Source organism: Saccostrea cucullata, unplaced genomic scaffold (assembly GCF_032062105.1).
Source record: "Saccostrea cucullata isolate Sc308-1 unplaced genomic scaffold, CSIRO_AGI_Scuc_v1 ctg3071, whole genome shotgun sequence".
Classification (NCBI taxonomy): Eukaryota; Metazoa; Mollusca; class Bivalvia; order Ostreida; family Ostreidae; genus Saccostrea; species Saccostrea cuccullata.
Genome location: NW_026925717.1, coordinates 1 through 104808, shown reverse-complemented (window position 1 = coordinate 104808; position 104808 = coordinate 1). Strand labels below are relative to the sequence as shown.

At 35.0% G+C, this 104808-nt stretch overlaps 2 protein-coding genes across 4 annotated transcripts; one reads left to right on the top strand and one right to left on the bottom strand.

The window, feature by feature from the left end:
• Positions 1-2776: 2776 nt before the first annotated feature.
• Positions 2777-84342, bottom strand: LOC134269645 (uncharacterized). 2 transcript variants are annotated; one of them, XM_062751848.1, is made up of 16 exons: positions 84293-84342; positions 77283-77378; positions 74595-75643; positions 69560-69787; positions 63756-63968; positions 62921-62963; positions 62697-62776; positions 59399-59629; positions 57618-57851; positions 56411-56489; positions 55187-55263; positions 52773-53009; positions 51755-51988; positions 51559-51616; positions 48858-49481; positions 2777-3423 (listed from the first exon to the last, which is right to left on the bottom strand). In XM_062751848.1, exons 1-16 carry the CDS (start codon positions 84318-84320, stop codon positions 3152-3154), a joined length of 3783 nt encoding a protein of 1260 aa, XP_062607832.1. In that variant the 5' UTR covers positions 84321-84342; the 3' UTR covers positions 2777-3151. The 2 variants fall into 2 exon arrangements, with proteins under 2 accessions (XP_062607832.1, XP_062607833.1); XM_062751849.1 differs by lacking the exons at positions 51755-51988; positions 52773-53009; positions 55187-55263; positions 56411-56489.
• Positions 84343-84660: 318 nt separating this feature from the next.
• LOC134269644 (uncharacterized) lies at positions 84661-99578 on the top strand. Of its 2 annotated transcripts, XM_062751846.1 has the most exons (7): positions 84661-84769; positions 92176-92245; positions 92657-92746; positions 94486-94550; positions 95110-95296; positions 96150-96301; positions 96981-99578. In XM_062751846.1, exons 1-7 carry the CDS (start codon positions 84665-84667, stop codon positions 99528-99530), a joined length of 3219 nt encoding a protein of 1072 aa, XP_062607830.1. In that variant the 5' UTR covers positions 84661-84664; the 3' UTR covers positions 99531-99578. The 2 variants fall into 2 exon arrangements, with proteins under 2 accessions (XP_062607830.1, XP_062607831.1); XM_062751847.1 differs by lacking the exons at positions 84661-84769; positions 92176-92245; positions 92657-92746; ... (1 more) ...; positions 95110-95296; positions 96150-96301 and adding an exon at positions 96408-96455.
• Positions 99579-104808: the final 5230 nt, after the last annotated feature.

The window sequence follows — 104808 nt, the reverse complement described above, 5'->3', positions numbered from 1 at the left end:
ACATTTATTGACTATGATCTCAACCAGGTGATGCATTTGCCAAATCCTCTAACCAAAAAAATTTTTGCTTTCAATGGCAGCCTTAAATGGTCTAGGCATACAGATTGGTTCCTTGATCTGACAAAATGCATGCTGTCCTAAAACACTGTAAATAACTGCATATATTACTTGTATAACACACTGTCTTGAGTAATTACCAGTATACGAATATGCACAGTAACTAATATTACTAAAACATTACATGTAATAAAAGTATGACAAAATTATACTTATTCGCAGATATAAATTTGTGGATGTAGCTAGGGTACCCAAAATATCATGAATATTGAGCCACCTAAAAACTTAAATGATTCCACATAATTACAGAAATGTTGAGGATTAACTGAAATCTCTCAACTGAAAAGCAATATGCCCTCCCAACAAAATTTTACCAGGCCATCGTTGAAAATTTGTTTTATGTACAGTGTACTCCAACCCACATTTTTCAAGGTGAGTGGGTTGGTAGGAATGATTTTTTTTTGCCTTACACTATTGAACACACTGATAACTAACTGTTATAAACAAGAGGCCCAAAGGCCTTATAGGTCACCTGAGTATCATGTAACAACTTTCCAAAATTTGAATATGGTTCATGTTTTAAACCATAAGCCATGAAATTCACAATTTTGAAAGAGACACCATTGCTTATCATCATGCGCGGATCTAGAGGAGGGTCTGAGGGGGCGGGGTGTCAGGATTCCCCCCCCCCTGGAATTTGCAAGTTATTAAATTAATATACTAAAGCAAGAAAAAAGCTACCTTGGGCCCCCCTAGGAAAATGCAGACCCCCCCCTCCCCTTGGTTAACACAAATTTGTGTTAAATTGGTATGAAAAATCAAAGGTTTGAAGCATTAGAAGTCATTGACTACATCCCCCCTCCCCCTGAAGTAGGTCTTTGAAGTTTGGGCGAGTTAACTTTTTTTTCTTTTGCTTGTCAAGAAATTTCTGGATTGGATTTTTTTTTTGGACTGGGGTGGACCCCACTCCCCCTGGAAAAAAAATTCTGGATCTGTGCCTGATCATAATTATAAACAGCATGCTTACTTTATTTACTTAATACCCAGAGGTAGATTGGAGTACTAAAGAGAAAATGTATATCCACTTTATAACCAGTTGTGTACCCCACCCCAAAGGAACCACTGACCCTTGGGCCACATATTTCAAAATTCTGGAAATTAATTTTCATTTCATCATCAATGGTTGATTAATACCAAAGAGCAGATTTCAAAGCATCAAATTATTTTCAGACTATGTACCCCCCCCCCCCCCATACCCCTGACCCAGGGGGCATGAAATTAATCATTTTGCTAGATGCACCTTTCTTCATCATAAATATGCATACTTGGATCTTTGGCATAATACTCAGTACCCAGGAGCAAAGGAAAAAGATTTTCAAAGAATTCATGTATTTTCACTATATAATCAAAAGCCCTCTCCCCCTCTGACACCAAATGGCAAAATCCTTGACACAGGGGCCATGAAATTCACAAATTGGGTTGAGGCACTCTTGCTTATTATAATTATATACCAAGTTAGTTTAATATTTAATACCCAGAAGCAGAGAAGAAGATTTTCAAAGAATTGATTCATTTTCACTATATAATCAATCCCCACCCTAACACCAGAACCCCTGACCTGGGGCCATTAAATTCATAAATTTGGTTGAGGCACTCTTGCTCATCAAACTATGTACTTAGTTAATTTAATACCCAGAAGAGAGAAGCAAATTTTCAAAGAATTAGTGTATTTTCACTATATAATCAATAGAGCCCTGCCATAACACCAGAACCCCTGACCCAGGGGCCATGAAATTCACAATTTTGGAAGACGTATTCTTCATCATTATTATATACTTACTTAGTTTATTTAATAACCAGGAGCATAGAAGAAGATTTTCAAAGAAATGAAGCATTGAGGACCATAAAATTCATAATTTTTGTTCCCCTTCACCCATAGATGCTGTATACCAAATTTGGTTGAAATTGGTTCAGAGGTTTAAGAGAAGAAGCTGAAAATGGTCAAATTTTAACACACGACGGATGACAGACAGAAACGGATAGCAATAGGTCACAATGTTTTCATTATACACTGGAAAGCTAGACATCAAAAAGCAACTTGGAGAAATTATATACCTTAAATAAATTAGCTTTAAATGTCTATGGAAATCCCATTCAAAGTACTGAAAAAAGACAATTCTGACAGGTCATCCAAGTACATCAAACAAATTTTTCAATGCCCCTGTAAACGAAGAATGTCCGCCTGCCTGCAAAAAGTTTAACCTTGCCCATAACTTTTGAGTGGGTGGGACTATGGCTTTCATATTTCACAGATGTATTCTTTGTGACAAGACCTTTCTTTGGGTACCACCAAATTTGACCTCTTGACCTTGGAGTTCGACTACTTTTACAAAATATACCACACTTTTACTTTGTCCATAACTTTTCAAAGGCTGGTGCTTGGATTTTCATACTTCTCATATGTATTCTTTGTGACAAGACCTTTCATTGATTTCCAACAATTTTGACGTTGACCTTGGTAGATTGACCTACTTTTAAAAAACTTTACCTTAGCCATAATTTTTAAAGTTAAGGGCTTGGGCTTTCATACTTCACATATGTAATCCTTGTGATAAGAAATTTCTGGGATTTTAATATACCGTGACTCTTTTACCTTGACCTAGGATTTGACCTTCTTTGAAAAAACTTAAACCTTGGTCACAACTTTTGAATGGTTTAAGTTAAGGCTTTCATACTTTACATATGTAATCCTTCTAACCAGACCTTTCTTTAGAAACCAACAACTTTGACCCTTTGAATTTGACCTAGGAGTTTGACCTACTTTTCAAAATACTTTATCCTTGGCCATAACTTTTGAACAGGTGGTGCTAGGGCTTTCATATTTTTTTCACAATTATTTCTTGTGTCAGAGTAGGCTTCACTTTGAAAACCAACATATTTGATTTGCATTTGAGAAAGTGTATAACCTTTGCCATTCTTTCTATATTGGGGCATCAAACACATCTTGTTTTATTGTTGGCCCCAGCATTATTGTTTTTTGAATATAATATTGAAATATATAATATCTGAGTTCAATTATACACTGATCAAGGATCTAAATTCTGTATGAGATCAGATATTCAGGATAGCAAGCTTTGTTATCATACAAAATAAATTCTCTGAAATTCCAGCCACCATCCACAACAATAGAGTCGAAAAATAGGGAACTATGGGTAACATCAGTGCACCTGTCCTTGTAGCAGCGCTGGCAGGGTGGTCGAGTGTAGCTGTGCTTAGTCGTTGTGTCAGTCCTGACAAATATCTCCCCCAGACAAGCTCTCACTAACAACATCTGTTTCTCCTGTAAATCCCTGTTATGTATTGGATCTAAGTTTTTTTTAAAGAAAAAAATAATTAAAATTATATATAATTATAAATTCTTGAATGGTAAATTGTCATGCAAGCTAATTATCGATAATACAAAGTATCTACTGATGAATTCCATATCTGGTTAATATTAACTATCAGCAACAAATTTACCCAAATGAAAACTAGAAATATGTCAATAGGACATGAACGCCCCACCAAGGTTATACATGTATCAGTAATGCAACATGAAAATTTGAATCTGTGTATGAAATTTCAGAATATCTTGAATAGTGATGCAATTGAATTGCTTACATCAGTATGTATCAGCATATGAAGTTTAACACTAATTTAAGAAAGGGGAGGTCAAGGTAAAAAAATGTTGATGCAGTTGAAAAGCTCTCATTAGTATGTATCAGCATACAAAGTTGAAAAAATATTAGTATGTATCAGCATACAAAGTTGAAAAAATATTTAAAACTGACTTAATCACAATTTAAAAGTATAAAACAGATCACCAACACTTCGTGAGAATGCAGCAGTAAATTAATTTTGTTGACCAGTTTCGACCTGTGACGGTCGTCATCAGAACAATCAAGCATGTAAATTTATCTACAAAAGTAAAAAATGCGGATGACGTTGCTATATACACAAAAAAAATGCGGATGACGGTCAACAAAATAAATTTACTGCTGCATTCTCACGAAGTGTTAGTGATCTGTTTTATACTTTTAAGTTTATAACTTTAGTTACAGACCCTATTGAATACCTTTCGGTATCCACACGTGAGAATCTTCCGCAATTTTAACCTCAAGGTATTGGTCTCCAGCTTTTCTTTGTTTTGTATTCTACATTGTTACTGGGACCCCTGCATACCATAAGGTATCCACCATTCCGAACTGCGCTATACATTATGGCCACCTACTCCATTCCAAAGTTACAAGAATCAATTAACCAGAAAGTGAATGAATCTCTTAAGGTAGACATCAGTAACCCCAAAAAAAGATTCCGCAATGCTTCACAATCCAATACGGATATAGAATATTCAGAAACAACAAACAAATCTCAACAAGAAACAGCAGGGAAAGAAACCTCTATTGCAACATCCGATACAATGGGATCTTCCGAGAAACCAAAAATATCAGAAGAAAATGTTGCCATTTTTAGGACACTCCGGAAACTTCATATCAAACTCCAAAGAACTAAAAACCATGCTGCATACCTGAATAAATGCCAACAACTGGACCTTATACCAAAAACACTAAGAGCCAAAATTATTCCACAAATTCCAGACAGTAATGCTTTATTTCTCCTAAACTGGGAGGAAGCACACCTTAATTTTAGCTGCAGCCTCATCCGCTTACTTTATGAATATTGGAATACGAGAATTAATACGATTAATACACAGATACTTGATTTAAAATCCCAGCTTAAAATCAAAGAAAACACTAATGAATGGAACATATAAACGATCTATTAACTGCAATCCCAAACTTTATGAAGAAGAAGGAAGCCGATAAGGAATCAACAAAAGCATTCAAGGACGATAAAAATCCCAGTAATTATTAACTACACCCCCCCCTCCTTATGTAATGGACGAATTGTAGCGAGGATCTACATATACCTTCACGTTTCGCCTGAACGAATTTCATCATAAAACTACAATGAACTCTTGAACATTCTATAGAAATTATCTTTGTTTATATTAATACATGTTTTAATTATTTTAATGTAATTTTACCAACAATTATTGTCCTCCATAAAATAGGACTATTCAAAAGTAGAAATTTATGAAACCAAACTACATTTTATGTTATCCAAACATTTATAGGAAATATAATCTAATGTCCACTTGTATAATTTTAGCCCTCTATATATACATGTACAAATCCTCCGTATTTTTTCCATTGTGACGTCACAGTCTACCGAAACAGCTTGATGATACAACAGAAGAATAACAATCCACACAATTTATGGACAATTTTATTAATCATAAAACAATTATGTTACAGACCCTGAGACGTGCTACTACCCCACACGCTCGCTGCACGAACGGTGCACGAACGCTACACGGTTTGCACGAAACGCTGCACGGTTTACACGAAACGCTACACGGTTTGCACGAAACGCTACACGGTTTACACGAAACGCTTTGCACGAAAGGCTGCACGGTTTACACGAAAGGCTGCACGAAACGCTTTGTACACGTTTCTCACACGCTTTGTACACGATTCTCGCACGTTTTGGCCTCGGTTTAGATTTTCTACTCGGAATATCTCGGGCATTATTACGGTTCTACCATTAATCTAATGGAAATCTTTCACATACTAGCCACATTTAGCAGCTGTTTAAATTAAATATCTGTACACCAGTATTATATAAACCGATAGAAATATTTAATACTCTGACAGTTGTAATTAATTAATAAATAATTGTCATTTCGTATTAATTCATTTATTTATTTATCGAACTGTTTAAAAACGAAATGCCGATATCATGAATGACTGTTTAATAAAATGCAAGTTTTATATATTAGTCATGCATTTCAATGTAATATTTTTATGAGTATAATTTAATGAATTAAACACAAATTCGATTTCTTACTGCATGAATATGAACTCATTGATTTTAAATAAATAATATTGATTATATTGTGTTTGATTTCCGGAGGCAGGTTATTTTTCTTGATTTTGATCTAGTAATAAAATTTGCCTATATAGTCTACTAACGATTATTGATACATTTTTAAAGAATTTTTTTTATCTTACGTAAGCATTATCCATAGGAGGTAAACCGGTAAAAGGGGGGGGGGGGGTTAAATGTGATGTCTTAATCTAGTTTTATTCTCTCTCTCTCTTTTTAACATGAAGCTTATCAAATAACATCAGTATACCCATCATACTGTAAAATCCTTCGTTTCAAAACCCGACTAAACGTATGTATATATGTGTACATTAATTAATAGTCGCGACATTTGACTACACATTGTACATACAAATGAATGTAGATCGATCTTTACACGGCCTTCAAATATATTACAAGAAAACTGAAATATCTTATGATGAAATAAAATGTACGTGATTTATAAAACAAATAATATGCAATTATTCATGATTTACTCCTAAGCTTTCTTACATGATATTCATGAAAAGACTACCAAATCAGTTCTGTTTATTTTGCTGTTTACGGCTAGAAATTCGGATTTACAAATAAAAGATGAAATCCGCTGATTTATAAGTTGTACCCATTAAATATTTATAAAACCATTTTATGTCAAAAACAATAAAATCCAGTCGTAATTTTCAGGTGTCATTAAGCCGTGAACTCAACATATATATATAACAAAACAGGTTTTCAGTTGCCATGCACTCGGAGCCCGTGATCGCTGTTGTAAATGACCTTGATCACAGTTGAAAGGCGTAAAGAAGATTCCAATACATTTTAAGGGGTTGTATCTGCGCACATATTTAACAAAGGATTTAAAATAGAATAGAAAATTAAGCATTTATTTAAACTAACATTAGATTGAAAGTTACAACAAAAATGAAAGACTGTACTAGTAATTTAATTTAACACCCCCCCCCCCCCCCGTTTCTAAACATGTGGTCGTCAGTGCATGTGAATAAAAATTATAAAATCCATTTATTTGACAATAATGAGCAACAAATTTTATTTATGAAAGCTATTAAATGACATATCGTTTCAAATCTTTCTTTCACGTACTTTAAATGTAAAGACAAGAGCGGAGTCCTGATATATTTTTTTTTTAAATTAAAAAAATAATAATACCGGTATTTCTTTCTTTATTTGAGAAAAAAAATATTTTGAGAAATCATGATCGCGTTGATAGTATATAGAATTCAATGCCCTTAAAAATGTTGTACATAGTTGATTAATATTTGAACACATTTTCTATAGAAGGAAAAGAAAACAAATAAATAATTATATATTATATACATTACCGTGTAATTTCATTTTGTTGTTCCTTTTTTTGTTTTTACTCCTAAAATATCACAATAATACATGTAATTAATTCAATAATAAAACTAATACAATTTGACGTCCTAACCCATCGACAGCCAATTTTAAAATGAAATGACTTCCGAATGAATCTTACACGATTCTTGCACGAAAATCACACGTTTCTCACACGGTTCTTACACGAAAGTCGCACGTTTCTCACACGCTTTTCGCACGCTCGCTACACGGTTTGCACGAAACGCTTTGGAGCTTACACGAAACGCTGCACGGTTTACACGAAACGCTACACGGTTTGCACGAAACGCTGCACGGTTTACACGAAACGCTACACGGTTTGCACGAAACGGAAAGCGCACGAAAGTCACACGCTTTTTGGGGGTAGTAGCACGTCTCAGGGTCTGTATTTACTGACTAAATCTTAAGTCAGAAAATTTTTAAAGGAAATGTAAATTAATTATATCTTGTATAAAGTACCATAGTTAAGCAAGTATGTACAAAACACTCCGCATTTTATTTTGTATATAGTAACGTCATCCGCATTTTTTGTGTATATAGCAACGTCATCCGCATTTTTTACTTTATTTTTTTTCAAAAGATAAATTTACATGCTTGATTGTTCAGATGACAACCGTCACAGGTTGTAACCGGTCAACAAAATAAATTTACTGCTGCATTCTCACGAAGTGTTGGTGATCTGTTTTATACTTTTAAGTTTATAACTTTAGTTACAGACCCTATTGAATACCTTTCGGTATCCACACGTGAGAATCTTCCGCAATTTTAACCTCAAGGTGTTGGTCTCCAGCTTTTCTTTGTTTTTTAATTACAATTTGATAAAAGTGAGGTCAAGGTCAAATAAAAGGTCAAGGTCAAAAATGTTGATGCAGATGAATCGCTTACATCAGTATGTATCAGCATATGAAGTTTGACACTAATTTAAGAAGTGAGGTCAAGCTAAAAGGAAAGGTCAAGGTCAAATGTTGATGTAGTTGAATAACTCTCATCAGTATGGATCAACATATGAAGTTTGATAAATAATATCTTGAATGGTATCTTTAAAACTGAGCTAAACAATCGTTTAAGAAAAGTGAGGTCAAAGGTCAAAGAAAGGTCAGGTAAAAAAATGTTATTGCAATTGAATAGCACTCATCAGTATGTATCAGCATATGAAGATTGATTACACTATCTTAAATGGAATCTTAAAAACTGAGCTAAACACTCATTTAAGAAAAGTGAGGTCAAGGTCAAAGGAAAGGTCAAGGTCAAAAACACGGATGCAGTTGAATAGCTCTCATCAGTTTGTATCAGCCTATGAAGTTTGATAATGCTTTTGTATGGTATCTTTAAAACTGAGCTAAACACTCATTTAAGAAAAGTGAGGTCAAGGTCAAATGAAAGGTCAAGATAAAAAATGTTGATGCAGTTGAATAGCTCTCATCAGTATGTATCAGCATATGAAGTTTGATAACACTATCTTGAATGGTATATTTAAAACTGAGCTAAACACTCATTTAAGGAAAGTGAGGTCAAGGTCAAAGGAAAGGTCAAGGTAAAAAAAAAATGTTGATGCAGTTGCATAGTTCTCATCAATATCTATCATTCTATGAAGTTTGATGAAAATATCTTGGGTAGTTTCTTTGAAACTGAGCTAATTGCAAAGTGTGACAGAAGGACAGACGGAAGGACAGCTAGACACCCTTACAGAAAAACTTATAAGTGTTTTATAATCCACTTATTAGCAATTTATAAGTCACTTATAAATGTTGAAATTTACTTATAAGTGTACTATAAGTCAAAGTAAGTATAGGGGAACAGATTTCGTTAATACTTCACTTATAAGTAAAGATGAGCTACATATCAGTGAATAAACATTTGAGATTCACTTACGAAATATCTCACACAAGTGTCAACTTCTTAGACACTACTATTTACAAAGGATCAAGATTCTTAGATAGCCAGCGATTAGACATTCGCTTGTATATCAAACCTACTAACAGCTTCCAATACTTGCACAGGCAAAGTACTCGTAGCCCATCAGTTTTCAAGGGCCTAATTAAAGGAGAATGTACCAGACATCTGAGAAATACTAGTGATCAAGCTGTACTGGAACTTATCTTTAGAGATTTCAAAACTCATCTCGAAAAAAGAGGTTATAAACATTCAGAAATTGAACCTATTATGCAAGAAACTATTTCTGCAAATAGAATGGATCTTCTTAAAAAATCAAAGAAGAAAAACAACAAAAAGGCTGTACCAAACATTTTGGTCACCAAGTTTAACCCATGTATAAAGGGGTTAAGGAAACGACTTATGAAATATTGGAGTTACATACTTGATGATGAAGTATGCAAAGAATTATTCACAACACCCCCTATGGTGGCATACAGCAAACACAAGAATATAGGCGATCTTATCATTAGATCCAAATTAAAATCAAATGAAGTTCAAAGAAATTGATTGGTTTATGCATACGGTAGACCCCTGATGATGGCAGGCCGTATCACAATTATAAAATGACATGTGCTATTAATACTGCCGAAACACTCTTAATTAATTTAACAAATGAGCAACTGACCAAATGCTTCATTAAGAGTGTCGGGTTCTGATAAGTTTAAGACATGTCTGGTTGTTAAGATGCCGTCGTTTTTTTGCACTTATGATTCGGGACAATGTCCAAAACGGCATCCGCCCTTGTATCGCCTTCCTTGAACGCGATCGGCATTTCTGAATTTATTGGGACTTACTTTCACTCACGAAGTTCATTTGGTCACATATATCTATCTCCCAATTTAACACTGCTGAGACAAATGGTTACTTTGTGCTTCCCATAAAATTTACACAGGAAATCTCTGTAACCAAAGACCTCTCCATTGTGAGTCATATCTGTGTAATTTCTGTTAGAACAGAAAAATTCCCAAAAAGGTGGGCTTTTGACAGAGATATAAAGCCAATATAATAAGGAAAGTTCATTACAAACAATTATGCTACAAAGATTCAACAAATTATCATTAAAGAAGTCTGAAAGCAAAACAAAAACAAAAATGGAAGAGCAATTTCCATGTAACCAAGAAGCGGTTTATCTTCAAGAAGATAATGACTTGAACTTGACTTTGAAGCTGAATGAGGATAGTACTGATAACGGATTTGAAATTCAGGACGAAATTGAACCATCAGTAGCAACCATTCATCAATTGATGCGAGAAAGACAGGAACACGCAAAGAAGAAAGAAAGTATAAAATATGCAATGAGAACTGGCGTATATCCTAGTTGGCTCTCTCTAAAATTCCAGTGCCAACTAAATTTACCAAATCCAGAAGACAACGAAGACTTTGCAAAATTCTGGAAGGGTACTATGAAACTTGAACGCCAGAGAACACTTAAAAACTTAACAGACTACTTTGAAACTCGCATTGAAAAGAAAAATAAGGAAATTAACAACGTTAGGAGCAGTACTTTCCAAAAATTGGGAACTAAAACAAAGGTCAGTGCGGACGCAAAAGGGAATTAGATAGATTAATCAAAAAGGCACAAAGTGAACACACTAAGGCCTTGGAACTTTTCTGGGATAATCTACACACAGGACAGTCATCTTCATTTCGAGACACACCTAGACACGAACCTGCAACTTACAGGCGACCTAGGGGACAAGACACATTTCGTGGAACGAGACGTCGAAGTTACAAGCCTTATTGAAAGTGTGAGCGTTACCAGAGTTTTTTATATAAACTATGCTCAATATCTGATTACTTTACTGTTAAATCCACGAACGACATTATTTATGGCAATTGTGTGAATTTTCACGTTCAGAGAAAAATAGGATTTTTATTGAACATCAAAATATACAACTATTGTATGGACTTAATTGAACTTTTTCATGTCTTTATTTTGTCACATTCATTTGGCTTGTTCACACTGTTTTTTAACACGATTAAAAATGTGTATCTGCTCCACCAATCATATTTGTTTTAGACACTGAAGGCGTGTCTAAGCTTATACACATGCGCTACAAACAAATTGGCATTGATGATAATTCTTACTCATACATGCTCTGTCCATCTTGCAAGCAAAATGGGTAGACGTTTTAAAAGAGAACAGAAAACTAAAAAGGCTCTTTTACGAGTACGATCTATTTCTGCTCGTAACTTGCAGAAAAAAATGGTCTTTTACGAGTACGATCTATCTCTGCTCGTAACTTGCAGCTGTTTAATTTAAGGAAAATGGGAATCCAAGTTTTAAACTTGTCAAAACATTGTTTGACACGTGCTGAACAATCTCTTCTTAGTAAAGGACTAAAATTTATACCAAGTCCTAAGTCTTACAATGCCAAAAACATTGTACTAAGAGATTTTGATGAATTTGCACGAAAATTAAGGTGCAAATATTTGTTCAGCAATTCCGATGACAACTTATTGCATCCTTTTAGACAACGCTCAGGTTACAAACCACAGCACACATGTGATGCATTAGAAAAGTATATCGATAAGACTAAACTCGAATTAACATCAATGCCAATCAAACGTTTTGAAGCCAATCTCACTAAACATGAGAGGGAAGCCTAATGTCTCATTAAAAAGAAATTAAAAAGGCAGACAAAAGCAACACAGTTGTTGTAATGGACAGAGATCAATATATCTCAGAAGGCATGAGACAACTCGATTCTGCCTATTATGTCCAAGTAGAAAAACCTGATTTAGAAGCTCTACATCAGAGCATCCAGTCTAAAGCTTTTGAGATGTATCAAAACCAAACTTTAGACAAGGAAACTTATCGGTTTTTAAGCACAAATAAGAATGTCAATTTGAAATGCGGGAGTCTGTATTTGCTCCCTAAAATACATAAAACTAGTTTTAATTGTAACGGGGACCGTTAAAGATGTTCCCCAAACGCTTCCCAACTCCCTTCTTGATCCATTTTCCTGTAAGACTTTTTAAAAAAATATGCTCAGTATCAAAGGATTTCATCAAAGAATTATCAAAACTACAATGATATCATCTATATTCCATTTAATGTATTGCACGCGAACGCACTTGCATGCACATAACTCATTCTTCAATACTGGTGAATTTTTAAAATATATTTCTTTTCTGCTTTATTTTCCAATAAATAATGTGTAAGTAGATATATTGATATTGATATGATTTGATACTTGTGTAAGGATATAGTATAAATAGTTCTAAGAATGTGAGTTGAGGAATAAAATAATATTGGTCATTGTTGTATTGCATTTAGGGGGTTTCAATCACAGAAATGTGACATAATTTTCTAATAGGCATAAAGATGTTGTTTTATTTAAAAGTAAAATCATTTGGGATGATATATGTGTACATTGTCTAAGCATATAAATGAAATAATATATTTATTTTGTCAAACATGCTAAAATTATCCTAATTATTTTTTTCTGAACAAAAAATTTATGGATTATGTTTGTAACGCATTGTGTCCCTATACATTAAAATTTTTTACACCTCTCTACAAACATTAAATAATTTGTCAAGTACAATTTCTGTGTTTAATTAATGAGTACGTGTGATAAATTATTTTTAACAATATGCTTCATGAACATAACTCAGTTCTTTTTATAATTTTAAAATGATCTTTGATTGTAAAATGTTTGGTGTCTTGACCGTTACGAACATAATAGCTTTCAGTATGATTGCTAAAATAACAGCCAATGAATCATAAGCTTGCCTCAGGAAGTCCGTAGCATTGGTATAATTATTAATTGAAAACGAAAGTTAAAAGGTGGCGCAGCTGTCTGCTAGTAAACATGGTGATGCTCATTGTGTCCACGTGGAAAAAAGAAGTTACGTACATAATAGATTTGGTAAGTATATTCATATTGTATCAGTTTGAGTGAATGTTTAACACATAAATACAGTCATTGTATCTTTATACAATGTAGCTATTAATCAGAAACTAAAATATGTCGCTTATGACCATACAAAATGCATATATCTGTCCGAGTCGAGTACTTTCTGTTTAACATTTGACTTTTGATTCGCGTCTTTTGTTACGAACATAAGTGCCTTTACATTATTTGAATAATCTATTAATGATAAAGTTACACTGTACTATATTTTATTCTATATTTGTTAGTTTTGTTCTGTTCTTATCAAAGGATGAATACTTATTGAATATTTTTCTTAAATATTGACATATCGTTTATGTACTACGTTCGTAAAGGAGACACGAAAAGTGGAAGAAGTGACATAATTTGTGCTTTATTTGCCTTGTTTCTGGTTTTATCAAGGATATATAATAAATATAATTAAACAGCATATGTATTGATTACATCACGGTGTATTTTGTTTTATTTTTTTTTTCTTTCAGATTTACAAGAAATGACTGAATTAATTATGTTCGTAACAATGACACAAAGATCCACAAGACTCAAAATAGAAGACCTAGGATATTTAGCAATTCAACTGACAATTTACTTGTCTGTATTAATTCTCTTTGAAAGCTAGTCTATTATTAAGCTTTGAAATGAAATATTTAAAGTATTAAAGACAAGTGTTCGATTGTCTTGTTATTTTTATGTTCTTTTTTAAAGCCTGATTCGTAGTTTGGTGTCCATGTTACTTACATAATTTTTCCTTTTTTGAAACTAGAAATAAAAATTGTGACTTTTTAAATAAATTCCATTTCATATATCATTAAACATGATTTCATCATACCTTATTGATTATATTATTTTTATATTTTAACAAGTTGTTAAATTCTAGTAATATGTTACTTGTTTAGTGCTTATGTAAGTAACCGTGTCCGTTGGTAATCTTGGATATATTTTCTGATTATAATGGAATAAGGCAGAAATAAGTCATGCAACAAAACATGCAAACAAGTGTTTATATACTTCAAAAAGGATTCACCAGAAAAGAATAGCTTATTGATTTAAAAAACAGTCACTGTGGACACCAAGTTACGTACATAAAATTTCAGACATGCTTGTACATTTGGACACCTTTCTCCTTTAAGATTTCAGATTATCTTCCCATCAATTTTTTTCAGAAGCAGGAAGGGTATTCACTCAATAAATATACATAAATTATGAAATTGATTATTTTTAAAAATCAGCCCTTAGGTCACACATTTGAATTCAGTTCTGAAGAATGAGTTACATGCAAGATGATCAAGGCATGTTGTTTAAACCATTAACCTATCTTTTTATCGTGAAAATCAATCAAAAAAATCATAAAAATATAAATGTTACCATTTTTCGAATATATAGGTGATTTTACGTATGGCGCATGCGCACGTGCATGCATGCATGTCCTTGCATTCAAATTTGATAGAAGCATAATGTAGGAATCAATTATACCTATTCATATTCTGAATTTCATCCCGTTTCGTTGAGAACTTAGAAAGTTACAGACATTTAAAGTTTTAGCCAATCAGATTGCAGCACACGTGCATGCGCATGTTTTCATGATAATTCTTTTATATCATGCTGTAGATCTTTATAGTGTATGAATATGTTCAAAATTTCAAAGGATTTTATGGAAAAACAAGAAAGATATTGATACTTTTGTTTCAGCCAATCAGAGCAAAGTGCTCGCGCATGCACGTGAGATCTTGCTATTTTGAACATGTCATCATGTCTATACAGCTAATATATCCTCATATTATGAGTTTCAAAGCATTTCATCAAGAAATAGAAAAGTTGCGGCTACATCTATTATAAAAGTCATTTCACGTGTTGCACTTGCGTGCTCTTGCAAGCACGTGCGCGAGGAACATGTTATCATGCCTATAGAACTAATATATCCTTATATTATGAGTTTCAAAGCATATAGTCAAAAAATATAAAAGTTACGGCTATATCTATTATATTGGTCATTTCACGTGTTGCACGTGCACGCTCTTGCAAGCACGTGCGCTGAAAATGACCTTGATTCCGCAAATCTACATAACATGTCTACTAACCCTAAAAAGGTGTTACCTACTTCGGGTGAACAGTTTACAAGATCACTCGCGGATAAAAAAGTACCCAAGAAGAAGAAGAAAAATAACTAGAAAGTCTGCTATTGCAAGCAATAGCATATGTCGCCCCGTACTGGACAAGACTTTCATTTTTATCATCACTAAAACAATGGTCCATTAGCTAAGCTTGGACAACCATCGAGTCGTATCAGTCCTTTCCGTTGGAAACGGAAGACCTTAATTGGGTACATCCCATTTTATTTTTAGAATCGGTAGGAGAAGAAAGTAGTGCAGGAAAAAATTACAAGTTCCTAAATTTGCAGACTTGCATAAAAGAAATTGGGCAGATGTACTGAACTGAGCCTCATACTTGTTAATTGGCAGTATCTTTCCTACCAAAAAAGCTTGGCAAATGTAATTTTTTAAGAAGATCAGCCGAATTATTTTGTGTATTATAACGCCAGTTAGAACTCTGAAATTTCACTTTCATTTTTAGAGGTTCTGCCGGAAAACGAATCTGACATGCCACCTTCAATTCGAGCATTTCTGCATTGTACAGGGCTGATGTTTCTTATGAGATGATAAATCATGTGTAAACTTTCTCAGTTTAGCGGAATCGTGAACATTTTCGGCGAGATGAATGTTTTGTTTACAGTAGTGATCAAGGCTTAGCGCACTTGTAGGAGCGGATCCTAGGATTTATGAATGAATAAAAACTATGGAAATAACGTACCAATTTTTCTAATTTATACTTGCACTATCTAATGAAATTAATAATATACAAGTTATAGATATACAAAAAAATGCGAAATGCTAATAAATGCAGTTGACAATCGTTATTTTATATATAGATAAAATAAAATAATTATAAAATCTAGAGACAAGACAGAAGAAGAATGAAGGTTGGCAAACTATGAAATCACATCAGGAGAACTGAATTTTATGAATGAAACTTTTAAAACGTCACTTGTAAGTTGTATATGTTAGATATGTGTATTCTAACTGGCAGTGCGCTTCAAAAGGGGGGGGGGGTCGTCTTGAACATAGTACCTTACGTTTGAACGGTAAGGGCTAGGGCTTTCGTATTTCAAATATGTAATCCTTGTGAAAAGAACTTTTATTGGACACGAAGAACTTTGACCCTTTGACCTAGACCTTGGAGAACACATGTGTACATCTTAACCTTTTTTCTGTTTCGTTTCTATGACAACTGTGAGCGACTCATTACAATTATTTTAAAAGTAAAAATCACTTTGACACATTGCAAGGAATTAACATTGAAAGTTTCAAAACGATTGCTTGAGTAGTTATTGAGAAAATCGAAATTAAAGAATTTTAACATTCCCCTGGTTTCCATGGCAATAATCGAGTATTTGAAAATTTTAAATGCAAGGCGCACAACTACAGATACTAATCATTAAAATAAAAAGAGTTTCATTACAAACGTTTAAGGGACCAGAGAGAACACTCTCGGACAAAATTCGTCGCTTTTTACAGGTTTCCATGGCAACGGTAGACATATTGAAACTGAACGACCTCACTGCACAACTACAACCAGTGATCGTCCTTTGTGGAAAGTTTCAGGAAGATTGCCCCAGTCATCTCCGAGAAACAGCCTGGATAAAAAAAACATGCGTACAATATCAATATGTCGTCCCCGACTTCGTTCGGGGCGACATAATAATAAACTAGAAACGATCTCGTTGCTAGCAACGAGAGGTCTTCCGTCCGATTCAGGAAAAAAAATCTCGTATAATCGAGCTGAAAAGTGATTCAAAATTTTGGTCGCAAAGAGGATTGAACCCATGTCGCCTTTTTCTGTTTTATCCCCAACGCGCAAACCATAAAGCTTTTGGGAGTACTGCTCTAAATATACTTGTGTGTATACTTTTGCAACAGTACACCTGTCTAAGAATCATAAAAGGCGGGTCACTATCAATAATTTGCGCCAAACGCCACGAGTAAATATTCGTGCATTTTCATACATTTTATTTGCTAAAAACTCGACTCTGCAGAACCAGAGAAGGTTTTCTACAGGTCCATTCCCCATCATGGGGATGACCTTACTTGCACATTGGCACCATGTGTATTATCGGCGCAGCCTATTTATGAGAAAATGAAATGAATATTTTTTAGTGTTTAAGAAAACGTTGAACCTACGCTTGCGAAAGTTCTAAGACATTCAAAGATATTTAATTTCTTCTTTATCAAATCAAGAAACTGATTATACGTTAAATCAGCAAATAGGGGCCTTTACTTATGCCATGAATATCACAGAAAAAGATTCAAAATTTTGGTCGCAAAGAGGATTGAACCCATGTCGCCTTTTTCTGTTTTATCCCCAACGCGCAAACCATAAAGCTTTTGGGAGTACTGCTCTAAATATACTTGTGTGTATACTTTTGCAACAGTACACCTGTCTAAGAATCATAAAAGGCGGGTCACTATTAATAATTTGCGCCAAACGCCAGGAGTAAATATTCGCGCATTTTCTTTGAACTTATCTATTAAATTGGTGTGATAGCTGCAATGAAATAAAATAAATAAAACGTTCTTATTGCCTTTATTTTATTTCGACGTTTAAAAGTCTTTGTACACATTACATATATCGTATCTAGCCCAGTTACACTTAAGTAGTGAAACGGAAATTAAGTGTTGAGATCGACACTGAATTGCAACGTACTACTACGTGAAAGTCCAAGTAGTTTTGTTTACATTTCATGCTTTCGTATGTCAGAATGGTTTAATCAAACGCTCAGCTGCCTCCATAAACCCCAATTGCGAAATGGCGGAATTGACAAAGACAGCCGCCATCTGGGGCCCGCTTCAGATTTTCAAATATTAATATCTAGAATTCAGATAAGCCAATTTTCAAACAACTTAGATAGTTATAATCTAATTGTTAAGATGAATACTTTTGATCAATAATGTATAACAAAGAATTGATCATTAGAGAGTTATAGATAAAAGACTTTTGGCCCCTCTTTGCCCCTAATTTGAAGGGTCAGCCCTATTTTTTTTATATCAAATGAAAGGTCTTGCGATATTGAACATTTTGTCTTCAATATGTTTTAACAAATTATGAACAGGAGTGAAGATATGAGACAAAATGCGTCAAATTTTGTGAGATATTTCTGAGACATTTTTTCGGCCCTACCGAACTTCGGTGCCTTTTGCGCTAGAAAGATTTGGAGACCCAATTACAACTCACCAAACCTTCCTCTTTTTCCCTAAAAATCTCAAGTCCATATCTTAAGTCGTTTCGGAGGAGTTTCCCGGACAAGCCGACCCTCTGAAAATCAGAAAATCGTCCATATCTCACGACCGGAAGTGAGATAATCAAAAAGGAAAAAAACCTATCAAGATCAATTGAATATCTTTCAGATCTGAAAGTTTGGTAGAAATCGGACGAGCCATCTCTGAGAAATCGCTTGCACAAAATCGGTTGGAAGAATAATAATAATAATAGGGAAAAAGAAACCGAACGAAAACAAGAAGGTCTTCCGTTGGAGACGGAAGACCTTAAAAACAGAGTAAAAACAATATGTTCCCCAACTTCGTTTGGGGAACAAAACTAGTGCTAATTGTAATGGGGACCGTTACACATGTTCCCCAAACACTCCCCACATTCCTTTTTGTGCCTTACTCCTGTAAGATTTCTTTTTTTTAGTTGCTCAGTATCGAAGGATTTGATTTAAAAATGGAAGAAGTTACAATGATATCAACTAAATATCATTTAACGTTTTGCATGCGCACGCAGGTTCATACATATGCAAGATGATCATGGCATGTTGGCTAAATGATTTACATATCTTTGTATATTGAGAATCGAAAGAAATTAATCCAATATAAATGTTACCATTTTTCAAGTATATTATTCATTTTACGCATGCGCACGTACATGTAAGTCCTTGCATTCAAGTTTTATAGTATCATAATATGGGAATCCATTATACCTACTATTCATATTCTAAATTTCATACCGTTTTGTTAAGAACCAAGAAAGTTACAGGTGTTTAAAGTTTCAGCCAATCAGATTGCAGAACATGTGCATGCATGCACGTGCTTTCATGATAACTCTTATTTATCATACTGTAGATCTTTATAATGTATGTCTATGTTCTAAATTTCAAAGGATTATCAGAAAAAACAAGAAAGATATTGAGACCTTAGTTTCAGCCAATCAGAGCGAAGCGCACGTGCATGCGCGTGACATCTTGCTATTTTGACCATGTCGTCTAGTCTATGCTACTAATATATCCTTATATTATAAATTTCAAAAGATTTCATCAAAAAATAGAAAAGTTACGGCTATATCCATTATATTGGTCATTTCACGTGTTGCACGTGCGCACTCTTGCAAGCACGTGCGCGCAAAATGGCATGTTGACAATGTCATCTTATCTACATTTATAATATGTCTTTATATTCTAAATATCAAAGAATTACATCAAAAAATGTAAAAGATACAGCAATTTCAAGTATATTGGTCATTTCACATGTTGCACGTGTGCGCTCTTGCAAGCACGTGCGCACAAAATGACCTTCATTCCACAAATCTACATAACATGCCTACTTACCCTAAAAAGGTTTCCCCTTAATCGGATGTGTACTTTACAAGATCATTCGCGGACAAAATTTTCCCGAGAAGAAAAATAATAATAACTAGATTCGATCTCGTTGCGAGCAACGAGTAGGTCTTCCGTTGAATTTCTCGATAAGATGAGACGTGCTTTTGACTGAGATATTTGAGAAAAGAGAATGACATTGAGTTTTCCTTCATTATATTTAAAGTTTCTGATAAATATCACAATATCTTAGTCATCTTTTGTTCAATATGGCTTCTTAAAATACTCCCCCTTTTCGAGATGAAAAGCATCCAATATATAGCATTTCGGCCCCTTGCGACTCCTTATTTCGTAACATATGATCAAAATTTTATAACATATTCTTGCAAATTGTTAAGATGAATACTTTTACTTCAGTAATGTATAACAGAATATTGATCATTAGAGAGTTAAAGATAAAAGACTTTTGGCCCCTCTTAGCCCCTAATTTAAGGGGTCAGCCCCTTTCTCTTGATTTCAAATGAAAGGTCTCATGATTTTGGTTCAACACTTATTCAGAGATTTCTTTTTGTTGTGGAGATATGCTACATGGAAATATTTATGGGCCATCGCTCCAAGTCCTTAATGGGGCCGTTTTACAAAAATTCAAAGTATGCATATTGTTTAGATTATTATTCTGATCATCTTTTGTTCAATATTGCTTATCAAAACATTCCCCCTTTTTGAGATATAAAGCGTCAAAGATTTGACATTCTGGCCACTTTTGACCCCTAATTACGTATCATATGATCAAACTTTTATAATACATTGTTGCAAATTGTTAAGATAAATACTTTTGTTTCAGTAATGTATTACAAAATATTGCTCATTAGAGAGTTATAGATTAAAGACTTTTGGCCCCTCTGAGCCCCTGATTTGAGCAGCTAGCCCCTTTTTCTTGAAATTACCTGAAAGTTCTGAACATTTTGCACATTGTTTCTTCAATATGCTTTTACAAAATATGAACAGGTACGAAGATATGAAACAAAATGTGTCAAATTTTGTGAGATGTTTCTGAGACATTTTTGGGGCCCTACCGAGCTCTGGCGCCTTTTGTGCTAGAAAGATTTAGACACCCGATTGCAACTCAGCAAACCTTCCTGTTTACTCACTAAAAATCTTGGGTCAATATCTTAAGTCGTTTTGGAGGAGTTTCCCGGACAAGCCGACCCTATGAAAATCAGAAAATCGTCCATATCTCACGACCGGAAGTGAAGTCATCAAAAAGCAAATAAACCTATCAAGATCAATTGAATATCTTTTACCTCTGAAAGTTTGGTGTAAATCGGATGAGCCATCTCTGAGAAATCGCTTGCACAAAATCGGTTGGAAGAAAAATAATAATAGGGAAAAAGAAACCGAACGAAAACAATAAGGTCTTCCGTTGGAAACGGAAGACCTTAATAATAGGGAAAAAGAAACAGAAGAATAACAAGAAGGTCTTCCGTTGGAGACGGAAGACCTTAATAAGAAACAGAACTAGAAACCATCTCGTTGCGAGCAACGACAGGTCTTCCGTCTGATTCAGGAAAAAAAACTCGTAAAGTCGAGTTGAGAGGTGATTAAAAATTTTGGTCACAAATTTAATCCAGGTCGCCAGCGTGAAAATCCAATCCGCTTTTTTCCCCTTTTATCCCCATGCAACGCGCTAACCATTACGCTATTGGGAGTACTGCTCTAAATGTACTTGTGTACACTTTTGCTACAGTACACCTGACTAAGAATTATAAAAGACGGGCCATTATTCATAATTTCGCGCCAAACGCCACGTTAAATCTTCGCGCCTTTTCTTTGGACTGATCTATTAAATAGGTGTGATAGCTTCAATGAAATTAAGAAACAAGAGGCCCACGGGCCTTATAGGTCACCTGAGTATCATGTAACAACTTTCCAGCGATTGTATTTGGTTCGTGTTTTAAGCCAAAAGCCATGAAATTCACAAATTTTGAAAGAGGCACCATTGCTTATCAAAGGGCAGATTTCAAAGCATTAATTTATTTTATTAGTCAAAGTACCCCCCCTGGTACCCCTGACCCAGCAGCCCTGAAATTATCTATTTTGAAAGAGGACCCTTTCTTCATTATAAGGCCAGCATTTTTTTTATGTTTAGGTCTAGTTATGAACATGAGAATAAAAAAGTCCCGAAGGAGAAGGAAAAAAAAAAATTTTTTTTTTGATAAATCAATTATTAACATTTGTACATTCTTTTTCTATGCTATCCTAATAGGCTCCTTACCACTGGACACATAATGCTTACAAATAGGAAAGTAGAACATTTAATTGCTTATTTCATCATCTGTCAGTTTGGGCCAGTTATATAAATTTTGTGATGTTGATCAAAATATATTTTAAAAAATCAATTCTTTCAAAGTCTTTCAATATATCTTCATTTTTTTAATATGTGTTAGGTGAATGTGTAGACATTGTTCTAAAATTTACTTGATGCCTAAAATTATAATTCCTATCATAAAACAGACAGGGAGTATTGGGGAGTAGGGTCAACATTTTTTCAATTAAGTGTAAAATAATTTTTCTGGCTGATACAAATGATACTACATGCCTGTATATATTTGTATATTCTTGCCTTTTAATAGTTGAATTTTTTTTTATTTCTTCAGGTTATTGTTTATTTCTTCCTCAAATGGACTTCACTTCTCCCATAGTTTTATTCATTACATCTGATGCATAAGCAACCCTTTTCTGAAGAATGGTGCTTAGACTGTAAGCTATAACAGAGACCTAAACAATGTCCCTGGCAATATGCAATAGCTACCACGGGCAGTTTAAAACCTGGGGGAGGAAAATAATTTACAGTTACTTTTGAAACGAATACATAATTATCTCACCAGCATGTCATTGTGCAACAAAGTCGTCAGCATTTTATTTGTCCTTTGAACGGGTGAAACGTTTTGAATGGCACTCTTATCGATGAATTTTACACTAAACCAAGCTATCTTCTGAGATCTAGCTTTATTTACCAACCGTTTCATCGTAAAACCGGAAGTGCGAGTTCGTAAATTTGAAATCTCGATCCCGACTCAAATTTGACATCGGAAAGAAAAAAATTGTTTTATTTTTTTCTGAAAATTCAAAACATTGAGCGGAGGGTTTGTAAAACTGAAAATAAAATAAATCCTGGCCTTAAATATGTAATTAGATCATTAGCATATTAACCAGGAGCAAAGAAGAAGATGTTCAAAGAATTCATGCATTTCACTATATTATCATTAGAGCCCCACCCTAACACCAGAACCCCTGACCCTTGGGCCAAAAAATTCACAATTTTGGTAGAGGCACTCTTGCTCATCATAACTATGTACTTAGTTGGTTTATTTAATACATGTACCCAGGAGCAGAGAAAAAGATTTTCAAAGAAATAATGCATTTTCACTAACTTTTTATTTAGCCCGCCCTAGCACTAGAACCCCTGACCCCAGGGCCATGAATTTCACAATTTTGGTAGAGGACTCATTGCTGATTACAATCATGCAAACAGTTTGCCTGCTTGTTGTCCAGGAGTAAAGAAGAAGATTTTTAAAGATTGCATTAATTTTAGTGGTTTTGGCCCCCCCCCCCTCAGGCCCCAGGGGGGCAGGGATCATGAAATTCACAACTTTTGTTCCCCTTCACCCATAGATGCTTTGTGTCAAATTTGGTTGAAATTGGTTCCGTGGTTGCAGAGAAGAAGCTGAAAATGTTCAAATGTTAACGCACGACGAACGACGCACGACGACGGACTATGACTATATGAGGTGAAATGACTATAATTAAAATTTTTTTTTATTTCCCGTCTCAGAAGTGAACTATGCCGATTAGTTACACTTTCAAAAAAAGGTTGAAATGTTTCGCCGAAAAACATGCCTCGCTCTACGACAGTCAAGGAATCAGATACCATTTATGTTCAATAACTTGATTCAGATCTTTGAGAAAAGAATGTTAATATAAACTCCATTAGACGATCTTTAATTAAAATGGTTTTCTTATTTTTGTCTTTTCTATTCATTTAATATCATACAAGTGTGCATGGGAAAAACAGTGGTTATACGTTTTATACTTACTATATACATGCATCGATATTGTTTCTTGAAAAACCATTACTTATAACTATGATTATACCCGCACTTTCGAAAGAAAGTTCGGGTATATTGTTGTTACTCATGTCCGTCCGTCCGTCCGTCCGTCCGTCTGTCACACTTTTCTTCCCTGAACTCCTCCTACATTTTTCACAGTAGCTTAATCATGCCTTGGGAGATGGTTGGGGGTGTCATGTAGATGTGCAGTAAGGTTTCGGAATTTTGATTTTGCCCCGGGGATCAAATGGGGGTCGAAAAATGACGTTTTTTATACAAAAAGCCCCTTCTTCCCTGAACTCCTCCTACATTTTTCACAGTAGCTTAATCATCCTTTGGGAGATGGTTGGGGGTGTCATGTAGATGTGCAGTAAGGTTTCGGAATTTTGATTTTGCCCCGGGGGATCAAATGGGGGTCGAAAAATGACGTTTTTTATACAAAAAGCCCCTTCTTCCCTGAACTCCTTCTACATTTTACTCAGCAGCCTAATCATCTTTTGAGAGATGGTTGGTGGTGTCATGTAGATGTGCAGTAAGGTTTCGGAATTTTGATTTTGCCCCGGGGGATCAAATGGGGGTCGAAAAATGACGTTTTTTATACAAAAAGCCCCTTCTTCCCTGAACTCCTTCTACATTTTACTCACAGCCTAATCATCTTTTGACAGATGGTTGGTGGTGTCATGTAGATGTGCAGTAAGGTTTTGGAATTTTGATTTTGCCCCGGGGGATCAAATGGGGGTCGAAAAATGACGTTTTTTATACAAAAAGCCCCTTCTTCCCTGAACTCCTTCTACATTTTACTCAGCAGCCTAATCATCTTTTGAGAGATGGTTGGTGGTGTCATGTAGATGTGCAGTAAGGTTTCGGAATTTTGATTTTGCCCCAGGGGATCAAATGGGGGTCGAAAAATGATGTTTTTTATACAAAAAGCCCCTTCTTCCCTGAACTCCTTCTATATTTTACTTAGCAGCCTAATCATCTTTTGAGAGATGGTTGGTGGTGTCATGTAGATGTGCAGTAAGGTTTCGGAATTTTGATTTTGCCCCAGGGGATCAAATGGGGGTCAAAAAATGACGTTTTTTATACAAAAAGCCCCTTCTTCTCTGAACTCCTTCTATATTTTACTCAGCAGCCTAATCATCTTTTGAGAGATGGTTGGTGGTGTCATGTAGATGTGCAGTAAGGTTTCGGAATTTTGATTTTGCCCCGGGTGATCAAATGGGGGTCGAAAAATGACGTTTTTTTATACAAAAAGCCCCTTCTTCCCTGAACTCCTTCTACATTTTACTCAGCAGCCTTATCATATTTTAAGAGATGGTTGGTGGTGTCATGTAGATGTGCAGTAAGGTTTCGGAATTTTCATTTTGCCCGGGGGGTGGGGGGGATGGGGATCAAATCGAGGTAGAATTTTTATATTTTTTTTTTTTTTTTTTACATATATTTGACATGTTTAATCACCCTGCTTTCAAGAACTTCCCTAATATCTTATGCTGCAATAGCTTTAAACCATGATCATTTAGAAAATGATTGGTTTGTTTTGTGTATGTGTAAAATGGTTTCAAAATTTGAATTTTCATATGGATGGCAAAAAGGGGCTGGAATAATATGGCACCTCCCTAACCCTGGTGGTCATGATTTGTACAAACTTGAATCTACACCTCTTGAGAATATTTCCATATTAATCATGCTCTTGGTGTTCCTGAAAAGAAGAACTTTAAAGATGTGTTTCCTTTTATTCCTAAATAAAACTTTGATCCCTAATTGTGGCCTGACCCTAGCCTGAGGTGATGATTTGAAAAACTAGAAATATGTCTATAGGACATGAATGTCCCGCCAGATGTGTATTACTAATGGTACATTAAACAAGAGGCCCATGGGCCACATTGCTCACCTGAGTACTGAAGCTAAGAAAAAGTAGAAATTGGTTTATAATTGAAAAGTTAAAATCCAAAAGTAATCCCATGATCAATCATGGATTTGCTTTTCTTCAAAGAATTTTCCATATATTTCTATGTAAAACTTTGGTCGGCCATTTTGGCCCCGCCCTACCCCCTGGGGTCATGATTTGTACAAATTTTTGAATCTACACTACCTGAAGATGCTTCCATATAAATATGATGAATTATGGATTTGTCATTCTTGAGAAGAAGATTTTTAAAGAATTTTCCCATAAATTTCTATGTAAAACTTTGGTCGGCCTTTTTGGCCCCGCCCTACCCCCAGGGTCATGATTTGAACAAACTTGAATCTTCACTACCTGAGGATGCTTCCATATAAATTTGATGAATTATGGCTTTGTCATTCTTGATAGAAGATTTTTAAAGAATTTTCCCATAAATTTCTATGTAAAACTTTGGTCGGCCTTTTTGGCCCCGCCCTACCCCCAGGGTCATGATTTGAACAAACTTGAATCTTCACTACCTGAGGATGCTTCCATATAAATTTGATGAATTATGGCTTTGTCATTCTTGAGAAGAAGATTTTTAAAGAATTTTCCTATATATTTCTATGTAAAACTTTGATCAGCCATTTTGGCCCTGCCCTACCCCCGGGGGTCATGATTTGAACAAACTTGAATCTACACTATCTGAGGATGTTACTCCATAAGTTTCATCTTTCCTGGCACAGTGGTTCTTGAGAAGAAGATTTTTAAAGAATTTTCCAATATATTTCTATATAAAACTTTAGTCGGCCATTTTGGCCCTGCCCTACCCCCGGGGGTCATGATTTGAACACATTTGAATATTCACTACCTGAGGATGTTAACCCATAAGTTTCATCTTTCCTGGCATAGTGGTTCTTGAGAAGAAGATTTTTAAAACATGCCACCAAATTTTCATTAATTCCCAATTATCTCCCCTTGAATGAGGGCATGGCCCTTCATTTGAAAAAACTTGAATCCCCTTCACCCAAGGATGCTTTGTGGCAAGTTTGGTTGAAATGGCCCAGTGGTTCTTGAGAAGAAGTCGAAAATGTGAAAAGTTTACAGACAGCTAGACAGACAGACGGACGCCGGACAAAATATGATCAGAAAAGCTCACTTGAGCCTTCAGCTCAGGTGAGCTAAAAACTAAAAACTAAAATTTGTATTTGTGTATAAAGTTTGATGAAAATATCTTAAACAGTTTTTTTTTTTTTCAGAATTGAAACTAAAATATAAATAAATTGGATATAGATAATAAATTCTCATCAAATTATGTATAAGTGCATGTTAAACATAAAAATGTCTTAAATTATTTCTTAAAAACTAAGCAAAATACATATTAAAGAGGAGGGAGGTCAAGGTCACAGGAATGTGCAAGATGAAGTTTTTGATGCAGCTGAATAGCTCTCACTAATACATATTAGCTTATTATGTTTGATAAAAATATCTTTAATGATTTAATAAAAGTGAGCTTAACACTTTGTTTTAAGAAAAGAGAAGTCAAAGGAAAGGTTGTGGTCAAAATGTTGTTCTAGCTGAAAAGCTTACATCAGTGTGAATTTACTATTATCAAATGAATTTTGATAAAAATATAATTAATGGTTTATTTGAAACTTAGATAAACACATATTTTAAAAAGTGAGGTCAAGGTCAAAAGAAAATTCAAGGTCAAAATAAGTTAATGCAATAATAGCTCTCATCAGTATGTATTAGCATATGAAGTTTGATTAATATATCTTGAACTGTTTATTCAAAACTGATCTAGTCTAAGACAGTGAGGTCAAGATCACAGGAAATGTCAAGGTAAAAAAGAGTGAAGCATTGTAAAGCTTTAATTGCTTACATCAGTATGTATCATCATGTGAAGTTTCATTACACAACTTGAATCATTATGGTTTCTCTAAAATAAAGCTAAACACTAATTTTAAGAAAAGTTAAGTAAAGGTCAAAGGAAAGTAAAGGTAAACAAGATGTGTTTGTGAAACACTATGCGCCCGGCAGAAACAAAGTTCAAAAAATCTATTTTTAGCATATTGGTCACAGTCAAGGTCACAAGGTCACTGGCCGTGGTGTCATTTGAAAGAACTTAATCAGTGGAGTATGCATCCCAAATATGAAGTCCCTATCTACTATGGTTTAAAAGTTATGGCCAAAAGTGTAAAAAGCTATTTTTAGCATATAGGTCACAGTCAAGGTCATTGACCATGGTGTCATTTGAAAGAATTTAATCAGTGGAGTATGCATCCTAAATATGAAGTTCCTATCTCCTATGGTAAAAAAGTTATGGCAAAAAGTGTAAAAAGCTATTTTTAGCATCTAGGTCACGGTCAAGGTCACAAGGTCATTGACCATGGTGTCATCTGAAAGAACTTAATCAGTGGAGTATGCATCCCAAATATGAGGTTCCTATCTCCTATGGTTCAAAAGTTATGGCAAAAAGTGTAAAAAGCTTTTTTTAGCATATAAGTCACAGTCAAGGTCACAAGATCATTGACCTTGTTGTCAACTGAAAGGGCTTTATTAGAGGAGTATGCATACCAAATATCAAGTCCCTATCTCCTATGGTTAAAAAGTTATGACAAACAGTGGAAAAAGCTATTTTTAGCATATAGGTCACAGTCAAGGTCACACGGTCATTGACCTTGATGTCATTTGAAAGGACTTTAATAGTGGAGTATGCATACCAAATATGAAGTCTCTATCTCTTATTGTTCAAAAGTTATGGCCAAAGTTAAAGTTGACAACAGACAAACAGACAAACAGATAAACAGACAAACAGACAGGACAAAAACAATATATGCCCGGGATCTATCGATCCGGGCGCATAAAAAATATTGCCACAGTTGGATAGTTTACATCAGTATATGCATCAGCATATGAACTTTGATAAAATATCTAGAAAGTAATTTCTTTGAGCTCGATGGAAAGACAGATGGAAGGGTGGAGGACGGACATGACAAAAACTAATACATGTATTCCTAATCATGGCGTAGCATAAAAAACTTGAATATACATTATATGAGGATGTTTCCATATCAAGATTATACATGCAAATTCAAAGAATTGTGGTCCTTTGCTTTCTGTGTTTAAGTGAATGGGATGCCATAATTTATGGCAGATTGTGTATCAAATATGCATCCCTATCATATGTCACTTTATGAAAATTAGGTCAAAGGGGGGAAATCATCGCATGCTCGAAATATTTTGTTGCAGGTAAAGTACATGTCAAATATGAAAGACCCATCTCTTTTCAATCAAAAGTTATATATATATAAATATATAATATAATATTTTTGAAAAGTAGGTTAAACTTCTACGTCAAGATCAGAAAGTCAAAAGTCATGATATATTTAGAAAAGTCTTTTCACATGTAATATACATGTATAATTTAAATGCCATATCTTTTCTCTTTCAAAATGATTAATTTAAAATGTTATTTTTTGGAAAGTAGGTAAAATTTTGAGGTCAAGGTCTCACTTGGGTTAAAAAATCATAGTACATTTAGAAAGTTTTGTGGTAATGTACATGTGAAATATAAAAGCCCTATCTCATATTATTCAAAAGTTATGATCAAGGTTAAATTTATTGTGACAGATGCACATACTGTCAAAGATGGCCAGACTGACAGACAAATAAGATTTATTATTACCTAACTTACTATCTAAATTATAATTAGGCATTTTGAACTGTTTCACGGTTTACTTTATGTTTTTGCGTGATCATGAAACAGTGAACTGTTGACCGGTCCACAGAATGAACTGTTGACTGGTTAAAGCGTCATTGTGATATTCAAGCGTTTTGATGATCACGACATCACTATTTACCTGCTCTATAATGAATTAAATTTAAACAAAACACACAAACAATAAATTTATTAAGTATTACTTTAAAATAAAAATATTAATTTAGTCTTTATATTATGTATTCAGCTAATTAATAGACAAGTATGTGAATAAACAATTGTGAAAACTTTTTATTGATTGTTTGTGTGTTTTTATTCCAATTTAATTAATTATATAGTAGGTTAGGTAATAAAACACTTATTCAATGACTACTCGGTGAAACAGTCAAACTGTTGTCCCTCAGTAGTACGTGGGGGAGACCTGGGAAACTGTTGCCCTTGGCCTTCGGCCTTGGGCAACAGTTTCCCAGGTCTCCCCCACTACCTCGGGACAACAGTTTGACTGTTTACCTCGTAGTCATTAAATAAGTGTATAATGTTCCCTCCCTTTCCCCCAAAACGGGGGACAATAATGCCCTTGCTGTTCTTGAGAAGAAGATTTATGATGGAAAAAATCCCCTGCATATTTCTTAACGCAAATCAATATTGTGTTTTTATGTCATTTAATTGTTTGTTTGTTGTTAAACATCCCTCTCAGGAATTTTTCACTCAAATGGAGACACCCCCACTTGAAAAATAATGAGGACAAGTCGGATTTGAGGTCAACATTCATTTTAGGAGTTTTCAACCATTAAGACGTAAAGAGACAGGAACTCGATCCTTCCCTTCACCCCATCCCAGACCCCTGTTTATATTCATGACATGTATGCAAACTACTGCTTGTTTTACATTTTTAAAAAAATATGTTAATAGCCTATATACAAATACTTTAATGTGGTCCATCTCTTTGAATGATTTTCATTCCTAATTCTAGGAGGATAGGTTGATGAATGAAATGTCAAGCAATCTTATCATTGATGCACTTTTATTTCATTTAATGCAGTCATATTGTGAACATTTCCAGTTAGAATCATTAGGAGAGTGGGGATGACCTCCAGGGGGTTCAAAACCTTTATACCATTAAATTTACATAACATAATAACACAAAAAGCGCAAAATTATGTATTGTCAAATGGAAAAAGTTTCCTACTATTTAGGAGTCACATGATCATTTGCCATTACTGTTTACAGGGACTGGAAGTGTATCTTGAGATCCCCCCCCCCCCCCCGAATTTGCAGGACTATAATATAAAGAAGACTTTGGATGCCCTCCACCCTAGAAAACAGACACCACCATAACTTCTCCTTTTATTTGCTTCTCAGAAAATTCTGGTCTGGAAGTCCCCCCTCCCTCTCAGAAAAAAATTCTGTATTTTGTAACTGAATGTAACGTCGATAACGGGCGATAACTCTTTAGAATGTGAAATTCGTCTTATTGCAGCATCGGATGACCTTTGATCCTTTAAACTTTAACCTAACCAGTTGCATTTCAGACTATTTTACCCAAATCTATACCAAAACGTGTACTTACCGACTGCCATAGCTCCAACTTCATGAAATATAATCCAATTAAACACAAAATAATTCCAACTGACATACATGCAATGATGTGTACACAACACTAGGCCTAGTACTGCACGTGCAGTGCTATCTAAGAATGATAATGGTAAAACTAGTACTTAAGTTAGGTACGTGACGCAAGCCCAATGTGATGCAGGTCTTCAGATACATTTACAGTATAAGAACAAATTTAAAATTATTATTTACAAAAGATGTTTTATCTTAACTTTGCCATCTAGGCCTATTTCCAAAAACAGGAAAATAGGGTGTGTTTGCGCGTGTGTGTGTTGATGGGAGAAGGGTAGGGGTTGACTAAATTGATTGGGTATAAATGGTATATGGCAGCTTTCAAGGTGTTTCTGCCTAATCAAGTATAAAAAAGTTTGTACATTTTGGAAAAAATCATCAAAAACGCTTTAAACTAATTTGAATAATATTTGTTGTTGATCTATATGAGAAAATAGATTTAAAAAGTTCCAATTATGGGCCAAAAATTTACCCCCCCCCCCTTGTTTCAAACCTAATTTACATCATTAATTGAATTCTGTTGTTTAATTTCAGACTGGTAATGAATTATGAATATGAAATACATGTACCTATAAGATCGAGGCCCATGGTGACGGGTCACATGTTCACTTGAGAATATTATGCTCAATTTGATGAATACATGGAGGCCCTATTATGTAAATTATTAAATTATATTGACTTTTTCTTTGGTAAAGCCTAATTTTAGAGGAGTGTGCATTTAGAGGCAAACACCTTAGTGCGGGTATTACTGTCTCATGACAGCATCTAGTTTAAGATCTGTTTTTCTGTCGTGCAAAACAGATGATAATAGGTATCTCTCATTTGCACATTTAGTCTTTTCCTTTTCTACTTTGAGAACCAACCAAAACCAGTTACAGAAGACGTTTGAGAAGACCCTGGAATAAATCTTTAGTTTGACACAGAATTGTAACGTAACTAGAAAACTGACCAGTCAGCAAGGGCCCCGCCATTGGGTAGAATTAAAAGGGTGCAGCTTACAGAATGATTAATAAATGTACAAAGAAAAAGCAACAGCAACTGTATTCTTAAAATTTCAACATAATTCCTGAATATTCAAAAACCTGAAAATAATATTCTTGTATTTAAATTAGGCAGTAAAGAACAACTTAACATTGAATTTATTTTTAAACAATTATGAATCTTGTGTTATATAAAATGCCAGCCTTCAATGAATGCAAATATCATGAAGGATTGACCTTAACTTCAAACAAACAGCAATTGCACACAAAGGTTTTCATTAATCTTAAAGTGACAGATAAAGAGAAGCCTACTAAATTTTCTGCAGCAGGCTAGATAATTAATCCCAAGGGATTAATTGTACCTCTCTCATCATTTTCTTCTAAAGTTACAATAAGAACTTTTTCAGTATTAGTGATAGAATGGGGTTTTTATACAACTACATTAAAAATTAAAAACATTCTTGAATTAATATATTTAAAAAAAAAAAAGGAAAAAAGTGAAAAAAAAACTACCCTGGTAAATCAAAAAATCTTCTTTAATCTATTTCTTTTTTTAGGATTCAATGAAATCATAACTATCAAACAAAAATAAATAATAAAAATTTATATTTAAATCCACATTTCAGAGTGTTCATAGCATTCCAAACTGATTTAACTTCAAAACAAACTTCATTTGCAGACAGAGGTGGTAATTAATCTCAATGTGACAGATAAAGATAATGCTCTGGATTTTCTTCAGGAGGAAAGCTAATTAATCCCATGGGACTCCTAGTAGCATTTAGTTTACTGAATGGGAACATCTTCAGCAGTTATCTCTCTTTGCCAATGCATTCTTATATAAAGTTAAGGAATCTACCCCACCACCCCAGCTCCAAACCAAGGGACATAGAGAACCAAACTTAGCATCAAAATATGTATTTTTGCCTACTGAACTACCGTACCAAATTTGATCTTAATTGGGCAACAATAAAAAAAGTTGCCCGTTCATTCTTATGCATAGTTAAGGAATCTACCCCACCACCCCAGCTCCAAACTAGAAGACATAGAGAATCAAACTTAGCATCAAAATATGTATTTCTGCCTATTAAACTACCATACCAAATTTAAACTTGATTGGGCAACCATAAAAAAAGTTATTAGAAAAAAACAGAAAATTTGTGGACGGAAGAGTGACAGACGGACAGACAGACAGACGGACGGACAGACAGAGTGATTACTATAGGGCACCCGCAAATCCTTGCGGGGCCCTAATTACTACGTGATCTATTAACGCGCAAACCATTAAGCTATTGGGAGCACTGCTCTAAATATACTTGTGTATACATTTGCAACAGTACACCTGTCTAAGAATTATAAAAGGCAGGCCACTATTGATAATTTCGTGCCAAACACCACGAGTAAATATTCGCGCCTTTTCTTTGAACTGATCTATTAAATACGTGTGATAGCTTCAATGAAATTAAATAAATAATACGTTCTTATCGCCTTTATTTTATTTCGACGTTAAGAAGGTATATTTAACACATTGTACACATTACATATCGAATCTATAGTAGGGCTGGGACGATACAACTTTTTCTATATCGATATGTATCACGATATTTGAGCCACGATACAATATGTATCACGATATGTTTATTTGCTTATAAAATCTTTTTTTTGCATTGAAATAAACAAATTATTTCTTTGCAAATAAGAATAATTTATTCAAAATAGTTGTTTATATGTTGTAAAACAAAAATATTTTACTCAAGTGGTGTTAATTATTATTTATTTCATATTTATATTTATATTTAGGTTATTTATTTTATATATTAAACCCAAATGTTAAATAGATAAAGAGAAATAGAAGTCAGATTTTTTGGGCCATATTTCGATATTTCTTCATATGTATCGATATGCATATCCTCCTCACAGATATCACGATATATCGATATCTCGATATATCGTCCCAGCCCTAATCTATAGCCCAGTTAAACTACAGCAGTAAAACGGAAATTAAGTTTTAAGATTGACACGTAATTACAACGTACTACTACGTGAAAGTCCAAGTAGTTTTTTACATTTCACGTACCCTTATGTCAGAATGGTTTAATCAAACGCTCAGCTGCCTCCATAAACCCCTACTCGCGAAATGGCGGAGTTGACAGTGGCAGACGCCATCTTGAACCCGCTTCAGATTTTCAAATATTAATATCTAGAGTTCAGATTAACCAATATTCAAACAACTTATATAGTTAGCATCAATAGAAGGGTCTCTATTAATATTCCAAAAATAAATAAAAAATATTGAAAAACAAAAATGTTAGAAAATACGATTTTTTCAATTCGCTTCTCCTTACGACAGGAAGTACCGACGACTAACAAAAAGTCGCGTCCTGGATAGTATATATCATGATCTATAATCCTTGAAAGTTTCATGTTGATATCTTTTACCGTTTTTGAGTTTAATCGTGGACAAAATGTCATTTTAATTTCAGGAAATTGTCCGTAACTTGGCACCGGAAGTGAATTTCCAAATTTTCTCTCGGATATACTAAATTCATGTAACAACACATCTGTCCTGAAAATTTCATGTAATTTAATCCAGTAGTCTTCGAGAAATCGCGTGCACAAAATTTGAAAGTCAAAAAAATATGAATAATAATAACTAGATATGATCTCGTTGCGAGCAACGAGAGGTCTTCCGTCTGATTCAGGAAAAAATACCTCGTAAAATCGAGCTGAAAAGAGATTCATAATTTTGGTCACAAGGAGGATTGAACCCAGGTCGCCAACGTGAATGCGCTTTTTTTCTCTTTTATCCATAACGTGAAAACCATTCAGCTATTGGGAATACTGCTCTAAATTTACTTGTGTATACTTTTGCAACAGTACATCTGTCTAAGAATCATAAAAGACAGGCCACTATTCATAATTTCGCGCCAAAGGCCTTTTCTTTGGACTGATCTATTAAATAAGTGTGACAGCTTCAATGAAATTAAATAAACAAAACGTTCTTATCGCCTTTATTTTATTTGGGTGTTAAGAAAGTATATTTAACACATTGTACAATTACATATCGTATATAGCTCATTTACACTAAAGCAGTGAAATGGAAATTAATTTTTAAGATTGACACTGAATTGCAACGTACCGTAATTTTCGGGTTATAGGTCGATACTTTTTTTCTCAGAACCGCTGGGGTCGCCCAATATACGAATTCGACCTTTCTAAGGCTCAAGTTTACGAAAAATGCCCCAAAATCAATAAAATTTACGTCAATTTCAAAGCAAATCTGTGCCACTTTCACAACTTTTTTCATTATTTTACGCAGAAAAATTAATGCCCGGGTAAACAATAAAATATTTATTCTATAGCTTTCTTACAAAATAAATTCCATTAATTATCCGTTGATGACAAAAGAAAACAACATTGCTTCATCTATTAAATAATTCCTCAGCGTATTATCCATTAACATCATGCGGTATCCATCTTGTGAAGTTATGAAGTCGCTACCGTTTACTAAAAGTAAAACCGCAACCGTATCAAAATTTAAAATACGGAAAAATTTTCAAGATCACAACTGTAGTGTTTTTACAATTTATTAGTAGCGATAAATTGAAATAGTATATTAAAAATATTTTTTTATTGTCTTAAGCAAAGAATTAGCAATAAATACGGGTCACAGAAATATAATTTACATTGAATTACCGGCATGCAAAGATTGGCTTCTAACAGAATTTAATTGTCTGAAAGATAAAGGGATTTACACTGTGTACACAAAGGTGTAACACCTGTGTTCAGTTGGTTTAAATGCCTGCGGGGCATGATTATAACAAACCCACGTGCCGTTATAGGGTATTAGTGTTACACATCATTGAACAAACAAAGCCGTGAAATTCATGTTGACAGTCAAATTCTGAATGTACTCTCAATTAAATTTATAAATTAAACTTATTAGAGTGTTAATATGATTTCAATTCTTTACTGTTGCTTGATATATACATTCAATGGTCATTTGCGTGTTTTAGCGAATCCCTGGAGAAGAAAAATAAAAATGGCGGACATCGAAGTATTTGTCGTCCACCGGTAAATAATGTCTGAATAAAGTAAACAGGAATGTGTCGAAGTTGTTCTGAAATCGGAATTACTATTCTTTGGTCTCAGGTATTTCCCGAATATTATAGCTGTAAAATAATAATGTACTTACGTGTTATTTATGCCTTTGATTTAACAACGGTGTGAAACTACGGAGGCATTGAACAGGCAAGTTGGAAAAAGATAAGTAGTAACACAATTCAAAGAAGTTTTAGCTACTTTTTAAAAAAAAAAACTTTATTTAAATTCTGTACTCATTAAAATACCTGTTTAATTTCTTGATACGTTTATGTCACGGAATAACCCCGGTAATTCTAGGGGTTTACCTGTTCTGATACGTTGTATCTGCGTAAGAATCTTTAGAAAATGGGAAACAAAGCCTCGTCCTATATAGTAAGTTCGTCCTATCTTAGAATTTTTCAAAAACCAGAAGTCTCTGTCGAGACTGTAGCTCTACTGGTATGTACTTATCAAAAACCATTGCACTATTTTATGTATCTTTGTGTAGTCTACTTGTGTGCCAACTTATTTTGAAATCAAACTAGAACTGTAGAAGGAGTAGCGTTTTTAAGGAATTTCACAGAAAATTCTATTTTTATTTTTAGTAACCATGGTAACACCATTCATCGAAATCAGAAACTTATGCACTATTCTATGTATCTTAGGGTAGTCTACTTGTGTGCCAAGTTATACTAAAATCAGACCAAAACTGTAGAAGGAGTAGTGTTTTAAAGGAATTTCACAGAAAATTCTATTTTAAGTAACCATGGCAACATCGTTCATCGAAATTAAAAACCGATGCACTGTTCCATGTATCTTAGTGTAGTCTATTTGTGTGCCAAGTTATTTTGGAATCAGACCAAAACTGTAGAAGGAGTAGCGTTTTTAAGGAATTTCACAGAAAATTCTTTTTTTAGTAACCATGGCAACATCATTCATCGAAATTAAAAACCGATGCACTATTCTATGTATCTGAGTGTAGTCTACTTGTGTACCAAGTAATATTGAATTCAGACCAAAACTGTAGCAGGAGTAGCGTTTTAGAGGAATTTCACAAAAAATTCTATTTTTAGTAACCATGGCAACATCGTTCATCGAAATCAAAAACCAATGCACTATTCTATGTATCTTAGTGTAGCCTACTAGTGTGCCACGTTATATTGAAATCAGACCAAAACTGTGGAAGGAGTAGCGTTTTAAAGGAATTTCACAGAAAATTCTATTTTTAGTAACCATGGCAACACCGTTCATCGAAATCAAAAACCGATGCACTATTCTATGTATCTTAGTGTAGTCTACTTGTGTGCCAAGTTATATTGAAATCAGACCAAAACTGTGGAAGGAGTAGCGTTTTAAAGGAATTTCAAAAAAAATTCTATTTTTAGTAACCATGGCAACAATGTTCATCGAAATTAAAAACCCATGCACTATTCTACGTATCTTAGTGTAGTCTACTTGTGTGCCAAGTTATACTGAAATCAGACTAAAATTGTAGGAGGAGTAGCGTTTTGAAAAATTGTTTACAGACGGACAGACAGACAGACGGACGGACGCCGGACGCATTACTATCGCATAAGCTCTTGTGGTCTCTGACCAGTAGAGCTAATTAAGGCTGAAAATGAGCCTTTCGACCTATATACCCCATCGACCTATAACCCAAAAATTACGGTACTACTACGTGAGAGTCCAAGTAGTTTTAAACATTTCATGTATCCTTATGTCAGAATGGTTTAATCAAATGCTCAGCTGCCTCCATAAGCCCCTACTCGCGAAATGGCGGAGTTGACAGAGACAGCCGCCATCTTGGGCCCGCTTCAGATTTTCAAATATTAATATCTAGAGTTAAGATTAACCAATATTCAAACAACTTATATAGTAAGCATCAATGGAAGGGTCTCTATTAGCGTTCCAAAAAGAAATGAAAAATATTGATAAACAAAAAAGTTAGAAAATAATATTTTTTTTAATTCGCTTGTCATAATGACCGGAAGTATTGACGACAAACAAAAGGTTGGTCCTGGAAAGTGAATATCACGATCTTTAATCCCTGAAAGTTTCACATTGATATCTTTTACCGTTCTTGAGATTAACCGAGGACAAAATGTCATTTTAAAATCAGGAAATTTCCCATTACTTGGCACCGGAAGCGAATTTCCAAAAAATCTCCCGGATATATAAAATTCGTATTACGACACATTTTTCCTGAAATTTTCACATCATTCCACCCAGTAGTCTTCGAGAAATCGCGAGCACAAAATTAGAAAGTCAAAAAAATAATAAAAAGAATAATAATAATAATAACTTAAGAGCCGAGCTCGTTGCAAAGCAACGAGTAGGTCTTCCGTCCTGTTTGACCGGAAGTAACTTATATTTAAAAAAAAATAAAGAGTAATGAAGTCCCAAAATGGTTTAATCCTCCAAATATAAATCTATGTTAATTATTGCAAAATTAAGCCATTTTCGGCAACTTCCGGTTTGACCGGAAGTGACGACGACGGACGGAAAATTAAGATTTAAGCTTCCAGTGACATATGATATCCAAAAACCTGTCAAGAACAGCAAAAATATGCAATTTTTGACTACTTCCGGTTTGACCGGAAGTGATGTCGCCGGACGTATTTTGACGACACCATTAGATAAAGCTTGATATTTTAAACAACTTTGCTTCTTTGATGTGTTTAAAATTCTCAATACTTTTTGAGATATAAAGGAAAAACTTTCGGTCCCTTTTGGCCCTTTATTATAGGGGCCAGCCCCTTATCGTTGATATCTTTCGAAAGATCGTGACATTCTTCACAACTTTTGTTCTATATGTCTTTACAAAATATTAACGTGTAAAAAGATATTTCATGAAAATCGATCGAGCCGTTTCCGAGAAATCGCGTGCACAAAATCGGTAAGAAAAAAACAATAATAAAAATACTAAAAATAGTGGAAAAGAAACCTAAGAACAACAATACGGTCTTCTGCTGAAGACGGAAGACCTTAATAATAATAAGAAGAAGAAGAAACAGTAGAATCACTATAAGGTCTTCCGTGAAGACGGAAGACCTTAATAAGAAGAAACAATAGAATCACTATACGGTCTTCCGTGAAGACGGAAGACCTTAATAAAAACAATATGTTCCCCAACTTCGTTTGGGGAACATAATAAACAAACAAGTGCTTGATGCACTTTTAAAAGGCCAGTGCAGCCTCCGAAAACTTCCATTTGGTCGGCCAATTACCTCTCAATGCGGCACACCAACGGAAAATATAGGTCACTACTGTGATCATTTCCTTGTGCCCATTGTTCAGAAACAAAATTCATACATCAAAGACACGTCGGACTTTATACAAAAAATCGAATCTTTGATTGTACCTGAAAATGTCATCCTGGTTACTTACGATGTGACCAGCATGTACACCAACATGGAATTTGATGAATTGCTACAATCTGTCGAGAAAGCATATTTAACAGACAATTCTAATCTGGAATTACCTCAACCTTGCAGTTCTGATCTTATCTTTTTTCTCAGATGTATACTTGAAAATAATTATTTCGAGTTTAACGGACGATACTACAAACAAATCATAGGCGCAGCGATGTGGGCACGCCCGTCACCAGAAATTACAGATATACGTATGAAAGACATCACTGATGATGTAATATCTAAATTTCAACATGCCGACAAACTTATTTATCACGGCAGATTTAGAGATGACGGCTTTATCCTGTTTAACGGAAGCCTGGATGATATTAAAGAATTTTTTGACATAGGGAACTCTTGTCATAAATATTTGAGATTCACTTACGAAATATCTCACACAAGTGTCAACTTCTTAGACACTACTATTTACAAAGGAACAAGATTCTTAGATAGCCAGCGATTAGACATTCGCTCGTATATCAAACCTACAAACAGCTTCCAATACTTGCACAAGCAAAGTGCTCATAGCCCATCAGTTTTCAAGGGCCTAATTAAAGGAGAATGTACCAGACATCTGAGAAATACTACCCGTACCAAACATTCTAACAAATGCTCATGAGCAGCTCATGAGACTCACATGAGAATCAAGTAAGAATTGTATGCAAATTAGGTAGAATTGGATTTTGCTCATGTGCAGATTGTTAGTCTTTGTTAGGGAAGAAAATACTAACCAAAATGCACATGTGCAAAATTATGCTCACCTCAATGCTCATGAGCAAAAGTCTATTCACTTTGCTCACCTAAGAACAGCCTAATTCAAGATATAGCTTTGGTAGTGATTTTTCTAAGTTCAGTTTTCTCACGTGAGCAAGAGGTGAGGAAATTGGACATAGGCAAAATTCAGTATTACAAGAACCAAAACCAAAGAATTACAAGTCTCAATTCCTCACGTGAGGCTCACGTGAGGAAATACAATACTTTGACACTCTATGTGGTCCAAGCTTTCCCAAGCCTTGATTACTAATTGACCATGTGTTAAGTGTTAGCACTTCCTGATGATAGCATCACAAATGATTGGGGACCAGGCAGGAATATCTTAATTTCTTGAGCTTCTAATCTTCATATTCCCATCAATTTGAAAATGCTTTCCTCTACTTAAACAACCTCTTGTGTCCCCCACTGTTACTTAAGGTGGGGCAGTATCCAATGAGGAGAGCCAGTTAGGATTTGTGCGCCTTCTCAGACCAGTTCAAAATTTGAAGACAAAATGTTTGTGAGGGACATTGAAAGTACATGTATATGGATTAATACAGTGAAGAACTGAAATATATGCTTTTTGAAATACATGTCATCACCATATTGAACTAGATGCCAACCTTTAAAAGTTACAAATGTATCCAGTATGTCCATGGGATGAGGAAATGATTAAAGATCAATTAGATATTACCACGGGGCAGCCACAATGAAAGAAAATTTCAAAGATTTGCTGATCTGAGAATAGGGTAAGTGCTTTGAAATTTAACATTTAATGCAGAATGTTATCAGGAATTAATGTTTAATTAAGAACTATAAATATGGTAAGAACAGATTAGGTCAGAGTGTACAATTGACAGCCTCAGTGTGGTATTCTATGAATCATGCACATGTATTTAAGTTGCTAATTAAATATTGATGCATATGATTTTTTTATTGACTGGCACTGGCTTTTCATGATCAAGAAAACCTTGAAAATATACTAACTTAATTATTATAACTTCAAAATTTTTTGCAGGTAATTTAAAAGTTGGAATCAATAATTAAAGGATCTGCAGGTTAATCACGTACCCTAGCTGTTCTTGCATACATGACAGAGTTCTGATGTTAGCAGTCATTTAAAGGAAAAAAAAGGAAATGCAAGGAAAAAGAATGGAACAGGATGAATTGATTATGATTCTTATGACCACTGGATTATTATTATTTTAAACCCAAGTATGACTGCCACCCATAAATCAGCAAAGGCAGAAGCATCTACTTGCCTCCAAGACAACTTTTATCCATCTAGTACTAGTGCAGTTACAAATGTTGACTGGACATTTACATTGGATGTTCTATATATGTTAATCTACTGGAAATGAAACTATTGGATAATAATGCCTTGATTGATGTGTTACTTTTACTGTACATAATTATAATAATTTAATTTAAATTTTTATTTCAATTTAATTTCAACTTTTATTTTATTTTTAATTTTATTTCTACTGAAATGAAGTTCACCGAACATAATCATGCTTGCATCTATTTACATGTACATGTTGCTCAAGAGTATTTAAAATGTAATTGATGAATCACATTTTATAATTACATAATTATACATGTATAATGTTTGTAATCTGAATTTTGTTCTATTGTTGCTTGTTCCAAGTGAGCAATTGTTGCACATGAGTCTCATGAGCCTCATGAGACTCATGTGAGCAATATTCTAGGTGAGCAAAATGATTCCTCACGTGAGCAAAAAATGCTCATGTGCAGAACCCTGCTCACGTGAGCATTTCACCTAATTTGCATGTTAAATTGCACATGAGACTCACATGAGCAAATTAGGTGAGGAAATCTGGTTAGTCCTCACGTGAGCTGCTCATGAGCAAATTGTGAGAATGGTTTGGTATGGGTAGTGATCAAGCTGTACTGGAACTTATCTTTAGAGATTTCAAAACTCATCTCGAAAAAAGAGGTTATAAACATTCAGAAATCGAACTTATTATGCAAGTAACTATTTCTGCAAATAGAATGGATCTTCTTAAAAAATCAAAGAAGAAAAACAACAAAAAGGCTGTACCAAACGTTTTGGTCACCAAATTTAACCCATGTATGTGTTAAGGAAACGACTTATGAAATATTGGAGTTACATACTTGATGATGAAGTATGTGAAGAATTATTCACAACACCCCCTATGGTGGCATACAGCAAACACAAGAATATAGGCGATCTTATCATTAGATCCAAATTAAAATCAAATGAAGTTCAAAGAAATTTATTGATTGATTTATGCATACGGTAGACCCCTGATGATGACAGACCGTATCACAATTATAAAATGACATGTGCTATTAATACTGCCGAAACACTCTTAATTAATTTAACAAATGAGCAACTGACCAAATGCTTCATTAAGAGTGTCGGGTTCTAATAAGTTTAAGACATGTCTGGTTGTTAAGATGCCGTCGTTTTTTTTTGCACGCTGGTATGAGCTAGTATAAGCAGTCCAGTCCAATACGAAAAATCGTAATGTTACTAAGAACTGTAATATTACCAGACATCGTAATATTACAGAATATCGTAATATTATTCTTATATTACTATTTTTCGTAATATAGTTAAATTACGAAAACTCGTAATATAGCAGGTTGTGAGAGACTATATTACGAGTTTTCGTAATGTAAGACAAAATTAAGCATTGAAAGAAACTGAATGATGTTAAGGAAAGTATGACGTCAGAAATACATTATGCCCCAATGGTACTAGTATCACGTGGTCATTTCGGTCAGTGACGTCTATCGAAAAGTATGAAAATGCAAGAAGAAAGTAACAATAGTAATGGGTGAGTGAAAATTTTGTTTTATTGTTCTTATATAAGAATTTTCCAAGGGATGGGAATAATTTTCCATAAAACTTCAATGTATCCTCAAACTTGTCACAGTGTTCTACAATCCCCGAATTCCCTATATTTTTCCTGAAGTCTACCCTAAAAATCAGATCCTCATCTCCAACAACGAGATGTTACGGGGGATAACTTGTACAACTTTCACTAGGCTCTGACTCTGCATGCACTTGGATCAAATGCATCAAAACAAAGAAAATGCATGCATATCCACGATGATTTGATGAAACCAGAGACATATAATCTCTGATAAAACATAACAAGGAGGTTGTATCAGAAAAAAGGGAAGTAACTCTTAGAAGAGTTAGAAACTGCTTATATTACGAATTTTAATAATATTACGATTTTTCGTATTGGACTGGACTGATAAGTGTGGACTTAGAATTTTTACCCTATACTAGACTTCTCTCAGGGAGCATAATGGGTATTCAAGGTAGCCAATCAGAAAGTTTGTCTCTGCAGAGATCAGCAACAAGAATTTGAAACCAAGTTTGTGTCTGTGAAAGGATGTTGGAGATTTTAGATTTATTTTGAGCATGCCTTCACATCAGGTACAGCAAGTAGGTTCTATTTACATCATATCTCTATTTTAACTTCCTTTCCCTGAAATTTTGAATCAATTGACCCAGTTGCTTTCAGATTTCATAAATTTGAAGAAGCCTAAAGGTCATTAAATCTTGTTGCCTATTTGTTCAACATTCTTGTTTGTAAACTGAATTAATATGTTAAGTTTGCATCATCTAAGAAATGTCATATGAAAGGGATTTTTTAAAATAAATTTTTAATTGATTATTTCATCCAAAGTGCAGATCCTATTGTGTATATATGTAAAACATAGCTTTGAACATATCATGCAACCCCTGCATGGTTGGACGTTCTGTTCTAATTAAGATCTTACAGGTAGTGTTATACTTCACTTATAAGTGACTTATAGATGACTTATAGATGACTAATACTTGATGAAGTATGAAGGGTTAATGCTTGACTTATAAGTCACTTATAGTCACTTATAAGTGACTATATTTGCGTAAAGCATAAGTGGCTAATACTGGCTTATAAGTCACTAATAGATCAAGCAGCTCATTTGCATATAAAATCCTAATGAGTAACATATTAGTCACTTATAAGTTAAATGTATCAGTGAAGTGTAAGTCCAGAATAAACAACTTGTAAGTAAAAGAATAAATCACTTATAAGTCACTTATCAGAAATTTCTGTAAGGGCAGCCAGATGGAAAGACGGAAGGACGGAAGACGGACATGACAAACACTATATGCCCCAGCCATATTCATGGCAGGGCATAACAAATGAGGAATAATTTCACATACATGTATAGTGTAATGTAACAACACATGAATGACCAAGATGGTGACATAACAGCTTCCATCAAGGGACATTTTTGTTCCCTATAAAAATCAGCATTTTTTATGGTATATAGCAAAACTTATTTAATTTGTGACACATACTAAGACAACTTATTCAAAAATGTTTTTATTGCGTGGACGCTGGGGTCCACACAGTAAATATATAAGCGAGGTTAAATCGGATGCTTTGGGTATATGTCAAACTACGCATGGGCGAAAATGCTCGAGAGTTCGCAATCGCATCATCTCGGGTCTTTCCGTCAGAGGTCGGAAAAACAACTTAAGCCAGTCGGAAAGACCAGAGAATTAGCAATTGGGAGAGTTGCCCCCCCCCCTTCCACCAAGACAGCTTACCCGTAGAATATACCATGTTCATTGGCAAATATCGCTTTTAAATCTGCATACCGTATTTATTAGTTTATTAGCGCATCCGAATTTCTTTCTTATACAATATACTTTTATATATAAATTAAGCATTGCTTTTATGGCAGATGCATTTTAAAAATTAAAAAGTAGAAAGAACTTGTCTTTATCGGCATTTGTTTTGTGCATCAAGGCTCGCAAAAATAATTTGATATACAGTAATCCATATACAGCTTGATACAGGCCTTAAGCAACGGATTTCCATATGCATGAAAGGGGGGGGGGGCTCTGAAAAAATCTGCATACTACAGCTAGAGCTATGCTACGTGTGTAACATAAGATTTTTTCAAATTATAGATTTCTTCCGTATAAATTCATTTGTCAAGCCCCAGCCACTAAGGCTTACATGTATTAATGTAGCCCATTTTTTAAAAATGAAAAAACTTTATCGGAGATAACATTTAACAATTTTGCTATGAAAGTACTATCAGTCAAAGTAGGCAGATCATAATAGAAAATGTTAAAACAAACCTACATGAATATTTACTAAACCTAGAAATTGTTTTGAATTCAATTTCGGTTAGAAACACATGCATATAGTCCATGTATTGTAGTCCTTTTTTTAAAGGACAGCAACTACCTTTTTATAATTGGTATAAATAACACATTTATTGCATGATTGTGAGGGAAATATTAAGATTTCTTCAGCCAAGAAAAAATCATATTCACCAAGGGCTTTGCCTGAGGGAAAAAGAATTTTTCTTGGCTGAATATTTTTTTTATTTTCATGCTTCCCAAAAAATTATGCGATAAAATGCTTAATTATACCAAAACAAACATGTTCTCAAAGTGACTTTCAGTTACTGAAACCCTTAGACAGAAAACATTCTGGTACATGTATAGCAATGATTAGTTAGCAATTTTCTGACGTATTTTAACCTGATCAGGCTTTTTCATGAGTTTTTCATTCAATGAAGTCAATGATTACTATTGTGACAAAATGCACGATGTATCTGAAAAGTTGAATATGATGAAAAATATGAAGAAAACATGAAATTATAAAGTTTTATGGCCCATGTTAAATAAAATGGAAATAAAGAGGTATATCAATATAAATTGTGCCCCCCCCCTTAAATAATTCCAAGAAGGGGATCAGGGTCCAGATTATACTGGCTTTTACTTTTATAATAATTAATATATGTATCACCAGTGAAATGGCTCCCATTTCACTTTTGATACTTATTTTACATATATTTTATTGTTTGACTTAATAATTGTTCATATCATGCATCAAATTCATTTACTTTGATAATACTTAATATCTAAATTTATTTGTGGACAAATAAATTTAGATATTAAGAATTATCAAAGTAAATGAATTTGATGCATGATGTCCACAAATAGTGAAGCTAAACCAACACAACATCTGGCTAATTCTTAATCCCCTCAAATATTTAGTGCTTTCTTAATAATTGTAAATTATTGACACTCAAACTGCCTAATGGCAATGGTCACTGATTACGTGTTAGATTAATTAAATAAATCCTCTCTGACTTCCTGGCATCAAAGGATGACACCTGAGTAGTCTACTGTTTAAATTGCTTATTTGATAAGTTCTGCCTACGGCTATTTTCACATTGAGTAATTCCTTACAATTATAGTTAAAATATATAGTTTAGAAGAGAGTTAAGAGAGAACTAGAGTGACAGAGCTATTGAGCTGATGTGTTAAGAACCATGTAGGGAATTAGACTAAGAAACCTTTAATATTTTAATTCTAATTTAGGCCAACTTTATCAAAATTTTAGTTAGGACTTGGACTTGCATTTTATGTGGTTATGTTGTTGGAATTCATAATTACTTTAATAAACTGTCATTGTTACCCTACAAATTTGGACTTATGTGTTTCCTAACATTCCCCAAACCCTTGAGCTAAATTCCCCAAATGAATGTGCACTGCAGAATAATGTCTAAGACAGACCAGTGCACAGTCACATATGCACTAATTTTTATACCTATCAATGGGTCAAAAGGATTATAAATTACCACATTAGCAGAATTTTTTGCAAGTTTTAAATTTTAAAAAAATTAACTGCTTTTTATTAGTAAAAGCCTCTACGAGGGGTGATCAAAAAGTTCGCAAACTAATTCAATAACTTCCATACAAGAAACAATGTATGGTTTTAATGTTGATTATATTTTAAATTAATCCTCCCCAATTTTAATGCACATCAACCACCGTTCTGCGCATGCACGAATCACGTGATATTGGCGGTCACGTGACCCCCTCCATAACTTCTGTCACAAAAGTTAAAAAATTTTTCTGAGTTTTATATTTCTTTCTATGTGAGTTAATTTTTATGACAAGAACAGTTAATTTGTCAGAAATGGTCATATCTCGGCAACAGAATGGGTGGATAATAACATTCTTTCCAAAAATAAGCATGGCGACCATTAAAACACAAATCTTCTGTCTCAGGAGAGACCATTATTCAAGGTGGATAGAGAATGGGTGCATCCTTTTTTTCATATCTAATATGTTTAAAATCTAAAGTTAACGATATCTTAGGTATTTAATACTTATATCATTGTTCAAATATTCAACTATTTTTCAAAGTGCTAATTGGAGGTCTTTGATAGCAAATTGCTTAATTAAAAATACATATCTTTTCAAACTTGCTTTCACTGGGCAAGATGACAAGTATCATTTTTAACCATCAGCCTTCCTTCACTAAAACGATTAATCCAATCATTAATTGAATTTATAGGAACTCATTTATCTCACTAAACTGTGTACAAATTATTATATGATACTGTAGAGGGATTTCTAAGATATTACCTACAATAAATTGTACAGTCGTTTGTTGAATGAATTCGACTGAGACAACCATTTTTCGTCACAAGTGACCTATATAGTGACGTCATTTTCACATTGTGACATCACAAACAAGGAGAGAAACTTTATTCAGCATATGCTATTTATAGACCTTGTGTATGGCTATGTGTGTACCGAATTTCATTCTAATCTGAATTGTGGTTTTGTAGATATAGAGATAGTTTGCGAACTTTTTGATCACCCTCGTATAGTTCTGTAAGCATTTTAAAATCGCTAAAATTACTTCTCGTTAAAAATAAAATACCAATTTTTAAGGAAAAATCGCTGAATTTGCGTCTTGCTAAATTTTCCATTTAAACAGTTTATCCTGCTTCAGACAAATTTGTAGATTGCTGATTGGATAAAGGCTGATCACATGACGCCCTGAAATTTTCCGTATTACATCGCTGTCAAGGAGTAATATGAAAATCGTGCACGCAATTACGTTCGAAGCGTTGCTTTTGTAAATACAAATGGCAGCCAAGAAACGGTTTACATAGGTAATTAAGTTAAATTTCTTGTTACCGTAACGATATTTTATGTTGCATGTTATTGGATTAAAAATTAATATTTTCATAATATGCACAAATATTTTTTTTATAGTGAAAAAGGTCTTCAGCGGGATAAATTCGTAACACAGTCAGTTAGTGACCTAATACAGATTCATACAGGGTGTGAAATGGAAATCCGTATTGGGACTCGGCTTACGGATTTCCATTTCACACCCTGTATGAATCCGTATTGGGTCACTAACTGACTGTGTAACTAATAATATTAAGTTTCTGAGTAAAAATATTGAACATCTTAATCAGGTTAACAAAGAACAGTTTAAGAAGAAACTTATCAGATTAAAGGAGAAACAATTAACATTTAAATTTAGAAATCAAATAAGATAATGTTAAATTGAGTTTGAGAATTTACTAGTACTGTACCTGCATACTGATCTGACTTGGTGGAACTTTCTGCACAGTACACACCTTTCCCAAAGAAAGGACTATTGGCAAGCCTTCCATCCAGTCCCTGGGTCAGGATGTTTTGAACATATTTTTTCTCTGTCCCATGAAAGAGGTAATGCTCATTAATACCAGGATATATCTCCATCTTCAGTGAAGGATCAGCCATCTTTGTCGTCAACACTTCACCATTGATGGCTTGTGAAATTTGCGGAAGTGGCTTCAACACACCTTTTTGGGATGCTCTTAAAAAAAGTTTCTCTCTGTACTTCCAATATTCCTCAAAAAGATGTGGATTTTCCAATCGTTTTATTCCAGTTATCCTAATATTGGTGTAATTTAACCCAGCTAAACCAAAAGAGTCTACTCCTTGTCCTACATATTGTGATTTCCATGTTGTCAAAGCCAATTTTTTTATAGCTTTGTATATAGGGTTGCTGGGATTTAAATCCACTTGTTCATGTGCTTTTTGTGATACAGTGGTGTTCCAATCAGCAAGGGTTTTACTTGATGTGTATTTTGTCCAGTAGGAGGGAGGCATTGGTTTTTTATGATAGAGATCTTCGAAATACTGTTTAGAATTCAATGGTTTTGAGCTGGAAGCTGTGCAACAAATTAAAATAACAATAAATACTTGTTCTTTGAATCAACATGTCTATGGCATCCAAATTATAATTATTATTTATAATGGCACTTGCTCCATAGTGGTGTTCCAATCATCAATTATAATCGAAAATCAGTCAATTTCTGGCATAATTCAAGCGCTCTATTGCACTTTTAAATCCTGATTAATTGGTTTATTAATTTATTTTATGAGCATAATAGGTTTTAAGCTGATCAAATTTTCCTGGGCCACCACATAGCCATTAACTGATTTGTGTGACGTAATGGAGCAGATAAACACGATCATATTGTATTTATACCCGAATAACAAAGCATTTTCCTGGGCATTGGCATACTCTGGGTTTCACAAAAAGAATGGAGGACCAGCTGGACCACCATAGAATGTAATCATTTATCCATTCTTACCATTTACTTGTTTAAATTGATAGACTTTTTAAATGTCTGATTATAATTGATAATTAATTAATCACAGTAACCCATTCATTTATTATGAAATTCTTACAGATTCTCATCACAATTGCTCTATGATCAGAAGGTTGTGGGTTTGCAGAGTCCAGACCTTCACTGATCCAAGTCAATAAAAAATAAGTAGCAGCTGTAATCCTTCACAAGCACTTGGTACTTTGAAGTGAAATTTGCGGGTCATTCGGATGATCGAGACCTTAAAAACTGAGGCCCCCTTACATGGCAGGTGCTGGCACAATAAAGAACCCTCACAGTTCAATGGCTTTGAGTGCTGAGTAAAGGGTTATTTTGAAGCCCTTAGTTTACCAGTATGATGAGAAAGAAAATTTCTTGAAAGGAATGCAAAAAAAAAATTAAAATCAAAACACATGTTTTGATCTAACAATATATAAGGTACGATATCATATCGAACGTTTTAGAAAATCTGTGTCCAACTCCTTGTAAGCAATATGAAAAGGAGGTGTGTAAGGACAAGAGATGAGAGTATCCCTGAACAAGAGGCCCAAGGGCCTTGAATATAGCCATAAAATGTCGAAAGTAGGTCATCGTGACCTACATTTTGGTCAACATTTTTCAAAGTCCCAAGATGCATCTACTGACCAAGTTCGATGATCATAGGTCTGAATGTAATCAAAATATGCCTTTTAAACAATTTGAAAACAAATGCCTGCAAAATTCAAAAAGTAGGTCACAGTGACCTACGTTTTCATATATATGTTTTAAGGTCCCAAGATGCATCAACTTACAAGATTTGATGATTCTAAACCTTTCAGTGTCTGAAATAATGGGATTCAATGTTTTAGAAAGAATTAGTCTTAAAGTTCAAAAAGTAGGTCACAGTGACCTACTTTTAAGTTGACGGTGTTTGAGGAACCAAGATGCATCAGCTGACAAAGTTTGATGATCATAGGCCTTAAAGTGTCCAAAATATGCCTTCAAATCAATTTGAAAACAAATGCCCACAAAATTTAAAAAGTAGGTCACAGTGACCTACTTTTGAGTTAACATGATTTGAAGTCCTAAGATGCATCAAGTTACAAGATTTGATGATCCTAGTCCTTATAGTAAGCAAAATATTAACATTTTTATTAATTGTAAATTTAGGTCAAATTTGAAGTGACCTTGAGACCACGCCCTTTGCCCAAGGATAATTCCCCATGCAAATTTTAATCTTCGACATATCCTGATCCTTGTATATAAGTTTGGTGAAAATCTGCCTGGTGGTTCTGGAGAAGTTTTTTTAGCAACCAGTACCTTTGGTTTTGTTTTCCTAATTATCTCCCCTTGTTTAAAGGCCCCAACCCTTATTTTAGTACAAATAGTATCCCTTAGGCCAAGGATACCCGGTGACAAATTTGACAGGGGCTCTTGAGTTATGGCCCATATTCTAAAAAGTTTGCGCATACCGCACAAATGGCCTTTGGCTCAGAAGAGCTAATAATTTGGCCAATGTATACTTTACTTAAGGAGAAATCTGCCCATAAAAATGATTGTCTTTCTTGCATAAAAAAATTCTAAAAGGAACTAAAATTGCTTTCTACAGACTTGTACATGTCTATCATGTACATGTAAATGTGACTGCAAGCTTTACCTGTTTTTGAAGATACAGGTCTTGTGGGTGTGGTTATTTGTAGAGAAGAACGAAATGCCTGTAAAAATTGTGAATAAATATTAAACAATTTTGTTTGTTTGAAAGACATTATTGCCCATCAAAATAATATCTGACCTGACAACAAAGTTTTTAAAAATCTATATATAAAAAAAGTTCTTAATAGAGGATAACTTACCTGTTGAACAGTTTGCCATTTCTTGTCCAGGTTGTAAGCTACAATGGTGATTCTGGTGAGTTCAGTTTTGGGATATTTTTTGTTAAAGTCTTCAATGCACTCTGCCATGACCTCAGCCACTTCATCGGGAGGGTACTCAAGAGACCCAGTCCCCAGGGTGGGGAAAGCAAGAGTCTTCGTCATGGGATGTTTATTGGCCTCCTCTAGACAGTTGGTGACAAAGTCTTTCAAGATCTTGACAGGGGACGACAAAAGAATGTTAAAAGAAATTAGAAAAAAGTTTATAGCAGTACACAAACAGCATGCTACTTACGGAAGTCAAAAAAAAGATGCCCATGGGCCTCATCACTCACCTGAGCACATGGGCTAGGTAAACACACAATTCAGCTCAATATAGGGGAAGGGTTGTGGCTAACCCAATTTATAGGAGCCGGGGGTCATGATTAGAAGAAATTTGAATTTACACCACCTGAGGATGATTCCACATGAGTTTCATCTTTCCTGGCCAAGTGGTTCTTGAGAAGAAGTTTTTAAAGATTTTTCCTACATATTTCTATTTAAAATTTTAATCATCCATTGTGGCCCCATCCTACCCCTAGCAGTCATGATTTGAACAAACTTGAATCTACACTACCAGAAGATGATATCACATGAGTTTCATTTATTCTGCCCCAGTGGATCTTGAGAAGAAGATTTTTAAAAGATGCCAATAATTTTTAACAAATTAACTATTATCTCCCCTTGGAAGAGGGTGTGGCCCTTCATTTGAATAAACTTGAACCCCCTTCAACCAAGGATACTTTGAGGTAAGTTTGCTTGATATTGGCCATTGGTTCCTGAGAAGATGAAAATAGGAAAAGTTTACAGAGATGACGACAGATAACTGTCAAATTTTGATCAAAAAAGCTCACTTGAGCAATCAGCTCTGTTGAGCTAAAACTTAATTGCTATTGATGCTAATGGAATTCTCGTGGTACTGCCATACACAATAAGGTCACTGAAAATGGAAGTTAAATACCTGTTTTGGTGTAGATGTACCAGACGTGCCCCACTTGGGGAGAGCCCCATGGTACACAAATTGACATTGCAACTTATGGCCACCAGTGATGGCAATATCTCCATACTGGATTCCATTTGGATATTTATCATCACAGTCTTTCTGAAGTCCAGGCCCCGCAGCCATCAGCATGGTCTCTGCCATTCCTTTATTTTTTAGCTTCAGATCTTTTGGTCCACTACAAACAATAACATCAACCTGAAATACAAAAACAAACTTTTAAAGACCATTATCATTATGAAACAAGAGGCCCACAGGCCTTATAGGTCACCTGAGTATCATGTAACAACTTTCAAACAATTAAAATTGGTTCGTGTTTTACCCCAGAGGTCATGAAATTCACAATTCACAATTTTGAAAGAGGCACCATTGCTTATCATAATTATAAACTTACCATGCTTACTCTATTTACTTAATACCCAGAGGTAGATCAGAGTAACAAAGAGAAAATGCACTTCCACTTTATAACCAGTTGTGCACCTCACCCCAAAGGAACTACTGACCCTGGGGCCACATATTTCAAAATTTTGCAAATTTTGTCATAAAATGGTTGATTAATAATAAAGAGCAGATTTCAAAGCATTAATTTATTTATGTACCCCCCCCCCCCCCCCGACCCAGGGGGCATAAAAAATAACCATTTTCCTAGATGCACCTTTCTTCATCATAAATATACTTGGATCATTGGCATAAAACCTAGGAGCAAAGGAAAAGATTTTCAAAGAATTAATGCATTTTCACTATATAATCAATAGAGCCCCACCCTAAAACCAGATCCCCTGACCCTGGGGCCATAAAATTAACAATTTTGCAAGCGGCACTCTTGCTAATCATAACTATGTGCCTATTTAGTTTATTTAATACCTAGAAGCAGAGAAGAAAATTTTCAAGGAATAAATGCATTTTCACCAATTATAATAATATAATAGAGCCCCGCCCTAACATCAGAACCCTTGACCCTGGGGCTGTAGAATTCAAAATTTTGGAAGAAGCACTCTTTCTCATCATAACTATGTACTTGGTTAATATATCTAATACCTAGGAGCAGAGAAGAAGACTTTCAAAGATATAATGCATTTTCACTGTATGATCAATAGAACCCCACCCTAACACCAGAACCCCTGACCCTGGGGCCATAAAATTCACAATTTTGGAAGAGGCACTCTTTCTCATCATAACTATGTGCTTATTTAGTTTTTTTAATACCCAGAAGCAGAGAAGAAGATTTTCAAAGAATTAATGCATTTTCACTTTATGATCAATAGGGCCCCGCCCTAACACCAGAACCCCTGACCCTGGGGCCATAAAATTCACAATCTTGGAAGTGGCACTCTTTCTCATCATAACTATGTACTTCGTAAATATATTTAATACCTAGGAGCAGAGAAGAAGACTTTCAAAGAATTAATGCATTTTCATTGTATGATCAATAGAGCCCCGCCCTAACACCAGAACCCCTGACCCTGGGACCATAAAATTCACAATTTTGGAAGAGGCACTCTTTCTCATCATAACTATGTGCCTATTTAGTTTATTTAATACCCAGAAGCAGAGAAAAAGATTTTCAATGAATAAATGCATTTTCACTATAACATCAATGAAGCCCCACCCTAACACCAGAACCCCTGACCCTGGGGCCATAAAATTCACAACTTTGGAAGAGGCACTCTTGCTCAACATAACTATGTACTTAGTTAGTTTACTTAATACCCAAGAGCAGAGAAGAAGATTTTCAAAGAAATAATGCATTTTCACTATATAATCTATATAACCCCACCCTAGCACAAGAACCCCCGACCCTGGGGCAATGAATTTCACAATTTAGGTAGAGGACTCAATGCTCATTACATTCATGCCAACAATTTGTCTGCTTGATGTCCCGGAGTAAAGAAGAAGATTTTTAAAGATTGCATTAATTTTGGTGGTTTTGGCCCCACCCCTCAGGCACCAGGGGGGCAGGGACCATAAAATTCAAAATTTTTGTTCCCCTTCACCCATAGATGCTGTATACCAAATTTGGTTGAAATTGGTTCAGTGGTTTCAGAGAAGAAGCTGAAAATGTTCAAATGTTAACACACGACGGATGACGAACGATGACGGACAAAAACGGATAGCAATAGGTCACCTGAGTTATTCAGGTGACCTAAAAGTGTCAGTCAGTTTAAATGTAATTCATAATTTGGCAAGAGGTAAATATTGAAAAATATAAAATAAAACTGCAAAAGTATAAAGGAAATACACATGTACCTTCAATCTTTAGTCTGAAATTGATTTGAATCCTATCTTTTGTATGAAAGCTCATTAACTTCATTATTTCAAGTTTAGTACCGGTATGTCAGCAAATCTATATTATAATGATTAGAAAGAGAGCTTACCTGTTGTTCTGTTAAATTTCCAACCTTCAACCAGACATCTATTCTTCCTAACTTGAAGGTAATCTTATGTGTTACAACTACAGCAAAAAAATAAATGATTAACAAGAATTGTTTTCATGGAACTCGTAAGTCGTTTCTTTTAGAAACAAGCATTCTGAGATCTCAGAAAAACATAAACAATACTAATCCCTACTTGAGTGTACTTAAGTGTAATTTGCATGGTTCCAATTTAAAATTAATTCATTAATGTCATAATTCCATCGTAAAAAAAATAAATCTGAACAAAATGCAAACCAGCATCTGAAGCAACATCCTTAGGTATTGTTAAATCCATGCATATAGTTTGCTCAACATAGGGCATATTAGTCATATACTTGCTTTAGAATGAACCTGCTCCAAAAACTTTAAACTCATTCACAAAATGTAGGTCATTTTCAGCATTCAAAGTAAGTCCATTAGGCCTAGAAAAAAATATGTTTGTTTCCGCTTTCCCGACCGACCCTAATTTATAGTGCCGACCCTAAATATTTTTTTAATGCTTTTGTCCCATGATGTGCAAGATTTCAACCAGGGAATTATAGCCTCCAACTTTGCAAGCTTTTCAAGACAGAAAGAAGTTTGGGTCACCTTTCTATTATAAGTTAAGTCACAGTAATGCTTGAAAACACCATTTCTTTTGTCATTAATGTTACTTCTATACACATTTTGATTAAAGAAGCAAAAAAAAAAAAAATTCAAAAAAAAAAAAAAATTGCCTACCTACCTACCCTATATTTTTTCAGCTTGAAAGCGGAAACAAACATATTTTTTTTTCTAGGCCTTAGTGTGCATCCTTTGATGTTTCTTCCATGCAAGTTTGCTCAACATAGGGCTCATAGGTAATTGGAAACGTCCTGCACGAAAAACTATAATCATTTTACTCATCCGTTAAATGCAGGTCAGATTCAGCATCCAAAGCAGGCCAGACAGTGTGCATCCTTAGATGTGTCATCCAATTGCAAGTTTGGTCATCACAGGGCTCATAGTTACTTGGAAATGAGAAATTCACCAAAAATTTGGTAACTTCCACTAATCAAAATCCCCCCCCCCAATTTGGAATGCTTAGACCAAATTGTGAGATTGTCTGGATCTGCTGTTGGACTTGAAGCAGTCCCAGACTGGCAGAGAACAGTTCATTGGACTGCTTTCAGTCAGACTGGGTCTTATTGGTACTGTACACGCTACCTGTTCCTGATGTTACTGCAGGTCCTTTTGAAGCTGCAGTGAGACTGGGTGTTGGAGTTTGTAGAGAAGACAGAAATGCCTGAAAATTGTTAAGTAAACAGTCACATATAATTATTTTGAAAAAGAATAAGTGTAATTAAATCACTTTTTATTCCTGAGAACTTTATTTTTCGTGAAATTATGCAAGAGAGTGTAGAGGTCTTTTAAAAAAAAAATTTAAGATTTTGCGTATTAATTTAAGATTTTAACATACAAAACTCTTATGACAAATTTTATTATATTAGTGCTTTTAAATGTTGTTCGAAAATCTATAGTGGAACATACATCGTAAATATTTGTTGTCAATTTCACTTGATATTTTGAAAATGATCGTGAAAAACATATGATTCAATATTACTGAAGGTTACTTTTTAAAGTTCTGTTTAACATGTATTTTAGTTGTTGTGGTTACATTTTTACAATAAAATCAGTTTTAAGATTCTTAAGAGATGGTTAGGGCTCTCATAGAGTTAAGACAGATTTTTCACTTACAACTTGCTTAAGAATTTTTGGACACATATATATTTTTATAAGCATAGAATATATACAGCAACCAGATGTCTCAGTTGAGACTGTATAAGCTCTACTGGTTTGTGTTTGTACAAAGTAAGAGAAAAGTAGCAGTTGGACTTGAAACTCTGCAACAGCAATAAATGAAACAATGTCCATTTATTTAGTCTCTCTTATTTTGGAAAATTGCAATCAGACTAAAACTGTTGTAGAAGTAGCCTTTAAAAGAATTTACAAAATTTTTAGCAACCACAGCATGCAATCAATCACCGAAATCAAAAACTGATATACAGAATTATGTTTCATAATTGAAATTAATATATTATGAATATATTGAAATCAGACCAAAACTGTAGGAGGTGTAGCTTTTTGAATAATTGTTCATAGACAGATGGACAGTCACAGCTAGATGGACGATGGACACCTCGCTATGGCATAAGCTCTCTTGGACTCAGACCAGTAATGTCTAGTAAAACTGAACCAGCATATGTGAAAATTTTATTTGGCTTATTAAATATCATATATGTAACTTTCCAAAATAAGGTGTCCCATAAATTTGCTAATCAACAGTATATCAATTGCAATTTTTTTTTATCTATTGATTGTGAGAAATTTTAAAATCCAAAAAATTCTAAAAGAAAATAAGAAAAATAGAAACCTGTTGAACAGTTTGCAATTTTTGGTCCATACTGTAAGCTACAATGGTGATTCTGGTGAGTTCAGTTTTGGGATATTTTTTGTTAAAGTCTTTAATGCACTCTGCCATGACTTCTGCCACTTCATCAGGGGGGTACTCCAGAGACCCAGTCCCCAGGGTGGGGAAAGCAAGGGTCTTTGTCATGGGATGTTTATTGGCCTCATCTAGACAGTTGATGACTAAGTCTTTCAAGATCTTGAAAGGAGAGAACAAGGAAATTTTAAAAACAAAATTGATAACAAGAGGCCCAGGGGCCACAGCGCTCACCTGAGCACATCAGGCTTGAATTTACTCCACCCCCCCTCCAGGCGTTCATCATTTGAACAAACTAGAATCTACACTACCTGAGGATGATTCCATATAAATATCACTAATCATAGCTTTGAAGTACTTGAAAAGAAGCTTTTAAAAGGTTTCCCTATATATCCCTATGTAAAACTTGGGTCGGCCATTTTGGCCCCACCCTAGCCCCGGAGGTCATGATTTGAACAAACTTGAATCCACACTACCTGAGGATGCTTCCACATGAGTTTCATCTTTCCTGGCCCAGTGGTACTGGAGAAGAAGATTTTTAAAGATTTTTCCTATATATTCCTATGTAAAACTTGGGTCGGCCATTTTGGCCCCACCCTTGCCCCAGGGGTCATGATTTGAACAAACTTGAATCCACACTACCTGAGGATGCTTCCACATGAGTTTCATCTTTCCTGGCCCAGTGGTACTGGAGAAGAAGATTTTTAAAGATTTTTCCTATATATTCCTATGTAAAACTTGGGTCGGCCATTTTGGCCCCACCCTAGCCCCGGAGGTCATGATTTGAAAAAACTTGAATCCACACTACCTGAGGATGCTTCCACATGAGTTTCATCTTTCCTGGCCCAGTGGTACTGGAGAAGAAGATTTTTAAAGATTTTTCCTATATATTCCTATGTAAAACTTGGGTCGGCCATTTTGGCCCCACCCTTGCCCCAGGGGTCATGATTTGAACAAACTTGAATCCACACTACCTGAGGATGATTCCACATGAGTTTCATCTTTCCTGTCCTAGTGGTTCTTGAGAAGAAGATTTTTAAAGATTTTTCCTATATATTCCTATGTAAAACTTGGGTCGGCCATTTTGGCCCCACCTTTGCCCCAGGGGTCATGATTTGAACAAACTTGAATCTACACTACCTGAGGATGATTCCACATGAGTTTCATCTTTCCTGGTCCTGTGGTTCTGGAGAAGAAGATTTTTAAAGATTTTTCCTATATATTCCTATGTAAAACTTGGGTCGGCCATTTTAGCCCCACCCTTGCCCTGGGGGTCATGATTTGAACAAACTTGAATCTACACTACCTGAGGATGCTTCCACATGAGTTTCATCTTTCCTGGCCCAGCGGTTCTGGAGTAGAAGAATTTTTAAAAATGCCATTAATTTTTAACAAATTCATGATTATCTCCCCTTGGAAAAGGGCGTGGCCCTTCATTTGAACAAATTTGAATCCCCTTCACCCAAGGATACATTGTGCCAAGTTTGGTTGAAATTGGCCCAGTGGTTCTTGAGAAGAAGATGAAAATGTGAAAAGTTTACGACGACAACGACGACAACGACAACGACTACGACAACGACAGACAACGGACAAATTTTGATCAGAAAAGCTCACTTGAGCCTTCGGCTCAGGTGAGCTAAAAAGTACACTACATGAAGTGGTTGAATTATACTCTACACTCTGTAGACAACATCTTGGTAAGAATGTACCTGATTTGCTTTAGTAGATGTGCCCCATTTAGGGAGAGCCCCAATATACACAAATCTACAATGCAAATCATGGCCACCGGTGATGGCAATATCTCCATGCTTGATTCCATTTGGATATTTATCATCACAGTCTTTCTGAAGTTTAGGCCCTGCAGCCATCAGCATGGTCTCTGCCATTCCTTTATTTTTCAGTTTCAGATCTTTTGGTCCACTACAAACAATTACATCAACCTGAAATATAATATATAACAATATAATTAAAACCAGAGGCCAAGGGGCCACATCGCTCACCTGAGCACATGGGCTAGTTCAAAAACACAAATCAGCTCAGTATTGAAAACTTTTTGGGGGAGGGAGGAGGAGGGGTGAATTTTCGATTACGTTTGAATGTCACTTTATCATTAAAGCATACATGTATAATTTCCATACTTGAAAAGAAGATTTTTTAAAATATTTTCCCAATGTATTACTTGATCTCCCCTCACTATTTTCACTACCAGAGAATGCATGCATATGAGTTTCATCTTTCCTGGCCCAATGGTTCTGGATAAGAAAGATTTTTCCTACTTTTTCCTATGTAAAACTTTGATCAGCCATTGTGGCCCCAATCTACCCCCAGGGGTCATGACTTGAAAAAAGAATGAATCTACACTACCAGAGGGTGCTTCCACATGAGTTTCATCTTTCCTGGCCCAATGATTCTGGAGAAGATTTTTAAAAGATTTTTTCCTTATATATTCCTTTTTTAAAAGTTTGATCAGCCATTGTGGCCCCTACTGACCCCCCGGGGGTCATGATTTGAACAAACTTGAATCTACACTACCTGAGGATGCTTCCACATGAGTTTCATCTTTCCTGGCCCAATGATTCTGGAGAAAAAAATTTTTAAAGATTTTTCCTACGTATTCTTATGTAAAACCTTGATCAGCCATTGTGGCCCCACCTTACCCCAAGGGTCATGATTTGAACAAACATGAATCTACACTACCTGTGAGGATGCTTCCATATGAGTCTCATCTTTCCTGGCCCAATGGTTCTGGAGAAGAAGATTTTTCCTATATGTTCCTATGTAAAATTTTGATCAGCCATTGTGTCCCCGCCTTACACCCATATGTCACAATTGGAACAAATTTGAATCTACATTATTTACCTGAGGATGCTTTCACAAGAGTTTCATCTTTCCTGGCTCAATAGTTCTGGAGAAAAAGATTTCTAGACATTTTTCCATTATATTCCTATGTAAACCTTTGATCTGCCATTGTGGCCCCACCCTACCCCCAGGGGTCATGATTTGGACAAACTAGATGCACACTACCCGAGGATGCTTCCACATGTCATCTTTCCTGATCCAATGATTCTGGAGAAGAAGATTTTTAAAAGATACCAATAATTTTTCATTAATTCATAATTATCTCCCCTTGGAAGAGGGTGTGGCCCTTCATTTGAACAAATTTGAATTCCCTTAACCCAAGGACACTTTGTAGCAAATTTGGTTAAAATTATGCCACTGGTTCTTGAAAAGAAGATTTAATGTGAAAAGTTTACGACAATGCCAATGACGACAACAACAACAAGACAGACAACAGACAAATTTTGATCAGAAAAGCTCACTTGAGCCTTTGGCTCAGGTGAGCTAAAAACATAGGTAATCAAAGAATACAACGCTGGATCACCTCAACAGATGGTGTCTATAAGGATGGTAAATTTCACATCATATTTTTCTACTTAATTGTGTGCATCCCAAGACAATTACCGTAAATCTGGAAATTTTTATGTCAATTTTATTTTGCGAAACTGGGTCAAAATGCTATTGATTAATTTTTACATTTCAAAATTTTGCAAATGACCACTACTTTGTTTATATTTTCTTATTGCTGAATTATTTTTAAGAAAAAAATTTTTGCAAATGCAATGTACTCACAAATTTGCTGAAAATTTATCTACAGGAAAAATTTTCAGATTTACAGTATCCATGCAAGTCGATCAGCTTAAGACTTTTAATTTTTTATGGACATGCTCCAAAAACTTTGTTAACCAGTACATGTTCTACAATCAAAAATATTTTGGTCAGTTGACTCAGTTCAAACATTCAAAGCAAGACTGGAAGTGTCCAGCTTTAAATGCGATTCATCTATGCAATTTAATCCTAACATGGTTGTATAATTATAAAGCTACTGCAAAAACTTGACCCGACAGTTCACTTATCTGAAATATTGGTCAAAATCAGCATCTTATTAAATCAACCCTGGAAGTGTCCATCCCTTAGAGAAACATCATTCATGCTAATTTAATCAAAATGTCTATAATTCACTCATCTGGAAAATATATGTCTCCTGCACCTGAAGCAGATAGGGTAGTGTACATTTCTATAAGCATCATCCCTACAAATTTGGTCTAGGTATGGCTTAAAGCTACTTGGGAAAAACCTGCTCCAAAAACTGAAACATGGTCACTCTTCTGTAAAATGTTGGTCAGATCCAGCATCCGAGCAAGTCTGGTAGTATCCATCCTTATATGTATGCATTGTCCCTGCAAGTTTGGTCCAGGTTGGGAAGACTAACCCTAAAACTTTAAACGGGATACTGATACCAATGCCAGGGGTAAAGCACAAGCTCATTTTGACTTGAACTAACAATGTCTTGTCATTAATTAAAATATCTCAAATCAACAGATTTTCAGAGTGTGAAGATCCTACCATCATTCTGAAAACATGCAATACTTATATGAAAAAAACAAGTCCCCTACTGGCAAATATAATCTTGTTCACGTTAAAAATTGAAAATGCCATGATTTTGAAAACAATCATTGAAGCAGAACAAAATGCTTTGATCTGTAATTAAAAGAGATAGACTTACATGCATACCAAAAATCAGCTCAATATCTGCAAGTTTTTAGAAAAAAATATGTGAAAAAACCAAATGGGACTGACAGACAGAGGGACAGATAGGCAAACAGATGCAGTGGACACCTTAGGCCAAGTGCCCTACAATTTTACTGGAATGGGACTTATAACTAAAAAAAAGGCCCAATGAACATGAGCTAAAAATCTCCAAGTTCATATATTAGCAATATTAGATGAAAATTTTGAGATATATCCCCGAGTTTCACAACCTAATATAATTTCACATGATCACTCCTATTTATCACCACAAGTATTTATTTTGCTTTGTATTTGTTGAGTGTACTTTCTTAAAAGTTAGTCTAAGGTCAATGTCAAAGGAAAGGTGAAGGTAAAAAAAAGCATTTTAAGCTAACTTTATGGTGTTTGTTTAATTTTTTTCTACAGCAATTAACTTACATGTTGTTGTGTTATATCTCCAACCTCCAACCAGACCTCTACCCTTCCAAATTTAAATTTCTTCTTCTGTGAAACAACTACTGTATACAGCAAAAATTAAATAATTTTTTCTTAAGAAATATGAACCAACAACAATAAAAAAGAACAGCATCGTCTAATGAACATCATCAGATTAATTATCCAAGATCTAATCTTAAAAAATTAAAAAAATATATTTCTCATACCTGATTTTTGTCTGGATATTTCCTTTGCTTTGTTAACAAATGCCTGTTAAAGATGTGCAAACATATTGTAGTGTATAAACTGTAAAACAAGCTTATTTTTAAGGAATCACTGTCTAATTAGTATAGTATGCCAGGGCATCAACAATAGTGGGAAACATGGGATAATTTGTATAACGGGTGAAGCCCGTTATGCATAAATTATCTCATGTTTCCCACTATTGTTGATGTCCCTGGCATACTATACTAACTAGACAGTGATTCCTTATATTTCCATTTCATTGTGAAATAAAATTGTAGATTTAGACTTTAAGAATGCAGACATAGATTTAAATTACACAAGGATTCCCATCCCAATTTCAATAGTCATTGCCCACTGACGTCAAACACAATGGCAGCCGCACAAAATTTTCAGCATATTTGGCCTCCTTAGCGTCAGACTCAGAGACAGATGTGCACGAGATTTGCATGCATATTAGGCCTCCTTAGCTCCTGACCTATTGACCTACCTAATTTACATTCCTGTAAAATTATCAAGAAATTAACTCCGCTACCTTTCAAAGAGTTATCACAGAGAGAAAAATTAGATATGGAAATATATAACAATCAAACATGTACCATGCAGGCACGGGACAAAAAAAGAAACATAATTCAACATTTGAACACTGTTACTGGTATACGTTATTAAGTTTTTTTAAAACTTAAGGGATTGAAATTTATCATTTGCTATAGACATTAGATTATTATAAAGTTACAGATTGAAATTATCCTCATATACAATTTTTTTCTTTAATATTAATAATTGTTAATAAGTCGATGCTGGAATATGTAGTGGTACCGTATAAACTTGATTTTTGAAGATGGAGAACACCACTAGGCTGAGATTGGGGTTGGATTTCCCTTTACTGAACTCCTCCACCGCGGTGAACATCAGGTCTGCCAGGATACTGTGAGGGTACCCAATGGGGGACCCCAGATCTGGTACAGCAATGGAACTGAAGCTGTTTTTATTGGCCCTCTCAAGGCAGTCCTTTACTGATTGTGTTAAAATCTTTATAAAATTAAAAAAAAACAATTTTTCAAAATACTAAACCATGTTAGATGTTCTTCAAGCTGAACATGATGATTCATGAAAGGTCGAGATCTATGTTAACTTTGTCAGTCATATCATTCCCAGCTAGGCTGTCCATAAAATATCAAATGGTTCAAACTGTAGTCACTATTCTGAACTACCTATACTGTAAACCAACTATTATTCGCGTCATCTTTTATTCGCGATTCATTAGTTTGAAATCAATCCGCAGCGATTAACTTTCACGAATAAGGACACATTGTCTCAAAAACTAAGCAAAACTAGATATCATTGAGATGATGGCCATCTCAAAGGAGGGCCCTGCTTTCAACAATGAACATGAAAATGTTAGGTAGTTTAAAAGGGTTTATTTTGAAGAGGAACATTTGTAATACAGTAAAAGTCATTTAGTACGACTTCACGGATATTGCGAATTTACAGATATATATCGAAGTTATCTTGTATCCCCAGTTATATAAATTTACTAGAATTAAAGGGAAAAAATAATGCACCAAACAAAGATTTTAAACAGAGAGGCTAATTCTGACCATGACCTAGAAACTTCGACCAAGGTCATTGCACATCCATTGACCAGTGGAACTCTGTGAGTGAAGTAATAGCCAGATTGGGCCAAGGAGAGAGAAGATATGCTCCGGACAAGGATTTTTCATAAAATTCTGCTATGACCTTGACCTTTGACCTAGAAACATGGTTCAAGGTCACTGCACACCAGTTACCCACAGGCACTCTGTGGGTGAAGTATGAACCAGATTGGGCCAAGGAAGTGAAGATATGCTCCGGACAAGGATTTTTCATATAATTCTGCTATGACCTTGACCTAGAAAAACATGGTTCAAGGTCACTGCACACTGGTTACCTAAAGGCACTCTGTGGGTGAAGTATGAGCCAGATTGGGCCAAGGAGAGAGAAGATATGCTCCAGACAAAGATTTTTCATATAATTCTGCTATGACCTTGACCTTTGACCTACAAATATGGTTCAAGGTCACTGCACATCGGTTACCCAAAGGCACTCTGTGGGTGAAGTATGAGCCAGATTGGGCCAAGGAGAGAGAAGATATGCTCCGGACAAGAGATCTCGGACGGACGGACAGACTGATCACTATAGGGCGCCCGCCAAGCGAGGCCCTAATAAATGGTTTGCAGCGATTAATATTCCCGATTTAAAGTAGGCTACGAAACTCGCAAATATTTCTCGCACGCGAATAAAAGTTGGTTTACAGTATATGACATCATAATAGAATATGACACCAAGTCGCTGCATACTGCAGCTGACATGATGGGGAAAGTGTCATTAAGGTCTTCCGTCTTCACGGAAGACCTTATAGTTATTCTACTGTTTCTTATTATTATTAAGGTCTTCCGTCTTCACGGAAGACCTTATAGTTATTCTACTGTTTCTTATTATTCTTTTTATTTTTTTTCCAAAATTTTGTTCACGCGATTTCTCGAAGACTACTGGATGGAATTACATGAAATTATCAGAAAAGATGTGTCGTAACATGAACTTGATCTATCTGAGCGATTTTTTGAAAATTCCCTTTTGGTGCCAAGTTACGGGACATTTCCTGATTTTAAAATGACATTTTGTCCGCGGTTAAACTCAAGAACGGTAAAAGATATCAATGTGAAACTTTCAGGGATTATAGATCGTGATATTCCCCTTCCAGGACGCGACCTTTCGTTCGTCGTCAGTACTTCCGGTCATTACGACAAGCAAATTAAAAAAAATCATATTTCCTAACTTTTTTGTTTTTCAATATTTTTCATTTATTTTTGGAATGTTTATAGAGACTCTTTTATTGATGCTTACCATATAATTTGTTTGAATATTAATAAATTTAAACTCTAGATATTAACATTTGAAAATCTGAAGCGAGCCTAAGATGGCGGCTGTCTCTGTCAACTCCGCCATTTCGTGAGTAGGGGGTTAAAGAGGCAGCTGAGCGTTTGCTTAAATGAAAGTTACATAAGGATGAATGGAATGTAGATGAGTACGTTGATTGTCACGTAGTAATTACGTTACAATTCTGTGTCAAACTAAAGATATATTCCAGGGTCTTCTCAAACGTCTTCTATAATTGGTTTTGGCTGGTTATCAAAGTAGAAAAAGAATAGACTAAATGTGGAAATGAAATAGATATCTACTATCTTTGAACCACGGAAAACAGATCTTAAATCTTAGTTTGAGTAAAAGTTTTTTCAAGAAACAATACCGATCTATATAGTAAGTATAAAACGTAAACATTGTTACCCCATGCACACTTGTGTCATATTAAACTAATAGAAAAGACCAAAATAAAATATTTTTAAAAAGATCGTTTAATGTACTAGTGATTTGAATTAACATTCTTTTCTCAAAGATCGATACGATCCAAGTTATTAAACATAAATGGTATCCGGTTTCTTGACCGTCGTAGGGCGATACATGTTTTCGTCAAACCATTTCAACCTTTTCATGAAAGTGTAACTAATAGGGATAGTTCACTCTGGGGATAAACGGGAAATTCAAAAGAGGGTTTTAAATTATAGCAATTGCATTGCTTTAGTTTAACTTACCTCTATACGATATAGAATGTGTAGAATGCAAAATATAATTTCTAAACCTCGAATTTTAGAATTTAGGAACGTTCTTCTTTTTAATTTCACTGTAATAACGGTCTTAATATCACGCCCATTCAATGGAACATTCCAAAGAAAAGGCGCGAAGATTTACTCGTGGCGTTTGGCGCAAAATTATGAATAATTGCCCGCCTTTCATGATTCTTAAACAGGTGTACTATTGTAGAAGTATATATACAGGAACATTAAGAGTAGTAGTTCCAATAGCGTAGTGGTTTGCGCTAGAGATAGAAATAAAAAGTGAGTTGGTTTTTCCCCATTGGGTTCAATCCCCATTGTCACAAAAAAATTTTAATCCCCTTTTTAGCTTAATTTTACTTTTTTTCAAAATCGGACGGAAGACTTCTCGTTGCTTGCAACGAGATCGTTTCTAGTTCTTTTTATTATTTTTTTTCCAAAATTTTGTGCACGTGATTTCTCGAAGACTACTGGATGAAATTACATGAAATTTTCAGAAACGATGTGTCGTAACATGAACTTGATCTATCTGAGCGATTTTTTGAAAATTCTTATCTGGTGCCAAGTTACGGGACATTTCCTGATTTTAAAATGACATTTTGTCTGTGGTTAATCTCAAGAACGGTAAAAGATATCAATGTGAAACTTTCAGGGATTATAGAGTGTGATAGATACTATCCAGGACGCGACCTTTCGTTCGTCGTCAATACTTCCTGTCGTTAGGAGATGCGAATTGAAAAAAGCGTATTTTCTAACTTTTTTGTTTTCCAATAGTTTTTATTTATTTTTGGAATATTAATAGAGACCTTTCTATTGATGTTTACTATATAAGTTGTTTGATTATTGGTTAATCTGAACTCTAGATATTAATATTTGAAAATCTGAAGCGGGCCCAAGATGGCGGCTGCCTCTGTCAACTCCGCCATTTTGTGAGTAGGGGTTTATGGAGGCAGCTGAGCGCTTGATTAAACGATTCTGACATAAGGATACATGAAATGTAAAAAACTACTTCGACTCTAACGTAGTAGTGAAATGGTTGGAGGAGTTACGTCCCGTTACTTGTTTATATTATAATAGCTAATCAATGTAAATATTGTAATTAATTGGTCAATTGACAAAAGAATTATACAAGTATTATTGATAAATGATGTTCTGTTAGAAAATAATAATAGTGTTGCCAAAAGAAAGGCAGTCTGTTGTATTTTATCAATATGATATCTGATAACTTATGATCATTGATTAAGTTGAGGTACAAGGGGGCAGTACAGCCAACTGGCTTGTGTCTCCACTTTGGTACAGAAACCAATTGGTGTATCGATCAAATCGGATTGTGCAAAGTTGCTGTAGTTAGTGACTTGTTAAAATACAGTTGTGTGACGTGAGCTATAGGTTTGTCATTAGGGCAGAGAAGCTCTTACAAAGTTAAATCATACTGTGTAAGTATATTGTAGCCACTTGGCTAGAGTTATAATATGGTAACTTGGTAAGCAGTAAGACACCAGGCAGGTGTTAAAGGCTAAATCAAGAGGCACCAGGCAGGTGGCTGTTGACTCATATAGTCAGTTGTATAGTGAGGCAATTGTCATATGGCACCAGGAAGATGCCGGTATTAACTGAAGATATATAATTGTACAAAGCACTTAGGTCATTTGATTTAAAGACACCAGGCAGGTGTCATATTATTATCTGTATATATTGCATTCAATCGTATCCCCAGTAAAACTCGGTAATCCGAGCATGGACCTACTGACCACTCAGGTCCGACACGTTACAGTAGTACGTTGCAATTGAGTGTCAATCTTAAAACTTAATTTCCGTTTCACTGCTTTAGTGTAACTGGGCTAGATATGATATGTAATGTGTATGGTGTGTTACATATACTTTCTTAACGTCGAAATAAAATAAAGGCGCTAAGAATGTTTTATTTTTGAAATTTAATTGAAGCTATCATACCTATTTAATAGATCAGTCCAAAGAAAAGGCGCGAATATTTACTCGTGGCGTTTGGCACGAAATTATGAATGCTTTTTTATAATTCTTAGACAGGTGAACTGTTGCAAAAGTATACACAAGTATATTTAGAGCAGTACTCCCAATAGCTTAATGGTTAGCGCGTTGGGGATAAAAAAGTATTTTTTAAAAAAGCGCATTCACTTTGGCGACATGGGTTCAATCCTCCTTGTGACCAAAATTTTGAATCTCTTTTCAGCTCGATTTTACGTGGGTTTCTTTTCCTAAAGCGGACGGAAGACCTCTCGTTGCTCGCAACGAGATCGTTTCTAGTTAATTTTACATTTCTTTCACATGACATGTAGATTTTTTTTGTTTTGGTGTTGTTGTTTAATGCAAGTGTCAAAACTTTTTTTCAAGCTCCAGTGTGCTGTATAATGTTGAACTTTTGAAATTTACATCCCTTATTCCTTTCATTTGTCCAATATGCACATATTCAAACAATAGCCTAATAAAAACTGAAAGTGAAAGGGAGGGGGGGTGTTTAGTGGTGACTTCTATTGCCTCAAATCTTTCACTTTTCATACCCATTTCACACATATTCGCGTTTACAAGGGGGGTCAGCTTTTTCCAGGGGGGGGGGGTCCATGGTAACTTTTTTCTTGTTTTAGTATATACATTTTTTAACCTGGTAAATTCCAGGGGGGGTCCTGACCCCCCCCGATCCCCCCTCTAGATCCGCGCATGTTATATAATTAATCACTTTTATACAGCATACATCTATCGTATTGATCACAAGGTCTCATGATATGGATATCATATAACCAGTGTGTATCATGATACAGTATTTTATAATTGTCATGTTTAAATAATGGAAAATTTTACATGCAACTGAAAAATTTATATTGAATTTTCTAACAACATTTACACAAATAATCTCCCACATTTCCAATTATCATTAATGACCAAGCATTTCCAACAAACTAAACAGTGATCTAGCTAATTTACACATATACACACCTTGTTCTGACTGCCATCCTGTTGACTTCTGGGAAGGGTCACATGATACACTCTCTGGCACTTGGAATTAAAGCCCCCTGTGTCTGCAATGTCTCCTATTTTTAGGCCATTAGGAAATCTCTTCTTGCAGTCAGCTTCCAAAGCTGGTCCCGCAGCATCACTTAATTTCTTACTAGGAATTTTACTCAGGTCAAAGCTAGAGGGCACTCCATTCACATACACATCAACCTGTATAGTATATAAGATATGGATTTACTTTTACAATCTTATTTGACTTAAATTAAGTTACGTTTAAACAAGAGGCCCAGGGGCCACATCCCTCACCTGAGCAATTGGCAAGGAAAAAGCACATATCAGATCAGAACTGAAAGTTTACCGAGTTTGGGGGGTGGGTGGGGTGGGTCTTGAATTTTAACCCCCAGAGGGGCATGATTTGAACAAACTAGAATCTACACTACCTGAGGATGATTCCATGTAAATATCACTAAGCATGGATTTGAAGTACTTGAAAAGAGGATTTTAAACGGTTTCCCTATATATTCCTAGGTAAAACTTTGATTGGCCATTTTGGCCCCACCCTATCCCCGGGGGTCATGATTTGAACAAACTTGAATCTACACTACCTGAGAATAATTTCACACGAGTTTCATCTTTCCTGTCTCAATGGTTCTTGAGAAGAAGATTTTTAAAGATTTTTCCTATATATTCCTATGTAAAACTTTGATCGGCCATTTTGGCCCCACCCTACCCTCAGGGGTCATGATTTGAACAAACTTAAATCTAAACTACCTGATGATAATTCCACATGAGTTTCATCTTTCCTGACCCAGTGGTTCTTGAGAAGAAGATTTTTAAAGATTTTTCCTATATATTCCTATGTAAAACTTTGATCGGCCATTTTGGCCCCACCCTACCCCCTGGGGTCATGATTTGAACAAATTTCAATCTACACTACCTGAGCATGATTCCAGATGAGTTTCATCTTTATTGGCCCAGTGGTTCTTGAGAAGAAGATTTTTAAAGAATTTTCATATATATTCCTATGTAAAACTTTGATCGGCCATTTTGGCCCCATCCTACCCCCGGCGGTCACGATTTGAACAAATTTGAATCTACACAGTACCTGAGGATGATTTCACATGAGTTTCATTTTTCCTGGCCCAGTGATTCTTGAGAAGAAGACTTTTTAGCTCACCTGAGCCAATGGCTCAAGTGAGCTTTTCTGATCACATTTTGTCCGTCGTCCGTCCATCCGTCTGTCCGTCCGTCTGTAAACTTTCCACATTTTGACTTCTTCTCAAGAACCACTGGGCCAATTTTGACCAAACTTGGTACAAAGCATCCTTGGGTGAAGGGGAATTTAAATTGTTAAAATAAAGGGCCAAGTCCCCTCACAAGGTGAGATAATCAAGAAAAGACAAAAATACGGTGGGGTCATTAAAAAATCTTCTTCTCAAGAACCACTGGAGCAGAAAAGCTGAAACTTATATGGAAGCATACTGGTATAGTGTAGATTCGAAATTGTTCAAATCATGACCCCCGGGGGAAGGGCGGGGCCACAATGGGGAATCAAAGTTTTACATAGAAATATATTGGAAAAATCCGTGAAAATCTTCTACTCAAGAACCACTGGGCCAGAAAAGCTGAAACTTATGTGGAAGCATTCTGGGGTAGTGTAGATTCTAAATTGTTCAAATCATGACCCCCGGGGGAAGGGTGGGGCTACAATGGGGAATCAAAGTTTTACATAGAAATATATAGGAAAAATCTTTGAAAATCTTCTTCTCAAGAACCACTGGGCCAGAAAAGCTGAAACTTATGTGGAAGCATTCTTGGGTAGTGTAGATTTAAAATTCTTCAAATCATGACCCCTGGGGGAAAGGCGGGGCCACAATGGGGAATCAAAGTTTTACATAGAAATATATAGGAAAAATCTTTGAAAATCTTCTTCTCAAGAACCACTGGGCCAGAAAAGCTGAAACTTATGTGGAAGCATCCTGGGGTAGTGTAGATTCAAAATTGTTCAAATCATGACCCCCAGGGGTAGGGCGGGGCCAAAATGGGATATCAAAATTTTACATAGAAATATATTGGAAAAATGTTTGAAATTTTTTCCTTAAGAACCATTGGGCCAGAAAAGCTGAAACTTATGTGGAAGCATTCTGGGGTAGTGTAGATTCTAAATTGTTCAAATCATGACCCCCGGGGGAAGGGTGGGGCTACAATGGGGAATCAAAGTTTTACATAGAAATATATAGGAAAAATCTTTGAAAATCTTCTTCTCAAGAACCACTGGGCCAGAAAAGCTGAAACTTATGTGGAAGCATCCTGGGGTATTGTAGATTCAAAATTGTTCAAATCATGACCCCCGGGGGAAGGGCGGGCCACAATGGGGAATCAAAGTTTTACATAGAAATATACTGGAAAAATCTTTGAAAATCTTCTTCTCAAGAACCACTGGGCCAGAAAAGCTGAAACTTATGTGGAAGCATCCTGGGGTAGTGTAGATTCTAATTTGTTCAAATCATGACCCCCGGGGAAAGGGCGGGGCCACAATGGGGAATTCAAGTTTTACATAGAAATATATTGGAAAAATCTGCGAAAATCTTCTTCTCAAGAACCACTGGGCCAGAAAAGCTGAAACTTATGTGGAAACATTCTAGGGTAGTGTAGATTCTAAATTGTTAAAATCATGACCCCCGGGTGAAGGGCGGGGCCACAAAAGGGAATCCAAGTTTTACACAGATATATTAAGTAAAAATCTTTTAAGAATCTTCTTCTCAAGAACTACTGGGCCAGAAAAGCTGAAACTTATGTGCACATGGAAGGATCCTGGGGTAGTGTAGATTTCAAAATGTCTAAATTATGATCAGTGGGGTAGAGTGGGGATGCATTATGTATTACAAGGAGGAAATCTGGTAAAGAACAGAATGGTCAAAGCTTCTCAGGTGAGCGATGTGGTCCATGGGCCTCTTGTTTAATTAATGCCATGATTTTTTCTCTAATTCATAATTATCTCCCATTAGAAAAGGGCATGGCCCTTCATTTGAACAAACTTAAATCCCCTTAACCCAAAGATACTTTGTAGCAAGTTTGCTTGAAATTGGCCCTGTGGTTCTTGAGAAGAAGATGAAAATGTGAAAAGTTTACAACAACGACGACAGACAACGGACAAATTTTGATCAGAAAAGCTCACTTGAGCCTTTGGCTCAGGTGAGCTAAAAACACAAGAAACATGCTAAGTTATATTATCGAAAACAGTTTTTTGGCAATTATAACTTTCTTTTCTTGTAGCTACATCGGGTCAAGCCAAAATGATAGGAGAAGTAGTGTTTTAATAATTGCATGTTTACAATCACATATGCCCTTCAGAGCTAAAAAAGAAGACAGTATACATGTACAATTCCACCATGATCATTTTCATTCAAAATAATGTGAGCAACACAGTACTTGTTGCATTTACTGATAAATGCTTTTTCAAAAACATTAATTGGCAAACCCTTTTGACCATAGGGAAGACAATAAAATTCCCTACTGTATTAAAATGATCATAGAGATTCAAATTTCAGTGTGGCACAAGTTCATGTGCACCTTATAAAAGTGTCAGGAATACAGAGAGTTTGATGTCCAAATTGATATTATAATAAATATTATTACATTTTTACCCGTGAAATACTGTAATTTATTCATTGAATAAAAATGATATCCTGTCACAGTGTGAAAGGATATCAAAATGATATCCTGTCACAGTGTGACGAATATCAGAAGGGTGGGAAAACTCTCGATTTCCCTTCCCATAACAAAGATTGCTGTAAAAAAAATCTTCCTTGACCTAATATAAGATAGATGGAAATACATAAACCATTGTGAGAGCGAATAAAACTGTCAAAATTACCAAAAATATGTTGCTAAATCAATGTTTACAGTGTTTTCACTTCACATAGCTATGACGTCTTAATTCTCCACTATGGCGTCACGAGCCTATGACTGTATTACAAAAAGACAGAGGCAAAGGAAAAATCAAAGATTTTTTTTTTTTAAATTAATAAACAGAAAATTCAATGTTTTGTAGTTGAATATGGAATTTATTTCACTCGTGAGACAGAATTTTTTGATATTTTCACTCGTGCTTCGCACTCGTAAAAATATCAAAAATCCTGTCCCACTCCCAATCCAGTACTGTATATACTTGCCTATAAGTTAGTCCGCCTGTAAGTCAGTTGTATTTCTTGACGTTATTTTGGTGGGATTTGCCATTGACCTGCTTATAAGTTGGTGCAATTTTTTGCCGAAATTGGGTGACAATTTAATTCAAGTAAATCCTTTATGTTTTACCTGGTTTCATCTAATATTTTTCTAAATAACACTGATATTTAATCTTAACTCATTTAACAGATAGGTAATGCTCACTTAAGATACAAATAAAATTATTAAAATAATATTATGTAAATACTTGGGTTTTTTTTTATGTATAATCTAAGAAAACATAGATTATCATACATATCCATACATTTACTTCGATGATTGTCAGAAATGCATATGAAATACTACATTTCAGCGTCCAGAAAAATACCTGTCCCTTTATGACTCGCCTATAAGTCGGACATTGAAAGCTTAAGAGTAAGACCAAGGATATATGGTACTTCCAATTCAGTTTAGGACACATAGTACTGATGTCTACCTATGCAACACCAGTGCCTGAGCGCTATTTTGAATTTTTGTAAATAAATTATTATTGTAAAGTCTTGTTTTTCTTGATTGACAAAGGTCAGTTGTGCACTTCAAATAAGCGAAATAAACTTCCACATCAATAAAAGCTTGCGTCCAATTTGGTTCATTTTTTCTTAATCATTTCCGATCCCCTAGGAAGAGAGAGTGACCCTTTATTAAACAAACCTGAATCCCGTTCACTCCAAAAGCATTTTTGCCAAGTTGTGGTCCAGGAGAAGATAAAGATGTTAAAAGTTTACAACAATGTCAGCAGGCAAGGGGAAAATTTTGATCAGAAAAGCTCAGATGAGTTTAAAAAACTGACCTGTTCATCAATGAGTTGTCCTTCCACAACTGATATTTTGATCCCTCCAATCATGACCCATTGTCTAATGCTCAGATTGGCTGTAGCAGGTTTACGGATTGGATTGCTTGTGGTGTATTTAGTGCTTAGTTTAGCTGTGGTAGGTCTTGGGGGTAGATTAGTTGTAATGTATTTTGGGATTGGTTTAGCTCTGATAGGTCTAGATATAGGACTGGCTGAGTCTAATCTTCCTCCAATCTTTACCAATGGTCTAAGTCTTGGTCGGGTTGCAATTGGTCCAGGGTTCAGACTGGCTATAGTGGGTAGAGGGCTTGAATTGACTGTGGTAATTGTAGGGCTTGAACTGACTGTGGTAATTGTAGGACTTGAATTGACTGTGGTAATTGTAGGACTTAAATTAACTGTAGTTAGGGTAGGGCTTAGAACAGCTGTGGTAGGTTTAGGACTCAGATTGCCAACTGTAGGCTCAAAGATTAGATTGGTCATGGTAGGTGGAGGGCTCACATTGCCTACAGATGGGGGTGAGGCTGATAAATTGAACCCTTCATTCTCTTCAAACTGGCATTGATTGATTGTGCTAGGTTCAGGGATAAGATGGGCTGTGATGAGACTAGGATTGGCTGTGCTTGGTTCAGGGCTCAGAATGGTTATGCTGGGATTAGAAACCAGATGGGCTTTGCTGGTTTCAGGGCTTGAATTGTGTCTTCTAGGTCCTGGACTCGAATTGGCTGTGCTGGGTTCAGAGTCCAAAATGGTTATGTTGGGTTCAGAATCCAGATGGGCTCTGCTGGTTTCAGGGCTCGAATTGGCTGTGCTGGGTTCAGAGTCCAAAATGATTATGTTGGGTTTGGAATTCAAATAGGCTCTGCTGGTTTCAGGCCTTGGATTTGCTCTGCTGATTTCAGAACATGAGTTGGCTCTTTCAAGTTCTGGGCTTGAATTTGCTGGGCTGGGTTCAGGGCTCGAATTGCCATTAGTTGAGGATGGTGCCAGATTGGGAGTAGAGAGTGCATGGCGTAAACGAACTAAGCTCCTTGTCAGGATATTGCCTATCAACAAGAAACATAAAAATAGGTTTAATCTTAATTCATAAAAATGATTTTCAAAGGACAGCATTTTCAGAAAAAATAATCAAAAAGCCCTTCAATAATTCTGAAGAAAATTCTTGTTGCATTTTTAACACTCTAAAAACCATATACACAAATTTGCCATCTAAATAAAATTAGATGTTTCCAATCCACTACTGATTCACAAAAGTTTATGAAGCAAAAGCAAATTCAGAACACCTAATTTTAATTAGAGGGACATGTGAGTTTTAATGTATACTTTGATGTATTTTCAATGCAAGCTTAGTCCAGATATGGCAAAAACTTACCTTAGAATGAACTTGCCCTAAAAACTTTAACCTTGTCAGGCATAAAAATAAGTCAAACGCAGCATCTTAAACATCCTTAAATGTATCATCCATTCAATTTGGTCAATATAGGGCTTATATGTACTTCAATAGAATACCTGCTTCAAAAACTTAAACCTGGCCATTCATCCAAAAAATGCATGTCAGATCCAGCATCCAAAACAATTAAGTCTAGAAGTGTTTATTCCTAGATGTGTCATCAGTTCAAGTCAATCTGATTAAAATCAGATCCTTTGATCTGCTCACAATTAGATCGCTTCACAATGATCTGAAATAACCTCCTTTAGGGTCATCTCCTGGTGACCTCTCAATTATCCAATCAAACGCTCACTTCCAAGAATTTAGAAGTATCTTGGAACTGATCATGAGTTACAAAAGTAAAAACCCTGATGACACACGAACGGAAAATCGTGACCTATAGTTCCCGTAGCCTGCCAAGAGAATGACTACAGTCTTTTCTGTAGAGAAATATAATAAGTACTTGCTTTTGTCTTGGTTTTAGCTCTCTTTTTTTTGGTACAAAACGATAATAACTTCTTCACAGCTACTTTCACTTCTACATTCATTTTCCTGAAGGTCGTTTAAATATGATCTCTCTGATTGGTCAAAATTTTCATAAATATTTTTATTAGAATTAGGTCACCAGGAGATAACCCTGAATGCATGGGGTTTCTTCAGATCCTTGTGTAGCGATCTATGTGAGCGGATCAAAGGATCTGATTTTAATCAAATTGCAATTCATTAGTTTCAAGGGCTTATACCAGTACTTACTTTAGAATGAAAATCCTCAAAACATTTTCTTGGTCATTTATACAGAAAATGCACGTCAGATTCAGCATCAGAAGCTAGTCTAGTCGTTTGTATACTTAGATGTAACATCCATGCAAGTTTGGTCAATAGAGCTTAATTGTTGTTGCTTGAAAATGACATCTAATCCAAAAACCTGCTTCAAAAACTTCATCCTGCTCCAAAAACCATTCGCTTAGTGTCAGTTGTCACTCTTCAGTTAAAATTGCACCATATGAACATGATGAAACTTTGACACTCACGTACAATTAATCACAGATCATACTATCAAAGATGAAAACATTTTCCATGCATCTCAGTGCTTAGAAATTCTTGAAAAGAAATTAATCTACTCTAAAGACTTTTACCTGTGTCACTGATGTTGATGGTATTAATTAAATAACTCCCCCCCCCCCCATTTTGTTGAGGTGAATTAAAAATTAACAATTATCTTAAAAATATCATTTGGGTAAATGAACATTATATACCTTTTCTTTGCCTTGTATCTTCCTTCCTCCTTTTCTTTTCTCCCTTTTCCTTCCTTTTCACCCTTTCTTCTTGTATCTCCTCCCCTTCATCTTTTCCTGTAAATCCACATTTTTTTTGTTATTTGAAATAAATGGAACATGATCGATTCATACCATACATATATCCTCACATAATATGGTTGTCTCCAAGACCTGAGGTCCAGGGAATTTCCCCACCTACCTGACATTAACCCTGACTGGTATTTCCCCCAGTTTAAACTCCTTGTTAGGGGACAAACCCCAGACCACCCTTCTACTTATGTCCCCTCCTATTTCAGTTCTTGGGGACAACACTGCATAAACATAAACATTATAGGTAATCAGAGATAACAGAGCTCACATCAACAAATGTTGTCATCAAGTATTAATGTAAAGTCCCACATGTATTAAACTAATAAGCTAATAATGTACATCCAAAGTTACAATATTTAATATTTTTGCAATTTTTGATCTGATATTGCTTTCAGTTACTTAAATTCACAGCAAAGACTTAACCAAAATTTCAGACTAGTCACTCATCTAGAAAATATATAAGTTATTCAAATCCATCATCTGAAGCAAGTCCATTAATGTGCATCCATTGATGCAGTCATCCAGGCAAGTTTGGTAAACATAGGGCTTAAAGTTACTTTAGTTATATTATGAACCAGTTCCATTAGCAATTAAAGACTTTAACCTATTCCCTCATCCAGAAAATGTAGGTCAGATCCAGCATCCTTAAAGCAAGTCCATAAATGTGCATCCTTTTAATGTATCGATTCCATCCGTAAGTTTGGACAACATATCTAGGGCATATAATTATTTGAAAATGAGACCTGCATATAATTATTTGAAAATGAGACCTGCACCAAAAACTTTATCTGTTCAATCATCCGGAAAATGTAGAAATAGGTCAATTCCATCATCTAACTGACACAAGCATGGTAAAGTGTATCCTTAGATTATTATTAGGGATGTCAAAATAGTCAATAATTGATATTCGAATATTCGATAGGAGTATTCGAATATATTCGAATATTCGATAAAATAAATACATTTTGCAATAGAAAAAATATATTTTTACTGTCCTATCAACCAGTATACATTTTATGTCATTACTTTGGAATAAAATTTTACATAGAGTTTTGTAAATGCAAAGTAATTATATTTTCAAAATGTTACAGAATATAAAAGAGAACACATCCAAAATGTGATTATATTTTTTCAAATTCAAAAGTATCTTTCATAAGTTCCAGATTAATTGATCGTCTTGCCAAAGTCTACAATACCTGCTCCTACTAATTGATACCACGCTAAACAATTATCTTCTGAAGAAAAAGTAAAGTCAATTAATTTTAGCTGATTAATTTCCTGATAATTATTTTAATGATATATACAAAAACAATGGACCCATGTGTTTTCTGTAAAACGGTGTCCTTAAAACAAAACAACCTTACAACAATACAAACTGATTTTAAGTACTTGGCACTGTATACAACTAATTAAATGATCAAAGAATAATTTATTTTAATAGTTACACACTTCACACTTTTAAAGCAATCCAACAGGAGTGTCTTTAACTTTTTTTAAAATCAAATCTTATTCCTTGTCACCAGTGCGACCTTGATTCAATTTCATATAAAACTTGCCAGATTTCTCTCTATATTATATGATTGTACACTTAAAAACCGAATATTCGAATCATATGTTTATATTCGAATATCAACTCATCGAATGAATATTCGAATATTCGTTGACATCCCTAATTATTATCCATGCATTTTAGTTTGGTCAACATTACTTGGAAATGAGACTTAACACAAAAAAAAATCAACAAGGGCACCGCTAAGCGGAGCATCCCCTCGCGACAGGGACTTCACTGACAATGACAATATCTCATAAGAGATAAATTCTCTCAAAGGACCTTAAACTTGTTAAAGATTGATAGTACAATGTATTTTGTTTAATGTCCCTCTCAGGAATTATTTGCTCATATGTAAGGCTTGCTGGCAGAGAGCTGCACATTATTTCCTATAATAGGAACTGACAACCATTGAAAAGTGAGGGATCTTTTTGTGCCAGCATCTATTGGGACATGGGCCCTTGGTTTACATGGTCTCATTTGAATGACCAGTCTCCACGTCCCACAAACGGATTCAAACCCGCATCATTAGGATTACTCCTTTACTTTTGATAAAATTATTAGTGATGTGTTTTTGTTGATTAATTTTTCAGTACAAAATGCAAAGTGCATAGCGTCTTGGTTAAGGGGGATGGGGGGCATAATATGGATACCTAATTTGGGGTAGTAAAATTTAATATATTACATTATTTTTCAGCACTATTTATTTTTTAAACAAAATCATCGGGGGTGGGGGATTGTCTATTTTGAACCAAAATCAAATTGCATAGCATTTTGGGGGGGAGGGGGCATAATATGCATATGTAATTGGGCAGTTTCCCTTGTACCTAGCAGAAAAATATCACGTATGCTATATGTATAAGTTTCAGCAATTTTAATTATTTACCTTCCTAAGTATATCTCACAGTTCCAGGCAATATGCATTTTTTTGGTAATGAAAAACAACAAGAGGCCCATGGGCCTTATAGGTCACCTGAGCATTATGCAACAACTTTCCAGTGATTAAATTTAATTCATCATAACAATTCACTTAGCAGTTGCTTAGTTTGTTTACTCAATACCCATACACAAGGTAGGGGAACAAAAAATGCATTTCAACTAATCAGTTATATTCAGCAATAATCAGTAGTGCCCCTACTACACATGAACCCCTGACCCTTAGGCCTTGATATTTGATTAATACCAAGGAGCAAATTTCAAACCATTCATTCATTTTCAGTATATAAGTACACACCCCCATATTACCCCTGACCCTGGGGCCTTGAAATTCACAATTCTGGAAGATTAGGGCCCTTGTAGATAATAACTATATAGGTAGTTCATCTGCTTAATACCCTAGAGCAGAGAAGAAAATTTTTAAAGATTTAATGAATTTTCACTATATAATCTATAGAGCCCCGCCCTAACACCAAAACCCGACCCTGGGGCCATAAAATTCATAATTTTGGTAGAGGCACTCTTGCTCATCATAATTATGCACTTAGTTAGTTTATTTAATACCCAGGAGCAATGAAGAAGATTTTCAAAGAATTCCTGTATTTTCACTATATAATCAATAGAGCCCCACCCTAACACCAGAACCCCTGACCCTGGGGCCATAAAATTCACAATTTTGGTTGAGGCACTCTTGTTCATCATAACTATGCACTTAGTTAGTTTATTTAATACCCAGGAGCACAGAAGAAGATTTTGAAAGAATTCGTGTATTTTAACTACATAATCTATCGAGCCCCCCCCCCCCAGCACTAGAACCCCTGACCCTGGGGCCATAAAATTCACAATTTTGGTAGAGGCACTCTTGCTCATTATAATTATGCACTTAGTTTATTTAATACCCAGGTGCAGAGAAGATTTTCAAAGAATTCATGTATTTTCACTATATAATCAATAGAGCCCCCCCCCCCCTAATACCAGAACCCCTTATCCTGGGGCCATAAAATTCACAATATTGGTAGAGGCACTCTTGCTCACCATAACTAGGCACTTAGTTAGCTTATTTAATACCCAGGAGCAGAGAAGAAGATTTTAAAAGAATTCATGTATTTTCAATATATAATCAATAGAGCCCCGCCCTAACACCAGAACCCCTGACCCTGGGGCCATAAAATTCACAATTTTGGTAGAGGCACTCTTGCTCATCATAATTATATACTTAGTTAGTTTATTTAATACCCAGGAGCAGAGAAGAAGATTTTCAAAGAATTCATGTATTTTCACTATATAATCAATAGAGCCCCACCCTAACACCAGAACCCCTGACCCTGGGGCCATAAAATTCACAATTTTGGTAGAGGCACTCTTGCTCATCATAACTATGTACTTAGTTAGTTTATTTAATACCCAGGAGCAGAGAAGAAGATTTTCAAAGAATTCCTGTATTTTCACTATATAATCAATAGAGCCCCACCCTAACACCAGAACCCCTGACCCTGGGGCCATAAAATTCACAATTTTGGTAGAGGCACTCTTGCTCATCATAACTATGTACTTAGTTAGTTTATTTAATACCCAGGAGCAGAGAAGAAGATTTTCAAAGAAATAATGCATTTTCACTACCTACTTATTTAGCCCCGCCCTAGCACTAGAACCCCTGACCCCAGGGCCATGAATTTCACAATTTTGGTAGAGGACTCATTGCTGATTACAATCATGCAACCAGTTTGACTGCTTGATGCCCAGGAGTAAAGAAGAAGATTTTTAAAGATTGCATTAATTTTAGTGGTTTTGGCCCCACCCCTCAGGCCCCTGGGGGGCAGGGATCATGAAATTCACAATTTTTGTTCCCCTTCACCCATAGATGCTTTGTGGCAAATTTGGTTGAAATTGGTTCAGTGGTTGCAGAGAAGAAGCTGAAAATGTTCAAATGTTAACGCACAACGCACGACGCACGACGCACGACGACGGACGAAAACGGATAGCAATAGGTCACCTGAGTTTACTCAGGTGACCTAAAAATGTACATATATATCTGTGCATCGAAAGGTTAATTTGAACTTGAGGATTATATTTACAGCTTTCAGGAATAACGTGCACCTGTACCCCCTTTTTGGTAATGAAAAATAAAAATGTACATATCTGTACATCGAGAGGTTAATTTGAACTTGAGGATTATATTTACAGCTTTCAGGAATAACGTGCACCGGTACCCCAAAGTCCCAGACACCTGTTGGAATTTGGTAATGAAACCGCAACGCGAATGTTCACCATATTCTTTTAATCCAGTTCCCGCAGACTCGACACTCCGCCTTTTAAACTTTAAAACTGGCTCTTAAGGCCAGATAAAATTAATCTTTAGATTCTCATCCTAATTTGCTAAAAAATTGGGGCGGGTGGGCGGATTTTATTTTTTATTTTTTAAAATTGTTAAATTGAATGTATCGACAGAACATGGACTCTCGTAAACATTTTTTATTATATTATTGCCAATATGAATAGATTTTATTCTTTTCATATTCTTTTAAATATTTAAAGATTAGATTCTTGCTTTAAAAAATTAAACATTTATTGTTAATTAAAAAATTATCAAGTAAACAAATACGGCACACTCCAAACAAAATGAGGTGGGGATACCAGTAAATGTATGCATGTCAGAATTCCCCAAATACGTTTTAGTTTTACCAACAAATCCCTCTGATTTCTGTATAATATCATAGATTTCTACCTTCCTCAAAAATTTGATCGTTCTTGAGACTTTACATATCAACATAAAAATAGGTCATATTTGCAAATCTATAAAATATATTCTAATAAAGTATTCTACTGGAAAACCTTGACCTGAATAGTTTTAAAATTTAAGTTTTAAGATCCCTTAACATTCTTTTGCTATAAGTAGCTATACGCGATTTTTAATACAGACGGGAGATAACTCGTAAACTTTGACCCAAATTCTTGCTGAAAAAAAAATACATGGAAATACTTTTAGTACCCAAAAATCGAAATAAAAAACACCGGGGCTGGACATTTTGAGAGGGGCGGACGGGGATGAGAATCTCAAGATTCATTTTATTTGGCCTAAACTGGTTCCCTAGCGGGAATGATTATTGTCCACTCGTACATAAAATATCAGGATTTCGAGAGTGAAAACATGATATCTGAAGAAATATTTCAACAATGAACTTGAAAATGAATAGGCTTCATCTTTTTATACTGCCACACAAATATGTAAACGCTGAGAACTAGTTGCGCGAGGTGATAAAAACCTGTTTACTCATCCAAAAAAATTTAAGTCAGATCCAGCATCAAAAGCAATCCGGGTAGTGTGCATTCTTAGATATATCAACCATGACCATTTGGTCAACATATGGCTTATAGTTACTTTAAAGAATGAACTTGCTCCAAACCTTTAACTCACTGGTGTAGTACTCATCTGGAAAAGGTAGGTCAGATTCAGCATCTGATGCAACCTCCCGGTAGTGTGCATCCTTAAGTAGTATATACGGTTAAGGTGACATTGGAAATTAGCAATTTTCAGATAAAAAATACATACTTTTTAAGGATGGGCGATTCTTGGTTAGGGCTTTACTGATCAGCTGCTGATATCAGGAAAATGTAATGTGGTTCAAAACAACACCTTGAAGACATATAATTAGATTTTTCATTTTGACATATCATATTTCACAGGTGTATATTCCTTGTGACAATACCTTTCTTTCTATACCATCAATTTTTACCTCTTGACCTTGGATTTTGACCCATATTTACAACAAAAAAATACCCAACTTTAACCCTGGCCATAATTTTTTTAACAGTTGATGCTAGGGTTTCCATACACTTCATGTGTATATTCACTGTGACATAAGGCATTTCTGACCTTTTGACCTAGACCTTAGAGTTTGATCCACTTCCTTAAAGACTTTAACCTTGCATGACTATAACTTTTAAACAATTATATAACCATGATAACTTATCTAGATCTTTTATATATTTCACAGGTGTGCAGAAAAGACCTTAAATTTCTTTAAAGTACCAATTAATAATTTAGACCTTAACCTTAGAGTTTGACTTGCATTTGAAAAATTTCAATCTTTGCCAATATAGCTGTCAATAGGAGCTAGCAACCATGCATATATCATGTATATAGCTAGAGTTAACAAAATCAGAAAATGCTGATTTTTAATTATAAATTAATGCAGTTGTTAATTAAATTCTGTACATGAGTTGGAGCTGGCATTATATAACATGAAATACATGTAAAAGTTAAAGCCACTTTTTTATGTGTATTTACTGCCATACACATGATACACTTATTCATAGTGACAACACCTATTTTACATGTTCAAATATAGGCGATTTACTATTTAGTAACTAATGGTAAAAATCACTCACTGATTCCCGAAAATATTAGGCTTACCAACATATTTACTAGCTTTATGTCCCATGTCGAAATTCACTACTTTATTTGCTAACTCATCAAAAAATTTCACAAATGAATAGAATTGAACTAGACCAATTATTATATAATGACGTTTTCTTACTCTAAAAATAACGCTTCAGCATTGGAATTCCTGCTGTCAACTTTCTTTTCGCCATCATGTCAATACAAATACCCAAGAAAGTATTCTTTCTTCACTCATATGCTAAAAAACATCGATCTGACTCTATATATATTGCAAGTTAAACTTGCAAAGAAAGCACGAAGCAAATCATGAATCTGGAATCTGTTCAACAATTAAAGTCGGGCGCGAGATTCAGAAAACAATGTCGTGTCAACAAGGGAAGGAAAATGGCGGGGCCTTTAAAAGGGAGAAGGGACCGAGGATATATTTCCACAGATCCTGAGACTAGATTGCGAAGATATCAATCCAATCTTCAACATATCTTTGATAAGGTTATTTAAACAATTATATTGTAACCATTTCGTTCATATTTTTTAGTTTTCTGTTATGCCAGTTATAGTCCGATTGCCTCTTGGCTTTTTTTACGGGTGGTTTTGATATTTTACGTGCAAGAAAAACTCCAGAAGTGAACTGTCGCCATTACGAAAACTTGTAATTTGTCCGTTTCCAACTAGGTAGAACCATAGGCGTCGGAAGCAAATTGAAGGGGGGGGGGCTAAACCATGGGAAAAAAGCCCCAGTTTTCAATGCCTAGTCATTATGCCAAGCCTATGTTTGCAATAAAAGGGGGGAGGGGGCTAAGCCCCCCCCCCCCATCCTGTTCCGACGCCTATGGAATGTTCTATTGTTAAATGATAAATGTCCTATGGACCTGTTTTAATGCTGTGGTGAGGGCTTGTTCTGAGACACAGATTATTTTAACTAGTCTCCAACCAGAGTTGATTTTCGATAATTGCGAACCAAACTAAATGCCTAAGTCAGAATTTGTCAATAGCACAATGCACAATTAATGATTAATATCCATGAAAAAAAACATCAGTCATCACTCCACATTTCTATTCAGGACTTAATTACTTAATAATCTTTTAAAATGCACAAAATGAAAACAAATCTTGACAGTGTGATGAAATGTTTTCATCATATTGTATATATTAATATGTTTCACGGTGTGGCCGTTAGGGCCAGCGCAGTCATACCATCAAAACACTTGAAAAAAAAATGATCAGCCTCTTCAAACATCAAGCAGCAAGAGAAATTTCGACTAGCTGTGACATCACATAATGTCACAGAGCTCGTTGGAGCTTATTGAGACAGCCGAGCGTCTGGTTAAAACTATATAGACCTAGTGTAATTTTTATCGAAAAACATTGCAGAGTTATTTTTGGTTTCTTTGAAAGATTTCTACAAACTGAAAGCCTTTTATAGAAATGCTTTACGTTATTATTTATTTATTTGCGCAAAGAACATTGGGTAGGAAAGGAATTCTGGGAATGTTTCACAGAAAAATTTGCCTGACTTATGTATAGATTTCATTCCGAATTTCCTCTGTTCTTACATGTTAGTCTATTGATCTCGCGTCGCTTTGCGACGCTCGCTGTGCTCGCTATAAATGAACCATAAAAACAATTTTGGTAAGTACTAAAAGTCTTATACTATTCATATCTTTTGAGTTTGACATTTAATTTGGTTCGCAATGAAGTATCGAAAATCAGCCTTAGCCAGGTAAGGTCATTCCAAGTTTTTTCTGTTTAGTGTCCCACGTGCGCCTTTGATTTTGACACCCCATATAAGAAAAAATACACAACATCAGGAGTCCTGAAATTGATTAATTTAGTCGAAATTTTTGTATTTTGTCAATTTCTCCAAATAATTCTGCACAGTAAGTTATATTGGGTGTATTTTAAGCATTTAATCCCTTGTTTTTGCTTAAGAATAGATATTTCTTCTATTAAACTAAAAGCAGTTTAGTTAGATCAAATCATTTGAAGGGCGTCATTTTTTTAGCTCTACTGGTCAGAGACCAGAAGAGCTTATGCGATAGTAATGCGTCCGTCGTCCGTCCGTCTGTCCGTCTGTCTGTCTGTCCGTCTGTAAACAATTTTTCAAAATGCTACTCCTCCTACAGTTTTGGTCTGATTTCAATATAACTTGGCACACAAGTAGACTACACTAAGATACATAATTCTGTATACCGGTTTTTGATTTCGATGAACGGTGTTGCCGTGGTTACTAAAAATAGAAATTTCTGTGAAATTATTTCAAAATGCTACACCTCCTACAGTTTTGGTCTGATTTCAATGTAACTTGGCACACAAGTAGACTACACTAAGATACATAATTCTGTATATCGGTTTTTGATTTCGATGAACGGTGTTGCCGTGGTTACTAAAAATAGAAATTTCTGTGAAATTCTTTCAAAATGCTACTCCTCCTACAGTTTTGGTCTGATTTCAATATAACTTGGCACACAAGTAGACTACACTAAGATACATAATTCTGTGTATCGGTTTTTGATTTGAATGAATGGTATTGCCGTGGTTACTAAAAATAGAAATTTCTGTGAAATTCTTTCAAAATGCTACTCCTCCTACAGTTTTGGTCTGATATCAATATAACTTGACACACAAGTAGAACACACTAAGGTACATAAATCTATTTATCAGTTTTTGATTTCGATGAACTGTGTTGACGTGCTTCTAAAAATAGAAATTTCTGTGAAATTCTTTCAAAATGCTACTCCTCCTACAGTTTTGGTCTGATTTCAATGTAACTTGGCACACAAGTAGACTACACTAAGATACATAATTCTGTATATCGGTTTTTGATTTCGATGAACGGTGTTGCCGTGGTTACTAAAAATAGAAATTTCTGTGAAATTATTTCAAAATGCTACACCTCCTACAGTTTTGGTCTGATTTCAATGTAACTTGGCACACAAGTAGACTACACTAAGATACATAATTCTGTATATCGGTTTTTGATTTCGATGAACGGTGTTGCCATGGTTACTAAAAATAGAAATTTCTGTGAAATTATTTCAAAATGCTACACCTCCTACAGTTTTGGTCTGATTTCAATATAACTTGGTACACAAGTAGACTACACTAAGGTACATAATTCTGTGTATAGTTTTTCACTTCAATGAACGGTGTTGCCACGGTTACTAAAAATAGAAATTTCTGTTTAAGGTAGTCCGATCCTCATATTCATAAAATTAGCAGTTAAGTACTCAAAAATACTCATAAAAGTATCTCTGAATCCACAAAGTTATGTTAATTTATCCACAGTATTTCTTTAAAATTAAAGATTAAATTTAATCATATTATTAAGGGAAAATTGTCAATTCTCCAATATTTTTGCAGAAAAAGCAAATTAGAACATCGGCAATGCATTTTCTAATTGCAAATTGATCAACAAATATATACAACAGGTATCCAGGCATTTAGAGAAATTTTCATGAATTTTATACTTATTTGGTATTTTTTGTCTTCTTTTTCCGTCATATATTCTATAATGCATAGTGTAAAAGGTTTGTACTATCATTGCAAGACACCACACATTACTTCTCATTTCATATCATGCTAATAAGCATTGGTATCTAAGGCTGGATTCAAGAAAATCTAATTTGAATTCTCTAAAACTGTATTATTTCTTTCTCCTTTGTTAGGGTACAAATGTCAACTTTTATTAGATCTTTAAATAAGACATCCAAAGACCTTAAATCTTATAAAAATGAATACAATGAAAACTGTTGCATAAAAAAATTCACTTTCAAGCCTCATTTTTATGCATTTCAAATTAATTATAAATTTTTGGAGTTATCCTTCCTGACTGAGGATCGGATATCCTTAATACACTCAAAATGCTACTCCAAATACAGTTTTAGTCTGATTATAATGTAATGAGGCATGCAAGTAGACTACACTAAAACATAAAGAGACTAAATCAAGGATCATTTTTCTATTAATTGCTGTTGAAAAGTTTCAATTCCCAACTGCCTAAGTACTTTCCTCTTCTTTTGCTATAAGTACAAACCAGTAGAGCTTCAGTCTCGACAGAGACTTCTGGTTTACTTTTAAGCCTGTGTTTTATGTTTTGGCTTGTGTGTTTTGCGATTAGGTAGGTAAGTTTTTGAAAGATGGGTGGACGCTAAACAGAGAAAAAACTTGGAATGGCCTAATGTTGCCTCAGGTTGGATGCAGCAAATTTCCAGTTTATGCAGTGCTGCTGGTTTAGATGGTTTCCTGGCATGCAGATTATCAAAGTCGTTTTAAAAAAAAATGGAAAACATCAGGGATATTTCGGACTATAAGTCAGTAAGTGCTAGCATTACTCACCTTAGATGCTAGATTTTGTGGATGTCCGAATCCGATTAGTGAGTTATTTGTAGTTTTTTTGATTTGATAAGTCTATTCCCAAGTAAATGCAAGCCTTGTCAGATTTAAATTGCACAAATCTTGTATTAGACATGTTAGACCAAATATTTAGCAGAGACGAATCTCAACAAAATTAGCCCAACTACAGGAGTTCATATTTTATCATTAAAAGTTGATAGAAATCACTAGATTGAGCAAGCCATGAGCTATGCATAAGTGTAGGCCTAACTGCAGGACTGTACTAGCTATGCGTAAGAAAATTCGGACAAATAAGGCAAAGAGTTACAGATCCAAGCTAATGATATTCCATAATTATAAACATGTATTTCACAACTGTTCTAGATACAGGTGCCTCTCCATGGCTCGAACTCCGATCTCTCGAAGTTCTTGATCTCTCGAAGTGAACCTCCGGTCCCATTTTGTCCTCTATATAACTAAGCAAATTTACTCCTGATCTCTTGAACTTCTATCTCTCAAAACTGACTCTATCTCTCGAACCAAAACATGGGTCCTATTACACATAATTCATTGAAATTTACTCTCTATCTCTCAAAGTTTTAATTGCGCGTGTATACACGCCAATCAAGCGTAAAATTGATGCAGCCTGGACTTACCTGGAAAACAGTGAACGCCTGGGGCTAGCATGGAGGTGTTAATTGGATGTTTACATAGATGACACTACACCTGTGGGTCATCCATGTGTTGATAAAATTAATTGGTTATTATAGGTAAATTATAAACAAATTCACAACTTTTTTGGACTTGAATCCGAAGCGATAATTTTTAGAAAATAATCTATAGACGTTCATTTCAATAAGTTCCCATAGACTATAAACTTTTATTAGGGTCTACATAATCCCAAAAAAGCAAATATTGCACAAGAAATTCAGTTCTCAAGGACCGAATACCTATTAAGAAAAATCTGGTGTCAGTGGTGAACACTGGTGAAGGACCTGATCAAGACCTGGAGTAGCAAAACCGACAATTACTTCCAGTACCTATAATAGTAGAACATCGATGATCAGAACTGAAAAATCCAGATTTTATTTACTTTCTATCTCTCGAACCCCTCGATCTCTCGAACTTTTCTTGCGGTCCATTGAACTTCGAGAGATTGAGAGTCACCTGTACTTTACCTTTTAACAGTCCCAACAGCCCTTTATGTATTTGGAATGTCGGTTTACAAAATTTCCATTCTAATGCCCACATTGGAGATTGTGTGTAAAATATCTTTCAAAGAACATATTTTACACTTGCTCAAAATAAGCGTAAGATAACAATTTTATTGAAAACCATTTCTAAAGCAGGGAAATGCATAAGATACAAAATATAATACCCAAAGTGAGTGATCAAAAAACTGTCGCCTATAAAAGTTTTTATTAGGCTTGAATCGGTAGCTCTTGCTTGATCTATATGAATTATCTCAAGCAGAGAGCTACAGTTCTGCAGCTAGTGTAGGCCTTACTTAAAGTTTAAGTTAAAGAAAACATTAATTAAAATATGCTCTGTAATCTCTGATTACTATGACTATATATACATTTAATATTGACATGAAAGGGCAGCATAAAAAGAAATTATTAATTTGTAAAAAGTCAAATGAATATGTCTTGAAATACCGACTACTCTAGCTACATTTGAATCATATGATCATGATGATATACTATAGTAACTTTGAAAAGTGGGGCAGATTGGCCTAATGAAACTTTGTGCTAGTATTTCAACTGAGAAATAAGCATAAACCTGACTGCTCAATATGCTTAAATTTTGCAGTGTATAAACAAATTTGCATGTATTGACACCAGGGTGGCAGTGTTTGAACTTTCAATAAATAAAATTCACATCTTTAGATAGATCCCATGTATCAACTAAAAGCATTGGTAGAAAAGTAATTTACAAAACAAGAGTCACAGAAAGAATTCTATAGTCTAAAGATTCAGGATCTAAGTCATGGGGACCTGGTGCCAGTCACATTTAGGCAATGCCAAGTTTTTTTTTCTATTCAGCATTTATATACTCATTTTAGAAAAACCAAAAAACTTGAAATGTGAAACGGCACGTAGTGCAACATGCACATCTCACCAACTGATTCAACATCTCACTCAGTGGTCAAACATCCATTTTTTATGCCCGGCTTGCCCGCCCAGCAAAACATTAGAAATGTTAGACTTTTTTCCGTGTATTGAATTGTATAGGAACAAATTTTTAAAGGCATAACATGCAGTTTTATAATTGTAAAGGATGGCAGTATTGTAATTTTGATTCAATCGAAGCTTAAAAATAGGGTTTGTTCCCATTTTCCACACATTTGAATTACAGGTAATTAAAAAATGTGTGAAAAACGGGAATTTGACCAGGTGAGATAATTACTTGATTGCTATAGTCTATACCATACTTAGCTTACTAAGTATGTGAAAGGTGAACCAATCTAATTAAAATTTGACCTTTCATCTCGCTCTTCGTTTTCGTTTTCATCTCGCTCCTTTCACAAAGCGACACATCAAAAACGAAGAGCGAGATGAAAGGTCTAATTTTAATTAGATTGAAGGTGAACTTATAGTAAAAAAAAAAGAGAATAAATACAAAGTTAATGTATTTGATTATCTGATGATCCTATTATAACATCCTCTTGGCTTGAGCAGTATTTTCAAATTACCTCTTATTCACTATTTTCTTTATTATATGTTATATCTTTAATTCATTTAGAATTTTATCAAGATTGAAAAGTACATATTCTTTCTTAAAGAAATTGGACTTAATAATAAATAATATTAAACAAATATTAATAATTTATTCAATAAAATCAAGAATACAGAATTTTAATAAAATGCTTATAAAATTGTATTAAACCTCTTAAGAATACATTAAGCTAAATCAGGTATTCACAGATAAATCCATGTAAATCCAAACCAGAAATCAGACTATAATTGCTATCAAAACAAACTTCACACCTATTGTTCTATACTAATTACCAAATGTGTGCAAAACGGGAACACACCAAAAATAGTTCTTTCATCGCAAATATGAAATATGAACAACAGAAGTTTATTAACTTTTTTTTCTGTCATTTAAATAGTTATTTACAATTCTGCAACAAAAAAATCTGACTTCAAAGTTGCAGCTCATATTGCTTTGATGAAATATTAAATTCAATACAACAGCATTGCTACCCCCTCCCCCATGAGATTATTGATTTCTTGGAATAGGCTTTGAAATTTGAAATTTCTAAATGCAAGTCTGATGCCTGGGACTTTTTAAATTATTGGAGGACATGTTAAAAAAAAAAAAAAAAAAAAAAAAAAAAAAAAAAAAAAAAAAAAAAACCCTTTCTCTCTTTGTGATAATATGTATATTTTGTGATTTTCTGTGTGCATAAAATATGTAGAGAAAACTTAGTAACATAGTTTTTTTAATATGAGAAATCTTTAACAGCTAATTAACAGTTAATTTGCATGCATAAAAGATAAATGCTTGAATAAGAGAATTATAATTTATTTTATTACCGGTATTTTGTTTGATTTCAGTATGAAAATTGTGGTGATGATGACGACACAGAAGTAGACTTGTGTGATCTGTCAGTACACAGAGGACGAAGTAAGTTACCAAGTACAACCATTACATACGTACATGTACTATCTCATCATCGTTTCTTTTGTCCGTCAAGAAATTCTGTGATACTATTTATGTATATATATATATATATATATAGGGAGAGAGAGAGAAAGAGAGATGTTTTGAACAAGCTCTTACATGAAGTTTTAAAAAAAAAATGACCCTAGCTAAAAAAAAAAGTGCTAAACTTTTCATTTTGTTATCATAGTTAATAGTTATTGCCTGAAAAAAAAGTGAAGTACTGTAATTAGGGAGGAGGGTATATATGTATTACAGTTTACAAAAACATGTTTGATTCTTAAAATTTGATTAAGTACCATCTATTCTACTATCATCTATTGAGGTGTGGATGAATAATTAAATATAGTAATTTTTTCATATAATTTTCTGTAGGTCAGCTGATTCATAAAAAAACAAAAGGCTTTGGACACAGCAAACTCAAGAGCACACCGAGAGAGGGAGATCTGTGTACAAAAGAATATGGTTTGTTAAAAGTCTTGCTTGCGTACATTACAGAAAATCTAAATCTTGTCTTTCTTTGTCTATGCTAACCAGGATTTCCAATCCAAAATCTGCCTTTGATTTAGGATTAGAAATCTTTAGCAAGTATAATGGTAGGGCTGGGGAAAATATATAATATTTCAGTGTAATATGATGTATGACAAATGATATTGTATTGCAGTACATTTATGTAATGCTAGCACACCAGTAAAATGATTAGACTCATGAATTCTATTATAAAATTATATGTATAAAGAAAAAAATCAAACATTTACAATCATGCCAAAGCCCAAAGAGCAAGACAAAAACTGTTGAATGGGTGTAGTTCGTTGCATAACTAATTCAGTCAACAAAAGCTGTTTTCTGGTACAGATTAATTTGTCTTTGTGCTAACACTATATTTGGTTACAGTGATTCATTTTGACGTGCGTCCGGCGTAAAATACGTAAAATTTTGGTCAGGACACAGGATTTCATTATACATGTATGTGCATCCCAAAAGGCACTTGAAAAGAAATTCCAGAACGTCAAATATACAAACTAGACACCTGAAATGATCCAAATTTAAAAAAAAAAACACTACAAAAGCTAAACTCTCGTTCGTCGACATAGTACAGGCAATGAACATTGCAGCATAGGTTTAGCCCCCCCCCCCCCCCTTTCCACAGACACGTTGCAGTACAGGTCAAAAAAGGTTAAGTAGTAGTGTTCGGGAAAAAAATTTTGTTTGAACATTGGACCTATTTTCCGTTTGTCAAGTTATTTTGTAGGTCAAAATTTCTCTTACACTTAGCCCTCCCTTTCAATTTGCTTCTGACGCCAATGATTAATAAGAACAAGGGTGTTCACAATGAAACGAACGCTTATTTAGGAACTGCATTAACTGAAAGTGGTGATAAAGAAAGTGAAAAAACTCAGAAGATTCCTATGTTCCAGAAAAAATGGTTCACTGCATATTTCTGTGGAATAAAATTTGGACTCATTGTTTTTGGCTTGGGATCAATATTTGATTAAGAGAGGTCCTCTAGACCTATGATGACCATTTTTAAAATGAATCTCTGTGGTTATTTATTATAGATATGTATTTTTTCATATAAAAGAAAGATGATATATAGTAAGAAAACACCATTTAATTTTCATTGAAAGTATTGCAATACATATATCAGGAGACAGGACTAGAGGAGGACAATCCCGAGAAGTCAGATATGGTTTTCAAATCTTTTTTCAAGTCATGCGTGTTTAATTTTAATTCCTGGTTTGAAGACTCCATGCCCATAACAGAATCAGAAATTACTGATCTGTAAAAGACTTTATACATATACTGTAGCTGAATGGGGACTTCATGTTCTGCTTCAGCATACCGACAGTGAATAATTTTTTTTAAAAAAAAACTATAGAAACAAAATATTTTGTTTGGATCAAATTTGTTGTCTAAAATGGTTATGTGGGCATTTAATTTTGTCATTTCATAAGTAACCATATTCAATATATATTCATATGAAAATTTCTCATGGGATTTAATTTCGTAGATAATTGTTACAATGAAATAAACAAAATTTAATCCCCAACAAAATTTTCTGCTTTACAGTGTAAAGGCTTACATAATCAAAATTCAAGGTCATGATAGAAAACATCTGCAGGTTCCTATCATTTCTCTAGATTAAAAGTCCTATATACTATGTGTATATTGATGATTTAGGATATGTCATTGTTTTATTTCAGCACACAGACGAATAAACTCCATAAGTCACAGGCAGAATCAAGAGAAAGAATCATTTCAACCACAAGTGAGCAACATTTAATTCCAGCCTATATAGTCAATCTGATTTGGTAAAAAATGTGTCTGTAATCAATGCAGTGACATTCATGCATCGAATGAATGGAATACGGGTACTTGTTTGTACACAGTATAAATTTTTTTATAAAATATCATTAATTATATGTTTATATAGCATTTCACACAAAAAAATAATAAAATATTTATTTTATATGGAAATAATTGAAACTACAAATTCCAAAGTGTATTTGATTGGCACATCTTCGTTTCTTCAAGCAAATGTCATCCTTAATTGTAATTAACAAAAGTAGAAATTTTGTTGTGTATTTCGGTCTGAAATGCAATATGAACATATAAGTCATGACATTATACAGAAAATTTGAAAAAATATTAACTTAAAATCTGTGTCCAAGCACCTTTAATATTCAAAGTGAGGCAGTAGACCGCTGTAATTTCAAATTCTTCACATTTCTCATAGAAGATATTGTTAAACCTAAAGATTTGAGTTTATAGTTTTTAAGCTAATGTCAAAGTTGTGTCACGTTCATGTCCACTTGTATTATTTCCAGAGGCCAGATCCCCATGGTACATATGTCGTATCCAAGCCAGAGGATCCCTGGGATTCCCATGGGAACTTGTTGTCTCCTTTGTCTTATGATGAGCCTGACAGTATGGAATCCCAGCAGATCCTGGGGGAGGATCGTATGGAGGCGGACCCTTATCCTGATGACATTTCCAGGATACAGAGTCTTAATGGTATGGCAACTTGAATTGTTGGCATAATATGAAGAGATTTAATAACATGAATAATGGAAGAAAACCTGAATCTGGTGAGCACTCATCTTACCGCATCATAAGTGTCTGATCCGCTCCACACCACATAAACCCTTGACCGAATAGACCAAGTTTGTCAGGGTTTATTGTCACACCGTCCAGTGAGATTACACATTTTGAACTCTACTGGCCAATCAGAGTAAACAAATTCAACAGAGAATAAGAGATAATATTGGAAGTTGGTATTAAATAAATTCAATGTAACTCAACTAAAAAGCTGAGACAAACCTCTAACTGGGCTATTTAATGATAAAAACGTTATCCTTGGGACTAAAACTGGCGTGTTTTTCTGTTTACGATTTAGTTTAAGGTTAAATAAAACAATGATTTTGATAGGTTCATGCAAACTTGCATTAGGCCAATCAGAGAGCGCATTTCTAACCCCGTCAAACTTGGTCTATTCGATCAAAGGTTTATTTGGAGCAGAGCGGATCAGAAATTCTTGATGCAGGAAGATGGTGAGCACTATGCTCGCTGGCCTCTTTATCTTTCAGGTTCAATATGTTAAGACTGGAATCAATTTTAACGAAATGCATTTACAATGCTTTTGATCCCTTATTTTTTTTTAGACACCTTATTTTTGCGAGAACATTTAATTTTTAAATTTTGATAGTTGCAATGTAAAATCTTTTATAATTCTTATATACATGAGAATAAAATTTTCAAAACAACAGTGACACTAAGTTATGCAAAAGCAAAGTTCCAGCAATTAAAAACTGATATAAGGTATCATGAATCTTCAAATTGTTTCATTATCTTTTTTCTGCTTTCATAGAGACGTACAAGGATGTACTGTCTCAGTTAGGACCTGATCTGGAGGAAGACATCAGTGATGCGGAAACTTTGATAACAACATCGGAGAGTGAAGATAGTTCTGCAGACATGTCTGAAGCCTCAAGCTCCTCAGGATACTCAGAAGATGATAAGGTAAGGGCAATGGGGATAGTTCTAATGAGGACATTTCTGAAGCCTCAAGTTCCTCTGGATACTCAGATAATGATAAGGTAAGAGAAATGAGGATCATTCTGATGAGGACATGTCTGAAGCCTCAAGCTCCTCTGGATACTCAGAGGATGATAAGGTAAGGACAATAAGGATAGTTCTGATGAGGATATGTCTGAAACTTCAAGCTTCTCAGTATATTCAGAGAATGATAAGGTGAGGACAATAAGGATAGTTCTGATGAGGATATGTCTAATGCCTCAAGCTCCTCAGGATACTCAGATAATAATAAGGTAAGAGGAGTGAGGATAGTTCTGATGAGGATGTGTCTGAAGCCTCAAGTTCCCCTGGATACTCAGAGGATGATAAGGTAAGAGGAATGAGGATAGTTCTGATGAGGACATGTCTGAAGCCTCAAGTTCCTCAGGATATTCAGAGGATGATCAGGTAGGGAAATGTCTAAACATTTAAGCTCCTCTGGATATTATTCAGAGGAAGTAAGGGAAATTTGGATAGTTCTAATAAAGATATAATTTTATGCTTTAAGTTTCTTAGAATACTCAGAAGTAATATGAAATTATGCTGATGAAAGACATTGAAACTTTTGAAGAAAAAAAGCTCAAATTATAATAAGTTAAAAACATTTTTTTCTTTTGTTTCTTAGTTATACAAGTCAAGAGAGACAAAGAAGGTTCATCACAACAACCTACATAAAAGCCCTAGAATGGAGTCCTACTTTGCCTCCTCCGAGGACAGCTCTGGTTACCACAGTTCAGAGTTTCCTTCCTGTATGTACGATAGAAGCCGAATCCACAAGCAGTACCGCTGTCCTGAGCCTCAGATCAGCTACAGACATGTCAGGCACCACCTAATGTCTGGGGACAAGGAGTTAGTCTCAGTAAAAAGACCCGATTACAGACATCAGATCCATAACTTGTACCAGATGTGTGGAGGAGGAGACATGATGAAGTCGGAGAGAAGACACGAGAGAGGTGATACACAAACAGCACTTCAAGGAAGATCGGAATCTGAAAGAGTCCATGGTGAAAAGAAAGAACTAATTTATAGCAGTGGAAGTGGTTATAGTCCAGAGAAAGATTCTAATGCACAGTTGCATCAAAGAAATGAAAATATTTTTACTCAGGGTAAGGAGATGAAGAGGGGCAAAGCAAACATTGATAATAACTCCTTTGATCTGCACAAAAGAAGTAGCAGTGCAAAGAGAGGCCAAGAGAGAGTTTTTAGAAGTCATAAAATGGTTGTACAAACAGAATATTCAAAAAGAAGGAACTCCTTGTGTTTGGACGATTTTGAATCGTTGAGTGATGTGTCCCAAACTTTTATCAAAAATGGAATATCGGAATGTTCCAAAATACAGTTACTTAAAGACGGAACGTCACAGCTTAACAACCAGCCAATGTCCTCAATAGAAAAAGTTACAAAGTGGATGATGCCTTCAAAAGAGACTGAGGACAAGTACCAAGTAAAGGCTAAAAGAAAACTTGTTATACATCCAATTCATGCCAGTTCAAATGGGCCATCTTTCACTATAGCAGAAAATGAAAGAAAACAGAGAATTGCTGAGGAAGAATTGTCACATTTTGATCAGAAGATAAATGACCAGGAAAACAAATCTGAACTAAGTTTAGAAGGAAACTCTGCACTATGTTATGACATCAATTGTTCATGTGGAAAAAAAGCCATGTGTTCATGTGCAAACTGTATGAATGTTAATGATTTCAAATTTTGTCACCAACTGGGATATAGTCATGAACATGAATTGAATGAGAACAGTGATTTGTCTGATGAGAGAGGTCTAGGTGTTGCTTCACAAACATTTGTCTGTTCTTTATCTCCGGAGAGATCGTCCTCCACCTTACCATTTCCAGGGGATCAAACATCCACTGATATATCAGCTTATCCTTCTTCACCAGGATCTCATTCTTCATTCTTTTCATCACCAAGAGCTCATTCTAGAGGCTTTCAATCTCCAAGAGCTCAGAGTTACCCATCCTCTCCACAAAATGGCAGAGCACACACTGATGTTAGTAATTCACCATCTTCTTCACTTGCCAGGCTTCATCTGTCATCGCCTAGATCATCACCAAGGACCTCTCACAACTTTCAGCAAAGTTTCAACACGGCTAATAGTTCTTGTTACCACTCAAGTCAAAGTGTTCCACCAGTCTTCAAGGTCCCAAATGCCTTTCCTTATCAAAAATCTCCATCAACCAAAAGGAGTATTCAGAAGAGTGGTGGAACAGAAGGATATGTCAGGGAGGATCTGATTGGTATGAGGGAACATGTAAGATCAAGTTCTTGTGACAGTTTGGTACAACACAGAAGAGGATCTGCATCGAACTGCTTAGTTAAGCGTTATAACCAACCTAGAGAGAAAAAGATCATTCACCATTCAATTTCAGAGAATGTGTTGGGGGTTTGTTCCTATAGGGGATACCAGCAAGATAAAATGGAAGCTGGTATGCCCAGCATGCAAAAAGAAGACTGGAGACATGAAAATACTAGACCAAAATACCATGAACAGGAGCCTAAGAAATCAAGACAAAGGCCTCAGCCAGGTAGAAAAGTACATTTGTCATCTAAACACAAGCCTTCGCTGTGTCAACCAGCTCCTGTTTTACCTAGAGAAGTACATGTATTAAAGTCACCCAGACAAGGGCCTCAGCCATCTCATGAAGTGAATGAGCCATCTACACAAGAGTTACAGAAGTCTAGACAGATGTTTGCTCCATCTACACAAGAGTTTCAGGTGTCTAGACAGGTGTGTCCACCATCTACACAAGAGTTCCAGATGTCCAGACAGGTATGTCCACCAGCTACACAAGAGTTTCAGGTGTCTAGACAGGTGTGTCCACCAGCTACACAAGAGTTTCAGCAGTCCAGTTCCTGCAAACTCCAATCAGTGAGGGAGTGGAAACCCAAATGCAGCTTGTTTCCAGAAGAGAACCAAAACTCTTACAGTAGATTTTTTCAGAGATCTTCAGAGAAAAAGGACAGTTGCAAGGATAGAAATGAACCTTGGACCCAAGATATAAGACAAAGATCCAAAACCCAACCAAGGTCTTCAGGTGTTTGTGTTCTTCAGAGTACACCTAGAAAACCTAATAGTAAACCATTTCTCGACAGTTCCTTCTCAACCATTAATCCAAGCATGGGCAATTCTAGTGACGAAGATGAAGTTTCCTTGATTTAATTTTTGACATTATATCCCATTTGGATAAATTAATTAATCATGGACTATGCTCAATCATATTCTTTAAAGTAAAATAATACTACATGTATATTAAAAACAAAAGATGTTTTAAAATACAACCTATTTTTTTTTTTAAAGAGAATAATTACATTTAAAGTAAAGTATAAGATTGATATATAAATGTTACAACCAAAAAAACTTTATCTTCTGTTTTTTTTTCAAAAATGAATGAATTGCAAATTGTGTAGTGTGTACTGGTTGCAAAGACTAATTATGACCCCCTTATAAAATAATGACTGTAGAAGTTTCATCACCCTAAAAATTTGCATACCCCACATGAAGAAAAATGATCCCCTAGAAATTTAGTGTAGTGAAGGTGAAACTTCAGGTGAGCTGAGCAACAATGTATTTAAGAAGTGGAGTAAATCAGATTTAGATACTTAAAAATTCCAAAGAACTTTTTGGAAAATTTGAAATCACAAAAATTTACCAAGATCAACAACTTAAAAACTTGCGACTTTTCAACTTCATATACAACCATTCCCGTGATATATTGAAGTCCAGGCTTCTTGATATCATTGACAGCTGTTTTATTGATAAAAATGGAACTCGTAAATTTAATTAACTTGTAATTGGTCATTTCCAAAATGATTTTGTTAAAAAGGTTTTGATTGTACATACAATTACTCTGAAGTTAATATTTTTAAAAATGATGCTCGACTTACTGACCGACAATATCTGTACTCGATTTTGGAGCCAGGTCTTCCAACAATCTATTAGAATCCCCATGGGTACCAATTGCGCCCTGTTATTAGCAGACCTATTTTTGAATTCATATGAAGAAGAAATAGTCAAAATTCTAATACATGAAAAGAAGAAAACATTGGTGTGGCTTCAACTCGACATATAGATGTGATGATGACGTATATTTAATAAACAATATGTATTCCTGTGAACTTGAAATAAAGATATCACAGAGTCTGATACATCGATCTGTTTCATATTTGGATATTTAACATGAAAAGAATGTTACTTGTAATCTAACAACCAAACTTGAGGATAAAAATGCTGAATTAATTCGATTAATTAATTCACCTTTTCCATCGTCAACTTCCCTTGCATATGCAGCAACATGCCTTCATCGACTGCATACAGACTTTATAATATCTCTCAGTTATTTGATACGCAAGGGCATGCTCTGAGTATGAACAATTTCTAAAACAAGGTAGGTTATTGACAGTTAAGTTGATGAAACAAAAATATTGGCAGTCTCGTTTGAAGTTATTTTGTAATGAGCTTGAAAAGAATTTAAGGCATCTTTAGCTTGGGAGCAGGTATCTTAAATGTTCCACAATAGTGCAAATGAAACTGATATACTTTTTTTAGCTCACCTGAGCCGAAGGCTCAAGTGAGCTTTTCTGATCACATTTTGTCCGTCGTCCGTCTGCAAACTTTTCACATTTTCGACTTCTTCTCAAGAACCAATGGGCCAATTTTAACAAAACTTGGTACAAAGCATCCTTGGGTGAAGGGGAGTTTAAATTGTGAAAATAAAGGGCCAAGTTCCCTTGCAAGGGGAGATAATCAAGAAAAGACAAAAATAGGGTGGGGTCATTAAAAAATCTTCTCAAGAACCACTGGGTCAGGAAAGCTGAAACTTATATGGAAGCATCCCTGGGTAGTGTAGATATTAAATTGTTAAAATCATGACCCCCGGGGGTAGGGTGGGGCCACAATAGGGAATCCAAGTTTTACATAGAAATATATAGAACAAATCTTTAAAAATCTTCTTCTCAAGAACCACTGGGCCACAAAAGCTGAAACTTATGTGGAAGCATCCCTGGGTAGTGTAGATATTAAATTGTTAAAATCATGACCCCGGGGGGGTAGGGCGGGGCCACAATAGGGAATCCAAGTTTTACATAGAAATATATAGAACAAATCTTTAAAAATCTTCTTCTCAAGAACCACTGGGCCAGGAAAGCTGAAACTTATGTGGAAGCATTATTGGATAGTGTTGATATTAAATTGTAAAAATCATGACCCCCGGGGGTAGGGCGGGGCCACAATAGGGAATTCAAGTTTTACATAGAAATATTTAGAACAAATCTTTAAAAATCTTCTTCTCAAGAACCACTGAGCCAAGAAAGCTGAACCTTATGTGGAAGCATCCTTGGATAGTGTAGATATTAAATTGTTAAAATCATGACCCCCGGGGGTAGGGCGGGGCCACAATAGGGAATCCAAGTTTTACATAGAAATATAGAGATCAAATTTTTAAAAATCTTCTTCTCAAGAACCACTGAGCCAAGAAAGCTGAAACTTATGTGGAAGCATCCTTGGATAGTGTAGATATTAAATTGTTAAAATCGTGACCCCCGGGGGTAGGGCGGGGCCACAATAGGTAATCCAAGTTTTACATAGATGTTCACTGTATGTAGGAAAAATCTTTTAAGAATCTTCTTCCCAAGAACCACTGAGCCAGGAAAGCTGAACTTATGTCGAAGCATTCTAGGGTAGTGTAGATTCTAAAGTATTAAAATCATAAAAGGGAAGAGGGTAGTGGGGAACGATAGTTATAGCAAGAGGGGAAATCTGGTAACGAACTGCATCACCCAAGTTACTCAGGTGAGCGATGTGGCCCATGGGCCTCTTGTTATTGATTTATTTTTTTCATACAAATATATTGTGTGTGAAATTATAGTTATCAAAAAATCTGGTTATGTAACAGCTGTTGTATCCAACTCTTGAAATACGAGATTCGGTCAATACATATACATGTACTAGTAAAACAAAAGAAGGCCAATCATTTTAAATAAAAGATAACATTTGTAATTTTTTTTAGTTAAACGAAGAGGAATAGCTTTCCTTTTGAGGGTAAGGATGTACACATGATTGTATATTTTCAATGATCTCAAAGAGTAGCAAACTATTATGGTTGGGGTTAGGATGTCAAAAGAGAAATGTGTTTCCATCCACATTTTATGCCCCCGTATTCGAAGATTAGGGGTGTATAGTATTTGTTATATCCGTCCGTTTATCTGTCGATCCGCAAAAACTTTAACTTTGCCAATAACTTTTGAATTAGTGGAGCTATCATGACTTTCATATTTCACTTGTGTATTGCTTGTGACAAAACATTTCTTTGCGCACCACCAAATTTGACCTTTCTACTTTTGAGTTTGACACAATTTTACACAACAATCCAAACTTTTACTTTGACCTTAACTTCAGAACGGTAAATACTAGGACTTTAATACTTCACATAAGTATTTTCTGTGGAAAGATCGACATGTCATTGAATACCAACAACTTTGACGTACTGTAGACCTTTTTGTACTTAAAAAAATGTTTCAACCTTGGCCATAAGTACCGGGGTATTGAACATTAAGGGTTAGGGCTTTTTTACTTCACATATCTAATCCTTGAGAGAAGACCTTTTTATTGGATACCAACAACTTTGACCCTTTTATCTTGACCTTGGAGTTTGACCTACTTCTTAAAACCAACCTGAAGGAGACTGGGGGGTCAACAAATTAACCACCAGATTTAACTTTTTTTCAGTTACGGTATCTTAAGCTGTCAACTATCATTTGGCTAAGAAAAAAATCATACATTTTAGTTTTAAAATTTGATCATTTTTGTATATCTTTATATGGAGCTCTTCTTTTAAATGAGATCGAAATAGTCTGAAAATGGCTGCCACCCCCAGCCTCTTTAACCCAAAAGGTGTCACATTCGGTCATCTAAACGTCTTTGGACTCCGAAACAAATTAGATCAAATAAAAATATTGTTACGAAATGGTAAATTTGACATATTTGCAATCACTGAAAGTAAATTAGATGGAAATATCCTCGACGCTGAAGTTCAGATAAAGGGATATAATTTAGTTCGGCGAGACAGAAATCGGCATGGAGGGGGTGTACTTGTATATGCTAAAGAAAAATGGACCATATCCAACGTACAAATACGCGACAACATGGAAATGCTTTCTTTGGATATTAAGCAATATTGTCAGAAATGCGACAACGTGACTTTCTACATCGGAGAGCACTTAAATCTAAATCCGATGCCGATTGGAAAGCTTACAAAGCGGCACGAAACCGAGTTGGGATCCAGGTCAACGAAGCGAAACGCGAATTTGTAAACGAGGTAATCGAGCAGGCACACGCTAAGCCCAAGAATATGTGGGATCGTATAAAGGAATTTCTTCCCTCGAAACGAACTCAATCCACAACAACTCATTTAGAAGTCGATGGTGAAATAATTACTTGTCCTCAAGAAATCGCAAACAAATTCAATGACTTCTTTTCTAATATCGGACATAAATTTGCTTCTAATTTCGACAACTCCCTACCCACGGTTCCCCAACAAATGCCAGAAGGTTCATTTTCCATACCTTTTGTTAGTGAAAGCTTTGTTATCGACGAAGTACTTTCTATGTCTAACTCAAAAGCTACTGGTTTAGATGAAATTTCTGTTAAAATTCTAAAGCAAAGTATTCATGTCTTAGGAAATATTTTAACGCATATTTTGAATTGTTCAATCAAGTCGGGTGTTTTTGTTGATGAGTGGAAAAGTGCTAGGGTTACACCATTGTATAAAGCTGGTGAGAATTTTTTGCTCAATAATTATCGCCCAGTTTCGATATTACCTATCATAAGCAAAGTCTTAGAAAGGCATGTTCACAATTCTTTTTATGAATACCTTACGCTTAACAATCTTATCAATGAAAAACAATCGGGTTTTAGACCTAAGCATTCATGCGAAACAGCACTTCATAGTATAATTGAAAAATGGTTACAAAATATTGATAGTGGTAAACTTACTGGTGTTTTATTTGTTGATCTTAGCAAAGCATTTGATACGGTGAATCATAATATACTTCTCCACAAATTACTTTCTTTTGGAATTTGCAAAGACTCTTTTAATTGGTTCAAATCGTACTTGTCGAATAGGACACAGTGTGTTAGATGGAATGGTACTCAGTCAGAAAAATTAGACGTAACTATAGGCGTCCCTCAAGGATCAATACTTGTGCCATTGTTCTTTATCCTTTATGTCAATGACTACCCAGACTGCTTAAAACACTCAGCGGCTCACATGTATGCTGATGATACAACTCGATCAGGATGTCTCAGATAAGAGTATCGATGTTATTGAGAATAAATTACATAGCGATCTTATCAATACACTAGGTTGGATGGAGAAAAACAAGTTAACAATCAATCTTAAAAAAACTCAGTGCATGTTAATTGGTACAGAACAAAGATTAAG

Excerpts from the sequence above, each read along its gene's own strand:
- LOC134269644 (XM_062751846.1), top strand. The coding sequence starts at position 84,665 with ATGGCGGGGCCTTTAAAAGGGAGAAGGGACCGAGGATATATTTCCACA. Across the intron at positions 92,246-92,656 it reads GTCAGTACACAGAGGACGAA|GTCAGCTGATTCATAAAAAA; the intron begins GTAAGTTACCAA and ends AATTTTCTGTAG. Across the intron at positions 94,551-95,109 it reads AAGAATCATTTCAACCACAA|AGGCCAGATCCCCATGGTAC; the intron begins GTGAGCAACATT and ends TATTATTTCCAG.
- LOC134269645 (XM_062751848.1), bottom strand. The coding sequence starts at position 84,320 with ATGGGACATAAAGCTAGTAAATATGTTG. Across the intron at positions 75,644-77,282 it reads AGATACAAGGCAAAGAAAAG|GCAATATCCTGACAAGGAGC; the intron begins GTATATAATGTT and ends TCTTGTTGATAG. Across the intron at positions 69,788-74,594 it reads GACAACTCATTGATGAACAG|GTTGATGTGTATGTGAATGG; the intron begins GTCAGTTTTTTA and ends TATACTATACAG.